Below are 134,963 nucleotides of genomic sequence, written 5' to 3' on the forward strand. Positions count from 1 at the left end.
TCCCTTCTCTAGGGGATCTTCCCAACCCAGGGATCAAACCCAGGTCTCCCGAATTGTGGCGGATTCTTAACCGTCTGAGCCACCAGGGAAGCCCAAGAATACTGGAGTGGGTAGCCTATCCCTTCTCCAGGAGATCTTCCTGTTTCAGGGATTGAACCCGCCTCTCATGAGTCTCCTGCATTGGCAGGCGGGTTCTTTACCACTAGCTCCACCTGGGACACTATCATATAACACACCTGTGCTTGTATCTTGCGGCTGCTGTGACACATCTCCACAAACCCAGTGGCTTATAGCAACCAAAGCTGATTTCCTTACAGTTCTGGAGGCCAGAAGTGTAGAACCGGTTTCCCGGGGCTGGATGCACAGTGTGAACAGGCTGGCTCTCCTGAGCCCCTGGGCAGCGATTTCCTCACTTCGTTCAGCTCTGCCGTGAGCTCCAGGCCACGTCCCCCCTCCCACACCCTGCGATCATCGCCTCCTTCTCTTCCGGAGTCTGATAGCCTTCTGCGTTCCTCTTAGGGAGGCACTTAGTATTATTTAGGGCCACCAGGTAAGCCAAGATAATCTCTCCATCAAAAGGTCCTTAATGTTGTCACATCTGCGAAGTGCCTTCTGTCACCTAAGGAGGTACTCACAGGTTTCAGGAAAGAGGATGTGGACGTCTCGGGGAGGTCACTGGTCAGCGCTGTGCAATACCGGCCTGAGAGAAGACCCAAAGGCAGGCACGGAGCAGATTCACTGCCTCCCTAAATGTAGCCACAGTCAGCCGCACAGAGAGAGGCACACTTTGTTTGATGAGAAGGAGAATTACGGAGCTGAGGGAGGCCTGGCCGGGGCATGCAGAAACAGGGGCTGCCGGGCTCTGCGGGAGTTGAGTGGGGTCCAGACCCGGGTCTGAGAAGGCCCAGCCCAGGGGAGGCAGCGGGGAGGAGAAAGGCAGAGCAAAGGCCTCGCTTCTGCAGGGATGTGCCTGAGGGGCCCGCTCTGCTCAGGACGGCTGTGAACCTTTTGGGTCACATGGGTATCAGTGGGTTTCCCTGAGACTCAGTGAGTAAAGAATCCGCCTGCAATGCAGGAGATGTGGGTTTGACCCCTGGGTCAGGAAGATCCCTTGGAAGAGGAAATGGCAACCCACTCCAGTATTCCTGCCTGGAAAATCCCACAGACAGAGGATCCTGGGGGGGCTACAGTCCATGGGGTCGAAAAGAGTCTAACATGACTGAGCGACTAAGCACGCACTCACACACACACTCACCATCACTGCTTCAACCTGCTCTGAAGATCGTTTGTGGCCTGAGCTATCAGGTTCCCGAAAGGAAATACTCAATTTTCACTTGGTTTATTTTGTCCTTTTAACCTAAAGCCACACTGCTCTGAGAAAATTTCTCCGTATGTGAAGCAAGAGTTCACTCAGGCACACACTGGGAAAGGGGGCGGTTTCTGCGCCTTGCAGCTGTGACTGTTGAAATAGAGACCGACAGCTTACACATCACTGGGAGCCTGTCCACAAGTCTTCCTGGGGAGGTCGCAGCGAGGGGAGTATTTTTAAAAAGTGCCTCAACACTATGCATAGCAGGTCAGGGAACTCAAACAACTGTATTTTAAGAAGAGACATTCTTTTCCTTAAAGCCATACGTGCATAATACTGTTTTTGTCTTGGACACCAAATAAAGTCTTTTAGGATGAAAGACTCCTTCGAGCTGCTAATGCTTGGAACCGACTTGGACGTGGGTGTCCGTGCCCCCCGCCCCGAGTGTGTGGGAACCGGCTCTTCTCCGCAGAGGCTCCCAAAGGGCCCGTGGGCTGTGGGGCCGGCCTGCGGCGCAGAGGAGAAGCCGGAGGGTATCGGCAGCTCGGCCCCGGGGGAGCAGGGCGCGGCCTCGGGGCGCCCTCTGAGTCTGCGTCCTCAGGGAGGAGGCAGGGGCGGGCCGCGGGGCGGAGGTTCCCGGCTCCTGCGCTTCCGCCTCACAGTCCGCGCGCCCGCGTGTGGCTGGCGCCCCGAAGCCCCGCACCCAGGCCGCTGTCGGCCAGAGAGCCGCCCTGCGGCTGGACACCAACAGCAACGGGGGAGCGAGGCCTGGGGCCCGGCCCTCGTCCAAGCCAAACGCCCAACACGGGGGAAAGCGGACCCGGGGCCGCGGGGTCGGGAGGAGCGAAGCCACGCGGCCGCTCGGGGCCGCCGAGAGGCTGCCGGGGCTCGGGCTCCACCCGCATCGCGAGGACCTCGGTCAGTGCCAGCCCCTCGGCCGCTGCCCAGAGCGCCGGTCGGATTGCCGAGGAATCTAACCCGAAAGGCTTGTGAGTGGTTCACAAGACCACATCTGCTTGGAAGAAGCAAAAGGAACAGACATTTTGCCAGGAACACACCCCGCAGGCCCCCAGGGCCCGAGCTCTGCGGCATTTCAAATGCTGTCGGTGGGCCCTGGTTCCCAGGCCTGCCGCGTCCATGGGCTTAACCTCCGCTGACTTCAGCATCGACCTGACCTCCTCCTGAGAGATAAACCAGCCCCCATCCCCGAGGCCTCGCAGTTCCCGAGGCCTCAGGGGCTCTGTGGGCGCCACTGCCAGGAGCCCCGCCAGCCCGAGGGCAGCAAAGGCCACAAGGACCCTCACCTTGACCGTGGGGGCCTGCCGGTGACCTTGGGCGACCTCTCCCCTTTCTACGGGAAACCTGTGCCGAGAAGCGACTTCCGTCAAGATTTCGATACCCCACCCCCGCAACCAGGGATTGCCTGGTAGCTCAGCTGGTAAAGAATCCACCTGCAATGCAGGAGACCTGGGTTTGATCCCTGGGTGGGGAAGATCTCCTGGAGGAGGAAACAGCTACCCACTCCAGTATTCTGGCTTGGAGAATTCCACGGACAGAGGAGCCTGGCAGGCTACAGTCCATGGGGTCACAAAGAGTCAGAGAGACTGAGCGACTCATACTCACTCCCTCATTCCCAGAGCAGCTGCACCCCTGTGGCTGTAAGACAGAGGGTTGACGGGCTCTCAATCTCTGGAACCTGGGGTGTCTACTTCCCTCCAGGGCTCTTCCTTTCTGTCTGTCCCAGCGCTCGGACCAGGGTGACAGGGAAGGCTGATTCTAGTGCAGAGATCTTTGGCTCAATGAGCGGAAGGAAATGTTCGATGTTTCAGTGGTTGTGGACAGGTTTCTAGAGTAAGGCCCAGGCCTGCCCGTGAGCAATGCTCAGGATAGATCAGTCAGCACTTCACGTGTCTTCATCCATTCCAGCTAATGTAGCAGATTTCGATCGACTGGCAGGGTGCATGTGAAGGGTTATAAACAGCAGACATTTATTTCTCACGGTTCTGGAAGTTCACAGTCCCAGCGTATCTGGGGTCTGCTGAGCACCCTCCTGCTGGTTCTTGGATGGCGTCCTCTGACTGTCTGTGTGAGGTGGAGGGGGATGGGAGCTCTCTGGAATCTCTGATGAGAAGCTAATCTCACCTGCGAGGGCTCCAGCCTCATGACCTGTGTGTGTGCGTGCTCAGTCATGGCCAACTCTTTTCGACCCCATGGACTGTAGTCCACCAGGCTCCTCTGTCCACGGGATTCTCCAGGCAAGAACACTGGAGTGGGTTGCCATTTCCTTCAGGGGATCTTCCAACCCAGGGATCAAACCCACATATCTTGCATTGGCAGGCATGGATTCTTTACAACGACCACCACCTGGGAAGCCCTCATACCCTCTCTCCTCCCAAATGCCCTGCCTCCTCACCCCACCACCTTGAAGGTGAAGTGTCAACGTGTGAATTTTCAGGGGACCTCAGACCTCAGTATCCTCTTTCAAACAGCCATTCTGGAAGCCCCTGTCCACGTGCAGCTTCCAGGAAGGGGAGGCTTCCTAAGCCAACAGCCACGGCAGCGTCTACCACCTTCCTCTTGCATTGCCAAGGTCAAGGACCCTGGAGGGGAGAAGAGGGCTGGAGGCCAGGGCGCTGGAGGCCGACGGTGAAGGTGCTTCGTGGAGCCGCACGAGGCTCAGCTGGCATGGGAGGACGTGGGGGAGGACCCTACCTGCTCCCACAAAGGCGATCCCTGATCCAGGCTCAGACCCAGGGCGCTGAGCTCTGCGTGTGGTCGGGAGGAACTGCTGTTACTGGACCCAGTGGCCCCTGGCATCCAAAGCTTGCAGGACAGTAACGCTCGGGGCTCCTCCGCCTGGACGACAGGCACGTCCTGCCTTGCAGACCCTGGAGCCGGGAGCTGACCTGTCTCGTTGGACTGGTGCTAATTGGGCATCAGTGTTGTCACCTGAACCCCTGAGTCAGCACATACAATGAGCTTCTCTCTTCGGGGGTGAGGGTAGCAGGTAATCAGAATCAGTTGCTGGAAAACACTCAAAAAGGCTCCCAGCCCACCCCATCCCGCTTTCTCTTCTCTTTCTTCTCCTCCTTCTCATTCTATTCCTCGCAGCTCCCTGGTGAGGTTGTGGGGGCAGGCTGGGGCCCTCCCAGCCCCAGGGCTCCTTCATCCTGACCTTGGGGGGCGCCAGGCTGTGCCCACGATGCGGTCTGCTGCCCCCTGAACTGGATACCCTGCACACAGGCCAGGCCACCCGCTAAGAGCTGCTCAGAGCGATTTGGGTCATCAGTTAGATCAAAGAGGCATTATAGTCCAGTGAATGGCCAGCTCTGAATAGATGTGAAAACAGCTTTTGCTAGAGTCCCAGAGTCCCAGAATCCAGGGGTGGCAAAGGACCTGAAACAAAACCTTTCAGTGCTGTAGGACCCCTCAGATCAGCCAACTGCTGGAATTCCATCTGGCAACATCCCAGCAGGTGTTCAGTCAACATCCCAGCTCTTCTAATGCCCGGGAGCTCATTACCATCCTAAGAGTCTCATTTGGTCATTTTAATTGGTATAAAAATTTCTCATATGAGTCAAAGTCAGTTTCCATTTAGCTTCTGCCCATGAACCTCATTTGACCACGGAGACTGCAGAATACATTTTTTTCCTCCTCTACCCTCATTTGTTTGGCAAACATTTGAGAAGTTTCCAGAGAGCAGTAGGGGAAACAAGGGGCTCGGACAAACCTCAGATAGAATTCTCAGACGAAATTTGCTGATTTCTGCCTGAGTGGCCTTGGGCAAGTGATTTAATCTCACTGGGTCCCAGTCTCTGCCTTGTTAAGTAGGGGTTAAAAACACACTGAGCACTGAAGAATTGATACTTTTGAATTGTGCTGGAGAAGACTCTTGAGAGTCCGTTGGACAACAAGGAGATCAAACCAGTCAATTCTAAAGGAAATCAACCCTGAATATTCATTGAAAGGACTGATGCTAAAGCTCCAATACTTTGGCCACCTGATGTAAAGAGCCAGCTTTTTGGAAAAGACTCTGATGCTGGGAAAGAATGAGGACAAAAGGAGAAGTGGGCAACAGAGGATGAGATGGTTGGATGGCATCACCGACTCGATGGAAACTTATGTAGCTCACCAGGCTCCTCTGTCCACTGAAGTTTGCAGACAGGAAAACTGGAGTGGGTTGCCATTTCCTTCTCCAGGGTATCTTCCCAACCCAGGGATCAAATTCACATCTCCTGCATTGGCAGGCAGATTCTTTACCACTGAACCACCTGGGAAGCCCTTGCAAATCACACAAATTCATAAAAATCCTCTTTAAAATATTCTTTCTCCAAGATCCTTTTTCCTGTAGCAGCTGTTTCACTCCTGCTCTTTCTCTCCTTATCTCCTTATCCCTTATCTCCTCTTTTCTCCCTCTTATCTCTTCTTAAGCTTGGCCAACCATTCTTTTCTCCCACTCTGCTTCAAAGTTTTGTCAACCTGCATGCTCTGGCCTGGCCAGAGCAAGACAAGACCATCCAGTCCGTCCCTGTAGGGCCCCACGTCATTTTTCCACATTTCAGATCTTCGTTAATGGCTTACATCTCCAGTCGTACCACTTCCCACCCCTCCCCACTGGCAGGATTCTAGAGGGCACAGGGCCCCACCTGCCTCAGTGGTCCCCATTGCCCAGGCATCGGGCAGCTGGTGGCACGAATGCTTGAGGAGTTCAGCTCTGTAACACCTGGTCCTCTTCCCTGTGGCCGCACTTCTACGGCAGCCGCTGATCTCTTTGCCACGTAAAGAAACTGGCTGAACCAAGGTTATGTTCCGAGCCACTGGGAGTGCCTCATTCCTCTTGACCTGCACTTGGGGGGTCGTATATCCCCTCCTTTTGGTCTCCTTTTAGTAGGAAGCAGGACAGGGAGGACCAACTTCAAATGGTTGGTAAGCTACCAATTTTGAAGCAAATGTATGTCAGGGCTTTGTATGTTTCTGTGGGCTTTGCTCCCTGCTTTCGTTGGCTTTATCCCAAGCCTCTTGGGTTTTGGCTCATTCAGTGAATGGCTTTAAATAAACTTCTTCTGTCCCGAGTGTTTAATTTAGTGCTTGTCTGCATGTTGTATTCAGAGTACTCCTGGAAAGTGTCCCTTGTTAATGAATCTTTCTGTCCCTCAGCTGGCACCCTCCTTGTGGGTGCTGTCCAGCCTGTTCGCCTAGGCTGATGGAGAATCCTAAGTGGTTCTCCCCTGGGGGAACTGTTTCTCAGATTCCATTTCCTGGGGTGTTGGGGGGATGATCTGAAAAATACGGTACTAGGATATCCACAATATTTAATTGCTCCTGATTAGCATACTTTTCTAATTAGAAAATTAGAGATATCAAGGAAATATTTCATGCAAAGATAGGCTCAATAAAGGACAGAAATGGTATGGACTTAACAGAAGCAGAAGATATTAAGAAGAGGTGGCCAGAATACACAGAAGAACTGTACAAAAAAGATCTTCATGACACAGATAGTCATGAGGGTGTGATCACTCACCTAGAGCTAGACAGCCTGGAATGTGAAGTCAAATGGGCCTTAGAAAGCATCACTATGAACAAAGCTAGTGGAGGTGATGGAATTTCAGTTGAGCTATTTCAAATCCTGAAAGATGATGCTGTGAAAGTGCTGCATTCAATATGCCAGCAAATTTGGAAAACTCAGCAATGGCCACAGGACTGGGAAAGGTCAGTTTCCATTCCAATCCCAAAGAAAGGCAATCCCCAAAAATGCTCAAACTACCGAACAGTTGCACTCATCTCACACACTAGTAAAGTAATGCTCAAAAGTCTCCAAGCCAGGCTTCAGCAATACATGAACCATGAACTTCCAGATGTTCAAGCTGGTTTTAGAAAAGGCAGAGGAACCAGAAATCAAATTGCCAACATCTGCTGGATCATCGAAAAAGCAAGAGAGTTCCAGAAAAATATCTATTTCTGCTTTATTGACTATGCCAAAGCCTTTGACTGTGTGGATCCCAATAAACTGTGGAAAATTCTGAAAGAGATGGGAATACCAGACCACCTGACCTGCCTCTTGAGAAACCTGTATGCAGGTCAGTAAACAACAATTAGAACTGGACATGGAACAACAGACTGGTTCCCAATAGGAAAAGGAGTACGTCAAGACTGTATATTGTCACCCTGCTTATTTAACTTACATGCAGAGTACATCGCGAGAAACGCTGGGCTGGAAGAAGCACAAGCTGGAATCAAGATTGCCGGGAGAAATATCAATAACCTCAGATATGCTGATGGCACCACCCTTATGGCAGAAAGTGAAGAAGAACTAAAGAGTCCCTTGATGAAAATGAAAGAGGAGAGTGAAAAAGTTGGCTTAAAGCTCAACATTCAGAAATCTAAGATCATGGCATCTGGTCCCATCACTTCATGGCAAATAGATGGGGAAGCAGTGGAAACAGTGGCTGACTTTATTTTTCTGGGCTCCAAAATCACTGCAGATGGTGACTGCAGCCATGAAATTAAAAGACACTTACTCCTTGGAAGGAAAGTTATGACCAACCTAGATAGCATATTAAAAGGCAGAGACATTACTTTGCCAAAAAAGGTCCGTCTAGTCAAGGCTATGGTGTTTTCCAGTGGTCATGTATGGATGTGAGAGTTGGACTATAAAGAAAGCTGAGTGGTGAAGAATTGATGCTTTTGAACTGTGGTGTTGGAGAAGACTCTTGAGAGTCCCTTGGGCTGCAAGGAGGTCCAACCAGTCCATCCTAAAGGAGATCAGTCCTGGGTGTTCATTGGAAGGACTGATGCTGAAGCTGAAACTCCAGCACTTTGGCCCCCTGATGAACCTGTGAACTGGGTCGGTGCATCTTGCCAGGCCTCCCTTCCAGCCCCGCCCCGTGCACTTTGGGACCCTGAGGTAAGGCCTGTGCTGGTCCTTCTCATTCCCACCTTTCTCGCCCTCGAGTCCGGCACAGGCGGTGCCGCCTCCACCGGCTGCATGCTTGCTGAGTGTTAACTGATGGTCTGATACAAGGCTTCTCTTGGACATTGACTTTGCTCCACAGGAGGATGACAGCCCTGTCTTCAGAGAGCCCATCCCTCTCCCTCCATCTCCTTTGGTTTTTCTCTTACTAACAATTTCTTTATTCTTTATTATCAATTTCTACCTCATTTTCATATTTTTTGATTGCATGAGAAGCCTCCAGGAATTAGCAGAGGAAAGGGAGGAGAAAGACCACTAATGGCGAGGCAGTGTTTCTTTTATTCTCCAAACGCAGCTGTGAGTAGAGTCAGGAGGGGATTTTGGAACAAGTCGGGCAGCCTGGAACTGAGTTTTTGTAAGCACAGAAACATGCTAGAACTTCACATCATTTCTGCATCATCTTCCTCTGTTAGATGTGGCGTTTTAATATCCCTCTGCTCCTTCCTTAAAACAATAACAGCCCTTACATAATCTGGTGGCTGGACAGACAAGATAAGCTCAGCAGTTAGTTGTTTCGGAAGTGTGAATTTTAAGATTAGGAAGCAGAAAGGAACACGTTGCTCGGGAAACTTGAGACTCTCAACAGGAATAGATGGGCACGCTTGCATTTTCAAGGTGACCGTGCCAAAGCCTGGGAACTTTCTTTAAAACCAGAACCCAAAGTAATTCATAGTCCCTCTCTCTCTGTTTAACCTTAAAAGGTTTTTTCCCCTTCCCTTGAATTGTTTGACTTCTATCAGTTTTAATACACTAAACAGAAGAGATGGGGGTGGGGTGGGGGTGTGGATGGCCTTTGGGTCCCCAGGCCCAATTCCAGGACGCATGTGCAGGCTTCCTCATACCAGCACACCATTCTCAGATGCCAGCTGATGAATTCAACTCAACTCTGAGGCCCTCTACCCCGAGACAGACTCCAATTGCACAGGCCAAGGCCTCAGCCCCAGAAGGCGGCCTCCACATCAGATACCAAACTCAAGTCCAGGTTGTTACCTGCACTTCTGACCCACCGGCTGTAAATCAGAGGCTCCCACCACCCCCAGTGCAGGTTCCATTCATGTGCTAGAATGGCTCCCAGAACTTGGGACACCTGTTTTCTCACTAGACCATCGATTTACTCATTGTTTAGTTGCTGCACAACAATGCACAGGCATGAAATTAAAAGACGCTTGCTCCTTGAAAGAAATCTATGACCTACTTAGACAGCATATTAAAAAGCAGAGGCATTACTTTACTGACAAAGGTTCATCTAGTCAAAGCCATGGTTTTTCCAGGAGTCATGTATGGATGTGAGAGTTGGACTATAAAGAAAGCTGAGTGGTAAAGAACTGATGCTTTTGAACTGTGGTGTTGGAGAAGATTCTTGAGAGTCCTTGGACTGCAAGGAGATCCAACCAGTCCATTCTAAAGGAAATCAGTCCTGAATATTCATTGGAAGGACTGATGCTGAAGCTGAAGCTCCAGTACTTTGGGCACCTGAAGCAAAGAACTGACTCACTGGAAAAGATACTGATGCTAGGAAAGATTGAAGGCTGGAGAAGGGGACGATGGAGGATGAGATGGTTGGATGGCATCAACGGACACGAGTTTGAGCAAGTTCTGGGAGTTGGAGATGGACAGGGAGGCCTGGCGTGCTGCAGTCCATGGGGTTGCAAAGAGTTGGACATGACTGAGTGACTGAACCGAACCCTACACAGGCATGATGGCTTACATCATTGGCCACTGGTGGTTGATTCAACAGCCAGCACCCTCCCTTCCCGGAAATCAGGGGGCGGGACTGAGGGTTCCATTCTCTAATCACATGTTTCTCATGGCAACCAGCCTCTACCCCTGCGTGGGAGTCCCTGATGTGTTTTCAGGAACTGAAGACAAGAGACCACGTATTATCTCATTGCCCTCATTGCTCAGGGAACTGCAAGGGCTTGGCGAGCTTGAGTCAGGAACTGTGGCTGAGTGACCAAGTATACATGTCTCATGCTATTTCTCATCTGAATGGCCAAATACGCTTTTCCAGGGATCAAACCTGCGTTTCTTGTGTCTCCTGCATTGCAGGTCTTTACCACCACACCACCTGGGAAGCCCATATTTTTGCTATGAAGCACAATATTGCCAGCAGGCACTGTAGCACACTCTATGATTCAAATACGGTGCTTGCCAACACAAGAGTGAGTGAAGAGTGAAGGCAGGTTTAGATGCTTTAACAAGCATACGAGGTTACCTGAGGAAGGTGTGCCAGCCCCGTGGTTCTCAGAGGAGCATCACCTGGGAGCCTGTGGGAGATGCAGGTTCCCAGCCCAGAGTAGTGCATTCGAGAATCATCCTCCTCTGGGACAGTCAAGGAGTCTAGTCTGCAGGAACCGTTGTCATCCCTAGGTCCAGCTTCCACTGTCTGAGTTGAGACGTTCACCGGCAGGATCCCTCTCCCAGCCTCCATAACCCCTGCAGGTACATGCAGTTCCACGATTGGCGATGCAGTCCTTTTGTTATTCAGTTGCCCAGTCGTGTCCGACTCTTTGCGACCCCATGGACTGCAGCACTTTGAGGCTAGGCATTACTGCCCCCTTTTTAAAAAAGGACACTGAGAAACACTTTTACCTATACTGGGTTTTTTCTGTGGCTGCCAGGGCCTCCTCAGACCCAGGGCTATTTTGACTGTACAACCAAAGAGAGTCACAGCTCCTCCAAAGACATCTTGTGTCATTTCAAAGACTCAGGCCCTCTGAATTATTTTAATGTCATAGAATGAGATGAAAAAGCATGAGGAGGTTGGGATTGAGCACGTCAGAAAACTAACACAAGTACTCTGCATTTTCTGCATACAAACATCTCCCTGGGTGAGGGGTTTCCTTCCTCTATTGCTCACAGAGCAGAGAGTGGCCTCCGGATTTCAGGTTTATACCCAGCTTTGGGCTAAGGAAGTGTCCCCTACATTTTACACAGGGAGGCAAACCTGGACTGAAAACCTGGAGAGTTCTAATCTCCCTCATCTGTAAAAGTTACCCAGGTTAACTTTTCTGGAGTGGAGCTACCTTCTCAGGGGAGAGGTGCTGAGAAATACATGTTTGAAAAGTATTTAAAAGTGCTTTTTGCAATTGCAAGGCCCTTTAAGTCTTGAATGGTTGCTAATCACTGTTTTCCCCAGGCTCCTAATTTCTCCAGGTGCCAGAGACCTGTGAGATTAAATGAAACCTTAGTAAATACCTTGAGTGCTGCATTTGTAATGTGGATAATTAACTGTGGTATTTCAAGTTGGGAAATCTGAGGCCGTAAAACATAAACTGGAATCCTCCGTGCTGCCCCCCGCTCTCCCTTTGGAGCTCTTATTTATAAAAGAGGGAAGTAGCAGCATTTCTTGAGAATATGCCTGGAGATCTGGAACTGGGCAAACGCTTGCAAGCCTGAGAAATAAGACGATGTCGCGGGTTACGGTCCTGAAGCATGTCTCGTCCCCTCGTGTCTCGAGGTGTTGGGCTCTGCCCCTTGTGCTTCCTGGTGTGCCCCTGGCGAGCCCCAGCTGGTCCAGGAGCAAGGGCATGATGCTCGTGTGAGCTGTGTGCTCGAGCAGTCCCCAGTGCAAGCTGAATGGTGAGGCAGGGGTGGGAGACGAGGCAGTATGGAGAAGCCAAATGCCGGGAGCCTCAGGGAGGGGCGAGAAGCCCCCGGCCAGCGGCCGAGAGCCCTGGGGCAGCCAGCCAGCCAGAGGCAGTGCCTCCGAGTTCCCCCTGCCCCGCCGTCCACCCGCAGAAGACCCCAGTGCTGTCTGCCGTCCCCGGGTCTCATTAATGCATGAGCATCTTTTCATGTGTTTGTTAGCCATCTGTTTGTCTTCCTTGGAGAAATGTCTGTTTAGGTCTTTTCCCCACTTTTTGATTGGTTGTTTGTCTTCCTGGTATTGAGTTGTATGAGCTGCTTGTATATTTTGGAAATTAATCCTTTGTCAGTTGTTTCATTTGCTATTATTTTCTCCCATTCCGGGGGTTGTCTTTTCACCTTGCTTATAGTTTCCTTTGCTGCACAAAAGCCTTTAAGTTTAATCAGGTCCCACTTGTTTACTTTTGTTTTTATTTCCTTCAATAAAAAATAAATTAAAAAAATAATGCATGAGGAATAATGCTTGAAAACACACAATGGTAAAGTTTCAAGGTGAATCAAATTGAGTAAAAACTAAGCCCTATAAAAAAGTCCATAAAATATGGGCATTTCATCAATATGAAAAGTGAAAGTGATAGTCTCTTAGTCGTGTCCGACTCTTTGCAATCCCGTGGACTGTGGCCTGCCAGGCTCCTCTGTCCCTGGGATTCTCCAGGTAAGAACACTGGAGTGGGTGGCCTTTCCCTTCTCCCGGGCATCCTCCCAACCCAGGTGATTGAACCTGGCTCTCCTGCACTGTAGGCAGATTCTTCACCCTCTGAGCCACCAGGGAAGCCCTTCATCAATAGGCCAGTCCTCGTTTCCCCTCTTGTTTTAGCTTGGCAGCTTTGGGATGGCCGTGTCCAAGTTCAAGGTGGACACGAAACAGAACAGAACAGCTGTTCTCTGTGGGCAGTGAGCGGCGCTGATGATGGGAGAGCGCTGACATCTGCCGGCCCGGCCAGTTCCCCCCTCTTCTCCACGTGCTCGGGAGGCCTAACTGACAGTGCTCCACATCCGAGGACTGTGTGTGTGAGTTCCTGAAATTATGAGAGCCAGCAGCCTCTGACCTTAAGCTCCACGTAAAGAGAAAAGTGCAATGTTCTCAGCTTGGATTAGGAACGTCCTTGCTTGGGGCCTGGCAGGGAGAGCCCAATGTGGGCCAGGCCGTGGGGAGGAGTGAGTGCCGTCGGGGGCAGAGGCAGCCGCTGTGAGGCCAAGAGGGCTGTGATTGCCGCACGGCCTGGGGTCGCTCCCCGTGTCCCGCCTCCCCTCCCTGTAGGTCTGGGTGCTCCGCCCACCCGAGAGGTTAGAAAGGTTCACACAGTCAATCCGTTTGCAATTCCTATCACAGGATAGGGTGGGGATAAATAAACGCAAAATGTTCATGGAAGAACTCAGAACTCTTTTGAAGAAGGGTGTTGTATTAGTCAACACTCTCCAGTGAAATAAAACCCATCGGGTATATGTACTTCTCCTGTTAAACACACACATACACACACACATATGGAGGTTTATTATGAGGAACTGCATCATGAAATTGAGCAGCCCTGTGATCTGACCCCTGGACTGTAACCCGCCAGGCTCCTCTGTCCACGGGATTCTCCAGGCAGGAACACTAGAGTGGGTTGCCATTTCCTTCTCCAGGGGATCTTCCCCAACCAGGGATCACACATGGGTCTCCTACGCTGCAGGCAGATTCCTCACTGCCTGAGCCACCCAGGAAGCCGTGAGCAGCTGGTAACTGTGGGGCCAGCAGCTTAAGGGCAGTGACAGACATGCATCCGGAGAGAAGCTGAGTTGTGGCCCTGGCTCCCCAGCCCGTAGGAAGTGGAGGTTTCCAGTGTTCACTACAGAGACTAGAGGAATGCATGACATCTCCTCTCGCTAGGCTGTGGTTAAGTCAGGACTTGTGGAACTCAAACCAGAGCCTGGAGGAGAAATGAAAGTCAAATGTGAGGGCGATGGCTAGAGTGGGGCTTGGTGTGCCAACAGAGGCACGGTAGGACCTCAGAGGTGGGGTGGAGGCGGCTGACCATTTCCAGTTAAGCTGTGCGGAGAGATACACTTTTATGTACCCCAAGAAGAAATAACCATCAAGAGAGAATTAAAAGAGCCCTCAAGTTGTTCTATTTAAAGTTGATGCAGGCTGCCACATGACTCCGTAACCCACTTCACAGCTCCTTCTGTAGCCCACTTCCTCTTTCAAAGCACAAAATTCTGAATGATGGAAAAAAAAACAAACATGTCCCTTGTTTTCTTCCCTTTAAATATCACTAGATTCCTCAGAATTTGTGACTTTAAGGACTTAAAATAATTCAAACTACCTCTGCCACAATGTCTTCACCCACTTTCATCAGCTGCTCCTTTGTTAATTTACAAGGCAGAGACCTGTACAAGAATATCTATGATCCAACTCAAGGGACTTCATCTTCTGCAACAAGAGAACTGACCAGTGTCTTAAAACTTGCTAGAATTCCAATGTCGTGAGAACTAAGTTGAATAAATTCTTAGCTGAACTTCCCAGACACTATTACAATTATGAAAGGGAGAAGGTAGTGGGGTTAGGAGTTGGCATTAGATATCAGTAGGCACCCACATGAGTTTGGAGGCTATTTTTATGTTCTAACCACTTATGGAAAAACAAGGCAGAATCTGTAATTCCCAATTCATGATACTCTTCCTCACTGAACAAGAGCAATAAAACACAATGACTGTGCGTGAGACCAGATTTGTAAAGAGAGATGAATGGAGAGAGAACAGAAAAATGCAACGATTTCCTCCCTCATAAGAGATGAGAGCTTGAATTTGTCCTTGAGGCTGAACATCTTTTTCTTCTGGGAAGCCACCGCAATGGGGAAAGACCCTCTTCTGGGAAAGGAGATATTTGAAGCCATGTGGCTCTGGCTCCAACCCCTCTGCATGGTAATATGAAGGTTGTAATTATTGTGGCCAGTCACATTTCTGCAGATGGTGATCCTTTAGAGTAATTTTCTTTCCCAAATATGGATTTATACTGCAACGTGTCATTCAGCTGCTAAGTCATGTCGTACTCTTTGTGAGCCCATGAACTACAGCACGCCAGGCTTCCCTGTCCTTCACTGTTTCCCAGAGTTTGCTCCATCTCATGTCCATTGTGTCAATAATGCCATCCAACCATCTCATCCTGTCGTCCCCTTCTCCTCCTGCCTTCAATCTTTCCCAACATCAGGGTCTTTCCCAGTGAGTCAGTTCTTCGCATCAGGTGGCCAAAGTATTGGAGCTTCAGTTCAGCGACAGTCCTTCCGATGAATATTCAGGGTTGATTTCCTTTAGGATTGACTGGTTGGATCTCCTTGCTGTCCAAGGGACTCTTAAGAATCTTCTCTAGCTCAAGAGTCTTTGAACTTTCACCATAGTTCAAAAGCATCAATTCTTCCCTGCTCAAATTTCTTTATGGTTCAGCTCTCACATCCAGGCCAATATTTTATTATTTGTTTTTGTGAAGTTGCTACCTTGTTCCTCAAAGGCAGTGTGGAGAAAAGTTCCCAGATTGTAGGAAATCTAAGCAGGTCTGACCTTCACTTCTCTGCACTGGAGGAGAGGCCACTGGAAAAGAAAGAGAAAGAAGAAGTCCGGACGGCAAGGCCGGATAAGAAGGGGAAAGAATCAACTGGACTTGGGGTGGCCCATATATACGTCATACACGGGCTGTAACAAGTCTTGTATGAGACAAGTCTCAGTAAGTTTAAAATAAATGACCACAGTAGACTTCCTAGAAAGCAAAAACAGAAAAAGAAATCTGGAAAAGTCATAAATATTTGAAAATTAATCAAGCTTCTAAGGAGAAATTTAGAAAAACTCAATTTAAACTGAATTGAGATAAAAGCACACGTTAAAATTATGAGGTGTGCTTAAAGCATTGCCTAGAGGGACATTTATAAATGCTAAAAATGCTTGTGTTGGAAAAGAGAAAGCTCTAACATCAGTGTTCTAAGTCAGTTCACTCTCTGCATCATGCGACCACAGCCTCTTCACAGAAGCCCTTGTATCCAGCCTGTGTTCCTCTGACCCCAAATCCCCCGTCCCTTCTGTCCAGCAGCATCTCTCACTGCTCCTTCCTCCTTGCCTCCTAGCCTCACAGACCTTCTTTAGTTAGACTCACCATGCCTTTCTCTGGTCTTCTCACACACAGGTTTTCCTCTGTCTAGACCGCTCTTTCTGGGCTTCCCGGGTGGAGCTAGTAGTAAAGAAGCCATCTGCCAATGCAGGAAGTGTAAGAGACGAGGGTTCAGTCCCTGGGTAGGGAAGATCCCCTGGAGGAGGGCATGGCAACCCACTCCAGTATTCTTGCCTGGAGAATCCCATGGACAGAGGAGCCTTGCGGGCTATGGTCCATGGGGTCACAAAGAGTCAGACATGAGTGAAGCAATTTAGCACGCATGCAGCCCACTCTTTTACCTCCAGGGCGCACTACGAATTCTCACTCACAGAAATATCCTTAAAAGTCTCTTCTTTCTGGAAGACTTGCTGCTGCTCTAGATAGCTTCCATAATAGCTCATTGTATAGGGTCGGCCAAAAATTTGTTCAGTTTTTTCTGTATACTGTTGCAGAAAGAACTCCTAGGCTAACCCAACACCTCTTTTCTGGCAGCATTTAACATCTCTTCGAGGCATGATTGCCTCTCTTCCCTGCTGGATTTGGGGAGGATTGACTGGGTCTTTTACATCTGATATATATCTGGCCCATAGCACAGTTCCTGGCAGATGTGTGTTGTGTCTTTAGCTGCTAAGTTGTGTCCAACTCTTGCGAGCCCCTGGACTGTAGCCTGCCAGGCTCCTCTGTCCATGGGATTCTCCAGGCAAGAACACTGGAACGGGTTGCCATTTCCTTCTCCAGGGTCCTGGCACATAGTAGGCGCTTTCTAAATATTTGACAAATGAATGAATGAAAGCCTATTTTTAGTGGGAATATGACCACTAAGTTTTTGGTTACAGTCGACGAGGTCAGGGTTTTGGGGTTACAGCTTGCAGGCAACATTGGTTATTTCCCAGCACCCACTTGCTGCTGCGGCTTAACAAGGGCCCTGAATTCTGTTTGGGGATCCACGTGGTTCCCAGGAAGCGTATACTTACCGTGGCTCCAGTAGTTACTTAAATATTCACCTTTGAGAAAGCTTATCAGCTGTTGTGGTTTTAACCGCTTGAAACTGCGGTTTCTCAATTCTGAGTTAGTGGGACTCCCTCCGAGGCTCCAGGGCCCTCCCATTTCCTCGTCTTCCCGCGCTGAGAGCCGATGTGTGATGTTGTCCAGCAGTAGCCCTCTCATGCTTCCCTGGGAGGAGGGTTTGGGAAGGCCTGGGGCCCAGCGCCCTCGGAAGAGCAAAAGCAGAAACTCGGCACACGTCCGAGGGAAGCATGCCTGATGTCGTGAAGATGAAACAGATAAGAATAAAAGAGGAAAACCAAAGGGAATTAACCTAGTAGCGTCACTCCCGTGATAATTTTGTGTATGTAATGCAAAAGGAAACGGCTGTCTGGCCAAGAGAAAAAAACCGTGTCTTGCCCCGTCTAGTTGTTTAAAGAAATTGTATCGGAGTGTAGCTGATGCACGATGTTGCGTTAGTTTCAAGTTACAGTAAAGTGAATCAGCTATGGAAGTGAAAGTGGCTCAGTCCTGTCCAACTCTGCAACTGTGCAGTCCATAGCATTCTCCAGGCCAGAATAGTGGAGTTGGTAGCCTTTCCCTTCTCCAGGGGATCTTCCCAACCCAGGGGTCGAATCCAGGTCTCCCGAATTGCAGGCGGATTCTTTACCATCTGAGCCACCAGGGAAACCACACGTATCGCCTCCTTTTCGGATTTCCCGTCCACACGGGCTGTTACAGACGACCGAGGAGAGTTCCCCGTGCTGCTTCTCTGGGGGCAGGAAAGGAGTGAGGTCAGGCAGAGACACTGAAGACGCTCTGAAGGGGACTTCCCCAGTGGTCTGGTGTCTGAGACACCGTACCCCCAATGTAGGGGGCCTGGGCTCAATCCCTGGTTGGGGAACTAGACCCCACATGATGCAACTAAGAGTTTGCATGCCACAAGTAAAGATCCTCCATGCTACAGCTAAAAACTAGGACTTGAGTGCTGCAAGAAAGATGGAAGATTCCACATGTTGCAACTAAGAGCCAGTGCAGCCAAAGAAATAAGTAAATGAATATTAAAGAGGAGAAGCCACATGCACACCCATGGCTGATTCATGTCAATGTATGGCAAAAACCACTACAATATTGTAAAGTAATTAGCCTCTAATTTAAATTAATTAATTTTTTTAAAAAAGAAGAGACACTTCTGAGGTACTGAACCTCCCATGTATAGTTTATAAACTCTTTTGAATCCATGATATCTTTCACAATGAGGAGATTTTTTTAAAGAGCAAGATGGGACTAGAAAGCAACAATTATCTTACCCTCGTCATTATAATGGTAACGGGAACAGCGTTTACTCTGTACATCAGTCTCTCACTGTTCTGTGAAGGACTCAGACTCCTGGGCCATGATCTCTTTCTGGTCTAATGTTCTGTCATTCAGCAAAGTGCAGGCAGGTTTGAAGGAAACTTGAGGGGACATTTGGTCTATTTCTATACGTCCCAGAAGATTTGCCAGTTAATTAAAGCCAGTCCAGGCAAAAGTGACCCAGTTTGACTTGGAAATTCCACTCTCCCCTTCTCCAGGAAGAGATTACACAGCCTTGTTATGTAATCAACTTTAAATGTCTGAAAATGCTTCCTTGTGAGTTACCCAGATGCTCTATGCTTTGCGGTCTCTCTTCAAACAGTGAGATGATGCATTCGAAGTTGGAAAGCTTCGGGAGACTAAGTCTAAGGGGAGCTGCCTGTTGGAAGCGTCACAGTCCCTAACATCCAGAGGAAGCCGCCTACCCATTCCTCCAGCACCGCAAGGTGGAGATGCGACCTGGGAGACGCGCCTGCAGAGAGGGAGCAGCAAGGACTGCTGGGTGATGCTCTTCTTGGCCGAACAAAATCTTTGTCACGTTGGCAGTACAAATACAACTCGGTGATCTCTCAAAGGAGAACCCGCCTGTTGTGTGTTAATGTTCCTATATGCGAGGGAAACTCAAAACCATGTGTTTCAATATAAATATTTTCTGATCAGGTAGAGCAAGCATTCTGGTTCTCATAGCCCCCAGATTTGAACTGCACTTGAAATCAGGTTAACTAGAGCTAAATTTAATCATTGTGCAACCGGATTGGGTGTATACAATCTGGGGTATTGAATGTCCTACTTTATGTTGTTTTTATTCTCAATTTCATCTAGTTATTTCCTCAGGGACTGCAGAGCAATAGTAGGCAGCAAAGTAATGAAATGTGGTAAATCTGGTTAAAGAGAAATATGACTAAAAATACTTTCCTTTGTTTCATCTCAGCAGCCCCATATATAGCATGGCTTTCTTTAGTTTATGAAGTATTAAAACTAGTTCTTAGGAGAGAAAAGGCAGGCTTGGATTTATTGCTCTGGGAAACATAGCTTGCTTAATGTTATAATATCTAAGAGTTCTTTGTTTTATAGATACGCCGTAAAAGTCTAGGTCATAATCATTAACTGCCTTTTATGTGTGTGTGTGGGGGTGTGTGTGTGCACATGCGCATGTGTGTGTGTGTGTGTGTGCACATGCGCATGTGTGTGGGTGTGCACATGTGCATGTGTGTGTGTGTGTGTGTGCGTGCACATGTGCATGTGTGTGCATGCATGCACATGTGTGTGTGTGCTCAGGTGCTCAGTCCCATCTGACTGTAGCCCACCAGGCCCCTCTGTCCATGTGATTTTCCAGGCAAGAATGTTGGAGCAAGCTGCACTTTCCTTCTCCGTAACAGTGTGTAGGGACCCACTAGAAGGACACGATTCTGCTTTGAAGAGTGTCTGGTGTTAGCGTCTGCAGAGCTAACAATGTTAGCAAGCGTGTATACACATAGGTGGTTTCTTATCCAGTGACTGTCAGGATGAACCTCTAGACACTGAACTGCTGGGTGGAGAAGCATGAAGCAGGGCATCACTCTGGGCAGGACGAGCTGAGCCTCACAGGGCTGCCTCGTGAACCCCACACCTCACGGGGTACTGCCGCTGCCCTTTGTCCTTGCTGCTCGCCCCCAAAGGCAGCTCTCTGCTTTCAAGCTGCTGTTACATTCTGGGAGCCCTGGGCACCCACCATCCTTCAGAGAACTGTCAGAATGCAACCGTTATGAACTACAGCCCCATTTTACCACCTTACAGCCCCAAAAGTAAGACCTTTCTGGCTTCTATGCTGTGTGAGAGTTTTCTGTTTTTTGGTATTATTTTTCTCAAAATAACACACACACATACCCCATGAAATATAACCTACACATTAAAAAGTGCATAAACATATAGATAGAGTTTAATGGACAATTATAAAGTCAATGCTTGCATAATATCACCCAGGGCAAGAAATGAAACGGAAATCACCACTGTTCCAAAAGGACTTCCCTACCATCTACCTGCCCAGGTTACATTCCCTCTTCTTCCTTGGGAGGCACCACTGTACTGGATTTTTAAACAATTTCTTTGTTTTCCTTTATAATTTTTATAATTTTATTTTCCTTTTTAAATTTCGTCCCCAGGGGCTTCCCCGGTGGCTCAGTGGTAAGACTCTGCCTGCCGTGCAGGAGATGCAGGATGCTTGGGTTCGCTCCCCGAGTCAGGAATATCCCCTGGAGGAGGGCAAGGTAACCCACTCCAGTGTTCTTGCCTGGAGAATCCAACGCACAGAGAAGGCTGGCGGGCTACAGTCCGTGGGGCTGCAGAGTCAGACACGACTAACTTAGCACACGTGCACACATTCATCCTTAAACAACACGGTTGAACTTTCCTCTCTTTGGACTACCCATGAATGGAAGCTCTTTTGTTATCTTGCTTCTTTATGTTTGTAAAATTCCTAACAGTCATTTAGATTGTGTTTGAGCTATTATGAACAGGGATAGTATGAAATCTTATATGTATCGGTGCCTTTCTGGACTCTGTTCAAGTGGTTTGTTAATCTGCATACCAATACCATATTGTTTTAATTATTACAGCTTTGTATAAATCTTGCTATCTGGAGAGCAAGTTCTCCCTTCTTATCTTTTTTCCTCTAAGAGTCTTTGTTTATTCTTGACTTTTACATTCCTATATCAATTTTATAAGAAGCTTATCAAGTTCTAAAACAAATATGTTGAAATTTGGATCAAAACCTCTTTCGATTTTTCCATCATTGAGTTCTAATCTATGAACATGACATAGTTCTCCATTTACTTGGATAGTATTCTTTAATATAATTCAATAAAGTTCCATTTCTTCCTAAAGGTTTTGGTATTTCCAAAAGTTTTATGTGTCTGTTACTATCTCAAGCTAAGTTTTGGCTTGAGGCTTCTTGGATCACCTTGGTGATACACGTTGGGGCAGAAATCCACCAGGGGGCCCTTTATAGGTCCCTGGGGAAGAGCGCGTGGAGCTGGTTACTGAGGGCCTCCCTTGACTGTGGGCACAGCCTTCGGGGCCCCAGCAAAGCGCACGTGCCGCAGGGAATGCGCTCCTCCTCTAGGCTCCGTCTCTGCGGGCTCTGGACTTCTGCATTTGTCTCCCCTCACCCTTCAACGTCACGAAAACACAGCTCCATTTCAAGTGTGGATTATCACATATCTTAGGAGCAAAAGTGATTTTGAATTCTCTGTTTACCTTTCTGGCTTTTTTCTTACTGTAATTCCTTATGTCATTTTGGTTCTTGGATGTTTCTATGAACTTTAAGAAAATTCATCCAGCATTTTTAGTTGCTTTCCATGAGAGGGTTAGCTTGAACAACCTAGCATGCCATTATCAAAAACAGGAACTCCAAAAAGGTAGCTAGTTTTCAAATTCTGATCCAGACCAGAACAAGCATTTACCAAGCTGAGAACCAAAGGGAAATGAGGGCAGTGAGGCTGTATTTTCTTCATAAAAGTCCCATATTTCTTTCTTTTTGGTAGTAATGGTAAGGGGCAGAGCTAGTACTGGATTTGGAAAAGGCAATTTATATAAAATCCTTACTCTTAGAAATAAAACCTTATAATGATTTAAATAGCATGTTTTAAAAATTCCATTATGTTATTCATCTTAGCTAAACAATTATACTGACATATGTTCCCTCTATGTGCAGACCCAGGATTTTATTTTAAAAGCCGCTTAACTCATGTTCTTCAGAGATTTAAATATTTTATTCCCAAACTATTTTAATGGTGAGATAAGTAGATATTTAATAAACCACAAAGCCAATTATTTTTTTCCCAGATTTCTCCTTGAATATGATTGCAGGTTTCAATTTTATAAAGGAATATATATTTCTTTTTTCCTACATTTGTCACCTTCTAAAACATGATATAATTTATTTGTTATGTTTACTATTTGTCTTTCTGCCAGTGTTCACTGGTATATCCCAAGTATCTGCAATAGCTCTTGGAACACAGCAAATACTAAATAAATGTTTGTTGAATGAAAGAATGTGCGACTTTGGGCTTCCCTAGTGGCTCAGGGGTAAAGAATCCACTTGCCAATGCAGAAGACATGAGTTTGATCCCTGATCTGGGAAGAACCCACATACCACGGAGCAACTAAGCCCGTGGGCCACAACTGTACAGCCTGTGCTTGTGAGCCCCGGAGCTGCCATGCTGAGCCCACACGCCCCAGGGCTGGGGCTCCACACCGGAGAAGCCACCGCAACGAGAAGCCCACATTCCGCAGCTAGACAGGAGCTCCCCACTCTGCAACGAGAGAAAAGCCCACATGCCAGCCAAGACCCAGCACAGCTGAATAAACAAATAAATGAAATTATATTAGAAAAAGGCATGTGCAACTTTGAGAACAAAGGTTTTGTTAAGGGGTGAGAACCTAAAATTGTTTACATGGGTCCAGCAGTAAATGCATGTGAAGAAATGGAATCACAGAGGTAAAAGAATTTATTATTTATCCAAGCCTTTCCAGTCCTACTTACAGTCACTCTGACAGAGGGAAATACATCTATTTGAAAAACATTTCTTTCATTAAAAATAAGACACTATGATACCATGTAGGATACAACATAAGTATTTTAACCATCAACAAATAAAGACCATGACATCTTTAAGCACTTATCAATACTGACTGTTCGTAAGTATCAGCAAATACTCAATATATTGTCAGTTTCAGCATAGCAGCAGATGATGTGAAATTTGAAAAACAGCAAAAACTGGTTAGTAAACTGGCTAGTCAGATAAAAGCTAATCATTGACTAACTCATATTTCTTACTTAGTTGCTATGTAAGCAATAAATAATATATAAATAAAATGATATAAAAATTATAGTAATATATAATAAAATACAAATAAAATAGTGATATAGTAAGCAAAATTGTGAAATTTAAAATATAAAAGGTGGGAAAAAATTTTAAATGTCTATGAAGGTGAGTTTTAACATCAATTTCAGCATACTTTGTTTTTAAATGCAATGGCTGATCTTTTCAGATTCTGCATTTAGGCAAACAAAATCATTTATTCATGGTTTTAAAGTTGTAATGGTACTAAAGAAAAATGATTTGGGGGCAGAGTTAGGGGTATCCCACAATGCATATAGATTACCAAAAATTTAAACAAGAAAATAATTAAATTTTCCTTAATTAGACTTGGAATTATTCTGGCTTTCAAAATTATAATCTTTAAAATGAAACAAAAACTTAATTGATTTCTCCACTGAATTGGAGCACAATGTGACCTGAATATGGACTAGTAAATTATCAGTCAATTTATCTTTATAGTAAATCATATATATATATACACATATATGTATATACATTTATATGTTATATATGTATATATATATTTGGTAAATTTTCATTTAGATATTATAAATACTACAAGATGAAAAATAAACCTACTCTATACCAGAAAATAGACTGATCCTAACGTAAGCAGGCTTTTGCCATGTAGGCTAATATTTATCTAAAGAAATACTTTCCTATAAATTCTAAGTTTTAGACACTAATGGAATGAAGGAAGGGCTATCAAGATTTTGTATATAATGAACAGGAGGATACAATACACTACTTGATCAAGTGGATTTATCTTTTTAAATTACTTTGCTAAGTCTAATAGTAAAATAAGTTTTAACTCCTGAGGCATGGTAACAGAACAGTGACAGGAAGGCAGTCTAGAGATACATGGGACAGGAGGAACACTGGTTTCAGGAATGACTATGTGTTGTGGATGACTGATCAAGTCATCAAATATTTATCCTTATTAAAACAGCACTTTCATAAACAAATATTTTCACCATAGCTCACAAAGTGAAATACTGTTTTCTACTGCAGTCTACTAGTTGTCCATCATACTAGTTTTAGAATGAGAAAGACATATTCAAAACAGGGTTTAAAGCAGACGTACTTCCCTATGAAAATGGTAAAATAATTATAAAATAGAGATAATTCTGGAAAATAGAAATTTTAACAGCAAAGGTATACGGTAAACTAACAAGGTACAATTTCAAGAGCTATAATTATATTTACAGTTTTGAAATAAAATGTGTTCATTTTTGCCTTTAATAGCAATGGTTTAGTGAAGTAGTAAAAGCAGCAAGTCACACTAAAAAAATCTAAGTTCAACTTATATTTGACTCTCTACTAGCTCTTTTTTAATGAAGGACTATTTCAGTGGGACATCAATAAGGATTTTTGGTTTCTTTAAATATCTTACCACAACAATTATATCACATTTTGTAAATTAAATATCTAAAATGTTTGAAAGCCAGAATAATACTTGTTAGAACAGAAGCTCCATTTTGGTTTCCCTCTTTTTAAATATTAGATCAAATTTCATTATTGACATTTGCTTCGATATATTTATACTTCTGCATCTTGGCCAGGAACCCAGAATGAAATGGGACTGCTGGACACTAGACCACCCAGTCAACTGCAGTCTTATCATTGCAAGACTGAACGAATAAAATCTCCCTCCAGTATCCTGATTATATGATTGAAGGCTCTAGTTCTTCTGTGAAATCGATTTTATTTTTATGGAAGGCTTCCTGTTAGTTTGCTTATTAAACTAAAATGAAATTTAGTGATTCAACAAAGATATGGTAGACCTTCAAAATGTAATGTATATAAACACATTCTTTTCTTTTTCTTTAAAAATATTCTATGGTTTATCTGTAAAAGAAAACATATTTAGGGTAAAACCAAATGATGGGCTGAATTCACTTTAAATTAGTATAGTAAAAAAGTGTGTCAGTGATAAATAGATGAAACAGAGTGGCAAAATATTAACAATTCTTGAAGCAGGGTGATAGGTACTCAGAGGTTTTTTTATACTATTATCCATATGTTCTGTGGTTGAAAATTTTAATAGTAAAAATAAAGAATCCAAGCAAGTTTCAATAATAAAAACAGTAAAGGTAAAATAAAGACATTTCCAATGAACAAAACTACTGTATAACTGGACATTTTGCAAAGATCTGTACCAGACTAATTATGTAATGTGTTGTTACAGTGAAAAGTTGGGAACAACTTAAATGTCAATCATTAGGAACAGTCAAATGCAGTAGCAATGTATTTGATAGCAATGGAATACTATCCAGCGATGAAAAAGCCTGTTGAGTGAAAAAGTGTTTCCACAGCAGCGTATGGAGCCTGATTCCATGTTCACAGGAGTGTGTGCATGTCCATCCATTGTTCAGAGTGGTTATCTCTGCAAAGAGGAATTGCAGGTGGTTCTTTACTTCTAACCTTTTCTTGGGCCTGTTTTGTATTATTCAAAAATTTTACAGGCATATATATTAATTTTATATTTGGGGGATATTGTTTTCTATAATGATATCCTATGATTTTTCTCATCATGTTATTCTTCCTAGCTGATGGAATTATTTTTTTAATTGTTAAAAATTGTGTTAGGTCTTATGTGATTCAAAGAGGGCTTCCCAGGTGACTCTAGTGATAAAGAACCTGTCTGCCAATGCAGGAAACTCAAGAGATGTGGGTTTGATACCTGGGTTGGGAAGATTCCCTTGAGAAAGAAATGGCAACCTGCTCCAGTATTCCTGCCTGGGAAATTCCATGGACAGAGCATGGAGGGCTATATTCCCTGGAGTCACAAAAGAGCTGGATAGGACTAAGAGACTAAATAACAAAAAATTCAAAGTGGCAAAGTGCTATACTTCTAAAACAATATGAAACTCAGAGTAGATTTCATTATCTTAAACAATGGAAATAAAAAAATTTTCCTCAACCACCTACTGGTTGTTTAAAGAAACACATAAAAAACTACATGAAACATAAAATTATAAAATAAATGAAAATAGACTTAATTATCTTTTGGTTAATTCAAATCAGGCTAAAATTCTATTAATTATGGAAAGAAATAGCATTTGGAAGAGAAAATAAGAAAATGCTTTCTAATTTGTTCATAATAAACTTGAACTGAAAATATTCCAACAATTCTATGCAGAAAAATATTTGTGTATATTTTAGTAACATGTCTGTTCTTAAACGGATGGCAGGACAAAATAAAATGCTTTTTCCAGATGCATGATTTTGTGATTTCAGAAGCTGTGGACTAGCATTTTCAGCTAAATCTCACGTTTAACTCTAGTCAGCACTGTAAAATTCTTTGGAGTAAACTTGAACTTAATGATTAACTTTGGAAACATCATTTGAGGTTAGTTATCTCGGGGGAGAGTCCAAAAAGTAGGTGTTCTAACGGCTGTGAAATCTTCCATCTTTAGGCAGTCTGTTGCTGCAGTACCCTCCTCTTAGTCTGCCGAGACCCCAGGACACAGTGGGTGGGAGCCAGCGATGGGACCCCTCTACCTCACCCCTCTTTAGGGACCTCTTACAACCACCACAGCTGCTGCGCACAGTCCTTCGTCAAGGGCTGTACTGTCCCCACCATTTACTATTTCCTAGATTTTAAGGCTTCAAGGATTAAAGGTAGCTCCTTTGGTACATGAGATTGGGGACCCCTAATCTTGGTGATTCCAATTTGGGTGATGTCACAAAAAACAACTCAGAAGGTATCAGCGAAGTTACCTGCTGGGTATTTCCTTCTTTCACATCCATGTCCTAAGCTTTAGGAATGAGAGACTTCTTGGGTTTTGATCCGTCCAAGTGATGTATCTGTAACCAGATTAAGAATCACATTTTATTATAAATTAATTGTATATACTTTCAGGTGTGTTAGATACTCTAATTCTCAGTGTGTTTCTAGAAGATCTTTGGCAAATCATTTATATCTTTATTTAGGGGGTTTAAAAGTGTATCACATGATGAGTGGCCCCAGATTAAAACTGCATTTTGGTTTTTTACCTGCTTCCTAGAAGCACGGGATTGTCCACAAAGGACAGTATTGGAGCGAGGCTTCTTTGACGTTTTTGGAGAGTCCTGACATAACTTCTTTTTAGACCTGGGGGCTGTTCTGCTGACTGTTAATCGGTGGTCAGTTACATCCGATTCTTTAGTTTGGTCAATTGACTCTAGCGGTTGGGAATCTTCCGGATCTGTGTCTGATTCAAAAATATGTGGCTGGCTTTTCACTTTTAGTGACTCATGACTTTTCCCTAAAGTCTGTGTTATATATCTGCTTGTCAAATTCTCTTTTCCATTCACTTGGGAGCCAACAGCACTTTTTATTACACCTAAATTGCTAGTTGGCATCTGAAATACTGAACTATTAGACAGTTGTTTATTTTCACTTGAACTCATGATCAATGATCTTCCACTAGAAAGGGGATTTTTTGTCATATTTCCATGGGACTCAGTGTTTTTTTCTTGCCGAGATCTACAAGTCTTGAGATTTACATTTTTAGCCTTCACCTGAATGCTATGATGACGTTTTTTAGCAGTTGGATCTAAATTTGGTTTATCGTCCTGGATCTCACTAGATTTAAGGGAAAACAACTTAGATTCTGTATCAACACGTTTTCTTCTCAGGTTCTCAGGTGGTAAGATACTTTTGTTCATCTGTAATGGTCGACTTTTGAAAACTGGTATGAATTTAGGGGCAATATTACGTTGGGGGCTAAAGTCTGTGTCTTGAACTGGAGCACTTCCTCTGTTGGGCGTGGGTACTCCCAGTACTAGCGCGGACTGGTCGGACAGCGGTTTCTTGCTGCTCTGCACAGACTCCGGTTGGAGGCGCAGAGCCGAGGACCCCGCGGGCTTCGGCCGGCTGGCCGAGGGCGCCCCCTTGTGGCCAGCAGCTGCTGAGCACGGCGGGAAGCTCGGAGCCCGGGCGGGTCCTGGGGAAGGGGCTGGAGCTGGAGCGGACCTGAACCTCTGTCCAGCCGTTAGATTGGGCAGCTTGACTTTGTTTTCCTGAAAGGATAAACATTAGAAAATGTAAAACTGTCCTTAAAGGAAAAGAAATAATTTATAAAATATCATCAAGATAAGAATAAAAAGTAACACTACAGTGTACAGAACAGCTAAAGAAAAACAAAAAACAAATGGGCCTTATTGAGGACATGTGTGTGTCTCTTATGACTTTTATCCTACTTTTGATACTATCCATACAAGTTAATGTTTTCAGATGAAGTTATGTTCTAAACTGTAGTAAGTGAACTGTAAAACCCATACACGTAGCTATTGCCGTTGTGTTTCAAATGTGCTCATGCGTCTGTCTCTCTTCTCTCCGTTTTTTTCCCTTTCAGCTTCTCAAAGATCATTTATCAGTATTTGTCACCAAAAAAAAAAAAAAAAAAAGAGGACAATGTAGCGCTCTTATCTTTTAGTGTGCATGTTCACTCTCCCTAAGTAAATACTAGACTCTTTGAGGGTAGGAAAACCATGAGTTACTCACTCTTACATCCTTCACATTCTTAAATCCTCCACACAGTTACTAACAAAACACTTATTCAAAGAAATTAAAGTAATGGAAGAGGCATTTACACTGGGCCTTTCAGAGTAAGTGCAATACTGACTATAGGGCACTGACTGTCTTAATCATTTTGTCTTCTCATTGCCTACTAGAGTGCTGGTACCTGGAAGCGTTTTGGAAACATTTGTCAAACTGACTTGTCAGATATATTAAGGAGAAACAAGTGTTCATAGACTTCTTAAACAAATTGTAAAAAAAAAATATAAAACATCAAATAATACCATTTTAACCATTTTTAAGCATACAATTCAGTGGCATTAAGTATATCCCCCACTGTACTTCTGCTGTGTAATCATCACTACTATCTATTTATAAAACTTTATGCCAAACAGGAACTTTGGAGGCTTTAAGCAATAAAGCCTTCTCTTAGCACTCCGTTTCCTTCTCTTAGCACTCTTTCTAGAGCCTAGAAATCTAAAATGAACATTTTCTCCTTTGCAGCTAGGATTCAGGATGTGATTTAAGATCAACCAATCAGATGCACTCATAGAATATTTGGAAGAAAGAAGTGAGGTAAAGTCATGCTTCTGTAGTTTCTGCTGAAAGGTCTACTTATGGATGACTTTGGAATTTTGGTGGCAGAGTGAGCAGAAGTCCAAGTGTCCACTCACCAGCTTTGTAGATGTCTGGAAACAGAGTTTAGGACAGTCACTTTCCTGGCGTGGATCACATTAGGTAAACATACCACATGCGCTTTACCACACATCACCAACCTCACCCTATGAGGCTTTCCTCTGTACACAGGTGCTACCACGGGGAGGATGATTTCTAAATTTGCATAAAATTCTATCTCAAAAAGATGCTTTGTCAGAAGTGACTAACATCTTAAAGTGCCTAGACTGAATATTTTCTGTTTGACAAAAATATGGTTCAAGAATTAAGTTGAAAGCAATTACAGAAAATCCAAGAACATTTTTAGACTCTTGGTTTTTATAAACTGTAATAACTGTTAAACAGCATCCATACTACTTGAGATACAAAAAGAAAAACTCAGTCAGGCAGATTTATATAATAGGTTACTTGTATTCTGATATAAAACTCATCTAGAATTTGTATCTGAAACATTTACATTCATGTCCAGTTTTGTCTTCAGGAATATACCTAAATATACCTGAATATTTTCCAGGAATATACCTCTGATGGAAATAATTTCCAGGGATTTGTTTTTGCCCCCGAGCCTGTCAATATATTATTTATGCATTCTTTCAATTTCTAAAATATAGTAAATAGCTCAAAGGGGGAAACCTCTAGGTTTATATTAAAAAAATCTTTAAAGGCTACAAAAAGGGCTTATGTAAACAGCAGATGAAATCATAAATAGTTCACAGAACTTAAAATACGTAAATTGTCAACTAACCAAAGCTTTGTGAAATAATAACCTAAGAGAAAACATATGCTTTATCACATTATGACCACTATTCTGCCAGGTGTCACTGTGGCTTAGGTGACTTTTAATTTCTAGAACTGCATACAATTTATATAACTTTGTACATTAATGTAAAATTACAGAGGGAAATCAAAAGCTTTAACCTATATTTAAATAGATATCAAATAGAGGTCCAGAATTAAGGAAATATTTAAATAAAGCTTGAAGACTAACCAAAATGATGGATCATATGTGCTTTATCTATTAAAATTTGGTTCTGTGCCTTGCACCACCTGAGTGTTTCTTTAATTAAAGTCGAACCAGGATTCAGTTAAGCTCAGATTTAGCTAGAGGTTTGTGGGAAATATGGGTCTTGCAAGAAAGTGTTAAGTTTCAAAGACATGACAACAGGGAAACCATCATTCAAATGCAAAGAAAGGGAACATTTTCCAGGGTAAATGATCCATTTTTCCCAGCAAATAACTGGCATAAATAAAAGGGAAAGGAGTTTTGGATGTGATATAATAAAAGAGATCTAAAAGATATAACAACCAAATTAAGTGAACCTTGCTTGGATTCTGATTTAAACAAAACCTCGAAAATAAATCTTTGAGATAGATAGGGAATTAGAGTATGAACTAGGCTCAGATGGTAATAAATCTGCCTGCAATGCAGGAGACCCGGTTTCAATCCCTGGGTGGGGAAGATCCCCCGGAGAAAGGAACAGCTACCCACTCCAGTATTCTTGCCTGGAGAATCCCACGACAGAGGAGTCCATGGGGTTGCAAAGAGTTGGACATGACTGAGCAACTAAGTACACACATACAGAGGAATTACTGTTAAATAATTTTTTAAAAAGCTCTTATTAGAAAAAGACACATATTAATACTAAAGTCTTTACAGATTAAATAATAGTACATCCTGGATTTGTTTTAAAATATTACAGTTACCCCGCATTCCAAAAATATGTCAAGGAGTAACCAGATGGTAGGCATACAAGAGTTCATTATACTATAGTAACTTCTTTTATGTATCTTGGAGAATTCTCATAATTTTTTTTTTTTTAAAGCTAATTGGGCTAGGCACTGCTGCTAATTTATGAAACCCTTTTTTAAGTCAGTTGAGTTTTTTCAAGCAGTTTGATCCATTTATTTTTCATTTTTTAAATTTATTCTTTTTTAGTACTGCATGACTCTTAGACCTAACAAGGTGGTAGCAATAACAGAAACTAACATTTACTGAAGGTTTAAATACAAGCATCTGTTCCAAGGAGGATTATCTAATCTAAAAATAAAACCCACAAAACCCTGTGCAGTCTGGTTCTGGGAAGGAAACGGTGATATGCTGCGTAGAGCTCCTTCCAGAAAGGGGGATCCCCGCTGCTGGGTGCTATCAGCAAACCTCCTTAGGCAGTCAGCCCCTGCAGAGATGGCCTCAGTTATGGATGCCCATCTCACTCAAGAATTTGCCTGTCTCGAGGTGGCCCAAATCTAACAACAGATTGGAAGGAGGCATAAAGCCCTGCTATTTTGGCCAATGCAGAACCACCGTGACTGGCCATTTTAGTACCTGCTTTGGTTTTGACTTCTCCTTTCACCCAATCTTCCTTCCCTGCCTCCCACGGGTATTGATTCCAAGGGTAGTTCTCAACAATCATCACACACACTGGACTCTGTTTCAGAGCAGGCTTCCTGAAGAGCCCAATTTGTGATGAGCACTAGCATTACCACTACTGCAATGCCCCATTTTACAGCTGGGGGAACGGAGGCACAGAGAGATCAAATAACTTGTCCAAGATTATACACAGGCTTCCCTTGTGGTTCAGCTGGTAAAGAATCCACCTGCAACGCGGGAGACCTGGATTCGACCCCTGGGTTGGGAAGATCCTTTGGAGAAGGGAAAGGTTACCACCTTAAGTATTCTAGCCTAGAGAATTCCATGGACTGTATAGGTCATGGGGTCGCAAAGAGTTGGACATGACCGAGCAACTTTCACTTTCAAGGTTAAATAAGTAATAAGGGGTTCAAACCCAGGCAGCCTGTCTCCAGAGCCTGAGATCTTAACCACAAATCTAAACTTTCCAATTTTAGAACTAAGAATCTGATTCTTCAGGTTTCAGTTTTAATTTTACAATGTATTTAATTGTGTGGCTTTGGTTGAATTACTTGAATGCTGTGAGCTTCAGTTTCCCTTTCTGCAAAATTGAGGAAACAATTTTTTACCCCAAGAGTCTATTTTGGTAATTAAATGAGAAGGCATACAGAAGGCGCTCAATAAAACTGGGTAGGAGAAATTCTTATCGTCAGCGTTCCAATTGTCAGAGGCAATATAAAGACCAGAAATTCCACATAAGTGTTATTTTGCATTTGAGAAGCAAATATTCACAAATACATTGTCTGCATTCACCATTTCCAAAACAGACATGGGCTAGAAATATTAGGTAGTCAATAAATATATAAACATATTTGATAAAAGTGCATGATGTAATGACACGTCTTCTAAATTCTTCAGATTTAGACTTGGCCAACAACTAAACTCTTTAAAATGTTATGTCTGGTCAAAATTTTAAGATTCATAAAGTTCAAAAAGACATCAGCTGGTATTCATTCACCCACATGCCCTTCCAGCAAAATGGCCTTACCCATAGTACCTGATATCTTGGCTGTCATGCTTTTGTAGCATTTATATGAGGTGCTGACCCTTAACCCAAGGACACTAGACCCCCATGCTGGCTAATGACAGATGATGTGATCTGGCTTGAAAACATAAAGCAAAAAATGTCATGAGGCATAGTCTTGGAGCCATAGCAAGTCAACATACATGAAAGCCTAAGTCATTTGCACAGTGGAGGCTACAATAAAACAAGGTGCTAGTAAGTCAAGAAAGGAGACTCAGCAATATTCCAGTAATCCATATTATATCTCAAACTGCTCAAATTATTCAAACCTTTGTCTTTCCTTCTGATGAAAACATATTATATCTGTCATGTAAAAGAAAGATTCTTGTTGAAAAATTTAAATTAAATATACATTTGTTCTTCCAAAGCTTCCCTTTTGATTTTGTTGCCTTTTGACAAAAAAATTGTATCCTATTGTGTGTGAAGATAAGTCATCTTATTTTCTTCATCAGTACTGCTTAAACTGCTACTTATTATTTTTTTTATAAATAAGATTTCACTTAGCATATCATCTTACAATAAAAATGTTCTCAAGTTAATTCAATTTCTATCAATTATTCAAAGGCTTTCTCAAAAGAACTTCAAAGAAAACTTGGATTTATATGAGGCTGCTGCTGCTGCTAAGTCACTTCAGTCGTGTCCAACTCTGTGTGACCCCATAGACGGCAGCCCACCAGGTTCCCCCGTCCCTGGGATTCTCCAGGCAAGAACACTGGAGTGGGTTGCCATTTCCTTCTCCAGTGCATGAAAGTGAACAGTAAAAGTGAAGTCGCTCAGATGTGTCCAACTCTTAGTAACCTCATGGACTGCAGCCTACCAGGCTCCTCTGTCCATGGGATTTTCCAGGCAAGAATACTGGAGTAGGGTGCCACTGCCTTCTCCTTGTATGAGGCAGATGTTTCCAAATTATCTTGTAAGATCCTTTATTCTTTGATTCTTTGAAAAAACACGTAATGAACATATATTAAGTACCAGGAACTTAGGATATGTTCTCTGCCTTCTAAGAACTCACGTTACATTAATTAGAAGAAACAGACCAACAACTACCATAATACCAAGGTAAATACAATAATAATAGGAACAACAGTACAAAAAAACAAAGAGTATCAGGGAAACTCTGAACGGAGGGAAGAGACCCAGCACAGTGGGTTAGGCTGTCCATCGCTGACGGCAACGATCCGAGCAACACACGTGCAGAGCGTGTCTCAGAGAACTCGGTAGGACATGGAAAACTACTCACCTGCAAATGCAGTGTGGTTAGTTCTTGTGTGTAGTAGCACGGTTTAGTTGTCATCTTTATGGGAAATCCACATATATGGAGCAGTTTAGATTTTAAATCTGAAAGAAAGCTTTTCAACACACCTTCCGTATCTACCCTTGGAAAGAACTGTATGGGTTGACTTCTGATGCAACTGAGAGGGTACCTGAACATTGTTAAAGAACAATGGAGTATTTTTTTGCAGATAAGGAGATAGCATTTTTTTTTTAACTGATGTAAAAAGGTCTTAAAATTGTAACTGCTAAAAAGGCACAAATAACTAAATCCTAACTACTTTAAATTTTAACTTTCACAATAAAAACAACTCACAGTAGTACCCTTATTACTATATGGCTCCCGCCACAGGCTGGCAAACTAATGATTTATAGAAAAGACACAAAAGACACAGTAAACAATAAACAGGTTGCATTTCCAGGAACAGTAAAAATTCAGCACAGAGAAACACCACATATGAATTGCATTTAAGCTCTGAATGTGGTTCTTTGAGCAAAGCAGGTAACTTTTTCAGATATAAAACATTCTGAAGACTTGGAGTAATGTCTTGGCATTTAATGAAGGGGAATAATTGATAGCTGTTAACTTCAACTTTATATTAAGATTTGGGTTAGGAAATATAGAATACAGAAAGAGAACACTAGGCTCCTCCCTCTTCCTTTTAGAGACCAGCCGGTCAATACAATGAAATCAGTATTAATTAACATGGGAGAGTTTCGCCTGAGTACTTGTGCTCTCTCCGTGTGTAGATTTTTAAAAATAACATCAAGAAAAATATTTTCTCAAATCAATGAGGTACACTAAGTGCTATTTAAATCCTCTAAACTTTGCCTGTGAAATTATTCTCCAAAAAAGAAATTTTCATTGACATTCTTTCAATTCCACCCTTTCAATATGCCACCGGAGGGAGCCCTTGGCTAAGGAGAATCCTATACAATTATTTTGTTCCCTTCTACTAGGAGTCATGCCTGGATCCTAGGGTGGGCAGAAAGCATCTGTAAAGGATATGTGAAGATCCTTTCTCCTATCATTTTGAAGTAGATGCTACAGTATATTTTAATAGTTCCAAGGTCTTCTGGAAGCTTATAGCCGTACTAAAAATTAAGAACAAAGTTGAAATTCTTTTTGAGTGAAAGCTAAAGTTAAGGTTAAATTACAAGAAGCAAAATTAAATAGCTACTAATGTAATATATATTTCTATTCCTTACCAGGCCATCCCAGTGCATCTGGAAATCTTCATATGAGTGGAAAGGACAGTCAGGGGGTATGGAGTGAAGAATACTTATCATTCGTCCCATTTTCATACTATGAAAAATACAGTTGGTAAAATATTATGAGCCAGTGCTTAGACAGGGAGCTTGCCAGGTGGCACTATAGTGTAAAGAAACCGCCTGCCAATGCAAGAGATATAAGGGAACTGGTTTCGATTCCTGGGTTGATTTAAGTCAACTATGTGATTTGGAAAGCATTCAAAAATTTTAGCAACTATCAACATATAAGTAATAAGCTACTCATTTGCTCCCAGTTCTAAATTAACATTGTATTAAATTCTTAATAAAGAACTGTCAGGAAAAACAAAGTTGAACTGATGCAAACAATATGCCAGTCACAAACACCAAACTATGACTAACACAGTGTTGCCACACAGACGTAGGCCTGGTAATTTTAGACTTCAGGGAGAAGTCTGTTAAGAGTTGAATGAATCAGAAGCAAATCTATGTTCCCTATCTACCTCTTCTCTGCGTCTCTGCTTCTCTGCTTCAATGACCAAGTTATAATGCAGATTCCACTACTTAAAGTTCTTCCTAATCTGGTTAAAATTTCATGCTAATAGTCATATTTATGTTAGTAACAAGTCATTTTTTTCCCTTGAAGATATTGCAAACTTATAACTTAGCTCAAATCAAATGATAATGAATCATTAATTATATGTACACATTTATAAGGTTTTATTGATGTTATATATAGTTGTAATTTCATAATGAGATATCTAGAAATTTTACTGTTTCAAAATGAGGTCTAATAAAGATACAAATGTGTAATAAAATTATTTCAGTAATTTGATGGCTTCTGCAAGTATGACAATATTGTTTCAATATCTTTTTAAAGTTATAATTCAGTTTCCAAAATTCACAAAAATGGTTTATACTTTGCACATAATAATGTTGAAGCAAAATAGGAGAAAATTACTATATCCCAAACCCACCCCAGATAATACAAACTGAAATCTCACCTTGGCAGAACGTAACACCAGTTGCTTAAAATGGACTGTTCCTCAATAACAGCACTCTGGTTAGTTTCAAAATTCTTTATAATACTCTGAGAAATATCAAATTCTCTTAGCTTTTGATAGAAATAAGAATTTAATGCATAAGTCCTCCAAAGAATTTGGCAAACAAAAGGAAACATTTAAAAACACAGATTTCATTAAAATAAAAAAAAAGAAAGATTTATCACACATACACCATCAGTAAAGAAACAGTTTCAAAGCCTGTTACATTGAATCATGTATAACCACTTTACACAAGGTAATCAGTGTTTCAGCTCACCCCTTTTCCTCCTCTACACAGTTTATCAAATATTTCATACTTTCCCTCTTATTGTCCAAAGCCAAACTCCTATTTTGTACTTATTTGAACTGGCTTTCAGTTTCTTTAATTATGTTAAGTGGGAGTTGAATTTCTGTCCAAAGGAAGATATTTACATTCTGTCAGAATAGCTTCTTAATTAAATTTTAAACAAATTTTTTAAAGTAGAGGACGAGGATGTGTTAGGAAATTATACCTTCCTCTGGTCTTCTGGAAGCAAGAGGACAGAACCAACAACTGCACTCTCTTTTTGTATCCCTTCTCCAAGATCTGGAATGCTTTTTTCTTTGGTGCTCAGGTGCCCTGTCTGTGGTAACTACTTGCCACTTACAGTTTCCTCACTCTGGGTAGTGTGGGCCATTTTCTTACAGCGAGGCAGAAGTTGGAGAGACCTCAAGTGAGGTGCAAAATAAAATATTAACGGGTGGAGGACACTGTGTTTAGAGAGAACATTTCACATCCCTCGCTCTTATTCATTCATCTTTGGGGAAACAACATTCTAACTCTACTGCCTGCGGCTTCTCAATGAACTCCAGCTGACCCAGCCAATTTTCCAATTCCTGGACAAGCCATCAGCATTATAACAAGGCCCTGGCTTAAAGCACTGCCCCTTCACTGATTTATCTGCATTCTGCCAATACAAACCTTACAGGCCTAGATCTAGACCCCTTTCCTCCACATTCAATGACTAATCCTGCTCTGAATTTCCATTGTGTTTCTGAGATTAATGGAGATACTAGAAATATATGTGGTGAGGCATAGTGTGGAGGTTTTAGTGGGTGAAAGATCACAGTGAGTTTGGAGCCTTAGGGAGGTTCCTTGTCAGTACAAGATATTCACATTATGCCACTGGCTCTGTGACAGAGAAGAACCAACCTGAAATATATGTGATAGACCATTCTCAAGCCCTGTCTCCCAGGCCTGACCTTGAAAGGTATAACACTTTCCATTCATATAGAGATAGAAAGCTGTGGAATCTTTGTCTTGCTGGAGGTTTATAGGAAGATCATGACTTGACCGACATGGACAGCTGCAATAACAAAGGATTCAGGCACCAAGAAGTTTGTAACAACCAGCCACACCCGCTCCCTCTTTAGTATAAAAGCAGCCTGAACTGGAACTTGGTAAGATGGCTCTTTGGAACACTAGTCCACCATCCTCTCCATCTGCTGACAGGTCTTTGCCCAAACACCTCGTGTTTCAATCTACTGGCCTGCCATGCAGCGAGCAGTAAGAGTGTGGACTCAGTAGCAACTCCAAGTACTTATACTCAGGTCAGCTTTCCTACTGGCTTACATAACTGTTGAGGGCCAGAACATAGATCCCATTCATTTTTGACTTGTCTACTGCCTTAACATAACAAGTAATCAAACAATGAATGAATGGAGAAATGAGTGGAGCGGCATTTGAGCTGGTCCCTGAAGAACAAGCAGAGTGCATGGCACATCAAGGGGCACATCAAGGGGCACGCTAAGCAAAGAAGAGTCTTCAGTCCTGTGCCTGGGCTTCCTCAGTGTGGCCACTATGGCCGGAAGACTCTTGGTGGGGATGGAGTGGAGGTGCTCCGGTGTGCTCTGGAAGACTCAGCGGCATCCTGGCCTCTACCCACTTAACGCCGTAGCAACATACCCTCCCACCGAATGATAGCCCAGTTTTCTCCAGACGTCACAGATGTCTCACGGGGAAGAAACCATTCTTTTCACCCTCCACCCCTCTCTGTTGAGAACCACTGTCACAGAAGAAGGAAAATAACACTCACTGAGTTACCATTAATGTGAAAGTTTCTATACTGGGTGCTATGAGAATAAGCAAAATAGAAGATAGATCCTTTTACTAAGAAGGCAAAAAGTGTTAGGTGTAAAAAAAAAAAAAAGATGAAAAAAACCGTAACAATGCCAATGTGGGTTTATTATTAATATATTTAGTATGAGCTGAAATAGCACTTATAATATTTGGAGGTGAAAGAAAAGGCAAAGAGCAGGTGCTGAGGCAATGCAGCGTTGTGGAGTCTTGAATGCTACCTAAAGAGATTTTTGAGCAAAGGAATAACATAATCAGATCTGTGTTAAACGGACAGAATGATGTTTTCTTTGGTAAACAGATTTAAGACAACATCAATATGTCAAGTATTTAATAATATGGATTTTGATAATAAATTTTTCATCACTCTTGTTAAAAATTAAAACCTCCTAGCATATCAGTAATGATAATAAATAATTATATAGTAATAAAAACACATTAATTATATATTAAGAAATAAAAATATGTGGTACCTGAGGTGGTGGCAGTCTGATTGTGTGAGCTTCTATGCTTAGACAAACTTGAGTTGCTGTTACATTGATATCTAACTCTGAAAATAAAATTATTAACCATGAACTTTCTGGAATTATTACTCCAGCCTAACAAATTAAGTATTTTAGTAACATAAGAAATTAACTCAATTTATTCAAGTTAGAAATTCTGTTAAGAATTGATTTTTTTCACACATGGTAAAACTCAAATAGTCACCTTATATAGTGAATGTATTTGTATTTTTGACGGTCTTACAGATGGGACATCTAAAAGAAGACAAACGCACAGAACAGTACGTATGTGGGTGTAACGTGTAGGGCACAGCTACAACGAGGAAATGAGACATCCCACAACTGAGAGGGGAACAGCAGACACCTCCTAGCAGCCTGACATTTACTATATGTGAAAAGTGAAGACTCTTCTTAAATCAGAATAGGTACCATCCCATGTTTTTGACTTACTAACAAATGTCCTCAAATATACTGGCAGATGTATTTCAAATCTTTCAGAGCCCCAAGGCATCTATCTTGCTTTCTCACAATTAAAATATTGAAGGCAAAAGGAGAAGAGGGCTGCAGAGCATGAGATGGTTAGATAGCATCATCGACTAACGGACATGAATCTGAGCAAACTCCGGGAGACAGTGAAGGACAGGGAAGGCTGGTGTGCTGCAGGCCACGGGGGTCTCAAAGAGTCGGACCTGATTTAGTGACTCCACAACAACATCTAAGTCAGATAGTGCTACCTGAAATAAAGCATGCGGGGGTTTCTGGTGTACTGGTAATGTTCATTTCTTGATCTGAGAACTGGTTCTAAGGATATTTTAGTTTGTGAAAATCCAATGAGCTACACATCTACAGCTTGTAAGTTTTGCTACAGAATACTACATTCAGTAAAACTAAAAGAAAAGATTCTAACACCTGAGTGAGGAGTGTTGCTGTCCTAAACTGCTCTCTCTACCCTCCGACAGCTTAGTCTCCTGACGGTGTCTGGGGACAGGCGAAGAAGTCATTCACCCAGAGCTGGAGCACAGTGACTGTCACTGCCCAGCTTACACACGAACCCAGAGCAAGAGGGGCAAACGGGCTTCAGCCTGAAGCCAACTCAGACAGAACAGTCCGTGGGTGACATGGAGATTTAAGGCTACGGTCAGATGCTGGTAAAACCACCATGACTGACAATGTCTACTTGGCTTAGGATTCCCATCTATCTGCCATCTCTGGACTACTGATAGGAATGTGTCTATCTGCAATAGAACCACGCACATCAACGAAAGAGTTAGATTAGACCAATCTGTGTCTCTTTAGGCAATCTTTTTTTGAAAACAAGAATCATGTACTCATAAAAAAACCCAAAGCTTTTACTTACAACAGTACTAAAGAATTCTTACAATATTGTTCTAGAGACTATACATTATAAATACCTGCAAAATTAAACTGTTTTAGTTATAATTTTAACTAGAGAAATTAAAAATGTAGCTTTTATATCAATTAAGAAAAGGGAATTTTTTTCTCATGAAGTAAAATATATATTTTTGAATCAGAAGTGACTTCCTGAGTGAAACTGTGATTGTAACAGTATCTGATTAACTTTTGATACAACCTAATCATCAAGATTTTAACAACCCAACAATCTATAACATTTTTAAACAACTATTTTATTAATGTTTTATCTATTAACTTTTATATTTTTACTTACCAACAGCACTTTGCTTTCCCATCTGAGAAAGAAATTCTCTTCCTTAAAAAATTAATAGAATACACCATATTATTAAAACTCATAAATCATGCTTAATATAACTTCCTTATGCAAAGTTATCAAAGCTGCAGAAAATGCTTTACAATGCAGTTTTATACAAATGAATATCTGATGATAGTTCAGAGAAAAAAATATAACACTCAAAAATATCTCTTATATTAAAAAGACAGAAATACTCAATTCTTCCCACACATATTTTTTCCTGGTATAAAATAGTTAGAAAACAGATCACAACACAAAATTCAGAATAGACTTTTGGTTCCAACAACACTAATAATTTGTGTTCATTTTATTATAGTGCTCCATAACTTACATTTATTCCTTTTTAAACATCAAGTATTCTATAATAAAACCACTTTTTCCCATAGTAACACTAGGAAATCTCCTCTGGATATAATCACAAAGGAAGGAGAGGACACTTTTGTTGATGGGGGCTTGCTTAAGAATGTTTGGTTGGGGCTATGCTTTAAAAACCATTCCCTGTGGATACATGTATAACATATGTATGGCTGAATGTTTTTGCTGCTCACCTTGAACTATCACAACACTGTTAATCAGCTATGCCCTAATACAAAATAAAAAGATTTTTTTGAAAAAAATTCCCTAAAAACATTATATTTTGAAATTAAAAACAGATGTACATAATAGAAGTAATCTGATTCAGAAAGCCCTAATGATTGAAAGAGATAAAGTCACCTTGTACCAAGAGATGGCCAGCTTTATTCCAGGCTGGAGCAAGTCTAGCTGTGAGTGAATATGAAAGGCAGTTTTGAAGAATTATAGGAATTACTTGTTGTGGAGCCTCCACCTAAAAATATTAAAGCACAAAATATGGGCAAGTTCACAGTAATTGTTATGCTATACTATAAACTCAGAGAAAATGTCTGTGTGTTTAGATCACCTCCCAACAAAACTGGGTTATTCTGGGTAGAAGTTACAGCCATCACTCCAGCTAATCCTTTCTGGTTCTGAAGTTAAAGAAGTGTTAAAATATATTCACTTTGATACTATGACTGTAATGGCCAAATTCTACCAGTTTATCCTGCCCCAATAAGCCTAAATCTTTGGAGCTCATGTGCTAGAAGCTTACACTTTACTTTGTATTCTGCTCTGCACAGAGGAAGCCTCCCCAAACTACACTGTAACATGTTTCATTACTGTTCACTCTAGTCCTATATCAGAAAAGTTAAATGTTTACATGGGCACACATGAAACCAGCAGTATGCATGTGTTTGCACCAGATACAATGCAACAAGTATCTGTCCTTGCACACAATTTTCAAAGGTCAGAATATTCACTTAGGACCAATGGGATCCAAACACATTGTCCCACTTGAAATAACTAAAACACTGGGTAAGTTAAATGAAACAATGTTTCACAAGACACAGGCCATCAAGCAACAAAAAAAGACAAACCCCTAGGAGTTGGGAAACTCATTGAGACCCCAGCATATTGATTAAAGAGGCTTTCCAGGCTGCAGTGCAGGGAAGGGGAATCCTGGAAGAGGCAGCCGGCTCCCTGGGTTGAATGGACAGAACTGAGAGTCTAGGGAGGCCACGGGAGCTACAGTTTGGAGGGCAAAGTATTGAGAGAAGAGAGCTTCACAGACAGAAAACTCTGAGATCAGCAGAGTCCCTCCTCGAGTATTCAGTTGCATATGAAATAGCATATTCATACGAGGAAACACTCAGGGCTGTTTGCTATACAAACATTCTTGCAAATGCAGCCAGAGAAAACACTGCCAGGGCCTTTGTTAGCAAGACAAAAGTGAGACAGCCAAGAACTGTCACCCAACAAATAAAAAGGAGGAAAATATTTTTCTATGTTAAGATTCCCAAGAGCAAGAAGTTTATCAGGTTCCCAGCTTTATCTCCAGAAACAAGCAAAGTGCTCAGTATATCATAGATGTTCAATGACTATCTGCTGTGATTATTACTCATGTACAAAGTATCCAGATAAAGACAAATTGAGCATAATCGTGAAGGCTCAACACAGGTGAGAAGAACACTGCTTTCCCACGGATGGTAAATGATGGCTAAAGTCAGCTTTCAGGTTATTCAAGTATTTCTCAGGGAAGTGCAAAGCATCTCTGGGTATTATTGAGACTTCATCATTCTCCTATAACTTAAGCATTTCATCTTGAAGATGACCGAAAACCTCATCATCCCAAACTCCACTAGATCCAGGAACAGAGGCCAACAGTGATGCCTGGACAGGCTGCTAGAATACCCAAGGATGCGGCGCCTCAGACACCCACGCAGAGACATGATGGGAGCTCCAGCAAAGTCTCAGCAGCCTGAGCACTGAGACACGACAGGTGCTCTACCTCAAGTATTCATTTCTTTTTTCTTTGCTAAGATCCAGACACTCATCACCATGGGGAATAAAATCTATATTTTTTTGTTCCCTTACTTATTAGCTATATGATTGTGGGCAATTTTTTCACCTCTCTGGGTTTCAGTTTATCTGTAAACATGGGATATTCACTTCTTGGAAAATAGAGATGACAAATGAAATTATGTCACATAAAATGCCTGCAAGAAAGTACCCAATAAAATTAAGCCTCTTCCCCCTTTCTCTATTAAATGTGCACAAATAAATTGTCCTGAGAGAAAATATCAGTTTTTCCACATGCATAGAAACAACTTATAAGAAAGGTATTCTAATTTTTGTTTACTGACAAAATAAGTTGAATACACAAAATCAATAAAACAACATCTGGAATTATTATCCTTTTAAAAACTTACCTTAGCTCTGTATTTTTCCATATAGGCATGAAGTTTTCCAGCTTTATAAAATGTTATCTATTTAAAAAAATCCATATTTATAAAAATGACTTAAATATATTATTAAATAATGCACTACATAAAGAATTTAAACATTTATACAGCAGAACACAGCAGAGGACCATCATACTAACAGTTTCTATGCTCTGGAGAAAGAAGCAAGTGATAATCATTCTCTTCCTGAAATATTGGATTGACCAAAAAGCTCCTTTGGTTTTTAAGCAAAAATAAAAGACACATTTTTCATTTTCACCAAGAACTTTATTGAACAATGTATTCATCATTTTGTTCTACTACCTTCTGCCATTTTCCAGGCAACTTCATAATTCCATCCTGCAAAAACTTTTTATCTTTTTGAGGAAAGAACTATTCCAGGTACCTTTTACAGTCTTCCAGGAAACTGACATTTTTTTCCATTAAGAGAATTTTGTAAACAAAAGGAAATCTTAAAGTCCAGTTTCTTGTGAGTATGGCAGATGAGTCAGAATTTCCCAGCCAAGCTGTAGCAGCTTTTGCCTGGACATCAAAGGAACATGCGATCTTCTATTATCTTGATGAAGAATATGCCTTTTCTGTTGACTAACTTCAGACACTTTTTGTCAAGTGCTGCTTTTAGTTAGTCTAACTGGGAGCAGCTTGTTGGAATGAATCGTTTGGTTTTCTGGAAGGGGCTCATAATGGAGAACTCCCTTCCAATCCCCACCACCCCCCCCCCCCCCAAATATACACAACATCACCTTCTTTGAATAAAGACCAGGCTTAGTTGTGGTTGGTGGTGGTTCATTTCATTTGTTCCACAGTCTTTTCAGTCCCACCTTATTTTATAGTATCCATTTTTCATCACTCATAACAATTTGTTTTAAAAATGGAAGTTTTTTTTATGTTTAAGTAGAGAATTGCATGTAGAAATACGGTCAAGGTTTTTCTTGCTTAACTTATGTGGAACATAAACACCAAACTGATTAACATAACCAAGCTGGTGCAACTGATTTTCAATGCTTGATTTGGAAATTTTGAGTATGTCAGCTATCTCCCACGTGATATAATGTTGATTGTTCTCAATTAGTGTCTCGATTTGATCACTATCAACTTCAAACTGGTAACACCGAAGAAACTGAAGTTGAACAGTTCTGTGAAGACCTACAAGACCTTCTAGAACTAACACCCAAAAAAGATGTCCTTTTCATTATAGGGGACTGGAATGCAAAAGTAGGAAATCAAGAAACACCTGGAGTAACAGGCAAATTTGGCTTTAGAGTACAGAATGAAGCAGGGCAAAGGCTAATAGAGTTCTGGCAAGAGAACGCACTGGTCATAGCAACACCCTCTTCCAACAACATAAGAGAAGACTCTATACATGGACATCACCAGATGGTTGACACTGAAATCAGACTGATTTATGTTCTTTGCAGCCAAAGATGGAGAAGCTCTATACAGTAAAAACAAGACCGGGAGCTGACTGTGGCTCGGATCATGAACTTCTTATTGCCAAATTCAGACTGAAATTCAAGAAAGTGGAGAAAACTACTAGACCATTCAGGTATGATCTAAATCAAATCCCTTATGACTATACAGTGGAAGTGAGAAGTAGATTTAAGGGACTAGATCTGATAGACAGAGTGCCTGATGAACTATGGATGGAGGTTCATGACATTGTACAGGAGACAGGAATCAAGACCATCCCCAAGGAAAAGAAATGCAAAAAAGCAAAATGGGTGTCTGAGGAGGCCTTACAAATAGCTGTGAAAAGAAGAGAAGTGAAAAGCAAAGGAGAAAAGATAAGATATACCCATTTGAATGCAGAGTTCCAAAGAATAGCAAGGAGAGATAAGAAAGCCTTCCTCAGCAATCAATGCAAAGAAATAGAGGAAAACAACAGAATGGGAAAGACTAGAGATCCCTTCAAGAAAAGTAGAGATACCAAGGAAACATTTCATGCAAAGATGGGCTCAATAAAGGACAGAAATGGTGGGGACCTAACAGAAGCAGAAGATATTAAGAAGAGGTGGCAAGAATACACAGAAGAACTGTACAAAAAAGATCATGACCCAGATAATCACAATGCTGTGATCACTGACCTAAAGCCAGACATCCTGGAATGTGAAGTCAAGTGGGCCTTAGGAAGCATCACTACAAACAAAGCTAGTGGAGGTGATGGAATTCCAGTTGAGCTATTTCAAATCCTGAAAGACGATGCTGTGAAAGTGCTGCACTCAATATGCCAACAAATTTGGAAAACTCAGCAGTGGCCACAGGACTGGAAGAGGTCAGTTTTCATTCCAATCTAAAAGAAAGGCAATGCCAAAGAATGCTCAAACTACCGCACAATTGCACTCATCTCACACACTAGTAAAGTAATGCTCAAAATTCTCCAAGCCAGGCTTCAGCAATACATGAACCATGAACTTCCAGATGTTCAAGCTGGTTTTAGAAAAGGCAACCAGTCCATCCTAAAGGATATCAGTCCTGGGTGTTCATTGGAAGGACTGATGTGGAAGCTGAAACTCCAATACTTTGGCCACCTGATGCGAAAAGCTGACTCATTTGAAAAGACCCTGATACTGGGAAAGCTTAAGGGCAGGAGGAGAAGGGGACGACAGAGGATGAGATGGTTGGATGGCATCACCGACTCGATGGACATGGGTTTGGGTGGACTCCAGGAGTTGGTGATGGACAAGGAGGTCTGGCGTGCTGCAGTTCATGGGGTCGCAAAGAGTCGGACAGGACTCAGTGACTGAACTGAACTGAACTGAACTTCAGCTGATCTATCTGGCCATGGAGCACTGTCCAGAAAGAAATCCCAGCATGAAACTTTGTAAACCACTTTCGATATGTTCAATCAATCACAGCACCTTCTCCATACACTGCATAGATCTTTTTGCTGTTTCAGCTGCTTTTTACCTTTCTGGTATAGTGTTAGTCGCTCAGTCACGTCCGACTCTTTATGACCCTGTGAACTGTGGCCAGCCAGGCTCCTCTTTTCATAGGATTCTCCAGGCAAGAATACTGGAGTGGGTTATCTTCCTTCTCCAGGGGATCTTCCCAACCCAGGGACTGAACCTGTGTCTCCTGCATTGCAGGAAGATTCTTTACCATCTGAGCCACCAGGGAAGCTCACCTTTCTCATATAATAAAATATAATTTACTGAAAGTGTTTCTTTTTTCTTCCATCTTCAATATTAAAATGGCTACACAAAAATGTATCAAGTTTGATTTTTTTTTAAAAATGCATGCTGATATGACAGCTGTCACAATACAGTCTAACAACTGTTTCAAATGAAGTGAAAGACAATGAAGTGCTACAAGTGTCGTCTTACAGAAAAAACCAAATGAACTTTCTGGGAAACCCAGTAGAATCTATGGGTACATTCCTTAGTGAAGAAAGCCTTTCTGGAAATGAACTGAATCCAGCAACCATATAAAGTAAAAGGCCAGTAAATTTCATGTAATAAATATTTAATACCTTTCTTATTAAGCAATAATTTTTTAGACATGAATAAGGAAAATGGACACAAGTGGAAGATCAAGAGAAAGTTCAAAACATATTTTTATATGGTGACTTTCTTCTTCTTCTTGCTAAGATTAGGATACTCATTTCCTAAGTTTTTCAGGTAGAAAAGAATATAGAGACATTACTGTCTACTTGTTCACTAACATCTTGTCTTTCTTAAAAATGAGAAGATAAAAAATGGATATAAACCTAAAACCTAAAGAAAAATAAATAAACTAAAGATTTTGAACTATCTATCAGCATTATTAATAAATATTAATTTCTGGGAAATTAAAATCTCAGAATAAGAGCTATATACAGCACCAGAAAATATATTTCTTGTTCTAATTTTACTAAGTAAGAAAAACATTTTAATGAAATTTCCAAAATAAAAAACATGTTGGCCCAAGTTCTTTAAACACAACTGGAGATCTGTTGGAACAAGGAACTTCTTTTATATTAAATGTAATTCTAAAGAATATAAAAAAGGATTAAGTCTGTGCTATCTTAAAAACTATGCCATTAATATATTTTATTCATTGATAATCTTTATTTTAACATCAATGACAGAGAAAACTAAATACGAATTCAGAGCCACAAAAATGGATTTTAAACATGAGGTATATTGAAGTTAAAGTCTGTTAATGTTTTGATCAACCTACAACACAATGTAATCAGTCTTCATAAGCTATCTTCAATTTGAGCTATAATTAATACCCAAATTAATGCTTATCAATATTGCTCTAAATAATTATAAATGATACTTTATAAAATGTTACAATACTAACCGCCATCACCACCCAAATTTGGGTAAATATTCCAGGTACAGGTGATGTAAGGATATCTTGGTGCAAAAACAGCAACTGCCTGTGGAGATGAAATGCATTCATTTTAAACTGGACTGCCCACTCTCTGTTTTCATTTTACCAGAACATTTAAAAATTGCTAGTTCCAATGAAAAGTTTAAGCTTCTTCTAGGCAGGGATTGTATTATGGATTTCCATATGATTCTCCACACTTAGCATGGTACCTTGAATATTGTAAGCAATCAGCCAAGATTTGAATTGAGAGAACTATAAAGTTTTAGATATGATATTAATATAAAAACTTGTCTGCACATCTGTTTCTTAACCCTTTCATCTGTGAACTAAAATTTCTCTTTTAAAACTCCATTTCTATTTTAAGTATAGACTTGAAAAAGTCTAAGCACTATGAAGACTTCAGCTCTTCTAACTCCCATTTCTTCTATTTTCCTTTTTTTTAAAGTGGTGGTCAGAAGCACTGGAGAAAAGAGTTTAAGGAACAGTGTAGTTATCAACTACTTCAGTGTCAGAACTATTGACTAGATTATTTTCCTTCAAAAAGGAAATTTTTTGAAGGAAAATGAAGTGGGTAGTGGTTTTAGTTAAGTATTCAAAAGACAAGTGAACTTACAGCAACAATCATTACACTTCAAATTACCATCAATAATTTTATTAGAAAAGATGGGAAAAACACAAAAGGGAATAGAGGTAGGAATACAAAAATTTTCAAAATTATTAATCATCAAGGAAACAAATTTTAAAGGCCAGGAGTGCATGTGTGTGCGGGGTTACATCAAAACGTGAGATGGGTCAACGTGTTTCTGCTAGGCTCATCTTTGTTGGCACTGTGGTGCAGCAGGCTTATGATTTTTTTTTAATGTTTATGTATTTGACCGTGCTGGGTCTTAGTTGAGGCACACAGGATCTTTTAGTTGCAGTGTATGAACTTAGTTGTAGCATGCAAGAGCTAGTTCCCCAATGGGGGATCGAACCGGGCCCCCTGCCCACGGAGCATGGAGTTTTAGCCACTGGATCACCAGGGATGTCTCCAGTATGTGCTTGTACAAGATGTGCCTTTGTCTGACACAACCATATCTTTGTCCTTCTGTTCTAGCCTCTTTGTCAGTTATTGGGACAATGAGTCAAAGCACCCCTCTCTATGGGCAAGACCACCTTCCATATGAGAGTGAATGGCAGAAAATCTCTCTTAAGGTTTTCTACTTACTTGCTTCCCTAAAAGGGGTCACAAGTAAATGCTCAGTGGGTATCAAATTATACCTTAGCAGGAAGGGTACAGATTCCTGGATGTACTTGAGTGGGAAAATACACAGTGGTCAGAAGACAAGTTTTATAAAGAAGAGCAAAATGGAGGACACCCAAGAGTATTTTACTTCTGACTCCTAGCCATCTTATAAGTGTTTGCTCCTCTCTAAGAAATTTAATTAGAGATAGAATCTTGTTATGTATTCTAAGAGTTCTTCCTTGAGTGTCTCAAACAATTTAAGGGACTAATACATGGTGGGTCTTCAGTGTTATACTTTAGGCGTCAACTTCTGGAAGTGTTTTCCAAAGACTATCTTAGGTTAGATATTTCTAGATAATTCTTGGAGAAATATTCTTACATCAATCTGAAAATATAAAAATTATATTAATCTAAAATGTTTATGGTATCTCCTGAAGTGCTTCATAAATAGTAGGTACTTCATAAACAGTTATTAATGATTGTCTCCCAAAACTTAAGACTAAGTTTTGACTTAATCCATTGATTTAATTCATCAATGTCTATAAAATTTCTTAATTAAAATAACACACAAGAAGCCACAAATACAAAGACTCAACAGTGAGATATTCTATATGAAGTACTTTAAGTCCTCCCTTAAATGAAATTCAATATACTTGGTCAGAACAATACTGAATTCCTTTATTCTAAAATTGTATAAACAGATTTAGCAAATGAGTATCTTGCTTTAAAGGCGATACTATTAAAACAGTTCTTACAGATGTAAAAAGTTTAGAAAGTATTAGTTACAAGATTGTGTTTTTTTTTACCTGCATATCTTCATTTGTCTGCTCCTAATCTCAGTGTCTGCCACTCCGTTATTCAATATTATCTTGACAGCACAGAGTTTGTGTAAATCTGGAAGTGTGATGAAGAACAGTGACTGCTGCTTAGAATCATTCATATTTTCCTGTTGACTGAATGCCTCAGTAATCAGGTCTTTAAAAACAAACAACAATAAAAACATAGTAAACTTTTATTTATTTTACCAATAGGGTAAAGCATTTCAATCCATCACAGAATATTTGATACTGCATTGGTATACAATGGCAAAAACAAGTTTAGCAAATATTAGCAGTTAAATACCACTTACACTTTACCTTTGAGGTTTTCTAATGATAACCTAGAACTTGGGGGGTACAAGTTTTATTAGGATATAATTCATATCACATACAATTCGCCTATTTAACATGTATAATTAAATGGCTTTTACTACATTCACAGAGTTGCAACCATCACAATACACTTTAGAACACTCTGCCACTCCAAAAATAAAATCTATAATTTTAAACCTGCAGTTCTATACAACAAATAGAATAATTTGAGTACAAATATCACAAAGAACCACCAGCAATGTGTATCAAATGCCTACTCTGTTCTGGGTACTAGATATGTTTCTGCTACATTGTTTTTATTTAATAAATTCTTTCTAAAATTTTTGGTTATTAAGTTTCTCTTTGTTTTCAGGAAAACAAAATCTTTCCTATGACAACAATACTTCTTAAAAAAATCAAAATGTATAGCAAAGCCTTCTGCTATTTTAAGATATCTCTATAAAGCATTTCAAAGCTGAAGAATATATTTTTTACCATTTTACACTAAAGAAAATTGTTCACTGAGATCTTTAAATTGTTATCTAGTTTCCTTTTCCACAAATTCCCTGGCTTTACAACTTCTCTGTGGGACACATTTTACAGTTGATAATTCACAGGGCATACCTTTGGGGTCTGTCTTACATATAACAGAAAAGAAAACTGCAATGTGAAATGATTTAAGCTCAGTTTCTCTAGGATACACAAACATATCCAGGGAAGGTAACTGGTATTCTGGTACTTCAAACTTTTAAGCATCCACATATTTTCTCTCTTTAAGAAAAGAAGCAGTAACACAGTCCTGGAATCTGGAGTGTGACCAGCCTTAGGTCTGATCTCAGTAACCAAATACCCTTGTGGTGCCATTTGACCAATGGCAGCATTGCGCTTCTGGCTCCCACACATCTTTCTTATTCAAGTAGCACAGTGCTTGAAAGTTTCTTCATTAAAGATCATGGAATTCTTTTAAAACTGCAAGTACTCTTATAAAGATTAAAACAAAGTCACACAAGGTGTTAATTAATTTGGTGTACCTAATTAAGAAGATTTCTGATAGTAAAAATAGAAATATTCCTTCCTTCTCTCTGTTTTTCTACTCTCTCTCTCTATGCTAAATGCTTATTGTTGTGGAAAAAAAAAATTTTTAAATGAAGCACAAAGTTCCAAGGCCAACACAATCTACTTCACCAAGGTAAAGAGCATCAATAACGAATGAAGTAAAATAAAAAACAAAGAACTGATTACGGCTTGGGCCCAGAAGTACAAAAGTGTATGTCAGTGAAAATAGACAGTTAAAATGCAGATTTGTTGTTTTCATTTCTGAAACACATTTCCCACTAAAATTACCTTCTGCCTCAGTTTTCCTTTAAATATCTTACAGCAAAGTCACCAAAAAATTCCTGAGTGGTCCTCTCCTTCTCTTGTCAACTTCAAAGACTGATCAGAAAACTGTGTGTAAACAACTCTGACCTGTTCGGGAATAGGCAGGAATTTATTTAATTTTATTATTTAGCATTACACGAAAACAATTTTTTTTTCAATTCATAACTGGCAGAACTTACAAATTAAAACGTACAAATTTCTTGCCCTAGATTGTGTAAGGACTGCATTGGAAGGCTCAAAATTCGGATGATCTGTTAACAGATTGTTTAGAGAGAAGCAGCACCTTTTAAGCCACTCCAGTATTCTTGTCTGGAGAATTCCATGGACCAAGGAACCTGGTGGGCTACAGTCCATGGAGTCGCAGAGTCGGACACGACTGAGCGACTTCACTAACTTCACTTACTTTTCACATCCAAGCTGATTAATGGAAAACTTGCTGGCTACAAAATAACATTTTGACCACATTTCTGCCCTGGTGATAAGTATTACAGCAAGGAACAGGTACCTACAAAATTGTCCATTTGATGACTCAAAACCCCAAGAGAACCAAGGTCATCGTGAGCGCCCAGTCTGTGAAGTCAGTGACCTGCTGGTTAAGCAGCTCCAGCCCTGCCGGAGCTTCACTGGTCGTCCCTCTATGGAGCCTTGGTGGGAAGAGGCCTGACTGGGGGTCGGATTCCCACCGGCCCTACACACCGCTTCCAAGGTCAACAGACAAGTTTCCCCCCCTGGGGCCTCATTTTCTTATGCACCGCATGGAATTGGTGGAAATAACTCCAAGGTCTTTACCTACCGTAAGTGCCTTATTTAAAAGGCGATTCTGTTAGTTACTGATTAAATTAGATGCCCTAATATTGGAACCCGTAGGCCTTCGTGAAAGAACGAATCTTGGTTTCTTTCCCTTTCAAAAGCTACAATTATCTCTTCAGCAGGCGCCTCCTGTCAAAGCAAGGCCATCAAACCCGCTCAGGAGGCGACGCCCGAGCCTCGCGGTGAGGCAGCGGAAGGCTGGGAGGCCGGCCTGGAGCAACCTCCGCAGCTGCCTCCCTCCCTCTCGGGCTCGTCAGGCGGTCGTGTTCCGGGTCACGCCCAGCCCACCTCAGTCTCCTGGCCTGCGTGTCCTCGCTCCTCAGCGCCCTCCCCGTGGCTCAGGGGTACTGTGTCCAGCATTCCTGGCCATCCCAGACCTCCCCTCACCACCCCTAGCGCCCCCAACTTACCCCAACTTACCCCAGCGTACCCCAGCTCTCTCAGCATGCCCGGAGGGCTCCCAGCATACTCTGCGTGCTCCCAGCATGCTCTGAGCGTTCCCAGCATGCCGCTGTGTACCCGTTTTTCCCGCCATAGCTTTTGCTGGCATGAGCCATTCATCCTGCACCCACGGTTCTCTGAGAGAGAGCTGGCTTTGGCGTTGGTGTGGCCCGGCGCGAGGCCGTAGCCGTCTCCCAAACAGGGGTAGGATGCGTCCTCAGGGTATGACCTCCGGGGAGGGCCAGTGGCTGAGCCCTGCGCTGACTAAAAGACGGGCTGTCTGGCCTCCTTCCCACTTTCGTTGTGTTTGTTTGAACTTGTCCATAATAAAAAGCTTTGAAAAATTATGTTTTTCAGAAGTAAAATAGATTGAAGATACAGGTCACAAATTGAGAGAAGATATTTTCATGAAAGTAATCCACGAGTGGTTAGTTTACAGACTATATAAAGAACTCTCACAGATCAGTTAGGGTAAGACAGTGTGTCCTAGAAAAAAGCAGTAAAGTCATGAAGAGGTATTTTGCAGACAGAAGGATGGCTTTATAAGCCTGTGGAAAGGTACTCAACATTGTTAATTATAAAATCTAAATAAGACCACAATGAGATACCATAGAATTGACAAAATAGTAAGGATTCAGGATTAGATCCCCCATACACTGTTGGAATGCAGGAATGAAAATTTGAAAATAATATGATGTAATCTTCTGAAGTTGAATACTGTAACATACCCTTAGACTTAGAAATTCCTTCTATACACTTCCCCTAAAGAGATTCTTGCATATGTGCACCAAGAAATATGTTTGTAGCAGCATATGTTTGTTGAATAAAATAAGTAGCTACAACAAGCAAACAAAATCCCAAATGTTCAGGGACAAGGGAATTGATAGATAAACTGAATTATATTTACATAATTATATATTATATGGCAAACAAAAAATAATGAACTACAGTTATGTGCAACAACATGGGTAAACCTTTCAAAATTAAAATGTGAACGTATCATAAGTATACACTTGGATGGTTTTTCAAAGAAGACCATCCTTATATACCTACCACCCAGATCTAACAGTAAATCATTATCTGTATCTAGGAAGTGCTCCTGGTGCCCTCTTCTGGTCACTTACCCACTTTGTTCAAGGTAACTAGTGTCCCAACTGCTAACACCATACATTAATTTTGCTTGTTTTGAAGCCTTATATTAACGGAATCATACAACACAAACTCTCCTGTGTCTAACTTCTTTTGTAAATATGTTCATAAGATTCATCCATATTGTTGAGGGTAGCAGTATTTTATTCATTTTCATTGCTGGATAGGATTCCATTGTGTGTATATATTTATCCTTTCTGAGATTGAAGGACAATTAGATTGCTTCTAGTTTAGAAATATTATGAAGAATGCTGCTAAGACCATTCTTGTTCACTTGTTATGTTCACCTTCTATTCAATATGGATGAATTTTTAAAAACATGATTTTGAATGGGGAGGAAAGTTCCAAAAGACTACATACAGTATAATCGCATTTTTATAAAGCTCAATCATTCTCCAAGAAAGCTGAATAAATTGTTTGTTGATATATCCATATGGGAAAAACTGTTTTTTTTTTTTTTTTTTTTTACTAAGCAAAGACATGATGAACAGAATTCAGGATAACAATGATTTTGGGGAGGCAGAAGAATGGGATATGGGAAGAGCCCACAGTCCCCAAGTCAAGTGAAGTGTTCATTGATATTTATTTATAGTACTTGGCAGAACTCTGTTAGCCTTTGCCCTGCTTCATTCTGTACTCCAAGGCCAAACTTGCCTGTTACTCCAGGAATATCTTGACTTCCTACTTTTGCATTCCAGTCCCTTATGAATAAAAGGACACCTTTTTCTGATGTTAGTTCCAGAAGGTCTTGTAGGTCTTCATAGAACTGTTCATCTTCTTCAGCATTAGTGGTTGGTGCATAGACTTTGATTACTGTGATATTGAATGGTTTGCCTTGGAAATGAACTGAGATCATTCTGTCGTTTTTGAGATGGCTTCAAAATATATATGCACATCCACTTACATCCGTAAGTAATGATACAATGTTTTATACATAATGATGTAATGTTTCATACATAATAGTGGCCACCTAGGCTCCCAGGTGGCGCTACTGGTAAAGGATTCCCCCTGACAGTGCAGGAGACATGAGACACAGGTTCGATCCCTGGGTTGGGAATATTCCCCTGGAAGAAAGCATGGTAACCCACTCCAATATTCTTACCTGGAGAATCCCGTGAACAGAGGAACCTGGTGGGCCACAGTCCACAGGGTTGCAAAGAGTCAGACACAACTGAAGTGATTTAGCATGGCAAGAATTTTCATTCAGGGAAAAACTTTCCTCACAGGATACGTTTTGATGACAAGCTTGTTGGCAAGCCTATTCAGTTTTCCAGATATGAGTTACTTAAGTTTTCCTTTATCTCACTCACAGGCCTTCAAGATGGGACGGAATCCTAAGAATTCTGCCTGATAGTTTGACTGTATATATCTATTTTATGAAGATTAAGATAATTGTATTGGTTTAGATCATGTTTAAATTATCAGGACATGCAAAGATAAGACCATATTTTGTGAGTAGCCAAATACCACATGAAGATGAAGGTCACGTCTAAAAAAATTACCTGGGGAAGAGTCAGCTGTTTAGACAGGAAACTGGAACTAAGATGACAAAACCTTGATGGTTTTAGGGCTGGGTTCAGCATGTCTGGAATTTGAAGAATTTGGATGTCTAAGATTGTATTTATGGGCAGAATATAATCCACTGCCCTCAAACACACAGAGGGAGAGGTGGACTTGGTAGGGTGGGTCCCTAAAAAGGGTCCTCACTGGGTGTGAACCTTACAATCACTTGAGGTTTGACAATCAGACAGACTTTTTGAATTGGCATCACTGCTTCGTTTATTAAAGGTGAATGAACTATGTCAGGTTCTCATAGTGGAAAATTTTTATGCTATCCTTTAGTAAAGTTCATTTGAATATTCTGGCCCTGCTGTAAAAAGCAAAGAAAGGGTTCTGTCCACACGGATGCCCGTGAGTCAAGGAGACAACGCAGTATTCACAGGAGGTGCTGGGGAGTGGTATCAGCAATCAGAGAGAGAATCGGGGACAGAAGGATACGGAGGGATGCAGTTGTGTACCTGGAAACAAACGTTTTACTTCCTTCTAGCATCAGCCTCAGAGGTCCTGTGTGTGCATGCGTGCTAAGTGGCTTTAGTCATGTCTCACTCTTTGCAACCCTATGAACTGGGCCCTCCAGGCTCCTCTATCTGAGGAATTCTCCAGGTAAGAATACTGACGTGGGTTGCCATGCCCTCCTCCAGGGGATCTTCCCAACCGGGGATCAAATTCGTGTCTCATTACGTCTCCTGCATTGGCAGGCGGGTTCTTCACCACCAGCGCCACCTGGGAAGCCCTAGAGGTCCTAGATGGCAATTTTATTCTGGTAGGAAACTGAGTTTCTGATATTGGGCCCCCAGCTTTTGAGAACTCTACTGCCCTCTCCATCATCCATGTTACTTGTACGCTTAGGTGGCTGCATTGAGCACCTTGGACTAGTGTTAGATCCACTCATGCATTTTAAATTATTTACATTCTGCTGTTTACTTTTAGCTTCTTTCCCCTAATTTCCTAGACTTAGAAAGAAATAAAACAGTTTTACTTTTAATAGTGTTACCAAACCAGGTTTGTCTGACATGCAGCAAGCCAAGTGAGGTTTGGCAGAGAAAGGGTTTATTCTCAAGGCCACCAAGTGAGGAGATGGGAGAACAAATCTCATATCCACTTCCCCAAAGGCAAGGCACTTGGGATAGTTATGGGATAAATCTGAGGTGGCAGGAGCATGGGGAAATTGGAGGCAAGAAAGATGAGGTAATCATCATTGTGCAGCTAAGCCCCAGACTTCTTCATGGGACACGTGCTCAGAAAATAGTGGCATTAGTATGTTTTTAGGGTGGAGGTTTTGGCCTTCTGATATTAAAGGTCACCAAGTGGACACTTTTACCATCTTAACCAGTCTAAACCGGCTGGAGATTGAACTGGACACAGCTGACTCCAAGTTCCTAATAAACAACTTGGGCAAACATCTCTTATTATTTAGGCCATGTGACACTTAGAGACACACAAGATTTTGTAAAAACAAAGCAAACTTGATCAGTGATAGCAGGTTACAGGTGTAATAGAACTAACTGATGATTACCCCCAGTTTCAGTAGATGTCCACGGAAACATTAAAAACTTGGCTGATGTTCTTGCTAGTGACAGATAAATTAATCCATATTTCTCAGTATGATTATTGTATAATTATGGTTTTTCCAAGTACTTACTTGCCCTCTTCTGTATCATATTTATACCCTTATTCATTCAAAAATATTTGTTGAGCATGTGCTGAGTGCCAGGCACTGTGCTAGGCTCTGAAGATACAGATGTGACTAACCATTCCTGTCCTTGAGGAAATTTTGGTCCAGTGAGAAAGACAGACACATAGACTGGTGATGTTGTGAGTGCATGATAGTCATGACTGGAGAATAAAGGAGCAGAGAGAGCATTACTTGGAGGGGAAGGGTGTGGTCAGCACATGCCTCAACCACAATTGACTCCTAAGCTGAGTCAAAAAGGGCCCTGAGTCTTTGGCCAGGATAAAGGGGGTAAGGAGAACAACGGGTAAGAGGTAAACTTATGGTAAGTGGCAGAGGACAGGGCTTGAGCAAGGATATGAAAGTGAGGAAAGAATGCTACATGTGGGAGATCTAAAAATAGCTCACTGTTGCTAGGCTATGAGGCTTGAGGGGGAAATGACAAAGGATGAAGCTAGAGAGAGGAAGCAGATATTGAATGATCTTGGATGATCTTCAAATTCTCGGTAAGGAATTTGAACTTTAGTTGTTGGGAGACATTGGAAGGTATTAGACAAGTAGTCTCAGATGGTAAAGAATCTGCCTGCAATGCAGGAGACCTGGGTTCCATCCCTAGGTTGGAAAGATCCCCCTGGAGATGGGAATGGCAACCCACTCCAGTATTCTTGCCTGAAAAATCCCATGGGCAGAAAAGCATGGCAAGCAACAATCCTTGGGGTTGCAAAAAGTCAGAAACAACTGAGCAACTGATACTAACACAGACAAGTAATGATGTGATCAGATTTTGGTTTGGGGTTCATTACTGATGGAAGATGGGTCTCAGAAGTTCAAGACTAGAGGCTGGAAGAAACTGTAAGGGAGTTATTGTAAACAGATAGGCAGCTAATCATGAAAGGCAAATCTGGGGCAGTGATAGTAGGGATAAAGAGGAGACTGACCTGTATGATTCCCAGTCTTCTGACTTGGCGGAAGTCAAGTTATCATCCTGATGATGATAACACCATCAGCTGTATTTCATAGAACTGTCTAGAACCCTGAACTCTACAAAGTTAAATAGTGTATCTGGTATTTTCCTTATCTATACGATTTTACTCTGTTCTATTTACTTGTGCTGGAGACAAAAAGATTTTTAAAAGTAAATTTAATATTGCAATAATGTACAATCAAACATTTAATCTTTTTATTTACCTGCTCCTACTTAAAGATGGACATATTAAATACAAGGAAATGTGTAGGAATACATACAAGGAAATATGCCTAAGAATGTATTTACAATAAGATTTCCTACATATAATTAGCTTGCCTTGTCTGAAGTTACTAAGGAAAGTTGCCCTACCTCAGCAGTGAACTTACGACATTTGTATTCTTTGTGATCAGATGATATCTGTTGCTCTCTGCTCCTCATTTCTGCCTCTGATATTCAATTGATTAGAGATTATCAGCTGACATTCTGGTGTGTTATAAATATACATGGGTAAAAACAATTTCAAGTCTATTTTAAAGTGAATGAAACTTTAAAAAATTTAGTAAGCTTTGGAAATTATTGCTAATAGATGGGGAATTGTTTGGAAATCAACTACATAGGGTATATATACTAGAGAAATAGATATTTTTAGAAGGGAACAGTTAACCTATGCTAACATATTTAAAAGACACGGGTTTAATGCAAATTATCCATGTAGATAATTTGAATTGGAGTCCATCTTTGTAGAGTGTCCATTTGTCAAGGGAATCTGCTTTCCATGGTTATAGCAAATATAATGATTTGTCAATGGGAAGTAAAGAGCTGCTCAAGTGTGTCTTGTGCATGAGTGGCAGGAGGAATTAGAAAAGGAATAAAAACTGTAAAAGATGTTTCCTTATTTTTGCTTTTTAGTAGAAGAGTGAGTGCTTTCTACAGTATATTTCACCTGAGGAACTTGAGGAGTAGAGTTGGTTTTCTAAATGTTTATTAAAATTTCTTTGCTGGAGGGAACGTCAGGAAGTTTGTAAATATCTGTATTCCTTTTAATTTCTTAGATTTGTTTCTAAGTTTGCCTAAATTTACTTCACCTTGGTGGAGATGGAAATGGCATCCCACTCCAATATTCTTGCCTGCAGAATCCCATGAACAGAGGAGCCAGGGGGGTTGCGGTCCATGGGGTCACCCAGAGTTGGACACGACTGAAGTGACACACTTCACCTTGGAGCATTTGCCATGTAGGATGTTTCCTTATACCTGTGTTTTAAAGTAAGGAAGTCTTGTTTGGTAATAGCATTTGCTAAAATCTGTTGATTTCTTTCTTTGTGCCAGACCCTGGCTAAACATTTTATAAACAATGGCTTAGAGAGTTAACTGATTAGGTCATAGTCATGCATCTGATAAGTTACTAAACCAGGAATAGGATCCAGGTCACTGGCATCAAAGTTTTGTTTTAACCACTTCTGGAGTTACTCAGAACTGGCACTGAAATCTGAAACAGTCTTGACATTGGATTATAGAGGCAGTTGTCACTGACACACTACTCTGCCAGAGTTGTGGGGAGATTCAGCAGACCTGGGAACTGTTAGGCAAATGGTATACATAACCTGATTTACTGTTTTTAAAGCATTTAGGACAGTTATAACACTAAATACATGTATTTGAAAAGAGGAAAAATCCCAATTCAATAATCTAAACTCTCACCTCAAGAAACTAGGGGAAAAAAAGGGACCCAAAGCAAGCAGAAGGAAAGACTCAATAAGGAGCAGAAATCAGCAACCAAAAAAAGATAAAAGAAAAACACTGGAGAAAATCAGAGGCCAGAATCAAGCTCTTAGAAACAAATCAGTAAACCAACAACCTTGTAAATTAACTATACTTTTTAAAATTTATTATTTTAAATTATTTATTTTAATTAGAGGCTAATTACTTTACAATATATGGTGGTTTTTGACATACATCGACATGAATCAACCATGGGTGTACATGTGTCCCACCATCCTGAAACCCCCTCCACACCCCTCCCCACCCCATCCATCTGGGTTGTCCCAGAGCACTGGATTTGGGTGCCCTGCACCATGCATCAAATTTGTACTGGTCATCTATTTTACATATGGTAATATACATGTTTCAATACCATTCTCTCTTATCATCCCACCTTTGCCTTCTCCCACATAGTCCAAAAGTCTGTTCTTTACATCTGTGTCTCTTTTGCTATCTTGCATATAGGGTCATTGTTACTTTCTAAATTCCATATATATGCATTAATATATTGTATTGCTGTTTCTCTTTCTGACTTACTTTACTCTGTATAATAAGGCTCCAGTTTCATTCACCTCATTAGAACTGACTCAAATGCATTTTTATAGATGAGTAATATTCCATTATGTATATGTACCACAACTTCCTTATCCATTTGTCTGCCAATGGACATCTAGGTTGTGTCTGTGTCCTAGCTATTGTAAAGTGCTGCAGTTGACATTGGGGTACATATGTCTCTTTCAATTCTGGTTTCCTCAGTGTGTATGCCCAGCAGTGGTATTGCTGGGTCATATGGCAGTTCTATTTCTGTTTTTTTTTAAAGGAATCTCCGCACTGTTCTCCATAGTGGCTGTACTAGTTTGCATTCCCACCAACAATGTAAGAGTGTTCCCTTTTCTCCACACCCTCTCCAGCATTTATTGTTTGTAGACTCTTTGATGGCAGTCATTCTGACAGACGTGAGATGGTACCTCATTGTGGTTTTGATTTGCATTTCTCTGATAATGAGTGATGTTGAGCATCTTTTCATGTGTTTGTTAGCCATCTGTATGTCTTCTTTGGAGAAATGTCTGTTTAGTTCTTTGGCCTATTTTTTGATTGGGTCTTTTATTTTTCCGGTATTGAGCTGCATGAGTTGCTTGTATATTTTGGAGATTCTTTGTCAGCTGCTTTGTTTGCTATTTTCTCCCATTCTGAAGGCTGCCTTTTCACCTTGCTTGTAGTTTCCTTTGTTGTGCAAAAGCTTTTAAGTTTAATTAGGTCCCATTTATTTATTGTTTTTATTTCCATTATTCTGGGAGGTAGATCATAGAGGATCTTGCTGTGATCTATGTCAGAGAGTGTTCTGCCTATGTTTTCCTCTAACAATTTCATAGTTTCTCGTCTTACATTTAGATCTTTAATCTATTTTGAGTTTATTTTTGTGTATGGTGTTAGGAAGTATTCTAGTTTCATTCTTTTACAGGTGGTTGACCAGTTTTCCCAGCACCACTTGTTATAAACAGATTGTCTTTTCTCCATTGTATATTTTTGCCTCCTTTGTAATTTTTTTGAAAAGCACATTGAAAAAAAGAAAAGAATTACATATCATAAGCAGGTAGGGCTTATTCCAGAGACGCAAGGCTGGTGCAGTATTTGAAAACCTGCCCCATTGCATCATGTGAAATGGATAAAGAGCATTTGGAATGTTTGGGGACTTGTCTTCTTGGCCTTGCACTCCTACGGAGGAGGCAAGAAAGGGGGCAGGAAACCAGCAGCAGCAGCGAGTGGAAAGAGCTGTGCCGGTTCCGGTTTCCTGGGGGATGACCTACACGTGTAATGCACCGTGTCCTTCTTTTTGGAAGTAAATACGGTTGCTGAAAAAGACCTTAACAAAAATCAGACTACTTTTTTTTTTTTTTTAACGTGAGGGAATTCTCTCCCCCGCCTTTTTAAAATGGAACATTTATAAATCTTCCTATGGATGCTCAGCTGGGGAGGTACTGCTCCAGGCTCTATTCCAAGAGCTATCAATCATTTAGAATTTACCTTAAACAATATAGCAGTGGGAAAAGACAGAAGACACTCACAGAAGTACTCGCCTACTCAGGCGTCAGGAGAGAATCACTTCAGAGCGACCGGCGTCCTCAGAACCTACACCTGAGGCCGCTTTTGCTTTTACGGAACAGTTCCCGGGTTGTTCTTTATCTTTTTTTCTCCTGAGAGAATGGGGCAGTTCTGGGGTGGGAGGGGATGGGTCAAGCAGTCACAGAGCCCTGCTCCGGGCAGCACACTCGTCTGGCCGAGGCGAAGCGGGGAACTGCGTGTGTCCACGTCCACCAGGTTGCTCTGCATCTCTCAGCCTCGCAGTCCACGCCTACACTCGCTGCGGAAGGACTCTGTTACAAATTAACGAACGCCCAGGTCTGACCGGATTGGGAAACCGCGGCGATTTTGATGTGGGGTCGCTGCCCTGCACAAGGTGGACTCTGCGCGGGTCACCCAGCCAGGTCCACGCAATCCCGGACACTGACCCCGGCGCCACCGCCTTCGGCGCAGAGACGGGGAAACCCCGCCCCCCGAGCTCTCCTAAGCTGTGATTGTGAAGGGCATCTTCTGCAGCCAATCAACACCCGCTCACTGGGCGGGGCCCGCCTGGTTGGTGGAGAGTGTCGGTCGGGGGCGGGGCCCTTGAGCGACAGGAATTATGACCAATCATCGGAGGCCATGCTTCGGCCCCTCCCCTCCTCCGTGCTGGCAGCCCTGCCTGGGAGCCGAGCCCGGCAGCGGGGCATGTCCCAGGGCGAGTTCGCAAAGACTGCCGCTCTTCTCCGTCCCGCTCTCCTGCTGCCTTTAGGGCCTTAGGCTCTCTGCGTTAAGAAATGGCCGAGGAGTCCAGCAAAGCCGTTAAGTACTACACCCTGGAAGAAATCCAGAAGCACAACCACAGCAAGAGCACCTGGCTGATCATACACTACAAAGTGTACGATTTGACCAAATTTTTGGAGGAGGTGAGTTGATGGAGGCAGGATGCCGACCGGGGCTTGGGGGGCTCCCTGCCGAGACTTGCCTCGGCTGTTGGGGGGCGGGATTGATCTGCGCACGACTCCGCGTGCACACCTGAGTGTGGTCACCCGCGCGGGAGCACCGGGCTCTGCACACCTGGGAGCTCTCCCCTCATGCACACGCCTGTGTCTCTGCCTCCCTCTGTGTGCGCGCTCCCTGAGTGCACAACTGGGAGCGGACTCCGAGTTTGTACCCCTGAGTCTGCGCGCCCGCGTGTTTGTCCCCGGAGGCTGCACCTCCGGGTGTGAACACCTGGGGGCGACCGGAGGTGCATAGGTGCTGCGTCCAGGTGAGCCAGTTTCGCAGCCCGCGGAGCGCCCTTGTAGGGCGGGAGCCGCTTCCCAGGACCGTGCGCGGGCAGGTGGGAGATGCCCACTTCGCACTTAGTGGGGAGCAAAGTCTCACGTGAGGTTGAGGGCGCAACCACGGGAGGAATTTTGAAGGTCCTGTTTATCTTGAGTTTGCATAGGCCAGGTCTTCATCTAGGACCAGGGTCGTGCCACTTATTCCTGGAGTGTATTCCTAATTGGAGCCGGCGCCACTCCACCATCCACGCCTGGTCACCCGCTGTTCACCTAGAAGGCGCCCAGTGACATTTAAGCTATCCAGTGCTGACTTCAGAAAGGCGCAGTACTGGACTCCAGCGAGCGGCTGGGGTGGGGGTTGGGGGTTGGGGGGCGAGTGGCTGAGGAAGGAGGGAGGGACAGATGAGTGAAAAGAACCAGTGCGACTTCACCCTTAGGCAGCTTTGAGAATTGTAAAATAGCTGGGTAACTTAGAGGAAAGCAATCCTTTGCCTTGATTCTTTGCATTGATTATAGTTTTTTGCAATAATTTCTAAGGGGTTTTTGTTTGCTGCCTCTGGCTGTTTTGTCACTGTGTGTGTGTGTGGGGGGGTTCAGTCATAAATTTTTTTTTAAACAATTTTTTATTGGAGTATAATTGCTTTACAATGTTGTGTTAGTCTCCGCTATACAACCAAGTGAATCAGCTGTGTGTATACATACATTCCCCTCCCCAAATATATTTTTTAATTGAAGGATAATTGCATTACAGAATTTTGTTGTTTTCTGTCAACATGTAACACTCTCCTTCATTCCCCCAGACAATAAACAGGAATGTTTAGTGATGGGAATTCTTTACATAGCTTGTGAGAAAAATGAAGATAGAGGCCTGGTCTGAGCTGGATCACAATTTGTATCAGAAGACATTTGTTTTGCAGAGAATGTTTAATTTTTTTAAAGTTTGAAGTTGTTTATTAGCAACATATTTTACTGTTAAATTGTCACCAGGTGATGTACCAGAAGATAAAATAGTGTCTTGATGTGGTTAAGAGTGGTTTATAGCATAGGGTCAAATCTGTCCTATCCCTTCTGCTGAGCGACAGAGCTTATTTGCTATAGACTTTCTTGAACAATCTTGCATCATAACATCAGGCCTAATTGATACCAGATGTCTACTTACAACTGTTCCTTCCGCATTCCCAGGGTGTGTATAATTGTGGGATTTTAAAATCCAGTGTGTACTTACTTTATTGGTGTCTATAAAAAAGAATAGTATGAAAAAGTGAAAGTGAAGTCGCTCAGTCATCTCCGACTCTTTGCGACCCCATGGACTGTAGCCGGCCAGGCGCCTCCGTCCAGGCAAGAGTACTGGAGTGGGTTTCCATTTCCTTCTCCAGGGAATCTTCCCGACACAGGGATCGAACCCAGGTCTCCCGCAGTGCAGGCAGATGCTTTACCGTCTGAGCCCCCAGGATGTTTTATTTAATGAAGCACTTGCCACTTTTTCTCTTTTGTAGGGTCTGTCGTGTTCCTTGCTGCCTCGCTCACCAGCCGTCAGTATCATCCCCACCCCCTCACCCCCACCCCAAGACAAGCAAACATGTCTCCAACTCTTGTCAAATGTCCCCCTTGGGGAGAACAAAGTCACTCCTAGTCGAGAATCACTGCCCTAAAGTATATCTTGCATGACTTTTTTAATGGATACATTTCTCAGAAGATAAGAGATTATTAAACTGTACTATAACATGTAATACATGTAACATGTATTACTTTAATATTTCATTCTTATGAGGCAGAAAAAGAATTGCACAAAGTTTCTAAACAAAACCGGAAGAAATGCAAACCAACTGATCAGTGGGTCAATTAGCTGCCAGCAAATTCTGTTTATTTCTCACTTAGTTTTCAAGACTCTGTTTAAAAGGAGCTTGGGGAGAATGTCTCTCAAGAAAAAATGTGATGAATTGCATTTATCACTAATATTTGATAACTAATACTTGTAGCTAGGTAACTCAAAACTACTGTTTGTAGTAAGATAAATAGAAACAAATTTATAATGGTTCCTGTATACCAAACTTTTCTCTGGGCTTCCCTTGTAGCTCAGTTGGCAAAGAATCTGCCTGCACTGCAGGATGCCCTGGTTCAATCCCTGGGTTGGGAAGATCCCCTGGAGAAGGAAGTGGCAATCCACTCCAGTATCCTTGCCTGGAAAATCTCATGGACAGAGGAGCCTAGTGGGCTGCAGTCTATGGGGTCACAAAGAGTTGGGCACGACTGAGCGACTAACAAAGTGCTCCTTCAGAGCATATTATCTACCTGTAACGCATTTGAGTCAGTTCTAGTGAGGTAGTGAGGTAGATGAACCTAGGGCCTGTTATATAGAGCAAAGTAAGTCAGAGAGAAAAACAAACATTGTATATTAATGCATATATATATGTATATATGGAATCTTGAAAAATGGTATTGATGAACCTATTTTCAGGGAAGGAACGGAGACACAGACAGACAGCAGACTTGTGGACACTCGGGAAAGGGAGAGAGTGGGACAGGTTGGGAGAGCCGCTTTGAAACATGCACATCACCATATGTAAAACAGATAGCCAGTGGGAGTTTGCTCTTTGACACAGGGAGCTCAAATCCTGTGCTCTGTGATAACCTAGAGGATGAGGTGGGAGGTGGGAGGGAGGTTCAAGAGGGCGGGGACATAGGTGTACCTATGACTAATTCACGGTACTGTATGGCAGAAACCAACACAACGTCAAAAAGCAGTTATCCGCCAATTAAAAAAAAGATTAAAAAAAATTAAAAAAAAACACTTGACTTGAGTTTGGAACACCACTACCCTCTGGTACTAACACCGTTCCTTTTGATCAGTGGTCCAGAATCTGCTGAGTTCTTATCATGGAGACTGTGGAACTTGAGAGGAAAGAGATACCATTTCTATTCTCCAAAGCTTCCGTTTGAGGAAGCAGGGGTAACACAGTAAACAATGCAGTGGGCAGGGATTTAAGCACAGAAAGCTGCGCTCTACCAGCCAGAGTCAGTCCAGTGATGGGGCGTGGACCCAGAGCGGCTGTGTGAGGCGTCAGGCTTGGGCTCTGCTGAGTAGGACCTAATGTCAGTAGTAACAGATGGGCTCCCAGAGCTGGTCTGGGTTCGGCTAAGAACCAGGACAGTGGCTGTGCAGTGGGGCCTCTCAGGGGGGTGAAGGCATGCAGCGAGGAGAGAGGCTCACCAGCCAGGTCTCTAGCTGGTCATCGGCAGTGCCGACCTTCCCAGAACATCTGATTTCACTTCGGAGGGGCCAGCTGTTCTATTTGCTGTTATCACTGGTTTCCCTTTCTGGGACCATCTCTGATTAATGCCGTGTCATAGTCTGTGGCTTCTTGCCCCCTAGCCCAGCCATCCTAGATTCCCCGTGACTTCCTGCATCTTAAACACACATCTCATTCAGAGACCTGCAGGGGGCTCTGCTGGTATTTCACTTTTTCCTAGACTCCTCCTATTCCATCACTCTATTATTCCAGTGCTGTTTAATTCCATCCCTTCTTCTGAAACAAAGAGCCCGGAAGATCTGTTTCTCCCTGCTTGCACTGCTTCCTTTCTTTCATCATTTAAACTCCAGAAATTCATTAAACTTTCGCATGCTAACTAGAGAATATTCTGTGTGTGTGTGTGTGTGTTCAGTTGCTAAGTCTCTCAGTCCCACTCTTTTGTAACCCCATGGACTGTAGCCTGCCAGGCTCCTCTGTCCGTGGAATTGTCCAGGCAAGAATACTGGAGTGGGTTGCCATTTCCTCCTCCAGGGGATCTTCCTGATCCAGGGATTAAAACTGCATTTCTTGCATCTCCTGCGCTGGCAGGTGGATTCTTTACCACTTAGCTCCATCAGAGAATATTTTGCTTTCCCTAATTTACCCAAATATGAAAGAAGTTTGTTTTTTGTTTTTTGCCTTCCTACCTCTAAAGTGTACTTTCAGTCTTTATGGCCTAGATTTCCTTATATATCATAGCTTTATATGCACGTGTGCATTCAAGTTGACAAAGTGTGTATTGCGATGTGTGGAAGGGAGTCCTAGTCTATGCCTGTGCTCTCTGCCCCTCATGTGCCTTATTTAACGTAAAATAGCAGGATGACAATGGTACCAACTTCAAAGGGTTGAGATAAGAATTAAACAAAATAATGCTGGCTAAACAAACAGCACACCGGCAAGCGTGTGGTCCGCACAGTAAGTGGAAACCTCTGTACCTGCGCAGGTCACGGATGGGCGCAGCTTCTGCAACGTTGTATGTAGCCGAGTGCGAATATGAGATTGTAGGTGAAGGGGTAAGCTTGGCACGTGATGTTGAATTGAAGCAAGAGAGTGTTATGAAAATTATATCCTCTGGTCGAGAATACCAGTGACGCTTCTGAGTTGTGCATTGAGCTCCATCTCCTGGAATAATAGTCTTATAAAGCTGTTTTGTTTTCCAGAGAAGAGGAGACACCTGAGAGGGAAGACTGGTTTGCATTTGCTGGCAATCTGAATAGCAGCAAGTGTTTGGTTACTATCTGACACTGGCTACCACATTATGAGCCTCGTTGCCTACGTATTTTGAAAAAGGTGGTTTGTGTTTTTTCAATTCTGATTTCTAGTCTATGAAATCATATTTGTGAAGTTGAGTCTTGTCATTTCTGACTGTGTTGTTAGTGAGGTTAATGATTCTAGAACTTTGGGGCCGGGAACAGAAATGATTTGCTTTTCCCTTTCTGCAACTGAGGCAATAGCATTTATCCAGGTCTTACCAGTACTGTGGAATAGGAGAAGAAAGTATGAATTAATAGATGGCAGTAATATTGCTTTCAGTTCAAGTCATTACATGTTTCATTTGTGAAACAGACATCTTGAAAAATATTAAGAAGCATAATACTTAGTGTCAAGTTGCTCCCCTTCCTTTATATGATCAAAATGGAAATGTATATATTCTGGTGGGCTTGGGGATCTGGTGCTCTGTTTCTGCACCTTAGATGTTCCTTCACAGCTTTCTGCCTCATGGAGCTGTCGGCCCCTGACTCACTTCTGCTTTTGGAGTCTTAGGCAGTGCTCTCTATAGCAGGTTTTGTTTTAGGGACTTACTTTCTGTGGTTTTCCTTCAATACAGCTACCCACTTTGCAGAGACAAATGGTTCCAAGCCTGGGGGTCCAGGAACAGAGTGTGGGTGCGGGTGCCTACAACTCAGTGTCTTTAATTTTGAAAGACACAAAGACCCTACATCTTTACCCTTGGTAGGACTGTCATATTTAGTACTAAAATCCAAAGTGCCTTTGCCTTTTTTCGAGGAAGTTGGATAATGCTCTGAATCTTATACTATTAAAAAGCTACAGTTGCAAATATGTCTTTGAGTATGAAACAGAAAGGTTATTATTATTCAACATATGTAGTTTAGTAAATAGAACTCAGAAAATGGGAAATCCGTAGGAGGAAAATATAAAGGGGGCCCTGGTGGTAAAGCTAGTGTAGGCTTCTTGGTAAACGGGCATCAGAGCCTCAGCTCACATGGCGTTGTGAGCCTGAGGGCAGGGCCTCCTGTATAGTTTCTGCTTATGTCTGTGGAACTTTCTGGTGCTTTTGAGAAGAAGGCCCAAGAGTGCTTGTGAGGCTACTTTGTTTGGTAACAGTAAAAAAAAAATCAAACACTTGACATTGTTGACTTCTGGTGTTTGTTTTTTAAGGTGGATAGAAGTTATGATTAAGGGAGAACAGCTTATGCCAGCCAGTTTAGATAAGTCAAAGAATAGATAATGCTCATTTCTACTCAGTGCAGATGTCTGTTAAAAATCCTCCAAAGCCACAGAAGACAGCCAGTAAGTACCAGTTGATATCATGGAGTCAGAACAGCCCCTGTCGCATTAGACATTCATGGGAAGGTATTGCGGGGGGTTGCGGGTGAAGAAAGCCAGATCTAGTTCTAGTATTATTTTTTAGGTGACCTCAGGCAAGGCAGGTAAATACTTTAAATCATTTTCTTCATTCCTCTGTGGAGAATATCCTGTACCTGCCTGTACTTCAGATTTGTGAATACTGGAAGAAGAATGTGTGTGAAAATGCTTGGAAAAGTATGTTAATATTTCACTTAGGGTTTTCTTATGAAATAAGTGCCATAATTACTTTTTGTCCTGCGGTAGGACCAATATTTTCTTTGTAGGAACACATCTCAGAATTTACAATGATGTGCTCACTTCAGCAGCACATACACAGAAATTGCAGTGTTAGCCAGTAAATAGGAATGGTTCAAAATACAAATTCACTAGAAGTATGTTGTTCAGTCACTCAGTCGTGTCCAACTCTTAGGGACGCCATGGACTGCAGCACGCCAATCTTCCCTGTCCATCACCATCTCCCGGAGCCTGCTCAAACTCATGTCCATCGAGTTGGTGATGCCATCCAACCATCTCATCCTCTGTCGCCCGCTTCTCCTCCTGCCTTCAATCTTTCCCAGCATCAGGGGCTTTTCCAGTGAGTCAGCTCTTCACAGCAGGTGGCCAGGGTACTAGAGCAAAGTGTTGGCCTGAGGTAACAGCAGACTAGCTCAGGATTTAAGATGTAGCGGCTCAAAGCCACAGTTCTAAAGTCGGTTTTCTTGGGAACATTTGCTTCCCTGTGTTTATTGGCGGGCTGCTTGTGTCTTGCACTGCGTCGTGAACGCAGGAGGGTGAGTTGGAGAGGTGGGCAGGGAGCAGGTGGCCTGTGCTGATGCGGGGAAGACCTGGAAGCTGCCTGGTTCAGGGCGTGGGTGGCCTGACCGCCTAAGGTGTCAGGCGGCCCTGGGCCGGTGTGCAGGGCGGCAGCCGCTGGCCCTTCTGTGCTGAAGGCCCTGGCCTGCCAGTGTCTGCCTGCTCTTGCTAACCGTGGGCAGGCTGTTCCCTGAGCTTCATGCAGCTCTGTAACAAACTGGCCAGGACACCAAACAGATCCAGCCTGCTTTCAGAAAGTGTTAAGGCATGCTGGGCACACGCCTTCCCCTGGTGGGAGTCCTCAGTGGGTTGACAGTGACAGAATGGACACTTCCCGAACGTTGGCTGACCCTCAGCGTGTGCCTGATGGAACTCTACATGCCCTTTGTGTGTACACCCCTCCTTCACACTGATGCTTTTACTCCTCGAAACCATCCTTGCAGGTTGTTGTTGGTGGTGGTAGTGGTATTCACCTTTTTAAAGCAGGTTGGTGGTGGCGGTGGTCATGGTATTCACCTTTTTAAAGGATAAAAAAGGTGGCTTGGAACGTTCAGTAACCTGCTCAAGACATTCCGTTAGTGATGATAAGCCAGGGTTTAAATCTGGAACTGTGACTACAGTGATTTTGCTAATTCTGTGATTAGGGTGTGATAACTAAGGGAACTAGTACAGCTTTAAAAGAAAACAGTCATCCTGTTGGTCCACAGTCGCTGTTACTTGCTTTGGGATTTCCTCCCCAGCAACTGCCATCCTGGGGTTCTCCGTAGGAACCAGGGAGAAAGCGAAGGAAAGTGGTGAAAGAATGAGAAGAAAACCTTTGTAAGTCAAAAGGCAAAAATGTGCTTTTCTCTCCACCCCTTGCTGTCATTTTACTGTGTCGCCTTCTAGAAGGTGGCGAAACCAGCCATCGCCCGTTTCCTCAGGGGAGTTTTCGAGTAGATTCTGGGGGAGTCTTCAAGGATGACTCCTTGTGTTAGGATTTGTTCTTCAGGATGATGTTAAGAATCCGTATTATTTCAGTCAGGAAGGAGGTTGTTGGGCGCGGGTGCAGACGCTTATTGTTGTTCTCTGGAGGCCGTCTTAAATAACTGGCCTGGAAGAGCTTGTCCTGCATGGAAATTGGATGCGGCTTGTGCTCTGATAAAGCCCTTCTGTGGGTTCAGTCGACCCCTGCCCGCCCCTCCCCACCCCCTTGCTGATTTCAGTCCTGTCCTCTGCACTGTGGGTGGAGCCGTGTTTCCTTGACTGCCAGCATCCACCCCCGCCCCCAGCAACTCACATGTGGCTCCGGGGGGCCTTGGGCAGGCCTCTCCCTCCCTCCTTCACGCCGTTTCCTGTCTTCATCCTCCTTTCTTGTGACAATAGTTCTCAGACTGTCTTCCCTTCAGAGCACGTGTCCTGCAACCCTGGTGACTCAGACGGTAAAGAATCCGCCTGCAGTGCGGGAGACCCAGGTTCAATCCCTGGGTCAGGAAGATCCCCCGGAGAAGGGAATGGCCGCCCAGTCCAGTATTCTTGCCTGGAGAATCCCATGGACAGAGGAGCCTGGCGGGCTACAGTCCATGGGGTCGCAAAGATTCAGACACGACTGAGTGACTAACACTTTCACTTTCATCACATTGGCTGTTGCTTTATGAGTTTTCAGTTCAGGTCATTATTAAGCTGTTATTATACGAAAGGATGTAATTTCTGGAAGGACATAAAGAGCTGCATTTTCTGGAAACAGACTGTCGTTTCTGTTCCCTGTGTGTCTGGAATAAAGTGCTGCCCTGTCCTGGTGCCGGAACCTCAGCTGTTGCTTCACCACCACCTCGCCCCATGCCTTTCCGTGTCCCTCACACGCGGGGCTTGTTTCTGCCCAAAGACTTGGTGCGGCTTCCCTCTGCCTGGGTGTCCTTCTTTCATCACGCACTTCAGCTCGCGGCCCAGGGTCTCTTCCCGGCACGGGGATTTCCTGCCTCTCCTGCAGTGTCGGAGAGTTCCGGGCTCTGTTTCCCACTTTGCCTCGGCTGACTCAGCAGGGGTCATGACTTCAGCTGTGCTGACAGCTCCTGGATTTCTACCTCCAGCTTACAGAGACCTCCCTCCCTCCTACATTCTGGATTCTTGCATCTGAAACCCACTTCACGTCTCCATGCAGATCTCTGGCACGCTTCTCAGACCCAGCGTGTTGGACTGGGCCGACCCTCCCTCTCACGGTATGCTCCACGGGCACCTTCCCTGTCTCAGCGAGGACAGGCCCATCTGTTTGCTCAGGGCAGAAACCCTGGCATCCTGTCTGACCTTCTCTCTCTCTCACACCCACACTGTGTCCCCCAGAACATTCTCTGGGCTCAGCTTTTATAATTAAGCCAGAATCTGACTGGTCTGTCTTCTCTACGCGGCCTCCCTGCTCTGAGCACCATCACCTCCTGCTTGGTGGCCTTCGCCTCTGACTTTTACTGTCTTATAGTCAAGTACTATTTAAAGATGTCAGATCATGTTACTTTCCTGTTTAAACATCTTCAGAGGCTAATGACACCACTCAGTTTAAGACTTTGGATATAGCTGCAATAATCAAGAAAGTGTGGTGCTGGCCCGAGAGAATGTACATAGATCCGTGGAGCAGAGGAGAGAAATCAGAAATCAGTTCCGTTTAGCTCAGTCGTTCAGTCGTGTCCAACTCTTTGCGACCCCATGAACTGCAGCACACCAGGCCTCCCTGTCCATCACCAGCTCCCAGAGTTTACTCAAGCTCATGTCCATTGAGTCAGTGATGCCATCCAACCATCTCATCCTCTGTCGTCCCCTTCTCCTCCTGCCCTCAATCCCTCCCAGCATTAGGAGCTTTTCAAATGAGAAAGCTCTTTGCATCAGGTGGCCAAAGTATTGGAGTTTCAGCTTCAACATCGGTCCTTCCAGTGAACACCCAGGACTGATCTCCTTTAGAATGGACTGGTTGGATCTCCTTGCAGTCCAAGGGACTCTCAAGAGTCTTCTTCAACACCACAGTTCAAAAGCATCAATTTTTCGGCGCTCAGCTTTCTTCACAGTTCAAGTCTCACATCCATATATGACCACTGGAAAAACCATAGCCTTGACTAGATGGATCTTTGTTGGCAAACTAATGTCTCAGCTTTTTAATATGCTGTCTAGGTTGGTCATAACTTTTCTTCCAAGGAGTAAGCGTCTTTTAATTTCATGGCTGCAGTCACCATCTGCAGTGATGTTGGAGCCCAGAAAAATAAAGTCTGACACTGTTTCCCCATCTATTTGCCATGAAGTGATGGGACCAGATGCCATGATCTTAGTTTGCTGAATGTTGAGCTTTAAGCCAACTTTTTCACTCTCCTCTTTCACTTTCATCAAGAGACTCTTTAGTTCTTCTTCACTTTCTGCCATAAGGGTGGTATCATCTGCATATCTGAGGTTATTGATATTTCTCCCAGCAATCTTGATTCCAGCTTGTGCTTCCTCCAGCCTAGCGTTTCTCATGATATACTCTGCATATAAGTTAAATATCAGAAATAGATGCACACAAATGCTTCTGACTTTTGACAGAAATGCAAAAGCAATCTGATGCAGGAAGGACAGCCTTTTTAACAAATGGTGCTGGAACAATTGGACATCAGTAGTCAAGAATATAAATCTTGACCCAAACATCACACTTTTTACAAAAATTAATCCCAGGTAGATCATTGATGTAAATATAAAATTTTTAAAACTTTCAAGAGACTTAAGATTAGGCAAAGAGTTCTTAGGCATAATAGGGAAAGCATGATCCATAAAAGAAAAAGTGGTTAAATTGGACTTCATAAAAATGAAAAAAAATTCTGTTCTTTAAAAGACACTGTTAAGAGAATGACATGACAGAGCCATGAACCAGTAGAAATCTTTTTCTAATCTCATATCTGACAGAAGACATATTTAGAATATATAAAGAATTTTCTAACCTCAACAATAAGGAAACAAATAATGCAAATAGAAGAATGGGGGAAAAGACTTGAACAGACTTTTCCTCCAAGAAGATATATGAATAGCAAATGTGAATGTGAAAAGATGTCCAACATCACTGGCTGTTAGGGAAATGCAAATTAAAACCACAGCTACTACAACATAACTGTTAGATTGGCTACAGTAAAAAAAAAAAAAAACTCCAGGTAACCCAGATGCTGGTGAGGACATGGAAATCCTGAACTGGTCATGCATTGCTGGTGAGATACAGTGGTACAGACACATTGAAATCAGTGTACACATTTTAAAATCTATGCTAAACGTAGACTTACTATGAGACCCAGCAGTAGCCCTCCTTGACATTAGTCCTAGAGAAAGGAAAACTTATGTCCTCGTAAAAGCCTATATGCAGATCCCAGCAACTAGAACAATGCTGGCACAGAAAGAGGACTTGACACTGATTAATTGAACGAATAATTAAAAGTCGGTAAGTATAAACAATGTCAGACAATAGATGTCTGACAGTGTCATACAGCAGAATGGCTGTTGGGCTGGCAGCTTTACTTGTCAAGCCCCAAACTGCAAACAGCTCACATGTTCCTCACTGGGTTCCTGATTAGACTGGTAGATTGTGGAGGGAGTATCCCAAACTGGAAAGAGCTCACGTGTTCCTCGGTGGGTTCCTGGTTAGACTGGTTGACGCGTGGAGGGAATACCACTCAGCAATAAAAAGGGAACAAAGCAGCCAGTGGCTCAGTGCTATAGACTCTACTTGCTGCTGCAGGAGATGTAAGAGATGTGGGTTCGATCCCTGGGTTGGGATGATCCCCTGGAGAAGGAAATGGAAACCCACTCCAGGATTCTTGCCTGGGAAATCCCATGCACAGAGGAGCCTGGCCAGCTATACTCCATGGAGTCGCGAAGAGTCAGACACGACTGAGGGAATAAACCACCACCACCAAGGCATCTCCAAGGAACTGCATCACTTGCCACCCAGTTGCACCTGGTTCTGTCTCTGGTATCTCAGCCTCTCTGGCTGCTGGCACATCCTGCATCACACACGCTGATGCCCTTGCTCTTCTGCGAACTTGTCAGGACTCCTCCCCCTGTATGGAAAGTTATCCCCCAGATCCCAGCAGGCTTCCTCCTTCACCTGTTCCACGAGGCCTCTCCTGACCCCCGTTTCCCACCGGCCATCTCCCCAGGCCCCTGCATTCCTGACCCCACCACCCTGCTCTGATTCCTCTTTTTCCCTATCACCTTCTAACATACTGTATAATTTATCTATCATGTTTGTGGTTTATCTTCCTCTCTCCACTGGAATGTATACTCCGTGAGTGCAAGAGTTTCTTTCTGCTTTATTCCCTGGTTATTTTATTCCCTAGCAACTGGAATAATGCTGGCACATAGAGAAGGCTCAATAAATATTTATTGAATGAATAAGTACAAGTTTATAAGTGCAAAATATTAGGAAATCAATGCAGGATGGCTGTTGTTCTAGCTTGAGTAATTTCCTGACAGCTTGTTTCATTTCTCTCTTACCTCTAGTTGCCTGTTATAGCCATTTTTTTTTTTTTTTTTTTTTTAATGCTAGCTGTAAAAGGAATGACAGGCGTGACGATTTGGTGTTGAGGACACAGTTCCGCCCTCAGGCGCCCTCTCTGTCCCCCTTGGGTCTCAGCTGTCACCTGTCCCATGCTCTCATCTTCTGGCCATTCTAAGTCCAGGTGGATCCCAGAGGAGACAGAAGACCAGCCCCTTCTAGAGCGTGACCCATCCTCCTCTGGGCTCTCAGCCTCGGCGGCTTTATTTGTTCTTACGAGGATCGTTGAGTTGATTCAGGTCACGCAGTGTGTGGTGTGTGTTCCAGCTCCTCTCCAGGCCTCAGTGTCCCCTGCTCTTGTCCCTCAGAGGCAGACATGGCCCTGCCCCGTCCTCTCCTCCAAGGTCATGACCTCTCCATCAGGGACCTAACGTTCCCTTCAGGGGCCAAAGGAGTTGCTGTGTCTCCAGTGAACTTGCTTGTTTTACCTACTGAGACATGTTTAGTGATGGTAGAATTAAAAATATCGATCCAGGCACACTGACTAAATGCCAAGTTATCTCTGATGCATGGTAAATTTGGAGCCACACGTTTACTGTCTCATCACTAAAAGTAATGATTTTGCTTTTCGTTTTTTCAAGGAGAGAAACTAATAGCATTATATTAGCAGCTCACAGCTGCATTGCTTATCTCTCTTCATCCTGGTGACCTTTAAGAATTATTTCACGCAGAAAGTGTTCTTTGTCCTTACGATATGTTGTTTCTGTGAACTCTTGTCGTTGATTCTGTGGCTCAGTAGGATCAAGTCAGTTAATTATTCTGCAGAAATCTCTTGACAATGAAGGGCAGGATGGAAAGAAGGGGTCTTCTGGGGGTTTGTTGCTGGAGTTGAGTTTGCAGGGTCCAGGTGCTGTGTGAGATCTGTGCAAGGCTCTTTCTGGCAATATTGAATGGCGTGGTGAAGAAAGGGAACTAAGCTGATATTACTGGAACACCTGTTGCACACCAGGCATTCTGCTAGTTATGTCATTTAATCTCTGAAGTTTAAGTGGGAGAGGTATTTCATAATGGAGGCAAGGCAGGTCAGGAAGAACTGGTCCTTTCCTGGGTTGCTCTGCCAAGACGTGGCAGGGCTGGACCTTGAATGTGGCTTCCTCTGCGTCCAGCCCAGGCGTCCTTCCATAGCATGTACCGCCTGTCTGGGCTTGGGCAGCTGAAGACCAAACCACAGCCACAGTGCCGGGGCTTATGGACAGACGGGAGGGTCTGACTTAACGTTTTGACGAGTGACTTGGGCAAGTGTTACCTATAAAGTGATTGGGAGGTGACGTGCTTGAGTTCCTTTCTCATTGCCTCCACCCCGCATCCAATAACAAAAACAAATGAGAAGGTGGTCACACAGGTGTCTTTATTCAGGCAGGATCCAGTTATTTACAGTACCTGCAGTTCCTCCAAGTGCCGTTGTGTCTCTGGGCCTTTGTGTTCTCCGTTTTCTTTGCATGGACCATCCCCATTTCCCCTCGCGAACCACCTGAGAACCTTCCACTCCACAGTCCAGGCGGCCCCCAGGGGCTGGCTTCTTGCCCCAGCTCCAGGAGCGCACCGCCCTCCCGCCCTGTGTCCTGGCTCGGCACCGGTGCGGACGGTGTTGGCCCTCCCTGGGCTGCACATCGCTGCGGTGTGACTCCCTGAGGGTCGTGGCCGAGCACAGAGCCTGGCATGGTGCTTGGCAGATGTTTGAGTGAGCAGGCGCGTCTCATAAGCCAGCCAGGTGAATGCAAAGATGGGTTTGTATTACATTTCATCTCTCATCTTCAGAGTGAAATGAGGAGAATTACTCCTTGGAAGAAAAGCTATGACCAACCTAGATAGCATATTAAAAAGCAGAGACATTACTTTGCTAACAAAGTCTGTCTAGTCAAGGCTATGGTTTTTCCAGTAGTCATATATAGATGTGAGAGTTGGACCATAAAGAAAGCTGAGCGCCGAAGAACTCATGCTTTTGAACTGTGGTGTTGGAGAAGACTCTTAAAAGTCCCTTGGACTGCAAGGAGATCCAACCAGTCCATTCTAAAGGAGATCAGTCCTGGGTATTCATTGGAAGGACTGATGTTGAAGCTGAAACTCCAATACTTTGGCCACCTGATGCGAAGAGCTGACTCATTGGAAAAGCCCCTGAAGCTGGGAAAGATTGAAGGCAGGAGGAGAAGGGGACGACAGAAGATGAGATGGTTGGATGGCATCACTGACTCAATGGACATGAGCTTGAGTAAACTCTGGGGGTTGGTGACTCACAGGGAGGCCTGGCATGCTGCAGTCCATGGGTACGCAAAGAGTCGGACACGACTGAGCAACTGAACGGAACTGAATTCAGATGATGCCTGTGAGCCTCTGGCCCAGGGCTTTGAGGGCCCAGTGAGAAGCTGCACGGAGGCCCGGGGCGGTATGGACCCGAGGGCCCGCTCCCTCCCCAGTCTGCGGGGAGCCGAGCCACACAGAGGTCTGAGGGTCCCACCAGCTTCACTGGCCTTCACCCTCTGCCTTCTCAGAAAAACGTCTAGAAATGATAGGGACCATTCAGCTATCTTGTTGTTGTTTTTCCTAAATCTTATGTAAATTGATTGCACTCCAAAGGATTGTTTTCATTTTTGGCTTAACTATTGAAGATAATCTCTCTAAATAGTTTTTTTTTTTGCCTAGTCATTGTTTATAGATGGTTTATTTGTGCGGCCTATTGCCTAGTCATTGTTTATAGATGGTTTATTTGTGCCGCCTTTTCTGGCAGTGTTGAGTGTTTGAATTGAAAGGTCCTGTTTAAAACTCCAGAACTGGTGGACTTTGGATCCACATAAGATTACATTTACATGGAAAGGATTTTGCTGCTGTTGTGTTTGTTTGTGCTCAGTTAAGCACGTCCTCAAAGGGAATGCCTAAGACCCGACAGGTACTGCATTGCTGGTCTACATACCCTGTGGGGTTTCTTACTGGGAAAACCTCGCAGCCAGATGGAGCCCTGAGATAGAAACAGGTCTGTCTTTGTAATCTTCCTTAGTTGGTGAGGCCGAGGAAGGTGGGTTCCCTGATGGCTCAGCGGGTAAAGAACCCCCCTGCCAATGCAGGAGACACAGGAGATGTGGGTTTGATGACTGGGTAAGGAAGGAAGGAAATGGTTACCCACTGCAGTATTCTTGCCTGGGAAATCCCATGGAGAGGAGCCTGATGGGCTACAGTGGGCTACACAGCCTGTGGGCAAAGCATACGTGACTGATCACACACTCGGGATAAGCCGTGGAGTTCTGCAGCTTTAAACGGGCCACGTGTCTTCTTGGTGAAATTCTTGGAACTTTGGTTGTGAATAAAGCTGGTCATGTAGTTTCTGTCAGTGTGGAGTTAACCCTGGTAGCCTTGCTATCTCTCCTAAAAGAAGCAGTCCCATGAACACTTGAGCTCCACCTGCACTGAGCACTTTTTTCAAATCAAAACAAATTCTTACCAGTGGAAGTATTTGGAAAGAGGTAGGGTGCATGGGATCATGGCTAGTCTGGCTTTGTAAGTGAAGGGTGACATGCTGGTTATCAGGGTTAAGTGTGTGGATTTTTCACAGCAGGTAACTCAGTGGTGTTTACCTGAAAACACTGGTGTGGCACTGTTAATTAAAGGTGAAGTGAGACTCTAAAGTAGCACAACATTGTAAATCAACTATATTTCAATTTTTTAAAAAATGAAGTGAGAATCTGAGCTTGTTTCTCTTAGCATTGTGCAAAGGACTATAAATAAGGCTTAATTCATCATGGATATTTGGAGCCCTGTGAAGAAAAGTTTACCAAATTCCTAGTATTTTCTTCCCTTTTGAGTTCATTCTTTAGAAATCAAGGCATGCCCCTTTTAGATCGTTGAGTACCATACAGACTCTGCCAGGGTCATTAATTCACATGACCAGGTAGTGGGGAAGGGTGACCTCTCCTTTCCATTGGTCGTCTGTCATATTAGCATATTGAGGGTTCCTTGTCACCTGTCCTCCAACTGGAATGAGCTGTCCTTTCCTTGGTATTCATTTAACACTTTTTGTTTTTTGCCTTATTTGCATTCCTCTCATTTTTGTACATTTGGCAAACCATTGACTTTGTTACATCCTAAAATTCAAAAGTACAGTTACAACTATATTATTAGATAAAGTGTAACTGCAAAGCCTAAGAGACCACTTCTGACCTTTAGTGATTGTAATTGGAAGGCTAAAGTTGTAAAAGATTTATGTTAGATTAATACAAACCAAAGTTCTGTATGAGATTCCAGTTTTTATTGCACTATCCTCATACAGACAAGAACTTCCTACTCTCGCCCTGTAATGCCCAAGGTTGGTAAAATGGTCAAACAGGTCATACTTGATCCTGAAATCTGCCACAGAGAAGAAGAGTGGTTTTGTCTGTGGTCATCTTCAGCTTTTGTGGTGGCCTCTCCTTGAACGAGTCTGTTGACAAAAGCTTTTTCTTCCAAGACAGTTTGGCTTGTGTTGAGCTCCTCCTCTATCCAGTGACCCGTAGCTATGGGCCTTCCCACCTTGAAACCAGGCATTGCCATGACTGTGGGCTCCCCTCATGCCATGACTTCTTTATCATCACCATGCAGAGGAGCATGCTTCTTGACGTCCAGAGCTCATCTTTACTGTCTCTCTCTCATACGCGCACACACACATACACACACACACGATGAATAAGTGCTCATGTCTTTCACTGCAAATGAAATCCTTTTCAGTTTTCACCTAGGTTGTCCCTGTCTCTTGAAAAATATTTGCATTGTCCGCAGCTACACTTTCTGATATGGTAGCTAGTAGACAAAAAGTGGCTACTTAAGTTTGCATTTAGTCACTCAGTCTGCTCAGTCATGTCCGACTCTTTATGACCCCATGAACTGTAGCCCACCAGTTCTCCATGGGGTTCTCCAGGCAAGAGTACTGGAGTGGGTTGCCATGTCCCCCTCCAGGGGATCTTCCTAACCCAGCAGGGATCGAACCCTGGTCTCTCGCATTGCAGGCAGATTGTTTACTGTCTGAGGCACCAGAGAAGCCCTGGTTGGTTTAGTCGCTAAGTCGTGTCTGACTCTCGTGACCCCATGGGCTGTAGCCTGCCAGGCTCCTCTGTCCATGGGATTTTCCAGGCAAGAACACTGGAGGAGCTTGCCATTTCCTTCTCTAGGAGATCTTCCTGACCCAGGAATCAAACCCGGGCCTCCCACATTGCGGGCAGATTTTTTACCAACTGAGCTATGAGGGAAGTCTCAAGAGAAGCTCTACTTAAGTTTGAATGAATTAAATACAATTTATGTTGTTTTTCAGCTCTATTTCAAGTGTTCAGTAGCCACTTGTGAGTAGTGGCTACCGTATGGACAGTTTAGACATAGAATATTCCATCACTGCAGAAAGTTCTAGGACAGCACACACTGGAGCACTCACTGAAGCAGCTTTTGTGAAGAGTTGCATTTTTGTTGGCTTGTTTCCATACAGCTATGACATTGGGTGGGATTGTTTACCTCATAATTCCAAGCCACTTCTGAATTCACGTCTTACTGGAAACCAATTTTCTAATGTCTGGCAACAAAATCATGCTTTATTATGTTGTTTAGTCGCTCAGTCATGTCTGATTCTTTGCCACCCCATGGACTGAAGCTTGCCAGGCTCCTCTGTCCATGGGATTCTCCAGGCAAGAATACTGGAGTGGGTAACAGTTCTTCTCTCCAGGTGATCTTCCCGACCCAGGGATCGAACCCAGGTCTCCTGTACTGCAGGCAGTTTCTTTACCACTGAGCCACCAGGGAAGCCCTGCTCCACTGTACTTCTTGATTTTTTTCTTCACCTAATGTGACTTTAAAAAGCCATCTGTCACACACACAAAAACGAAGCTTTTATCACAGTTGCAACAGAAGACGCTGCCTCAGAGGTCAGTTGAGCTTTAGCTCGCTGCTCTGTGGCGTGAATGAGGGGCAGCTGGGGACGCACTGGCCGCAGCGAAGGCCGGTCCACGGCCGCCTCTCAGGGACAGGGGCTAGACTCCTGCTCCAGCAGTGATGCTTGTTACTGCGTGCTGAGGCCCAATCGGGGCGCTCGGGTCACTCAGGAATAGTCAAAACTCTGAGGCTTTATCAGTGAAGGCCAAGGTCTTTCCTGTGTTTTTTCCTTCAGCCTCAAATTCATTGTATGCTTTTTCAGAATCCAATCATGTCGATTTTTCGTGTACTTTTGGGTGTCCCACACAATGCTTTGCACATAGTAGTAGGAAATATTTTGATTAAATGGATGAATCTATTGGCAGGGCAAGAACAGAGGCACAAATAAGAGAATAGACACAGCGGGGGAAGGAGGGTGGGCCACATTGAGAGGGTAGCGTGGAGACACACATTGCCACGTGTGAACTAGACAGCTAGCGGGAAGCTGCCGTGTAACAGGAGCTCAGCCCACTGCTCTGTGGTCATCTGGAGGGGTGGGGTGGGATGGGGCGTGGAATGGAGGTTCGGGAGGGAGGGGATGACGTTGTATGGCAGAGACCAGCACAGCATTGGAAAGCAATTATCCTGCAAATAAAATTTTAAAAGTGAATTAAACAGCAACTGAATATGAAATTATATGTTTTCTGAATGGTATGAACTGTTGTATAGTTCAGGGAAAGGAAAGGGGTATGAATGAGAATAGCTGCAATGGGAGAGTTGTGGTCACTTAACCAGTTGTATACACTAGTTCTAAGACCAGCATGTAATCAGCTCTGCATGTTGCCTTCCTTCAAAATTACTTACAGATATTTCTGTAAATATCTGTATTTTACAGATATTTCTTCTATCTGCCAGGTGTCAGGGACTGAACTAGGTATGGGCAATGGTGATGAATGAGGCAGACAAAAGCCTCCATCCTCCTGCATCCTGCAAGTGACTGATAAAATAGGACTTAAAATGCAGGGAGGGGCTGGGGGCCATCTGTGGGGGGGACAGGGAGGGGGCCTGCGGTGTGGGGCTGGCAGGGAGGGCCTGGGGGCCATGGTGTGGGGACAGTGAGGGGTGGGGGTCATGGTGTGGGGGGGCAGGGAGGGGCTGGGGGCCACGGTGTGGGGGGGACAGGGAGGGGCTGGGAGCCCTCTGTTGGGGGGACAGGGAGGGGGTGGGGGCCACGGTGTGGGGACAGTGAGGGGTGGGGGTCATGGTGTGGGGGCAGGGAGGGGCTGGGGGTCACAGTGTGGACAGGGAGGGGTGGGGGCCACAGTGTTGGGGGGACAGGGAGGGGCTGGGGGCCACGGTGTGGGGACAGTGAGGGGTGGGGGTCATGGTGTGGGGGCAGGGAGGGGCTGGGGGTCACAGTGTGGACAGGGAGGGGCTGGGAGCCCTCTGTTGGGGGGACAGGGAGGGGGTAGGGGCCACGGTGTGGGGGCAGGGAGGGGCTGGGGGTCATGGTGTGGGGACAGGGAGGGGCTGGGGGTCACAGTGTGGACAGGGAGGGCCTGGGAGCCCTCTGTTGGGGGGACAGGGCAGACTCTTTGGATGCGCAGCTCGGTGAAGGTCTGTGGAAGGCTGACGTGAGCAGAGATAAAGGAATCTCATCAAGGTCAGGGAGATGAGCATTCCACAGGAGGCGGCTTTGTTTCTGAGACAGAGCGCCGTCTTAGCAAGTCTGTGAGCCGGCCCTCAGGCCGTGTGGCTGGGACTCAGATGTGGCCCTCGGAGGGTGAGGGGAGACGTGGCTCTGTGCAGTGGCGGGGGGGCATCCTCAGTTCATCACTAAGGTGTCTGCCTGCCTCTTCTACTTTACCTGTTGCCTCTCTTGCTTCCACTCTGGCCGGCTCCCCTGGACTTAGCTGACATCTGAGCATCCTCATGGCGTGAGGGCGTCAGGAGAGTGGCCTGAGGGGAGGATCGAGACGCAGCAGCGGGCCAGGCAGGGCACAGTTGTGGTCGTCTGTTCAGGGGGTGCTGCTGCTTTGATCTGCAGTGGTAGCGGGGGAAGTGGGGAGGGGAGGTTAGATTTTCAATATGTTTTGAAGGTAGCCCACCAAATTTGCTGATGATGGGGATGAAAAGGAAAGAGGAATGAAGTTTGATTTCTAGTTTTTGGCCGCAACCACCAAATACAAGGGCTTCCCAAGTGGCTCAATGATAAACAACCCTCCTGCCAATGCAGGAGACCTGGGTTTGATCCCTGAGTCAGGAAGATCCCCTGGAGGAGGAAATGATAACCCACTCCAATATTCTTGCCTGAGAAATCCCATGGACAGAGGAGCTTGGCGAGCTGCCATCCATGGGGTCACAGAGAGTCAGACATGTCTGAGCAACCGATGCATGGCGGCAGCCATCGCTGAGAATAAAGACTGTTTACTGGGGGCAAAGGACAGCGTTAAGCTTGGGTTATGTTATGTTCAGGGTGCTCCCTAGATGTTGCATGCGTGGGCAAGTAGGCTGTTGCAGGTGGGAGGAGTCTGGGCTCAGGAGCAGCCTGAAGAACTGTATGTAACTAGAGAACAGGTGATGTTCTGCGTGGGAGACCAGGTATGATCACCAGGGGAGCAGGTCCAGGTAGGATGAGAGAGCGCCAAGGACTGAGTGCTGGGGCTGAGACTCTGAGAAGGTCAGGAGTGGCCTGCGGGGTTGGAGGGAAACTGGGAGAGCCTCTTGTACTGGAAGCCATGTTAAGAAAGCATTTCAAGGAGCAGAGATCCACTGCCAGCGTCTCCAGAAGCATTGATGCTGTGAGTGGTAGGAGGCCGGTTGTGATTTCAGTGCCTGGTAGCCACCATTCTGTTTATCCCACAAGAATTCACCTTGTCTCTGTGAAAGTGTCCTTAGGTTGTGATGATTGAAAGTGAAAGTGAAGTCGCTCAGTCATGTCCAACTCTTTGCCACCCTGTGGACTATAGCCCACCAGGCTCCTCTGTCCATGGGATTCTCCAGGCCAGAATACTGGAGTGGGTTGCCATTTCCTTCTCCAGGGGATCTTCCTGACCCAGGGATCGAACCCAGGTCTCCCGCATTGCAGGCAGACACTTTAACCTCTGAGCCACCAGAGAAGCCCAATGTGATGATTGACGTTTTCTGAATTATGGACTATGCTGGTCTTTCATCTTTTAAAGTCTATTTTGTATTTATTTCCCAGAAAATAGTTCTTAAAGACAAAAAGGGTGCCAAAAACGAAAGCTGTTCTGGTTATTTTATTGGTATTGCCTGGTTTGTATCTGGAGATTCTCCTATGTTACCGGTGCACAGTGGTACCTGGTGACCTGATAATAAGTAGTGACTTCACAGAAGGAGATACGGAGTTACCGGCTTCCAGATGTGTGGACACAGTGAGTGCGGGGGTGAGGGGAGGTGCCTCAGGAAACGGTCCACCCCTTAAACCTGGTCTCCTTTGCTCACTGTGGTGTCTGGCATAGCTTGGTGTCTGGCACATGGAGACACTCAGTATGTGTGTGGAGTCAGTTAACTTTGTGTGCGTGTGCTCAGTCATGTCCAACTCCTTGTGACCCCATGGGCTGTAGACTGCCAGGCTCCTCTGTCCGTGGGATTTCCAAGGCAAGAGAACTGAAGTGGGCTATCATTTCCTTCTCCAGGGGATCGTCCCAACCCAGGGATTAAACCCATGTCACTTGCATTAGCAGGCAGATTCTTTACCACTGTACCACCTGAATTAATTTTTGTTTGTTCAGTCATTAAGTCGTGTCCAGCTCTTTTCAACCCCATGGACTGCAGCATGCCAGGCTTCCCTGTCCTTCACTATCTCCCAGGGCTTGCTCAAACTCATGTCCATCGAGTTGGTGATGCCATCCAACCATCTCATCCTCTCTCGTCCCCTTCTGCCTTCAGTCTTTCCCAACATCAGGATCTTTTCCAGTGAGTCAGCTCTTCGTATCATAGGGCCAAAGGATTGGAGCTTCAGCTTCAACATCGGTCCTTCCAGTGAATATTCAGGGTTTATTTCCTTTAGGATCGAATGGTTTGATTTTCTTGCTGTCCAAGGGACTCTCAAGAGTCTTCTCCAGCACCACAGTTTGAAAACATCAGTTCTTCCCATATCCTTAACAGGACCCAAAAGTTAAGGAACTCATGAGTGAAGCCACCTACACAGAGGAAACAGCAGTCTGTGAATTTGCATAATTTCTGGGAATAGTCATTTTGTGTCTCCCACATTGTTGCTTCTGTACCTCTCAGGCTGTGCCCAAGAACAAACAGACTGACGATTAACAAACCGCGTTTGTTGCTGTCACAACCTTGGAGTTGCCTGAGGGAACTTCAGGTTGGCTTTCAGACTGAGCTAGCCTGTCCCTCCAGGGCAGCTTCCCACATCTGATTGGATTCTAGTATCCTGTGTCCCAGTGGAAGACTTATATAAGTGTGGAAATGCGTACAAGATGTAATGTTATTAGTCATTTAAAAAATCATATTAAGGAAAGATAGTCAATGACATTGCAAAGTATTTAATAAAAGTGCTGAATAATATTTATTGGTTATATTAACACATACATTAACACGCTTATTTTTCAAAAATTATATGAGATAAGTACACTATTTTCCCAAGTTCACATAGTAATGCTAGGCAGTACTGTCTCTGTATATATTATAGTCTCCTTTTTTTATCTAATGAATCTGTAATGCTAGGCAGTACTGTCTCTGTATATATTATAGTCTCCTTTTTTTATCTAATGAATCTGTATGCCTTAGGTAATGATCATGATTTTCTTTTAAAAATTATTCATACATATACATATATGTCTGGAGGAGGGCATGGCAACCCACTCCAGTATTCTTGCCTGGAGAATCCCATGGTCAGAGGAGCCTGGCGGGCTATAGTCCATGGCGTTGCACAGAGTTGGACACGACTGAATGGGCTTAGCATGCGTGCATGCACATGTATATGTATATCCAGTCTTCTCTGGATGGTGAGATTATGGGTGATTTAGGTGACTTTTATTTTCTTTCTTGTGCTTTCCAGTATTTCTATACTGTAGATGGATAGCTTTTACAAGTAGTAGAGAAAAAATTAAGTAAATTTCTTTAGCCCTAGATATGTCTAACCGGTAGGAGGAGACATAGGTTTCAAAACACAGCGACTGCCCACCCTTGTCCAGTGTTTCTGCCTCTGTGCCCACCCCTGGTGGTAGAGACAAAGAACAGCCTATATAGTCAGTCAGGTAGGGGAGAAGACTCTGTTCTCTAACTGGGCACTTGTGAGTGACTGGCTCAGGGCAGGGTGCATTTGATCTCAGAAGCTTTTTCCCCCTGCAGAAGTGTTTAGGATGATGTAAGCAAGCACCTCCTTGTCTTTGTCTGAGCGCCCTCTTCCCCAGCCCGAGAGTCTCTGGACGTCTTCAGCTGTGTCGGTGCCCGGCTGCCCCGCCAGGCCCTGGTCCCTGCGTGGTGGCTGTCCTGGGCTGCACCAGGGAAAGCAGCCAGGCTGCTGAGATGCCACAGGAGGCTCTCTCCGCCCTGCCCCCTGTGGAACTGGGCTCTTTCTTCTTTGCCCCTGTTGTTCCCTCTCAGTCACATGTCCCCCTGCCACCATCTGGAGCAGGTCTCTCCTACACGTGTTTGCATTGCTTTGTCTTCCTTCTGGAAAGTGAGTCTGTCCAGAGGCAGGGACTCATCTGCTTGACTGGACGTTGCCGTACTTTCCAGGCATACGGAGCCCTTTTCAGAGATGAATTGTCTTGCGTGTAGTAAGTCCACGATTAGACAAAAGAAGTCACAGGTGAAGGTATATGAATAAGTTAAAAATAGATTGGGTAAATATTGAGAGTCTGCCTGCAATACAGGAGACCTGGGTTCGATCCCTGGGTTGGGAAGATACCCAGGAGTAGGAAATGGCAGCCCACGCCAGTATTCTTGCCTGGAGAAAGCCATGGACAGAGGAACCCAGCGGGCTACAGTTCATGGGGTCACAAAGAGTCAGACACAACTGAGCAACTAACACTTTTCACTTTTGAAGATTGAGAAGAGTTTTATGGCAAAGCAAGGGGGACCTTCTGGAAGGATAAAAATGTGTGCATAATGCTTTGATTGCTATATGAATAACTGGGAAATGAACATCTTACTGTTGGAGAAAGTTTTTCTGTACTTTCAAGTAGGAAATTGAATACAAAGGAATTGTTTCATTTAGGAACAAGTTAACACTCTCACACTGTCACCTATGACTGCCAGAATAACCTTTTTGGTTAAGTAAACCAACCACTTCCTTTTAGCTCATTTGCCTGGAGAAAAATATTCATTTTTCTCTCTCTTCTTCAAACAGCATCCTGGTGGGGAGGAAGTCTTAAGGGAACAAGCTGGAGGTGATGCTACTGAAAACTTTGAGGATGTTGGACACTCTACAGATGCTCGAGAATTGTCCAAAACATTTATCATTGGAGAGCTGCACCCAGTAAGTACCTTCTGGGGGGGACTTGTTTCTCTTTAAGGCTATGGCTTGACCTTCGGCTTGACCTTACTCAAACCTGTAGACTTGCATATTACAAAATGTAAAAAGGAATAAAACAAAAAAGCAATTCCTCCTGACTGTAGAACACCATTTCATCAAAAAATAAACTGACCAGAGATTTCTTTGCACTCCCTGGTTACATTTTTCATGAGCACTCAGAATCCTCTCATCCAGGGTCAGGTCCGGGGGACGGCGCACCCCAGGCTCTGAAGTCCCCTGAGCAGCAGCTTTTAGAAGGTGGGGTGTTGACCCAGAGTAGTGTTATTTTTAATTTTTTTCTTTTTTGACCAAATTATCTTTCTTAAGAAGCTCGTTTCTTTTTTTTTCTCTTTCTTTATATTTATTTAAAAATATTTTTTAATAAACAAAAGTTTTTAAAATAATGAAAAATTAAAATTAAATTTTGAAAAATAAATATATAAAAAGAAACTCCTTTCTACTTTTGTTAGTTTGAGGATATTTTAATTCTAAAATGTGATTTAGACATTTTTTAAAAGATCAGCTGTTAAATGAATAAACCCTGCCTTCTGTAAAACCCACATGCAGTCCTCATCCTTCTGACTCTACCTGAGACCTTTGAGAACATCTCCCTTGGTGCTAGTCCATGGACTGACTTTGGGAAAACAGAGGCTTGTTTCAGCTCTTCTGTAAACCCAGGGGTGTAATAGGAGTTGAGGCCCTTGTGCAGCATTTTGAAATGTGCACATGTGACTGCACTCAACCGTCAACCAGCATTGCCAGGAACTTTAGAGATGTGCAGACCTGGAGTGTGGAACAGGCAGGCGGGGACCCCGCCCCTCCAAGAGGGCGTGGATCTCCCCTCCGAGCCAGTGCCTGCCTGTCTCCTCCCCTGTCTCTGGACATGTTACCAGTGGCCCACCCGAAGGGCTGGAGGTGCTGCTGGAAGTGGGCCCCAACGAGGAAATAACAAAGCAAAGAGCCTCGACCCCAGTGAGCATGCCGAGAAACCCTATAAAAAACACCCCGTGAGAATGTGTGTTGTGTCTGGTTGTTGCTTCTCGTAGTGGCCGTGGGTGAGGAAGGATTGAAGCAGGCTCTCTGGGGAGGGCCTGGAGCTGTTTTAGAGCAGTTTCCATTGAGTGAGGAGGTGGGGTTTTGGGTGGGAGGAGATGGTACTTCGAGAAAGGCAGCTTCATTTCCTGGGAAAGTTTATTCACCCACATATTTTCATCTTTATCTTCATATTTTCCCGAAGTGATGTCGTTTGATGGTAATCGGAGAGGACTGCCCTTTAAATGTTCCCTCCTGTCCTTATTCTTTCCCTTCTTGCGGGGTTGGAGCAGGTGAGTTTTCAGGCTGTGGCTGTAGCATGTTTGCCTCACCTGTGATCAGCCTTTGTTGTTGAGTCACTAAGTGATGTCCAACCCTTTGTGACCCTGTGGACTTGCAGCCCGCCAGGTTCTTCTGTCCATGGGATTTCCCGGCAGGAATACTGGAGCAGGCTGCAATTTCCTTCCCAAGGCGTCTTCCCGACCCAGGGATCAAATCTTCATCTCCTGCATTGGCAGGCGGGTTCTTTACCACTGAGTCAATCACCCTTTTAATGCACTTTATTTTAGACGGAGGTTTGAGTAGATTATGACCCTACAGTTGAGAGACTGCAGGAATTCACTGAGTATACCACGCATATTGCACACTCACACACGTGTATATGCACACATCTGAAAGGGAGTTTCAGAGGACAGAAAGGAAAAATCTAATTAGATCTCAGCTGCTCCCTGAATTACAAATCAGAATCTAATAAATGTATATACAGATCAGCATATAAATATGACTATCCCAAACGCTATTTTAAATTTTGGAACTCTAGATTACAATACGTCTCAGCACTTTAAATTGTTGCACTTGGATGGATCAAACTGGGTATTTAATAACAGGTAGAACCTAAAATGCTAATTATTGAATAGCAGTTTTTTAAATGTCAGTAAAAGCGAACACTTCAGAAATGGTAGTTTTGTAGATGTTTTTCCTTTCATAATAGGCTTTATTTTTTTTATTGCAGGATGACAGATCAAAGATAACCAAGCCTGCGGTACGTGTGACCATCTGTGGTATCTCGGTGGCTACATTATCTTCGCTGTATTTCATACCTGTCAAACTGGAGGGCAAAGGTCATTTACTTACCTGAGACCAGCGCAGGTCTTTCTAGGTTAGATGAATATGTACCCTGTTGGCTCAGCAAAATTTTTTATATGTTTAGATCCATCAGTATATTTTATTAGGATAGCTTTATATTCTTCTCGTAAGATTGTCAATAGTTAAAATAACATTTCCATCATCATTATCAGCAGATACCTTTTGAAGGGCTACTTCTGTTTTTTATTTACATGAGTAGCCTTGTGCTTCTGAACTGAACATTTGACATAAGTCTTTTTTTCGGAGAACTTAAAATCTCAGGAGAGTCTTCATACTTAAACCTTTAAGGTGTCTGTCGATGTCTTCTTCATCTCCACATCTCTGGGACATAGTAAGTGTTCAATAAATATTTCCTGGTTGAATTTAATGCTAATTAAATAACACTTTGATGCATTTTTCCTTAGGAAAAGAAAATAATTCCAGTAATGTTCATTTTATGCCCAGGTTCACCCGCCCTTCTCTCTGAACTGATCAGCTCATTTGTATGACCTAGTACCTTCTTTGAGGCTCCCTTTTGGATTGCTGAAATTCTGGGGGGCTTGACGTCTTTTGCTTTTTCTTCAAGGGAAAAAGTGTAGTTTCTCCTGTTAGGTGTTCAGTATGTTATCTTGGCACATGTTGTTCAGCTATAGTAAAATGAGGATTTGATAAGGCTTATCACCTGAACTTAGAACTGACATAGATCCAACTGTGTCCTGAACCGTGATTCCTGCCAGCAGAAAGCACCAGTCAGAGCTAAGGTCTCCTACATAATCGCTTTACTCCCGAGAGACACACTCTTTCCTCCTGTAGAACATACATGGCTTTGCTTACTGCAGAGCAGAACTGGGAGATTGCGGGGCTGGAACTTGCTGGTTTTCAAGGCCAGAAGCAAACACATGGACACTTTTCTGGATTTATCTCTCTTGTGCTTCTAGCTTACCAGAAGAAGAGAATTCCTTGTTGTGTCTGTATAACTATCCATCTGTTTCCAGGCTGATAAACGTACACTGTGGTCTGAATTTTTGAAATGTTGTCTGCTTAAACTGTTTGAATTGTGAAACAAGATGCACCAAAGAGTATTAGCTTGAACCTGCCAAAGGGAAACAGATTGAGTTGCCACGTTAAGGTATTTGTATTAATAAATACAGAGACAGTGCAGTTTTAAGTGAGCAAATCCAGATCTATCAATTTGACATGGAGGATATCAGTAATGGCAGTACCTACTGATAGGTTTCTGTGGTTGCTATCTTAGAAGCTTTGCTACATAAGTGAGCTGATTTGATTCTCAAGGTATCATAGGGGAGCTCCTGGACCTACCAGAGAAAGTGTAAAGAATGAAAGTCAACCTTGTTCCAAGCTTTGACTTTGTCAAGGTCACACACAGCAGGACCACTGTTGTGGTTTAACCACCCATTTAAGGAGTAGTGCTTGCGAGTCTCTCAGGCCTCTGTAAGCTCTGACCTTTGCATAAAAGCATCGCTCCATCAGCAGTATTTTTAGGGAAGCCTTCCAGTGAAGGAATGGGCTTAGTCAGATGAACTTATAAATGATTTGCATGGGCTTTGCATGAGAGCTTATCACGTGTTGATTTCATTGCTCACCTTTTCCTGCCTGAAGCTGAACCCCACAAGTTCACTGTGTGAACAGGAGGCACAGCCTGTAATAAAGACCGAAGTCTTTCCCCTGTCTTCCTTGATAGATTTGTCAGTTGCATACCAAAACCCAACTGGGGCCCAGTGCTGAGTGGTAATTCAAACTTGTCTTAACGCTGAAGCATCCCTGGGTTATTATCTAACAGATAATAAGCAATCAAAAAATGCGTATTGTCTTTTACAGTGCACCTCTTTAGAGGATCTTTGTTGTTGCTGGTGGTGACCACACCCTAGTAGTGCATTCCACTCATGATACCAACGAAGGTGGAGGAAGGCAGGCCAGCGAGTTTCCATGCAGAGTTGTTAGCACGTTTGGTGCAATGCATGTGCTGGGTGTGACAAAATAACCTCTGTTCACTGTTTCAGGCTTAGCTTTCTAGTGTGCCGATAACACTTCACCTTAAATGGACTGTTGCATTTGTTTCAGAACTGATTATGTCTTTAAATGTCTCTAATAGCTAAATAATATTTTCACACTGTCCAGTTACCTCTTGTAATCCTTGTTCATTTTATTTGCCTATACAAAATGTGAAAACTAATCGTGCAGTAGTTATGAATACTTTTGTAGTCTCTGAGATTTAATGTTGCTTCAAAAGGTAATGACTGTGAAGTTTTCTTTTTGAATGACTGTGTTTTTCCCTCCTCCTGTGTCAGGAATCTTAAAGGCCATGTCTCCAGGTTGGTGGGTGTCATAACTGCTTTGCCTGATTTTCCCCTGGAAGCTTTCAGCCTTTTTATGGGAATGTCTTTAACGCGCTTTGCTGTGTGTAGCATTGCCTTGCTGCAGATCATTGAGCATTTGCTAATGCTTTTTTACTTTGTGCTTTGGGAAACTACAGCTGCATTATTTCCGTCTACCTTCCTGTGAGGCACTAATGCTTTTGCTGGTGTGGAGCTTCGAGAGTGCTTCTTAACAACTTTTCAATCCCAAAAAAGCTTACATCCTACTTGGCCTTGGTTATCCCATTGTTTGGGGCGGACTGTCTTCCCAGAGCCATCTGCAGTTCATTTTCATGGTACTGATAAGAAGGACCTCTCTCAAAAGGTGTTGGAAGGTAAACCAGGAGATAGCCGTGAAAGCCCCTGGCATTTGAGGATTTCTTGGTGGGTGACGGTGTGATGTCAGCCTGTGAGGCCGCCGGTTTTTGTTTTAAAAAATAAACCCTGCCAGAGTTAAAGTAAGACCAGGAAAGGTGGTCCAGACTGTTACAATTTATGCCACTTCTTTTTTTTGTTTTTTTTTGGTTGACACATTTTTTAATATAATCTGGGTACACTTTTACTTCTCTGAGATTTGATGAAATAACTGATGTTTTATTGAACATTTCATTCCTGCTTTTGAAGAATGAAACTGGTCTCCTTAAAGATGATGATCCATTTTTTGTATTTATAAATGATACCTGTGTTCAGTTTCTACATTAAGCATTTATGTCTGTCATAAATTTATTATTTATGCATTAAGCATAAATGTCTGTCATGTGCAGAATTAGGTATCCTATTAATTTTTAACATTTTCTTGCAAATTTTCAGGTTATGTTCGTAAGTAATTTAAATAGAGACCCTTCTTAAAAATTTTTTCTTCTGAAAAAATGGTGAGTTTGGGTATATAAGTGAAGCTTATGATGTCATTTTTCCTTCAGACTTTTTTTTTTGAAGAATGCATTGAATAAGAAGAATGAATTGAATAAACTGTTGTGGTCTTGTTTTAAAGCAGATTGAATTGAATGAAGAGTCAGTTCATTTGTCAATTGAAATGAACCGTCAGTTGAAATAAAGCAGTCAATTGAATGAACGTTCAGATGTTCCCTTTAACTTACCTTTTCTTGTGTTTCAGGAAAGTATTATTACTACCGTTGATTCTAATTCCAGGTATGTGGTAGTTTTCTTTAAAAGTATGACTGATCACAAGGCTCCTAGAATCAGAGTTGGACTGGGGGCTCTCTCCCCACATCCGAGGCATCTCTGTTGCTTGGGCTCCCACCGTGCTCCTCTCCGTGGACAGGTTGGGGTCCTCTCCACTTAGCACCCAGACTACCCAGGGCCTGCCTTCCTAAACTGTCAGATGGCTCAGACATTTCAGACAACCCCCTGTCTCACACTGCTGCCGCCCCTACCTGGAGGAACAGAGCAAATGGAGGCTCCTCCTCCCCACTGTGGACTGGACAACTTTTTATCTTGAGGCGAATATTCCATCTCCTTCCTCATTTGATATGTGGCCAGTTTCTTAAATTGTCATGATTATATCTCCCTAAGCATGGTTCGGTTTTCCCTTGTCCCTTTTCTAGTCTGTCCTGAAATTGAACCCAGTGATCCAAGTATATCTTGAGTCACTTGTTCTAGGCACTTGATTTCTTCATAGTTTAAGATCATATTGATAGCTCCCAGGTGGCCCAGTGGCAAAGAATCTGCCTCCCAAAGCAGGAGATTCAAGTTCAATCCCTGGGTCGGTAAGATCCCCTGGAGGAGGAAATCGTAACCCACTGCAGTCCACGGGGTCGCTGAGTCAGGTGTGACCTCGCATGCACAGGATCATCCTGACATTTTTGGCAGTTCTACCATCCTTAGACTGCCATCAAATACAATTTTTTTGGACCCAAGCTCGAAGCCACACACTCCTGCCTGTTATATTCCACCCTGTCGAAGTTTGCTGTCCCCAGGCTATCACATTCTGGTACATTCCCCGCGGTTATTTCCTCTTGCTTTACCCTGAAATGTCCGTCTCCTCCTAAATGGAAACTGAAAACCTACCAAATTACACTCATAATCCTTTTGCAATTTAAATCTTGATTTCGAACTTGCTCTTCGTGAGGAGTATTAAAGGACAGGAAGTTGATGACAAAAACCATCGCGTGTGTGTCAGGTGTTACCTGCTCTTTCTCCAGATTCTAAAACCCGTACATTATTTCTGTTTCGTAAGAAATTAGAAGTTCACATCTGTATTCATGATTTTTCCAGCCCTGCCCCTGATTAATCTGTCATTTATAGTAGATCAGTATATCGGGCCTGAACAGTATATGAATTAGGGATTTTTGTGAATTCACAGCTATGGACCACAGATTCAATCATTTGGGCATGCTTTTTCTTAACATGTTAAACCTACTGCACACAAATAGCAATTAGATTTTCTAACTAGAATCACAGCATGTTGCGCTGTGATTCTGGTAGCAACCTCAGTAACTGTGTGCTTCACATCCCTTAGCTTTGCAGCTCGGGGCACGTGATTTGCCCTTGGCTATGGAGCCTGCTGATGGCTTTCGCTAAATGAGAAACCTGGTCTTCTGCTTCGCAGTTCAGTGCCATTGTTAACTTATGGACGTACCTAGATCAATACCTGTTTACTTTTCTGAACTTGTGATATGAAACCCAGAATTGATCTCCTTTTGATAAGTCACTAGTGCTTGGTGGCATCTGTTGAGGGAGTGATACACAGCTGTTTGTATGAATTCATAGAAATAGATCTAAGTGGGACTGGGAGGCCATTCATTTTCTTATAAGGCTGGAAGGGTGGAGCAGTGGCCGTTATACCAGGACATGTGTTGTACTCACTTCCCTTTTAACAATTTAGAGTGAGCTTTTCATCCAGAAAGGTTAGAGGGTAACAGAACATTTCTGTTCTGTTACCCCAGACAGACATGGTGACTGTCCTGGTAAGGAGACGGAGCAGAGTTTTGAGTCTCCTGCATGGAACATCATGCAAGCATCATTGCTCTTTCTTTCCAGCTGGTGGACCAACTGGCTGATCCCAGCTATCTCGGCACTGGTTGTAGCCCTGATGTATCACCTCTACACTTCGGAAAACTAAACGCATTCTCAGAAGCCAATGGAAGAAAAGACTGCTTTGGTCCGGGGAGAAAGAAGCCACCACTCTTAACTTTGACTGACAGAACCCTTCACCTGAAAATAATCTGAATACACCTGTTTTCCTTTCTTCCTACATTAGACACAAACCAAAACTGTTCCATTCTTTCAACTACTGAACTTCTAGAGTGTGCCTTCTTATTCGTCACCTTTGTTCTGATGTTCCATCACTACATCATTTGCTTATTGTGGACAAGGTCTTTTAAAACATACCACCATGCTGAGCTGTCTGTTGGGTATATAATTGTCTTTCATGTTTAGAATCTGATTACTTGGCGGTCATTTAATGCTCGTCTTTCAGACCCAAGTTGTCCAAGGTGAGGAGGGGTGTCCTTGGGTCATTTGTTATGCTGCTTCATCTAATTGAATGATCAGATTTTGCATGTTTCTAGTGTAGGGTTTTTTTTTTTTTTTTTAAGGAAATTAAGGAAGGCCCAGAAATAATAACTTAAAGATTTCTAATAATTGTTCTACAAAAAACAACTGAATAGATAATAAAAAGAGAAAGTGGCCTGCGAGACCTAGAAAAGATACTCTATCTCATCTTTGATTAAAAACACCAGCAGTGTCAACAAGAAGCCTGAGAACCATGAGACAACATTGCCGCTGTCCCATCTCTGAGCTTAAACAGTTTGCACAAAGCTTCTATTGCACAGAGATCTTCAGCTGACAGTTTCTCAGGTTCTACAGACTCTCCTTCAGAAGTGAAAACTGCTTTTGTGCCCCCATAAGGAAATCTTGATTTCCTAATCTGGCTTTTTTGGGAGAGGGATCTAGCCAGCATTTATAGAATATTTTCTTCTACTACATCAAAATACACACTTTTAAGCTCAGACGAAAGTTTAATTGAGGTAGACAACATTGTGGGTCACAATTCAAATTTAAGAGAATCGTACAAAGCATTTTCTCAGACTGTGAATCAATGAAGCTAGGCAGTAATGAAAAAAAAAAAAAGCCGGAAATATAAAAATACTTGCAGGTGGAACAACACACTGCCAAATAACACGTGGGTCAAAGAGGTCCCAGATAATTTTAAAATGTCTTGAACTAGTGATTCACTAATTTGTACAAACACACACTTGAGATTATGGGACATTTGGAGTCTTGATTTTTGAAGAAATTTAGCTCTGGTGACAGGCCACGGGGAACTCTGGTGTGACTCTGATTCAACCGTCCCGTTCTTGTTTATTTTCTACCCTGTGCTTTTTTTTCCTCTCAAGAAACTTGAGAGATGAATTTATAGACTCGAAGTACGTCATAGTTAGCTATGATTGTCCATTGGCATACTAGCCGACTGACGAGCCATGGCATTCATCAGAAATATCTAAAGCACATTAAAGAAGTTGTTTAAATTTCAGAGCATACATAGATTTTTATAATCAATGACATGTACCACCCTCTACCTCTTTTGTGACTGGAGGTTGGAGTGAATGTTGGAGAGCTGTGGGGGAGGTGTCTGTATCACATGGGAAAATGCCTGGCAGAGGACTGCTTTGTCCAGATTTTAATAAACATATTCCTGGAACAAAACTCATGCCTCTCTTGATGGACTTGAAGCGCCCGCCCTCCCTCTGCATGTTGGTACATCCACAGACAAGTCAGCAGGCTCTGCTGTAACGTGCTGTCATGACTGTTAGTCATGGATAGGTCAGCTAAATAAAAACCGTGGACCTTCACCCTGCTTTTTGAGGCTACCTGTCAAGGGTTTCCATGTCAAGTTCCCCAGTTCTTCCTCTGGGATAGCAGAGCAGTTGGTTCACAGCTCCCGATGTGGTTTTCAGCATCATCATGAATGGTGTGTCTGGAAATAAACAGTATGACCAAAGCGATTGAGGCAGGCCCCTCACCCCCACCCCCGGCCCCATAGCTGGTTCCTGTGAAGCTTGAAATGACCACCAAACTCACACTCCAGTGAATTATTTGTATGTCTCTCATCTGGATCTCTTAGAAGCTTGCTTTAAATGAGAATGAGGATGAGATACTTGGCATGGGAAATTTGGGCAAAGTGACTGTGATTGCAATATTTACAGTTAAAAGCCGTGTCCTGTCCGTGTGCAGAATCTGTGAAGCTGGGTTGCCCCAGCCTCCAGGCGCCTCTTTCTGCTCTGCCCTGACTGCGTGTCTTTGCTGTCACCTTATCTGGAAGCCCAGTTTGGTTTGGCTTCGTATCAGGGTGGGGAGCTCTGGGACTGGGGGTGGTCCACAGTCGCCCTTAGAGATCAGGGTCCACTCCTGTGCCACCAGCATTAGCAAAGACAAGCTTTCATATCACCCCTGTCCTCTGCGAGCCTGATCACGGCCCTGGGAGGAGTGGGCATGGAAGAGAATACGTGACGGTGGGCATCGGGCTGGACTTACCTGTCTGCTGTGTCCAGCTGCCCAAAGGGTGGGCAGACTCGGGGGAGGGCAACTGGAGAGGAAGCCGTTTTATGCAGGAAGCCTGGCCTCGATCTCTAGAAACTGTAGAAAGCCATGCAAGGGATTCCCATGGTGACTGGAGGAGGGGCGGGGGGTTCACCTGGAGGCGTGTTTTGTAATCAGTTGTTTGAGAACCTGAAAGATCTCGCAGTCATTCTCTAAATTCTAAAACATAAATCACAGTCTTAATTTGTTTTTTTGAAAGTCAAACATGAACATCAAACATCAAGATAGAAAACGAATACCAAGTTGTTGGTGGGAATGATGCATCTCTCAAGGAAAGTCCTAAAAAATGGAGAAATAGGTAACCTTGCATTCTGCTTCTGTCCGCTGTTGTCTCATGCCTCAGTATCTTCCTAGTTATTCCACTTTCCTAGTGAGGTTGATGATGCAAAGAACCCCTAAGTCGTGAAAATCAGCCCTCTGAACTTTGGAAACAGAATTTCTTAAATAAAGGCTAGCTGTTAGGGAGGGTGAATAGGCAGCAGGTCTTTCTGATCCCATGGTTAGTTAGTCTCTGCACCTCCTGGTATTTGGCTTTTCCAACTGAAGTTGACTCAAGGTTTCAGGTTGGCCTTGAAACAGTTACACTTCTGGGGTGGGGCTGTGGGTGGACTCCACCACTCCCTTAAAGAAAGAAACAAGTGAGACAAAATTTTAAAACACTTATTTATATTTATTTATTTGGCTGCAACAAATCTTAGTTGCAGTTTGTGGGATCTATTTCCCTGACCAGGGATTGAACCCAGGCCCCCTATATTGGGAGCTCAGAGTCCTAGCCCCTGGGCCACCAGAGAAGTCCCCAAGTGAAACAAACTTGCTTATATCTGCAGCTAACATCCTCCAAAAAGAAATGATACAAAAGGAACAACTGCAAAAATTGTTTACCTTCAATCCAAATAATTTAAGAAACCATTAAAATGACATTTTAGATAAGAAAATTCTATTTGTTTTGATATTCTTGGAGCCATGGAGAAATTCTGGTACAATTAGAAGTTCTGGTAGAAAGAATTGAAAATTCACATGATACGTCTAAGTAACATTGATCCTGTGGCAAGCATTCAATCACTTTGGAAACTCTTGTTTCATTGCCCTAATATTTTATTCCTAACTGAATTTATTTCACCTTTATGATTATGCTTCTCATGTGATAGCTCTTCAGGAAGAAGTCATCTGAGAATTGTCAGATGGACATATTTAATACAAGTCACAGCACTGCTCTCACATTCACTTTCTCAGTTAACCAGTTCAAGAACACAGTACAAGATTCATAATTATCTTGGAAGAAAACACAGGCATAGTTCTTGACGATTTTGTAGTAGGTGATCATTTCTTAGATACTGATACCAAAAGCACAAACTACAAAAGAAGAAATAAACTGAATTTCTTCAGAATTAACAACCCTGTGTTTTAAAGGACCCCATCAAGCAAGTGAAAAGACTACACACAGAATGGGGGAGAATATTTGCATATCACATATTTAATAAGGGACTTCTAAAGAACTCTTACAACACAATAAAAGATAATAATTGAAAAATAAGCAAAGGATCTGACTGTACATTTCTCCAAAGAAGACGTACAAAGCCAATGAGCACATAAATGAGTTGATTTCAACCAGCATTAGTCATTAGGAAATGGAAGTCAAAGCCACAATGAGATACCACTCCACACCCACTAGGAAGGCCATCATAAAAAAATCTGATGGTGGCAAGTGTTGACAAAAATATGGAGAGATTGGAACCCTGTGCCTTGCTGGTGGGAACGTAATGGTACAGCCTCTGATGAAGACATGATGGCAGTTGCTTAAAAAGTTAACACATTCCTATGATAAGTCATTGGAAAAGCATATTAAAAAGGGAGTGTATATATAACTGAGTCCCTTTGCTGTATGACAGAAATTAACACATTGTAAATCAGTTATGTGTGTGCGTGCTCAGTCATGCCCCACTCTTTGTGACTCCATGGACGGTAGCCTGCCAGGCTCCTCTCACTGGAATTTTTCAGGCAAGAATATTGGGGTGGGTTGCCATTTCCTACTCCAGAGGATCTTCCTGACCCAGGGACAGAACATATATCTCCTGCATCTCCTACACTGGCAGGCAGACTCTACCACCATACCACCCTATACTTCAGTTGAAAAGAAATTAAACATAGAATTACTGTGACCCCAAAATTCAACATGTTCAATAAAATTGAAAACATACTCATACAAAAGGACTTCCCAAGTGGCACAGTGGTAAGGAATTCACCTACTAAACAGGAGACATGAGTTTGATCCCTGGGTGGGGAAGATTCTCTGGAGAAGGAAATGGCAACCCACTCCAGTATTCTTACCTGGGAAATCCCATGGACAGAAGAGCCTGGTGGGCTACAGTCCATGGGGTTGCAAGAGAATTGGACACAACTTAGCAACGGAAACAACAGAAAACTCATAAAAAACCTGTACATAAATGTTCATAGCAGCGTTATTCATAATAGCCAAAAAGTCCAAACAACCCAAGTATTTGTTCATCAACAGATGAATGGATAAAAGATGTTTTATATCCATGCAATGGAGTGTTATTGGATGATAAAAAGTACTATGTGTGTTACAACATGGCTGAATCCTGAAACAGTACGCTGAGTGAAAGTGGTCACAAAAGGCCATACTGTGTATGACTCCACTTATGAAGTGCTCAGAACAGGAACATCTATGGAGACAGAAAGGGGTTGCCTAGGGTTGTGGAGAAGTGGCGAGTGACAGCTAGTGCATATAGGGTTTCTTTTGGGGGTGATGAAAATGTTCTAAAATTGATTAAGGTGATAGCTACACATATCTGTGAGTGTATCAGTACTAAAAAACATTGAATTATGCAGTTTAAAACGGGTGAGTTGTATGGTGTGGGATTATAATATAGTTCAATAAAGCTGTTATAAAAAATTCAGCATAGGGCTTCCCTGTTGGCTCTGTGGGAAGGAATCTCATGGACATGGGTAATGCAGGAGACATGAATTTGACCCCTGATTTGGGCAGATCCCACATGCCGTGGAGCAACTCAGGCCATGAGCCACAACTACTGAGCCGTGCTGCCCAAGAAAAGCCACTGCAGTGAGAAGTCCACGTGCTGCAGCTGGAGAGTAGACCCCGCTCTCCGCAGCTAGGGAAGGCCCGCACAGCAACGAGGACACAGTACAGCCAAAAAAATAAAATCATAAAAAAAATGTCAGCACAAACAGCCCCTGTTGTTGTTCAGTCACTAGGTCCTGTCCCACTCCTTACTACTTCATGGACTGTAGCCCTCCAGGCTCCTCTGTCCATGGGATTCTCCAGGCAAGAATACTGAAGTGGGTTGCCATTTCCTCCTCCAGAGAATCTTCCCCACCCAGGGATTGAACTCACGTATACCTGCATCTCCTGCACTTGCAGGCGGATTCATTACTACTGGGCCACCAGGGAAGCTCAAACATCTTCTGCCTCCAAGACATTGGTCCTTTCCCGTGTCTGTCATCTTGGAAGCATCCAGCCGGTCATGCCAGCTTTGGGAGTCACTTGCATCCCACTCACACACTGCACTTCCTGAAATCAGCACTCTGGTAGAAGTGACCTCTTTCAGGATGTGGGGTGTGAAGACAGAGAAAGGAATCTTTCTTTTTACTTAATATTTTGTTCTCTGATATGTTTTTTGAATGAAAATGTATAACTTGTGCAGTTAAGACTAAGAAACACCTCTATTGGTCTGTCTGTTCTCTACTCAAAGCCACCTCCTTTCTCTAACTCCAGTGTCCCCGCCTTAGTGCAGGCCTTCAGCTCTTTTCTGAATGTCTGCTGCAAATGCTCCCTGTCTTTTCCTGCTACTAGTTCTGTTCCATGGTGTATCCTTTAAGCCTTGTCCAATTCATGGGACAGAGGAGGTGTCTGTTTGTTGACGGATTAACTAAACTAATAAATGACTGAAGTCCCTTAGCTGGTCTCCCACCTCACATCTCTGTTTCTAGTCTTTTGTGTGTTTTATTGTATTGTTCTAAAATACCACTTTGATATCACCCTTGCACGAAAGCTTTAGTGATGGCATAAGTCTGAGGCAGTGCTGAAGGTTCTTGGTAGGGCTGCTCCTCAGCCTGTAAGGATATTAACTTTAAGAACTGCAGCCAGAAGGCTGGCTCCCAGTTTTGCATACTGGAGCCCAGGTATGTTTGTGCTCAGGTGTGAAGTCATGTCCGACTCTTTGTGAGTCCAGGGACTTGTAGCCCGCCAGGCTTCTCTGTCCAAGGGATTTCCCAGGCAAGAATACTGGCGTGGGTTGCCATTTCCTCCTCCAGGTCATCTTCCTGACCCAGGGATCGAACCCGCATCTCTTGCATCGGTAGGCAGATTCTTTACCACTGAGCCACCAGGGAAGCCCAGGTATGTTTAGGCTCTACCAGTTTCTCAGCAATGACAAGAGACGGAGAAAGGTGTTATCTGACAAAGCACTGATATTCTTAGCGTGTCAGAACCAGTTGGCCAGTGAGGCTAGGTTAGTACCTAGACGTTGGAGCCTGTCCAAAAGATGGAGGGCGAGAGAGGCTGGAAGGTTATCAGTTGAAAACAGGAGGGCAAGTCTGCTTACACACCCAGAGGTCAGGGAAGTTCTGTGCTCTTGGAGCTGAGTTTGATTAACTTCTGCTAGTTGCTCTTTATCTATGCCGAGCTGCAGTATCTCGTGACTTCAGCAAAGCCACCCCAGACCTGAGCCTGTAGACTCTTCCAAGCTGGTAAAGTTTACTTGGCAGTAAGCCCTCCCTAAAAGCTTTCCTTTTAACAAAAACCTGTAGGTCTTAAGGGCTCTGAGTGACACTCTCCTTCTGGGAAAATCGTGATTATTTCAGTATTCAAGACTTACCACTGAGGCCAACGATAACTAGAGAAAGCATATTTCTCTTTCCTCTTGGTGTGAGATTGGTCACTGATTTACCCCTAGACACTGAAACACTGGATATCTCATAGGAGAATTCCCAACAGATACAACTGGGAACAGCTCAACATTTTTGGCTAAAATTCCTGAAGACAATAAAGAATCTGCCTGCAATGCAGGAGACCCAGGTTTGATCCCTGGGTCAGGAAGATCCCCTGGAGAAGGGGAGAAGGGAATGGCTACCTACTGCAGTATTTTTGCCTGGAGAATCCCATAGAGGAGAGTGGTGGGTTACAGTCCATGCGGTCACAAAGAGTTGGACGCAACTAACTCTTTCACTTTTTATAAATTAGAACAAAACGCTTTAAGGGAAATCATTGCCTTTATCTCCAATGCTGTGACTGCTTATTATTTTTCAGAATCATCTCTTCTGCTCATTATGCCCATTCTTGATTGGTTCTTTACTTTTCAAGTTCAAACTGGATTCCATAACACTTTGATTTCTCTTCTCATGAACCTGTTCCCACCAGTCATTGTGTGGCCCTCTTCACTTATGTCCCTCTTCTGTTTAAAGCTGAGTTGTGTCCAACTCTTTGTGACCCCATGGACTAAGGCACCATCTTCCAGAGTTTGCTCAGACTCACGTCTGTTGAGTAGGTGATGCTATCCAACCATCTCATCCTCTGCCATCCCTTTCTCCTCCTTCCCTCAGTCTTTCCCAGCATCAGGGTCTTTTCCAGTGAGTTGGTTCTTCACATCAGGTGGCCAAAGTACTGGACTTTCATCTTCAGCATCAGTGCTTCCAATGTATATTCAGGACTGATTCCTTTAGGATTAGGTGATCTCCTTGCAGTCCAAGGGACTCTCAAGAGTCTTCTCCAGCACCACAGTTAGAAAGCACAATTTCTTGGGCATTCAACCTTAATGGCCCAACTCTCATATTTGTACATGATGGCTGGAAAAACCATAGCTTTGACTATTCAGACCTTTGTTGCAAAGTGACATCTCTGCTTTTTAATACACTGCCTAGCTTTGTCATAGCTTTTCTTCTAAGAAGCAAATGTCTTTTAATATGCTTTTAATTATAACCCTGGGAAACACAATTCAAGAGCTTCCAGTAACAAAACCTAGATCTGTCTCTTAGGAGACCAGCCTCATCCTTCTCCATGATATGATATGGGTAGGATTGACCCAACTCCTAAATCCAGGATGATTAATTTTCTTGAGCTAAAAAAAAAAAAAAAAAATCCCGTCTCTTGGCCATAGTGGGAAAATATTTTGCACTATCAGAACCAAAGAGGCAGAAGAGCTGTTTGCCAGTGATAATGGGAAAGCGAAACTCCTTCCCTCCTCTGTGTGAGCACACACTTCTGTGTGACCACTTCTCTTCTCCTGAATGATAGATGTATATATGTCATGGGCTGCTGTAGCCATTTTGGCATCATGAGGTATCTTGGGTCCTACTGGGGTGGAGACTCATGAGGTCTGGAATTGAGCCTGCGCCCATGGAAGAGAGACTGAAAGGACTGAGAAAATCTCCATTCTTGGAGACACTGGCTGAGTTGCTGGATCATGCCTCTCTTTCAGATCTATCATGGGGCTTTTCTTGAGGTTGGAAGCCTATGATAGTGCTGATAAATTGACAGATGTTGACCTATAAGAATGGCAGTTTCTTTTGGTTCAGCCTGAGAGTTGACATTTGTAAATCCCTTTGAATGTCTAAGTCAGTCTGAGGTGAGCTGTAGCTTAGACAGGCTGGAACTCAGAACCTCACAGCGAGGAGAAGCCGGGCGCTGACTACTCCAGGACACCTCTGTGGGGCTGTTGCTGCCACCGGGCCCCCTACTGCTGATGCCCAGGTGACACAGAGATGCACTGTAGCAGCGATGGCCACGGGCTGCTTGGCTGACGCCCAAGGCGGGTAGATGAGGGGCAGGCTCACACTAACCGACCCCAGGTTTCCGAGAGCCCCTGCCCGGGAGAATTTTATTCAGAGCAGACCTCAGCCCAGCTCAGCAAGTCAGAGTGAATTCACTGGCAGGGGTCCTCCTCCATTTGGGGAACATCCTCAGACTCAGAGGACGAGGGGGACCACAGCTATCTTCGAGAAGAGTTGTCTCTGCCGTGAGTGTTGCCTCCTTTTAAACATCTATGTGGCTGAAAACAAGCATGCATGCATGCATGCTAAGTCACTTCAGTCATGTCCAACTCTATGACCCCATGGACTGTAGCCCACCAGGCTCCTCTGTCCATGAGATTCTCCAGTCAGGAATACTGGAGTGGGGAGCCATGACCTCCTCCAGGGGATCTTCCTGACCCAGGGATCAAACTTGCATCTCCTGCATCGGCAGGCTGGTTCTTTACCACTAGCACCACCTGGGAAGCCCAGTTGAAAACAAGTGCCTTCCGGAAATGTATTAGGATGGATGGCGGGGCCTCCAGGTGCCTGCAGCTGTTTGGATTTTTAACTTTAAGAGAATATTTGGGAGAAGCCAGAAGGGATTCGGGTGCAGTGAGGTAAGTCGGACCAACGCCAAGCTTGCTGGCTGAAGGAAGGTTTTTGTGAGTTAGAACATGCATACTCCAGACAGTTGATCATTTCTCCTCATATTGCTCAGTAACTTGAGACCATAGTTTATCAGTGTTATTAACCCATGGTGTTTCCTCAGGGAGCAAGTATTTGCTTAACTGGGGGAAGAGCAATTAAGTCAGAGTCTAACCTGCTGCTCCTCTGTCACGTGTGTCTGTTTTACCCATTTCTCCCGACGGCGCCTCCTCTGTTCCTGGCCGAGCTGACGGGGCCCCGGCAGGTGGGATACCCTGAGGGGCGCTGCACCCCGGGCCTCTTCACTCCTGCCCCTCGCTGGGGTAGGAGCTGGTGTTCAGGAGGGACGATGCCTGCTCCATAAGCCAAAGAAGGCAAGTCCTGGGCTTTTCTCAGTCCAGCCAAGGTCTGTGAAGGTTCTAGCACTTCTTGCTCTCCCAGTCATCCAAGGGTGGCTTGAACACAACCACAGGGTGAAACACATTGTTGACAAAGCCGCCGAGCCCAAACATTTCAAATCAAGGGTTCTTTGGTTTCACGATTTCATGGTTCTTTCTCTCAAGACAGGGAGATTGAATTAAACTCGTTTATTATTATTTATTATCGTTGAAGATGGTCCCCTTGCTCTCGATGACATCAGTTTGTCTGTTTCTACACTCTGTCTCCAAAAAAATTTGCCCATGCTCCTTACTGAGCCAAAGCACACAGGAGACAACTCAGCTTGTTGGTGCACCTTCTGTTAGGTAATCTCTTGCATTGCCAGGGCCGACAACCAGGGGACTATTAAAGTCCTTAACCACCTACTCCTGTGCATCGTACTAAGTTGCTCAGTTGTGTCTGACTCTTTGCGACCCCACAGACTGTAGCCCACCAGGCTCCTCTGTCCATGGAATTCTCCAGGCAAGAGTACTTGAGTGGGTTGCCATTTCCTTCTCCAGGGGATTGTCACAACCCAGGGATCGAACCTGTGTCTCCTATGTCTCCTGCTTTGGCAAGCGGGTTTTTTTTTAACCAGTAGTGCCACCTGGGAAGCCTAGTTTATTCTTAAGGAGTCAAAACAAAGAATTGCACAGAATTATACTATTAAAGTGAGAATCAGATTCCAAGCATCTCTCAGTGTTCCCCTTTCCGAAGTGGAGACAAGTTCCCAGAATTCAGCAGTGTTTGATACTCACATGAGGTGAGTCTTCTCATTGTAACCTTTTCTCCTTAAAAGCAGAACCAACTCCTTCCCTTGCACTGCTTAAGCTGCCTTTGATTCTTGTGTGGGCAGAAGAGAAGAAAATGATGTATTTAATACCCAGTGCACCTGCTTTAACAGTTGGCCTTAAGTATAACCAAATGAGAAAATAATAAAGCGACCCCGCAAACTGTAGCCTGCCTGGCTCCTCTGTCCATGGAATTCTCCAGGCAAGGATACTGGAGTGGGTTGCCATTTCCTTCTCCATGGGATCTTCCTGATCCAGGGATCAAAGCCAGGTCTCTTGCATTGCAGGCAGATTCTTTACCAACTAAGCCACCAGGAAAGATCCTATATATATATATAAACGTATATTAATGTCATGTATACACGTGTGTGTGCGTGTCTTTCTCCCAGCTTCCAGTGGCTCGCCGGCTCTGATGGTCTTGCTCTGCAGAGTCATCCCCCGTTTCCGCCCTTATCTTCATACTGTTTTCCATGCATGTGTCCTCCCAGGCCATCTGGTGAGGACGCCAGCCACACCGGATGGGGTGCCAGCCTGCTCCAGCTTGACCTTGCCTTGACTAATTGTTTCATTTCCAACCAAGTTCACACTGGGGGTTAGGACTTCAATATATGAAGTTGGGGAGAAATCACTGCACCCTGAGCCATTGGTAAAGTTAATATTGGGCCAGAATTTCAGGGAAAATGTGACCCAGGGCCCATGTTTTTAACTTTTTAGAGCAGAAAAGTAATGTGCCAGAAATTGGTTTTACCTCTCATTGGGGGAAGAAAAGCAATGAAAATGAAATGGCTACTAGATCCAGACAGGCTCGTCTGTCCTAGGAAAGTGGCCCTGGGGCAGTGCCCAGAACCAGCTCGTGCAGGGGCACGGTGGGAGGCAGCCAGTCTGGACGTCGTCTGGGGAGGGGCGTGTATAAAGCTCTTTAATGTGGGCAGTTCGGAGGTCATCCCACTCCTTGGGCTCCCTCTGCTCCTACATACATGTCCTCACGAAAGCCAGGGGGGCGGAGAGCAAGGCCAGGAGAAGCACAGGACCCTGGTGTGAGCTGTGATGGGGAAACGGCTCCCAGGCGAGCAGAGCACTGTGTGTTTTGCACATGGTGAAGCGCAAGGACTTGGCAGTGATGTCAAAGTGAAATTATGCCAGAGTTATCACAGCTCAGGCATGCAAAAATGGAGTCAGACCACCCCTGAGGATCTGGATTCAGACACATCTCTGCACCGCTGAGAACCTCAGCTGTTTTCTGTGAACTGTACCAAGGACACCCCCAGTCACACCTGCCAGCTGCCACCTGGCAGTCTCAACGTCCCCTCTGGTAACTCTGCAACCACTGCAGCCCCCCACGGGCCCCGACTTAACAAGCACCCTCACTTCTTGCCAGATCCAATGATAATCCTTAATAAATAACTCTTGCAACTGAAATCTTGTGGTTTTTGCCTTTATAGACAACCCCGCTTTTTTTAGTCTGGCAGAACGCGATCCAGGTGCTTCTTGAACTTGTGTATCCATGGCTGTGGTCCTAACAAACTCCAAAAGCAAACACCTTTTTATTTCAATAAGGTCTCAGTTTCTGAAATGTTGGTTACCAGCAGACAGGAGCCCAGCATGAAACCCTGTGCCCATCAGGGATGGTGTGCGCCTCAGGTGGTTTTGTCAGGGTCTGCTCTTCCTTCTCAGTTGAAAACCTACTCCCAGCTTGGCGGTGGCCTTCCCTGCCTTCCCAGGGCACATGACTCAGCACATCCTGGGAAGAGAGCTCTGCCAAAGGTGCTGTAAGGCTTGCGGGCAGAGTCAGGCAGGCCTTTGGGCACGCCTGCTCTGTGCAAGCCCAGTACACGTGGGTGCCAGCTCCAATCCCAAGGTCACGAGTCTAGTGAACTGAATTTTCAGTCTTTACCTGGGAAGAAGGGGCGTTTGCAATGGATACGATGTGGTGTAAATAGAGCCTCAAGCTCTATGTTGAGTCTGTGATGAACAAAGACTTAGAAGCCATACCTCCTCACCATCGCTTCTCAGGCCAGCACTGCAGCGGGCTCAAACAAACAGGCCTCACCAAAACTTCCTTTCCTCTCCAGGCTGACGCTGAGGGGCAGGAGCTGAGTCAGGGCACCTCAAAGAGAGGGCCGGGGAATGAGTGCACGGGATGGGGCCCGGGCTGAGAGCCTGGAGCAGGATTGGAGATGTCTCCAGGGGACCGCGGCTCCCTGTTTAATTCTGTCCTGTTGTCTCTTTGGGGCCATTATTTGCCCAGTGAGTTTGTCCGCAGCCCTTGTCTTGACTTCTGGACCGTCTGCTTTGCGTTTTCCAGTACAGATGCTGGGAGGACCTGTGTGCCTCTGCTGACTGTCGACTACCGTCTCTGCAGATCATGAATGAGCCCTCCTGGGTCGGGGGATCTCTGTCCAAACCATGGCCCTGGTTGCGGAGAACAGCCCTAGTGCTTCTTGGTGGCGATGCACTGCCGCCTCGCGGTACTTCGGCCATGAGAGCAAGCCCTTTTTTCTTCTGGCAAAACTGTCCTCAAGCATTTCATGTATTGAAATAAATATTACTGTTTAATTATGAACTGCTTCCATTTTATTTTCCCTTCATATTAGATTGAGGTTGTTATGATGATTCTTTCCGAGAGTGTGTAAGTGCTTTCATCTAGGAATTACTTCAGACTAAGATAGCATCACAAAATCTTAGTTTTAAAAGGGTGCATAGGTGCAAAGGGTCTGATTGAAGAAGGAAATAGTGACCCACTCCAGTATCCTTGCCTGGGAAGTCTCATGGACAGAGGAGCCTGGCCGCTACAGTCTGTGGAGTTGCAGAGAGTTGGACATGATATAGCAACTAAAACCACAACTTGGGGTCTGATAGCATTGAGAACCTGTAACTCCCGTGTCTCCTAACATATAAATGTAAATCATTTCATTCCAAAGAACAATTGCATCTTTCCTCATGTTTCAGGCGTTGACCCTAACTTTGAGACACCTGTCAAGTTTTAGGGAGATTCTTCCACCAGAATCAACATGGAAGTAGTGAGCCTGTGTTCATGTACAGTGGGTGCAGGTGAAAGGTGCAGGTGTGGGATGTGAGACGAGCTCCTTGCAGCCACTCTGCTGAGCTCAAGTGGGGAAGCGTGCACCCGGGGCATTAAAGAGGAGCTGGGTGAGCCAAGAGCCTTTGGCAGAGACTGCATGCCCGTTTGATTTTATCTTATCTGCTGGGTGTTTATTTGCTCTGGATTTCTGCTCTGCCATGTAGACCTTGGATAGAACCCTTGGTCATGAATCATCATGACTTCTGGTTCAGAGTGGGTGTGATTTGCTGGACTGGGGAAGAGCCGCGGAAGCATCTGGTGCAGAATTCAGTCCCTCTGCTACATGGCATTCTTACACTTGCATTCCCAGAGCCTTCTCGCTCATTTCTGCGTGTTTGGGGTAATGATTCTATGGAGCAACATGCGTCAGTCCCTGAGCTGAGCACCCCTCCCCTTTGTGACGACCCCCATCTGTGTGCCCCAGTGGACACCTGCACCCCCGGTCCTCAGCCGCTCAAAGACAGTGCTTGCTTCCTCCCCTCCTTGCCCCAGAGACGAGACTCTTGGCGGGCAGGAATATCACTGCCTGTCATCTCACCTCCCTGGGAATGCCACAGGGTACGCTTGGGTCACATTTGCTTTCTCCACATCTCTCCACAGAGCAGTTTGTGTCAAAGTTTACCCATGCACACTGAGGTCGAGGTGCTACTTATGTGAGCCACAAGCTTCCTTCCTGTTGGTCTGAGGTCAAACCACCCATGACGATTCTCTAAGCCCCAAGCAACCCTGATGGGACAGCCCTGTGGGGTGGCCCCTCTGCCCTCCCCAGAGCCTGCCTCTGAAGTGCACGCGTCACCCTGACAAGCCTGCGAGGAAGCAGGAGCCCAGACAGTCCCCAGGGAGTGCAAGTCCTTGGAGTGGGTTCCAGCATTTCCTCTGTGCCCTCTGTGCCTGGCGGAAGCAGGTGGCCATACCTACCGTTTCCTGACTGCTGCCTGCTAAGCATCACGCCTCCATCCTTTCACTCCAGCCTCACAGCAACCCTGCAAGCCCAGTTAGCATCTCACAGAGAAGGAAACGGAGATTCAGCAAAGCTCAGTGACTTGCAGAAGGTCGCTCAGCTCAGAGGACCCACGCATGTGTGTCTAATGTCATCGCTCTGGCTGTGTTCAGGCTTCTGGGTCCGGCTCTGCTCTCGGCATCCTGCCCCCTCCAGTTCCCAACATCTCTGTGCTCCTTCCACCCTGGCCTGGCTCATAGGAGCTCGTACATTTATTCTTTACTGGTAAAGGAACTGTGATGAGCTGCTATCTAGAATAGCGGTATCATAAAGACTTCCAGAGCTACAGTCCAAGGGATCACGAGAGAGTCGGACACGACTTAGCGACTAAACAACAACAACAACAACAGAAGATCTCCAGACACTGCTGGCCTGGAGAGTGTCATAGGTCAGTCTGGATAGGGGAGATGTATGATTTTAAGTTGTGGGGAGCTTGATAGTCTGTACTTTGTTGTAGCTACAACTGTGTGCTTATTTATATTGAAATTATATGTGAGAGAAGAATGTGATGGGTTAAAAACTATGTCCCCCGGAAAAGACATGTTGGAGTACAAAGTCCCAGCACCTGAGGATGTGACTTTATTTGGAAATAGGGTGGTCGCAGGTGCCATTGTTAAGATGTGGTCTACTGGAGAAGAGTGGGCCCTAATCCAGTACGATCAGTGTCCCTATAAGATGCTCTCGTGGAGACAGACCGAGGGAGAACGTCTTGTGCTAATGAAGGGAGAGAGAAAGTGATGCAACCATAAGCCAAGGAAGACAAAGGCTACGGCAGTCTCCCGGGCTGGGAGGGGGGGCCCTGCCCTGCTGGGCTCAGACGGAGCACAGCCCTGCCCACAGCTCAATTTTGGACTTTCGGCCCCGAGTGCTCCAGGCCGTCCGTGTCTGTTGTTTTAAGCCCCTTTGGTGTGTGGCCTCTTGTGACGAGCATCTCCAGGAAACTAGATAGGGGAGAAATGGGGCGGTGTCCCGTTTGACTCACCTGGTTAAGAGAGGCCGACCCGCCCTGGTTCTCCAGAAGGTTAACCAGTCATGCATGCCTGTGTGCCCACGGACCTTGGCCTCATAGCATACCCAGATATTTACACAGTAGGAAAGATTCGAGTAAGCCTGTTAATTAAATAAGAATGCACATTGAAAGGCGATTTGAAAGAGCATTCAGGTTTGTTTGAAAGGTTGTAAAATGAACTGAGGTGTGTTTTTGTTTGTTGACGATAAGAATGGTGGTAATGTGATGCTTTCTGTAATATGAAGCACCACAGAGAGGGCAGAGGATCAGAAATGCAGGCTGGCAGCCACACGGTAGAAGCTCATGGAAAGGCCCTCCCTGATAGCTTTGGAAACGAGGACTTGGGTTTTCCTGTGATCAACGTGCACCAGTTCCTTGGTGCCCACCTGTCAACTACCTGCTGGGACCGCCTCCTTTCAGCTGAACCCACATCAAATTCCTAGAGTTAGAAATGCCTCCTTCTTCCTGTCCCTTTGTCTGGGCCTTTCTCACCTGCTGAATGGCCCCTATGTGCCCTTTGATCATACTTCTCACCACCATGTCACCCACTGGGTTAATCACGCATCAGGTTGCTGGGTAATCTCTCCTGGACTAAATGTTTCTCGTATATTAAGAGCTAATTTGGCAATCAGCCTTATCCAAGATGTGGGAATTTCTATAAGAACCCAGTTTCTTCAACAAGTAAATGGGATTAAAAAGGAAGGAGAACTATCATGGGTTAAAACACTTGTAAGAGATAGACTCGTCATGTTCGCTTAGATCTTAATTTAGATCAACTATGAAAAGACACTTTTGGGATAACTGGAGAAGATTAAGCATAGACTGTGTGTGTGTGTGCTATGTTAATTTGCTTCAGCCATGTCCGACCCCTATGGACTGTAGCCTGCCAGGCTCCTGTGTCCTTTAGAGTGGGTTGCTAAGCCCTCCTCCACGGGAGCTTCCCATTGACTGGGTACTATTAGGTAATCAGATTATTGCTTTTTGTTTTGTTGGAGATGATAATGGTGCTGTCCTTAATTTTGGAGATGCATATGAAAATATGTCTAAAGTGTGCTTGAAAATTTTCCTGCTAGAAAATATAAGGGAGCAAGGTGTGTGGACAAACTAAGAACGGTGGGTAAGACCACACAGGTTCTTCTGTGGTTGTGTGTGCTTGAAATTTTTCAAAAGGCAGTGGTTTATAAAGCACACATGAACCATGTGATTTTTTTTTAAGGTTTTCAAAATAATATTTATTTCTTAGAAGTTAACATGTGCACAATAGGAAACCAAAAACACAAGAAGCAAACAGCAGACTCACTCATAAGCACAGCAGTTTGCCATCTGGTGTGTCTCTCTAGGGCTCACGTGTGTATTTTCACAACTAAGCATCCATTTTTATGTAATTAAGACCATACAGTTATGGACCATGCTGTTTCACGTATCATGAATATTTACCATCTCAAAGCCCCAAAGCTGTGAGTATCCTGATAACCAAGAGTACTCTTGGAGCTAGGTCCAGTCCTTACTCTCTGAAATGCTGGAGGGGAGGTAAGAGGAAGGCGAGGGGAAGGGCTTTGGCTGATGTTCCCGCATCTAGAAGACAGTTTAAGGCTGCAACCATAGGTCTGTACGTGCATTTTTGTAAAGTGCCTATGTTTATTGCGGACAAGGGCCACATGCTCTTTGGTGCCAGGTTGCTGCAGAGCGTGCATGGGCATCCTTGAACTCATTTCCTCGACGACGGCAGAGCACTCCCTATGGTTTCCACGAGTGTCCCATAAGGTTCACTGCTCTGTGTTTTAGTTAAAAGATGCTGGTGGCTTGCTGTCCAAGGTTACAGGAAAGATTCAAACCCTAGTGACCCGTACGGGGGTTCAGATATTGACAGCTCCATCCTGGAGGGATGTTTGATCCTGGCGATACCTGCACAGAGCCACGCTCTTTGCACCAGAAACCCAGTCCTTTATCACAGTGTCTGTATTGATTTTCTCCTCTTCGCCTGAACTCTAGGACTCTGTGTTCCTGGGAGAGAACCGTGTTTCATCATGCCGGTTCTGATAAAAGCTGACCCTTGGAAAGGACATCCCCAAGATAGAGATGCACGAATTTGTCCAGTCGTTCAAGACATTGTTGAGCACTATGTCCACTGAAAGACCTAGAAGCAAGTACGCCTCGGAGCAATGAGCACACCTGCACCCAGACCTTGGTGTCGAGTACTATTTCCCACCAAGAGGAGCCAGCCGGACTCCTTGTAGAAATGGCTGATTTCAGAGCTATGACAGCATAGATTGCATGAGCGTGGGGTACCTTATGCCACAAAATAAGGAGCGATTAAAAATCAAGATGGGTCATGTCGGAAGGACTTGGGAGCCTACTTGATGGGATTTCATTGGCCAAATCTAGCTTGGTTTCAGCACCCAATTAAGCACGGTAGTGACTTATTAACTATTTTAAAAATAGCAACCTTCAGGCCATAATGATAATTAAAGGATAAATAAATGGGAGAGAAAGGAGGGTTGCAGGAATGCCCAGTGCTGGCCAGTGACGTGTGAGGAGTGTCAGCCATGGGCCATCGTGTGCAGCCATCATGGTAAAGACGGACTCAGGCAAGAATTCCTGCTGGATGCTGAGTTTAAGGGGAGGTTTGTGAGGATCAGCACACATGCACCCATTGCAGGGGAAACCAGTGGGACCATGTGTGTGTGCTAAGTCACTCAGCCGTGTCCGACTCTCTGTGATCCCGTGGACCAAAGTCCCCAGGCTCCTCTGTCCGTGGGATTCTCCAGGCAAGAGTACTGGAGTGGGTTACCATTCTCTCCTTCAGGGGATCTTCCTGACCCAGGGATCAAACCTGGGTCTCCTGAGTCTCCTGCACTGGAAGGCAGGTTCTTTACCACTGAGCCACCTGGGAAGCCTGCAGGGAAACCCTGCTATGGGGAGCCAGGTGACGCCTGATGGGTGTTGTCAGAGAGGGGCCAGTGGCCACCGCACATCTGCAGTGAACACAGCACTGCTCGTGTGGCTCACCAGCCAGAAAGGTGGCCAGGCTTAAATGAGAGCAATTCTATTCAAATTCTATTCAAAAGGGAGGAGGAAATTATTCTTCAGAAACACAATACCATAAAAGATTTTTTTTTTTTAAGCTACTGGAATGCTCCAGGGTAAAGGTGACTAAGGAGACACAGTGGATGGATGAAGTACCAGATGCTGGGTGCTTGCTCTGCTGGAGGGAAAAGTGCCATAAAGGGTGTCGGGGGTCTGTTAGCAAAATCAGAACACGGATGGCGCCCTGGCAGGCGAGGTGGTGGCAGAGAATGCAGTGTGTCTCCCGGTGGCTGCGGGATGTCACGGTGGGCCTGGGTCTGCTGCATGCTTGCCGGAGCTGCTGCCAGGAGCGGGACAGCCCTGTCCAGCATGGGTCCGCACCCCATGCTCTCCTCCTCTGACCCCCACCTCGTGTCTCTGTCCTTCCCAGCCAAGCCCGGCTAGGCCGCTCTGCTTCTCCAGGTCCCCATGAGCTGCCAAAAGGTGCAAACTGCTCACTCTTACCAGTTGGTGAGCTAAAGGATATTTTCTTCTAGCACATTTGACATTTCTTTAGTGAGTAGTTAATGATTTGCTTCCCTGGCTTTGTTTTTTATGATTGAGTCTTTTTCTTTTGGTGTCCTGGGTTCTCAACGTATTTGTTTCTGAAATGGCATTTCTGATGCAGAAAGTGTATATAATAGGAGTGTGTGGTTTTCATTAATAAAAGGGTTGTCTTTCAGTCATGTTGTCATCACAGGACAAGGCTACAGCACCCCTCACTTAGGGTGGCCACACCGTCCAGGGAAGCTGGGGCCTATACTTTCTGGAGAATGGCTGGGCATCACAGCAGATATTCACTGGTGAGGAGGCCTCCATGATACCCAAATCTTTGTAGAGGCCTGGGGCTCCCAAGCCTAGGAAGGGCAGAGGGCAGAGGGCAAGTATCTGACCATGTCCTCCTAACCTCCCTGGCCGCTTCTCCTTGGAGCTGTCGGCTTCCTGCATTCTCTGCCTCTGGGATGTTCTCTGGCTCTGCCTTGGACCACGGCTGGCCAGCTGCTGGGCAGGCTCGTAGGGCCTGGGAGGCGATCTCCTAGGAGCGGCTCCATCACTGAGGGCCAGAGTGGGGCCCAGCACCTCCACCACCTCCTCTCGGCATGGAACGATGCTAAAGTGTGACGTGTGTCCTCGCTGAGCCCTGAGGCCCGCACCATGTCCCCACTTCACTGTCACAACCTTGGCTGCCTGCCTGCCGTTCCCTGGCTCACCCCCCCACATTCACTGCTTGTTCTCGTGGGCTCGCCCCAGGATCGACCTCCTGGGACCTCCTAGCCCAGTTTCAGATCATAGGCTTCGATGGCAAAAACCCAAGCTCACAAACTCAAGTTCCATCCAATCTGTGTCTGTGCCAATGTTCACCGAGTTGATCTTTTCATTTTCCTTTTTAGAAATAATCTTCTAAATAAACCACTCAATAAAATCTTAATTCATATTAAAAAAAGATATCATAGGGCACATTAAGCTACTTAAGAAACATTTCTGAATTGAAAGCAAGGATGGGAGCTTCCCTGGTGGCTCGGGAGTGAAGAACCCACCTGCCAACACAGGAGATGTGAGTTTGATCCCTAGTCTGGGAAGATTCCACATGCCTCAGGGCACCTGGGAGCCACCACCACTGAGCCTGAGCTCTAGAGCCTGGGAACCACCACCACTGAGCCCATGAGCCGCAACTACTGAAGTCCTGGCCCTCGAGCCCACGCCCAGCAACAAGGGAAGCCAGCTCAGTGAGAAGCCCGCTCACTGCAGCTGGAGAGCAGCCCCAACTCCCTGCAACTAGAGAAAAGCCCGCAGAGCAACGAAGGCCCAGCACAGCCAAAAATAAATAAATAAAGCCAGAATGTTCATATGAGCCCTTTATACAGTGCCAAGGCATAATGCTATGTAATATTGTTTTATGACAATGACAAGCCATCTGAAAATATTCTTCCAACAAATATTTTAGGAGCTATTCTTCTCAGTTGTTGGGTTATTAGAAATTGATTTCAAGGACTATTAATTTCTGACTGCTTTACATATATTGCCTGGTTGATGGAAGATGCCAACAGAACTTGACCACATGACACATCACCTTTGGAACTATAGGAATCATCAGTCTCTAGAAAGCATGATGACTGACCAGCACCTTCTACTCCTTGGCGCTTTCATCTATTAAGCATGTATTTTTCAAGTGCTGCTGTGTGTTTGAACCTTTCGTTTCTAGAGACCCGGAGCTGTGAGCACCTCGCGCAGGTGGTGGGCGGGTGCAGGAAGGGAGGGCAGTGGCGTGGGACCCCTGCCGTCACAGACGTTTGCCCCGTGTTCCAAGAGAGCCTAGGATGAGAGGCAGATAGGTCAATAAATGCGCGTGACACGTAGGATTAGAAATACTGTGTGCTTTCTTCCCGAATGCGAGCCTGGGTTGTCCCAAGTCTGGCTTCTCAAATTTTTCATTTGAAGCCCCATCTGTCGCAGTTGGGATTAATATTTCAAGCCCTCTTGCGACACAGCTTGGACTGGCGCAATCGATCGTTCACAGGGCGGCCTGGCCTCGGGGGGCATCGGGCAGGACTAGAGGGCTGTTGCCTCATTGTAATCTCCTGGGCTTCAAGTGGGAGCACACATCTTTTTCTTGGCAACCGGCAATGGTTGAAACAGGAAGGAGTGCTGGACTTAGGAGCGAGGAGAGATGGGTTTTCAGTATGGGCTTTGCCCTTGACCGTGTGACCCTGGGCAGCAAGCCACGCCCCTGTTTGGGTGCAGATTTCTTCAGTGGCAGAGCACTGGGTGGTGATGAGTGCCCCTTGTTGCAGAAGGGCCTGTCTAGGGAAAACATGGCTGACAGGTCTCCTCTGCAAAAGGGAAGAAATGGCAACCTAAAACCAGGAATCGCAACGCTCTGTGTGCCTTTGAATGTAACATTTGAGACTTCTTTCTCCTGAAGATAGACAGTATGTCACTTGTAGGTGACTCCTTATTAGACGAGGTCACCCTAAGACCTCTTGCAGCTTGATAAGTTTGACCTCCCCTCACCTCCCCAGTCTAACCTCTGGTAGTAGCAACGGTTTTTACTTGAGATACTTGGTATGTCTTGAAAAGATATGCAGAGGGTTGTAAAAGAGGTGCTTGGGATCTGCTTGCCAGGGCAAAGTTCTGGATGCACCTGTGAACTGGAAGGTGTGTGGGCGAGGGGGCTGGCTCATTCTACCTCTGCCTGGAGCAAGTCCACACTCCCCTCCCAGCTGGACTACAGGGATCCAGTGGACCCAGAACCTCACATCGGGAGTGGTGACCTCCTTATCTGACATGGGTATTTGCTTGTTCAATTTTACATTTGCTGTGTTTTCTTTGCCCTTGACATTTATTCACATTCAGTAGTTCTATTTACAAGTCACAAGAGTTCATTTAGATGCATCATGGCAAGTCCTTGGGGTGGTTGCCTGTCAGAACCTGTTTTGTGAGCACGATCTGCATTACGTACCTGGGTTCTACTCACCCTAAGCCTGCCATGCAGGGTACGGGTCCTTGGCAGTTTTTGCTCTCAGATTTCTTTCTCATATATTCCCTGTTCAGCTCTGTGTCACTTGGGGCTGACCCCGACTCCATTTCCCAGACTCTCAAACTAGTCAGTCAATCCTAAGGGAAATTAACACTAAATATTCATTGGAAGGACTGATGCTGAAGCTGAAGCTCCAATATTTTGGTCACCTGATGCAAAGAGCCAACTCATTGGAAAAGACCCTGATGCTGGGAAAGATTGAGGGCAGAAGGAGAAGGGGACGACGGAGACGAGATGGTTGGATGGCATCACCAACTCTATGAACGTGAGTTTGAGTAAACTCCGGGAGATAGTGAAGAACAGGGAAGGCTGGCGTGTGGCAGTCCATGGGGTCGCAGAGTCAGACACAACTAAGCAACTGAATAAGAACAGCAGAAAGGTGATTCAGTCAAAGGGGATCAGGGTCGGAGACGGACTGAGCAGGAAGAAGGGACAAGCCACAGGGACTTTTCTCCCCATGTTTCCTTGTGTCTCAGGCAGTGGCTACACTTTCTTTCTGGCCCTGGCTTTCTGTTGGGCAGGCCTGCCATGGTTCCCACCTCTCTGGGCTAAACCATAACCTGTTGTTTGAGTTGGGATGCTGGTTGAGTTTAAGGGTTTGGGATACTAACTAGAGGCTACATTCCACTGATGTGCAGTAATAATGATCATGCAGATGGTGCTGGAAAGCTTCCGAAATGACTGTCCAATTCTGAGCTGGAAGTCTTGGGTTAGGCACAAATCCAAGAGGTCACTCAGAGGTCAGCGTCAAAACAACGATTCATTTCTTGTAGCCATAAGGAGAGCCTGGCTGCGGATCAGGCCCAGTATCTAATTGTGTGGGCAGCAGAAATGACAACCAGGACTTCCCTGGGGGTTTAGTGGTTAAGAATCTGCCGGCCAATGCAGGGAACACGGGTCGGATCCCTGGTCTAGCATGTGCCCCCCTGGTCCACATGCCAGGGGGCAACTGAGACAGTGAGCTGTAACTTACTGAGCCAGAGCACCAGAGCCCGTGCTCAACAAGAGAAGCCCCTGTGGTGAGAAGCCCTCCAGTCTCAGCAAGAGAGCAGCCAGCCCTGCTCACTGCAAGCAGAGAAAGCCCGTGAGCAGCAACGAAGACCCAGCTCAGTCAGAAATAAGTGAATAATATATTTAAAAAAGAAAACCAAATGACAGCCACAGTAAATCCCTTATGTTAAATTCGGGGCATTAGTGGGAAGAGGAGGGACCCGGGGATTTGGGAGGGAGACATCTGAGTGGATTCAACCAAGAACCCTGACCTACTCCGATTCCTCCAGCCTGCCTCACTGGATTTCTCTCTGTCTGAGGAAAGTAGGCTTTCCTGCACAAGGACTGTGTGCTGAGGTCTGTTCTTGCCACCTGCCTTTGCCTCCAGACTTATAACCCCAGTGGGTCCCAGGATCTTTGTTCCCTGTAAATGCTTGTCAAAGGGTCTCTACTACAGAGAAGCCTCAGTAATCAGTGGACAAGATGGTCTGTGCTGTGGACCAGCATCTTCCTCCAGCTCCATGGAGGCTCAATGGGCCAAGGGATGGAGGTTTTCAATGGCTCAGCACAGACATCCTCTTTTTCAAGGCAACCTGGGTATCACCACCGCCAAGGGCCCAGTCTGCCAACAGGACAACCATAAATGGAAGCTATTGCCTGGTAACTGTTGGGGGCAGAGATGAGAGGCATTGCCGGAAACCTAGCAGTGAGTTACTGATGTTATGCTCAGCTCATCATGACTGGTTCTTCCCGAACGGAAAGGCATCCTTTCTGGGTATGGGTTTGTCCTCCCTGACTGAATTGCTTATGTGAACTTCAGACACCCCTTGCCCAAGGTCCTGGAACCCTGCATGGGGACCGTCCTTCTCCTGGTGAGGACATGTAGCCCTGGGCTCCTCACTTCTCACCCTCCAGCCAATCATCTCGTGGCCCTGAAAGAAGAGAGCAGCCTGGCAGGCAGCCCCTTGGGAAGCTGGGTACCATCTGATAGGACATGGCAGATGTCTTAAGCCAGTAGATGGGTTGATGATGCTCTTTGGCCCTCAGTCTGGGAACCACAGGGTGGGACCTAATGACCCACAAAAGAGTTCTTGCTTTCTATTCTCACAGCTTTGAAATCTGCTGGTTTAGATGCTTCAGTTCTCATTTCAAGAGAGGAAAACTTCCAACAACAAGTGACAAACTGGGATAAACCATAATGGAAAAGAATATGAAAAAGAATATACATAGATATGTATAACTGAGTCACTTTCCTGTACAGTAGAAATTGACACAACATTCTTTGTTTGTTTGTTTTTATTTTAATTGGAGGCTAACTACTTTACAATATTATAGTGGTTTTTGCCATACATTGACATGAATTAGCCTTGGGTGTACATGTGGTCCCCATTCTGAACCTCCCTCTCACCTCCTTCCCCATCCCATCCCTCAGGGTCATCACAGTGCACCAGCCCTGAGCACCCTGTCTCATGCATCGAACCTGGACTGGCGATCTGTTTCATATATGATAATATACATGTTTCAATACTTTGGCCCATTTTTTGATTGGGTCATTTATTTTTCTGGAATTGAGCTGCAGGAGCTGCTTGCATATTTTTGAGATTAATTCTTTGTCAGTTGCTTTGTTTGCTATTATTTTCTCCCATTCTGAAGGCTGTCTTTTCACCTTGCTTAGAGTTTCCTTCATTGTGCAAAAGCCTTTAAATTTAATTACGTCCCATTTGCTTATTTTTGCTTTTATTTCTATTACTCTGAGAGGTGGGTCATAGAGGATCCTTCTGGGATTTATGTCAGAGAGTGTTTTGCCTATGTTTTCCTCTAGGAGTTTTATAGTTTCTGGTCTTATGTTTAGATCTTTAATCCATTTTGAGTTTATTTTTGTGTATGGTGTTAGAAAGTGTTCTAGTTTCATTCTTTTACAAGAGGCTGACCAATTTTCCCAGCTGCTGCTGCTGCTGCTGCTAAGTCACTTCAGTCGTGTCTGACTCTGCATGACCCTATAGATGGCAGCCCACCAGTCTCCTCTGTCCCTGGGATTCTCCAGGCAAGAACACTGCAGAGGGTTGCCATTTCCTTCTCCAATGCATGAAAGTGAAAAGTGAAAGTGAAGTCAGTCAGTTGTGTCTGACTCTTCGCGACCCCTTGGACTGCAGCCCACCAGGCTCCTCCATCCATGGGATCCTCCAGGAGTGGGTTGCCATTGCCTTCTCCGCACCACTTGTTAAAGAGATTGTCTTTTCTCCATTGTATATTCTTGCCTCCTTTGTCAAAGATAAGGTGTCCATAGGTGCATGGATTTATCTCTGGGCTGTCTATTTTGTTCCATTGATCTATATTTCTGTCTTTATGCCAGTACCATACTGTCTTGATGACTGTAGATTTGTAGTATAGCCTGAAGTCAGGCAGGTTGATTCCTTCAGTTCCAGTCCTCTTTCTCAAAATTACTTTGGCTATTCTAGGTTTTTTGTATTTTCATACAAATTATGAAATTATTTGTTCTAGTTTAGTGAAAAATACCATTGGTAGCTTGATAGGGATTGCATTGAATCTAGAGATTGCTTTGGATAGTATACTAATTTTCACTACATTAATTCTTCCAATCCATGAATATGGTATATTTCTCCATCCATTTGTGTCATCTTTGATTTCTTTCATCAGTGTTTTATAGTTTTCTATATATAGCTCTTTAGTTTCTTTAGGTAGATTTGTTCCTAAGTATTTTATTCATTTCATTGCAATGGTGAATGGAATTGTTTCCTTAATTTCTTTTTCTGTTTTCTCATTGTTAGTGTATAGGAATGCAAGGGATTTCTGTGTGTTAATTTTACATCCTACAACTTTACTATATTCATTGATTAGCTCTAGTAATTTTCTGGTGGAGTCTTTAGGGTTTTCTATGTAGAAGATCATGTCATCTGCAAACAGTGAGAGTTTTACTTCTTCTTTTCCAATCTGGATTCCTTTTATTTCTTTTTCTTCTCTGATTACTGTGGCTAAAACTTCCAAAACTATGTTGAATAGTAGTGGTGAGAGTGGGCACCCTTGTCTTGTTCCTGACTTTAGAGGAAATGCTTTCAATTTTTTACCATTGAGGATAATGTTTGCTGTGGGTTTAGCATAACACTCTAATCAACTAGACTTCAGTACAATTTTTTTTTTTTAAAAAGGAAGGGGGTCTGCATAAAACTGGACATTACCTCAATCACCACCTGACTGTCTTGAATTCCCTGTGCCACTCAGAGCTTCAGGTCACATCTCCCCTGTATCTGGCCTTACAGGAGAGATTCTAGATAAACTTTCTTGATCTACTCATTCACCAGTAGAAGGTTTGAAGGTGGACTAATACTATGTTTCGATCACCTGGGGAAGAGGGTTGAAATTAGGAAAACTATTAATAAGTCTTAGCGTGAAAATACTTGAATGCAAAAGAGAAAGCAGGTTAATTAGTAATTAGCAGCAGCAGGTGTTTAGAGCAGAAATGGGGAGAAGGTGGACACTTCTATTGGTTCATGTTTCTACAATAGGGTTTGGAGGGAGGCAAACTTATATGCAGAATACATCATGAGAAATACTGGGCTGGAGGAAGCACAAGCTGGAATCAAGATTGCCGAGAGAAATATCAATAACCTCAGATAGGCAGACGGTACCACCTTCATGGCAGAAAGTGAAGAGGAACTAAAAAGCCTCCTGATGAAAGTGAAAGAGGAGAGTGAAAAAGTTGGCTTAAAGCTCAACATTCAGAAAACTAAGATCATGGCATTTGGTCCTATCACTTCAGGGCAATAGATGGGGAAAAGGTGGAAACAGTGGCTGACTTTATTTTTCTGGGCTCCAAAATCACTGCAGATGGTGATTACAGCCATGAAATTAAAAGATGCTTACTCCTTGGAAGGAAAGTTATGACCAACCTAGATAGCATACTAAAAAGCAGAGACATTACTTTGCCAACAAGGTCTGTCTAGTCAAGGCTATGGTTTTTCCAATGGTCATGTATGGATGTGAGAGTTGGACTGTGAAGAAAGCTGAGTGCTGAAAAATTGATGCTTTTGAACTGTGGTGTTGGAGAAGACTCTTGAGAGTCCCTTGGACTGCAAGGAGATCCAACCAGTCCATCCTAAAGGAGATCAGTCCTGGGTGTTCATTGGAAGGACTGATGCTAAAGCTGAAACTCCAATCCTTTGGCCACCTCATGCGAAGGGTTGACTCCTTGGAAAAGACCCTGATGCTGGGAGGGATTGGGGGCAGGAGGAGAAGGGGATGACAGAGGATTAGATGGCTGGATGGCATCACTGACTCATTGGACATGGGTTGGAGTAGACTCCAGGAGGTGGTGACAGACAGGGAGGCCTGGCATGCTGTGATTCATGGGGTCGCAAAGAGTCAGACATGACTGAGTGATTGAACTGAACTGAACTGAATCTTCCTGATGTATGGGAGGCCTGAGTTTGATCCCTGGGTCCAGAAGAACCCCTGGAGAAGGGAATGGCAACCCACTGCAGTATCCTTGCCTGGGAAATCCCATGGACAGAGGAGCCTGGCAGGGTACAGTCCATGGAGTTGCAAAGAGTCAGACACAACTTAGCGACTAACTAACAACTTGGAGCCAGGCTGCCTGAGCTTCGAAGTTGGCCCTGTCCCTTGCCAGCAGGTGACATCAGGTGATTTGTACAGACTCTGTCTGAGTTTCCTCTCTCATAGAACAGAGGTGGTAACAGCTCCCACTTCCTCATGTCGCTGTGAGCAGTCAGTGAGGGAGTTCATGTAATGTGTTTGGAGCATCATTTAGTGGGTATTCAATAAATGTTTTGGTGGTAAAGTGATGTTCATATAGGCACAGATTGTGGGCTAGAATTGTCACATGTTCAGATTGATGAAATCTAAATAATGAACCATAGTTTAGAAAATAGTCCTTGAAAGTATATATGATTTACCTGCAATTTTTGTTCATGTGTGTTTTGAACGTGGTACCTGCCCTATTTTAACAGCTTTATCGAGATATAGTTCACATGCCAATGGATGCTTTATTTTGAGAGTAGAAAATATTCTAAATCTGGAGTCCTGGCTAAGATTGCAATAATAATACCGTTATTGGACATGCACATCTAAAAAAAGAATTTCTTTTCTATATCATTTCCCACAGTTAGAACTATGTCTGGTTATTTTGATATATAATTTCATTTTCAAAGGTAACATGAATTACACTGCAAGCACTAGTTCAATTAAACATTTTGTAATAATTCACCTTTATATCTCTCCTATGAAGATCTTTTATTTCTGAGTGCTTGCAGCATAATCGGGCTTCCCAGGTGATGCTAGTGATAAATAACCTGCCTGCCAATACAGGAGACATAAGTGATGCTAGGTTGATTCCTGGGTTGGGAAGATCCCTTGGAGAAGGAAATGGCAACCCACTCCAGGGTTCTTGCCTGGAAAATTCCATGGACAGAGGAGCCTGGGGGGCTACAGTCCATGGGGTCGTGTACGAGTTAGACATGACTGAAGCAACTTGGCACACACAGAGCATAATACAATTATATCACCTTACTGATGAATGTTTATAAGAAACTAAGTAAAATCATTATTAAATATTCAGCATTTTTATTATCAAATGTGGGTATTCATTTTCTTAAGTTACTTTTGCTTCTAGCACTGAGTGGAATTGAGCAGACATGAATAGGAATGATTTCACAGTTCAGTGAACCAAACTAATGGGTCTTATCTTTTCCGTGCTTTTTAATTTCTATCATTCCAATGACATGGTGCCCTCTTTTGATTATATGTCATGGACTTAGAAATAATATTCCCATTTCACACAAATGGTATAGTTTTTCTGATAGATGCCATTTCTCACTCTTCCATACCAATTTATTTTTGGTTGACAGTACTCAAGATCTTAAGACAATTGCTCTTTGGAAAAGGAAAACGAAATGTCTCACAAGTCAACTCCTGCTGATAACACCCTGGTGTCAATGAATCTGCTACTGTCCTCTGCCTCCTCCTCCCATTTCCCCAACCCTGCTGCCCTTTGCATGGAAGCATTTTATAGAATGGATTCCCAGCTACTCAGTCATAGCCAGTGAAAGATAAATTTTTTACTAGTCTCACAACTCTGAGAAAAAGTGAGTTGCTCACTCCCAGGAAAGTAAGTTGCTCACTCACTTAAGCATATGAGCTTTTAATCTACAGGAAACTTAAAAGTGCTCTTAAAGCTTAGAACCGTGACCAACTATTGCTTAATAAGTTTCGTCTAAAAAATAACATATCAATAAGGTCAAACTCTACCTCACTGCACCTCATCTAGAGTTTCTTGAGTGACATTACTCACATTAAAAAACTGGAAAATATTTAAAATACGATTTTAAAACTCTCTTTAACTTCACCTACAAAGACTTAGACCTTCCCTGATGGGAAGAAGAATCTGCCTGCAATACAGGAGATGCAGGAGACCCGGGTTTGATCCCACAATCAGGAAGATCCCTGGAGAAGGGAATGGCTAACCCACTGCAGTATTCTTGTCTGGAGAATTCCATGGACAGAGAGAGAGGAGCCTGGCAGGATCACAAAGAGTCGGACACAGGTGAGCAACTAAAACACTCTTTCACAATACATGTTTACTATCACCAGTTAATAGAACATAACTGATCTTGGATGTTTTAGAGTATGGGTACTATGCCATGTGTCTCCTTGTTAAAAAGGAGAAGCTGGGTGTTAACTGTCTCAGTCACTTTGATGAAGAAACTGAAGTTCTGAGAGGCAAAGTCACCTGATGGCAGTATAAGAAGGTTCCCAGAAAGGACCAGGTCATCTGAGCAATGGATCCCCAGCACTAATCATAAGCCCTTAAATAAGCTAGGCATGCCTTGAATGACTGTTGAAGGAAAGATGTTTTTGAATTGCTACTTTCAACATAGAACACTCTCAAATAAAAGGTCAAAAAAAAAAAAAAAAAAAAGAGTTATGTATGATCTGACCCCCGTAAGTTGTCTTAAAAAAATAACCCCCCAAATCAGCTTACTTACTTGTCACTTGTATACCCATATGATGGATGTCTGTGCCTTGCAGGTGAGAACCATTCCCACCTTCACCCAACAACTTGCCATTTATTTGGGGGTGGTCCCTGCCCCTGCCATTCCCATTCCAACCAAACGTCTCTGGCAGAATTGTTGGGCTCCCATTAGGGCCACACATGGCTGCTGTTGTTGTTGTCGTTACCGCTCTTCAGTCGCTAAGTCACATCTGACTCTTTGCGACCCCATGGACTGCAGCACACCAGGCTCCCCTGCCCTCCACCTCCCGGAGTTTGCTTCAGTTCATGTCCATTGAGCTGAAGATGCCATCTGACCATCTCGTCCTCTGTCGTCCCCTTATCCTCCTGCCTTCAGTCTTTCCCAACATCACCGTCTTTTCCAAGGAGTCAGTTCTTCATATCAGGTGGCCATAGTATTAGAACTTCAGCTTCACATCAGTCCTTCCAATGAATATTCAGGACCGATTTCCTTTAGGATTGACTGCTTTGATATCCTTGTAGTCCAAGGGATTCTCAAAAGTCTTCTCCAGCACCCACTTTGAAAGCATCAATTCTGCACTGCTCAGCCTTCTTTACGGTCGAACTCTCACATCCGTATGTGAGTACTGGAAAAAGCATAGCTCTGACTACATGGACCTTTGTTGGCAAAGTGATGTCTCTGGTTTTTGATACGCTGACGAGGTTTGTCATAGCTTTCTTTCCAAGGAGCAAGCGTCTTTTAACTTCATGGCTGCAGTCACCATCCACAGTGATTTTGGAGACCAAAAAAGGAAAACCTGTCACTGCCTCCACTTTTTCCCCTGATGGGACCAGATGTCATGATCTTGGTTTTTTGAATGTCGAGCTAAGCCTAGGCAATCTCCTAGGACGTTCTGCTGAGGAGAAGCCGGTCACCTGTGGGCGGGGTCGTGACCTCCCTCACATTTGGCTGTTCAAGCCTGGATTCCAGGCCTTTTTCTGTTTCTTTTGTGCCTAAGCTTGCTGATCTGGTTCCGACCATTCGAAGCTAAAGCCTAACCTGCACAAGATTAGTTACACACAGTGTCAGTTTATTCCTGAATAGCACCCATGCATGCATCCAGACACTCAAGAAACGAGTTAGCACTTGGGAGGTGAGCCGACATTGGGGGGCTGGCGGGAGGTCTGAGCCAATATTGGGGGGCGGGCGGGGGGGTCTGAGCTGTGTGGTACCCTGGCCGCAGGGCCTCTGAGAACCCTGGTTCCCAGGCCTGCATCACTTGCCACCTTCCAGCATGCCTTTCTCTAGAATCTGTGCTGCTCACCACCCTCCTAAACACATTTCCTAGTGTAACAACAGCCTTCTTAATTTAGACATATTTTTAAAACATACTTTAATTTTTTTTCAGCTTTACAGCAGTGTAGTTGATGAAGAGAATTGTTAGATATTTAAAGTGTACACAGTAGTGACTTGATATCCATATACACTGTGAAAGGAGTCCCTCATCTAGTTAGTTCACCACCACCTCATGTATTTATCTTTTGTGTGTGTGAGACCATTCCAGCCCTACTCTTTCAGCACATTTCAATTATACAACAGTGTTGTTTAGTGTGGTCAGCATGTTGTACACTTGCTCCTCAGATCTCATTCATCTTATTAGCTGAAAATTGGTACCCTTTAAAAACCAACCTCTTCTTATTTCCCCCAACCCCCAGCCCCTGACAACCACTTTTCTGCACTGTTTCTGTAAGTTTGACTTTTTTATTTTTGATTCCACATATACATGATACCATGCAGTATTTTAGGCTTAGACTTTACTTAACATAATGCCCTTAAAATCCATCCACATTGTCACCAACAAGAAAAGGCACTCAGCATCACTAGCCATCAGAGAAATGCAATCCAAACCCCAGGGAGATACCACCTTACACCTGTATGGATGAATACTATCAGAGAGAAAAGAGGTAACAAGTGATAGTGTGAATGTAGGGAACAGGGAATTCTGCTGCGCTGCGGGTGAGAATGGATTGGTGCAGCGACTATGGAAACAGTGTGGAGGTTCCTCAAAAACGTAAGGATAGAGCTGCCATTCCAATTCTGGGTATGTGCCTACAGGAAATGAAAACAGGGTATGGAAAAATTATCTGCACCCCACGTTCATGCTGTGCGATGCACAACAGGCAAGAAATGGAAACCTATTTTCCAGGGGATGAATGGATAAAGAAAATGTGGCACATATATACATACAATATTCCATTACCATCCATGGAGTTGCAATGGGTCGGACACAACTCAGTAACTAAGCACACAGCACATGTATGTAGACACGATAAGCATACACATAATGTAGAACATATACATAATATATAACACATTGTATAACATATATAATATATAAGATGAAAAGTGAAGTGAAAGTGTTAATTGCTCAGTCTTGTCCGACTTTTTGTGTCCACATAGACTGTAACCCACCAGGCTCCTCTGTCCATGGGATTCTCCAGGCAAGAATACTGGAAAGGGTTGCCATTCCCTTTTCTAGGGGATCTTCTTGGCCCAGGGATCAAACCCAGGTCTCATGCACTGCAGACAGATTCTTTACCATCTGAGCCATGAGGGGTATAATAACACATATTATATATAACATATACATAACATGTACATGGAGAAGGCAATGGCACCCCACTCCAGTCCTCTTGCCTGGAAAATCCCATGGACGGAGGAACCTGGTGGGCTGCAGTCCATGGGGTCGCGAAGAGTCGGGCACGACTGAGTGACTTCACTTCCCCTTTTCACTTTCATGCATTGGAGAAGGAAATGGCAACCCACTCTAGTGTTCTTGCCTGGAGAATCCCAGGGACGGGGGAGCCTGGTGGGCTGCTGTCTTTGGGGTCACACAGAGTCGGACACGACTGAAGTGACTTAGCAGCAGCAGCAGCAACATATACATGATATATAATAAATATAGTACATATATAATATATATTATATACATATATAATGTAATATTATTCAAGCATGAGAAAGAAGGAAATCCTGCAATTTGTGAAAATATATATTTTTATATTCAACTATTTAAATTGCATTTTAAGTGAAATGATTGCTTCCTAAAGATATATAAGGAGATGTTAAACTTATCTTTCTTAGATAATTTTCTTTCAGAAATATTCTCAGAAGGTACTTGAACTTTTTCCTGAAATGTAGCTACATGCTAACTTTCTTCTCAGACTGATTTGTGGTTAAACCATTTCCAAACTCAAAGGAATCTAAAACTCCAACTTATCTGGATGTATTCTTTAATAGAAACTCAATATAAGGACTCTGCCCTCATCAGTGCATGAGATCCACAAAGCTAAGCTGCCGCATTTAGAGATTTGCCTGTGCCCTGAATTTCAGTAACTTCACAGTTGTGACTTTTTGTCTCATGACTTTTGTTCATAAAAGAACTTTCTTTGGGGAAAACTTTCATAATTACAAACTATTTAACTACCACCAACTTGTGGAGGTGGTGGTGTTTTGGGGCTCCTGTGTGAAAATGTTAATCTCTCAGTTGTGTCTGCCTCTTTGCAACCTGGTTAGCCCGACAGGCTCCTTTGTCCATGGGATTCTCCAGACATGAATACAGGAGTGAGTTGCCATTCCATTCTCCAGGGGATCTTCCCGACCCAGGGATTGAACCCGGGTCTCCTGCGTTGCAGGCAGATTCTTTACCATCTGAGCCACCAGGGAAGCCCCAAGACTTGGACTCCTGCTGCTGTGGAAGCCAGCACTTGAAGAGGACTTGGAGATCATTGGGCCAGCATCCCTTGTCTTCCTGTCACTGGAAGCTCGGAGGGGACAGGCCCCAGGTCCCTCTGCCATCACTGGAGAGGACAGTCAGCTCAGCAGCTTCCTTCGGCTCATCTCCAAACTCCCCGTCAAGCTGGCCAGGACTTTGGCCCATAGAAGCATCAGGCCACCAGCTCCAACCTGGACTCTCTCCCATAGGGAAAGCAGCATGGGAGAAGCAGCCAGCAGCTATATGTAACTTGTGCATTTTGGATGAGATTGCTCCAAGCCCGGTGCTCTCGCCTTTGAGTTCTCAGGTGACAGCAAGGCTATCAAAGTCCTCCCTGAAAGTATTTAGAGCCCCAGTTCCTGGGGGAACAGGCAAGAAAAGGGAAGTAGACACTCAGTAAACATTTAATTACGCAGTCACTGTTAATCCTCATACCCAGCCTGTGAACGAGGTCACTACATGAGTTTCTCATGGCTGCCCTAACAAAGTGCCCCAGGGAGGCTCACTGTTTCACAGTTCTGGAGGCTAAAGTCCTGAATCAGGGTGTCTTGGGGCCGGGCTCCCCCCAAGGCTCTGGGGAGGATGCTTTCTGCCTCCTCCACTTCTGGTGGCAAATCCTGGGTGATCCTAGGCTTGTAGACACATCAGTCTGGTTTCTGCCTCCTCCTCCCCCTGTCTCTCTGTCTTCTCTTGTCGTAAAGACACCAGTCGTTGGATTCAGGGCCCTCCCTGATCCAGCCTGATCTATCTTACATTGCATGTTAATTACATCTGCAGAGACTCTATTTCTATATAAAGCTACATTCATATATCCTTTTGGGAGACACAATTAACCTCCACAATTACCATCATTTTACAGGTGAGTAAGCCTCTGAGGGCTCCCCTGCTGACTCAGTGGTAAAGAATCCACCTGCAATGCAGGAAATCCACGTTCAGTCCCTGGGTTGGGAAGATCCCCTGGAGAAGGGAATGGCTACTCACTCCAGTATCCTTGCCTGGAGAATTTCATGGGCAGATGAGCCTGACGGGCTACAGTCCACGGGGTCACAAAGAGTCAGACACGACTGAATGACTAACACTTTCACTTCACTTACATTAGATACTTAGGAAAAAAATCAGAAGATCTATGCATTTGAGTTTTGTGAACAAAGATAGAAGTGGCACCTACTGCCTCCCCCCAGACCCCCAGCCCCAGGGAAGACCTGCTAGCATCCTGCTTCCCGCTGGCCCAGAGTGGAAGGTGGAACTCCATCCCATCCACCCAGTCTCTGCTGTTTTATGGGGCACCCCCCCCAACCCCCGCTCCTGGGCAATGGGGTCGGACCTTCTTCTTTCTCAGCACTTCTCCCCAGTTTCAGGGTCTTATCTCCTTTACAACCTGTCTGAGGTGCCTGAGCAGTACTGGCACAGAATCTGGTTGTTGTGAAATAAGATTATTACACCAAGACACGTTTTTCCTGTCTCCTTCTGCTGACTGTCACTCAGCACATATGACTGAGATGACTTTTACTTCTCTCTCCAAGGAGAAAGTAACAATAACAGTGATTGCTAGCACTTGCTGAGCTGGGCGTCCTCTGACTGTGGCATACCTGCTCCCTCCTGGTCCTCCTCCCTGAAAGATTTGAAGGGATTGCAAATATCCTGGCTCAGAGATGAGGAAGCAGAGACTGAGGAGCTTGTTCCAAGCTTCTTGGGTCATACGACCTCCAGGCTCCATGCTTTTACCAGTACAAGGCTCCTTGTGCAGGAAGGTGACATCTTCCCAGCCTCTGAGGTGATATCTACTTCGTTCTCCTCCTCACTCCAGTAAAATAATTATGAGGGGATGTGTAGAGTTAGTTGTCTGGAGTTTTCCAGAATGGCACGCCAGTCACCCTTGCCTTTTCTTGCACTCATTTCTGCCTTCTGGTTCTCCACCCAGACAATAAAAACCCCGGCTCAGAGCTCTGAAGGGAGCAATCTAGAGGGAGAGCTGACATTTCCCACCTCCACCCCCCCCACCCAGCGCATTTGGATTTGAGAGAAGACAGTGGTCAGTGGGTCCAGAGCTCTCAAATCAGCGGCATGCATGTCAGCTTTGTGGGAAGTGGGCAAGACAGACACTTAAAAGTGAGGGCTCTGGTCCCCTTAGCTGCTCTGTAAGCTTCACCTCAGGGCTTGCTCCTATCCTTCAGCCGTGTCTGACTCTTTGTGACCCCGGGGACTATGGCCCACCAGGCTCCTCTGTCCATGGGATTCTCCAGGCAAGAATACTGCAGTGGGTTGCCATTTTCTCCTCCAGGAGATCTTCCCCATCCAGGGATTGAACCTGCATCTCTTATGTCACCTGCATTGGTAGACGTGTTTTTTTACCACTAATGCCACCTGGGAAGCCACACAGCAATGGACTGGAAATGCTTCTGAAGGGTGCCCCAAGTGGGCATGAGGATTTTCCAGCTCTGCTCTGTACTTTCTAATTCAAATATTAGGAGGTTCCCTTCTTGGAACTTTTTTTTTTTTTTTAATTTTTAGCTGCACTTCGAGGCATGTGGGATCTTAGTTCCCTGACCAGGAATCAAACTGATGCCCCTGCATTGGAATCTCAGAGTCTTAACCACTGGGCTGCGAGGGAAGTCTCTCTTTTTAGAAATTGATTGCCCCAAAGTGGAGTAGAAATAGATGAAATATTAAACACTAATCCCAGGAACAAAGAGCCCATCTTTAGAGGGATAAGGAACCTTGGAATTAAACCTTGGAATGTAGCTTCTAGCAATCTCCATTTTCTCTCTTTGGCATTTAGCTCCATCACCAAAGTTTACCTCTGGCAGCCCTGGAACCTTCCTTATCAAGATGCCTGTCGAATATTAGACAGTCACATTCAACCATCATGAACTTGTTCATGGGATGAGCTAAGCTGAGCTTCCTTTAGGAGAGTGTCAGCATCAACGGAACAGATTAATGGTATAAATACAATTTCAAAGGTGTTTCTAACACTGAAGAGATTAACGGAATGTTTGCAAGGGTGTCAGAGCATAGTTTATCACGGGGTGCCACTTGCCAGTCCTTCTTGTGTATTCATCAGCTCCAGTCTCCTGCAGCTCTACTGGTAGGTATACCTTGATTTTAGTTATTACAGATAATTGACATGGGGCTTCCCAACAGCTCGGCAGGTAAAGAATCTGCCTGCAATGCAAGAGATTCAAGAGACCTGGTTTCCATCCCTGGGTCGGGAAGATTCCCTGGAGGAGGACATGGCAATCCACTCCAGTATTCTTGCCTGGATAATCCCATGGACAGAGGAGCCTGATGGGCTAAGGTCCACGGGGTCACAGAGTTGGACACGACTGAAGTGACTGAGCATGTAGATATAAATGATAGTGATTACCCTGGATGTGTGCTTGACATATGTCACTATCATTCTCCGACTTTTTACTACTTCATATCACCTTTTCTCCAGTCCCTTGCCTTCCGTGTTTCCCAAACCGGACTCCTCTTTCACAATCTTGTCCTTCTTGTCCAAATTCAAAAACTTGCTGACATTTAAAAATCAACCTTTAACTCTCCTGGTTTCTCAGAAACCAAATCCTACTCCTTTAGCTGCGGAACACCTCCTCTTTGGGGGCGGGTCTCCACTGTGGCCCCACCCACCGATCCTCCCGACCCCACCCACCTCCTACTCCAGACCCCACCCACTGCCCTTCCGGCCCGCCCACCGACCCTCCCGACCCCGCCCATCGCCCCTCCTGTCCCGCCTACCGACTCTCCAGACCCCGCCCGCTCGAGAAGCAGCCTCCTTTCCTGTCTCCTCCACACAATTGCATAACGGGACAAAGGGACACAAAAGGGACAGCACGTGGATCCGAGTTTAAGGAGCGTATCTTCTGCATTGTGTCCAGAGAGATGCCCCGGACATAGGTCACCTGGGCCTCCCTGGCCCCCTCTGCCCACCGCCCCCCTCCACCCCCCCACTCACCTCGGCCCTCCAGCTCTCCCCAGAGGGTGTGAGTGGTCTCTCTGGCAGGCCGGCGTACCTCGTGGCGAGGGTGGGAAGGGGTCCCTTCCCAGCCCTTTCCCACCCCCCGTGGTGTCCACTGGCCCCTAGGAACCGCTTCCTGCCAGACTGAGTCATTCTGTCTGATCCCCTGGGCCACCTGTGTGCCTCTGGCTGCACTGGGGTCCTGGGGTCCCTGCGGGCTGGGGGCGGTGGCTCTTTGTGTCACCGCTGACATCTGAGCACTGCTGTGTGTGTGTGCTCAGTCATGTCTGACTCTGCGACCCCATGGACTGTAACCCTCCAGGCTCCTCTGTCCATGGGATTCTCCAGGCAAGAACACTGGAGTGGGCTGCGCTGCCCGCCTCCAGGGGATCTTCCCCATCCAAGGATGGGACCCACGTCTCCTGCATTGGCAGGAGGGTTCTTTACTGTCTTAGGCACCTGGGAAGCCATTGAGCACTAAAGCTGCGTGTTTATCTAGGTGACTGTCCCCAGGCCCTGCTCCCCAGGATGCGGGAGTTTCAGGCCTGAACACTGAGAGGAGTGCGCTGGGCCCAGCACTCACGGAGCTGGACTGTGCGCCCGAAGCCAGCCCCCTTAGGGACGCCCCTTCATCCTCATCAGCTCGGTGCCCTCAGAGCCCTCCCTGTGCAGTCCTCAGGAGCAGGACCTGGGGGGCTCTGGAGGCTCCACCCCCGCCTTGGGAGGCTTGGCCAGCATTTCTGCCACCCTTCTCTCCTGCTGAGAACCCAAATCCCCAGGGTCAGGAGGTAGAGAGGCACCCCAGCCCATGGCTTTGACAGTTGAGGGCCAGAGCCTGACGTCACACATGGTTTTCAGGGGCGTCTTCACCCCCAGGCTCCTCTGCCCCCGTTTGCCATTCTGGGAGCTCCTGGGGACAGAGGGGTTAGCTGATACCTCCCAGGGCTCAGAGC

The 134,963-nt window shown here is 44.2% G+C and overlaps 2 protein-coding genes across 5 annotated transcripts; one reads left to right on the plus strand and one right to left on the minus strand.

Annotated features, from left to right (window-relative positions):
• Positions 1-15,466: 15,466 nt before the first annotated feature.
• C27H18orf63 (chromosome 27 C18orf63 homolog) lies at positions 15,467-50,034 on the minus strand. Its single transcript, XM_061130642.1, has 14 exons — positions 49,901-50,034; positions 47,837-47,915; positions 43,520-43,576; positions 41,469-41,580; positions 40,713-40,754; positions 38,996-39,072; positions 36,368-36,477; positions 35,343-35,439; positions 35,143-35,228; positions 34,102-34,285; positions 27,249-28,256; positions 21,326-21,377; positions 17,728-17,803; positions 15,467-15,494 (listed from the first exon to the last, which is right to left on the minus strand). The coding sequence occupies exons 1-14, from the start codon at positions 50,032-50,034 to the stop codon at positions 15,467-15,469; spliced, it is 2,142 nt and encodes a 713-aa protein (XP_060986625.1).
• A 12,660-nt stretch (positions 50,035-62,694) lies between these two features.
• On the plus strand, positions 62,695-97,094 carry LOC133047749 (cytochrome b5). Of its 4 annotated transcripts, XM_061131224.1 has the most exons (6): positions 62,695-62,948; positions 87,730-87,858; positions 89,939-89,968; positions 90,361-90,403; positions 93,541-93,575; positions 95,427-95,556. In XM_061131224.1, the coding sequence occupies exons 1-5, from the start codon at positions 62,820-62,822 to the stop codon at positions 93,561-93,563; spliced, it is 354 nt and encodes a 117-aa protein (XP_060987207.1). In that variant the 5' UTR covers positions 62,695-62,819; the 3' UTR covers positions 93,564-93,575; positions 95,427-95,556. The 4 variants fall into 4 exon arrangements, 3 of the variants coding, with proteins under 3 accessions (XP_060987207.1, XP_060987206.1, XP_060987205.1); XR_009690834.1 differs by having other exon boundaries at positions 90,361-93,575; positions 95,427-95,540; XM_061131223.1 differs by lacking the exon at positions 90,361-90,403 and having other exon boundaries at positions 95,427-97,094.
• The last annotated feature ends 37,869 nt before the right edge of the window (positions 97,095-134,963 follow it).

The sequence above is a fragment of the Dama dama genome, chromosome 27 (assembly GCF_033118175.1).
Source record: "Dama dama isolate Ldn47 chromosome 27, ASM3311817v1, whole genome shotgun sequence".
NCBI lineage: Eukaryota > Metazoa > Chordata > Mammalia > Artiodactyla > Cervidae > Dama > Dama dama.

Excerpts from the sequence above, each read along its gene's own strand:
- C27H18orf63 (XM_061130642.1), bottom strand. The coding sequence starts at position 50,034 with ATGAATGATTCTAAGCAGCAGTCACTGTTCTTCATCACACTTCCAGAT. Across the intron at positions 28,257-34,101 it reads TAACCACACTGCATTTGCAG|GAAAACAAAGTCAAGCTGCC; the intron begins GTGAGTAGTTTT and ends TTATCCTTTCAG. Across the intron at positions 21,378-27,248 it reads CCCGTGCTTCTAGGAAGCAG|GGACCTATAAAGGGCCCCCT; the intron begins GTAAAAAACCAA and ends GCTCTTCCCCAG.
- LOC133047749 (XM_061131222.1), top strand. The coding sequence starts at position 62,820 with ATGGCCGAGGAGTCCAGCAAAGCCGTTAAGTACTACACCCTGGAAGAA. Across the intron at positions 87,859-89,938 it reads TCATTGGAGAGCTGCACCCA|GATGACAGATCAAAGATAAC; the intron begins GTAAGTACCTTC and ends TTTTTATTGCAG. Across the intron at positions 89,969-95,426 it reads CAAAGATAACCAAGCCTGCG|CTGGTGGACCAACTGGCTGA; the intron begins GTACGTGTGACC and ends CTTTCTTTCCAG.